We start from the raw sequence: 144,179 nt of genomic DNA, 5'->3' as shown, positions 1-144,179 counted from the left end.
ATAGTGAATAATTATTTTATTAAAAATTTAAAAAATATGAGATACTAGTTCTTTAAAATTCAATCAATAAATTATGAATCTAAGGTTTTTTTAATAAGTTTTGCCCAATCTTGGCGAGCATTTTTGATAGCTGCTCAACGGAAACCATGGGAAGGTGGTAGGCGTATTCCTTCAGGAAAACAATCAGAGACAAAAATGTCTTGATAATTTGAAAAAAATTCTAGCCGTAAACTAATTGATCGTTAGCGATTAGTGTTGGAAGGAAAGGAGATTGAGGAATGGGAAGGAATAGCGGAAAATATTGGAAAAATAAGAAAATTGCATGCAAATCTTTACAGAACTTACAGTAGTTTTCCCCGAAAACCAAGGTCACTCCACGAATACGTGAAAGTTCCGTAATTTTTCCGGTATTTTTCTTTCTGTGTATGAAGTACCGAATAAACAAGTAATTCTTCTATAATAGTATATTTCACGCCTAGGACGGAAAAAGGGAAATGCGACTTTATAGTCCGAGTCGGAGACGAGGATTATAACGCGCATGAGTCAGAATCACTTTTTCCGCCGTGGCTATGATGCTATTTTATGTCATTGTGGCCGAAAACGCGTTTTTATTCGAGCGAAGCGAGCTTAGAAACACGTTTTACCGGCCGCAATGACATAAACAATTAATAGATTCGGATACGCGTTTGTTTCGGAAATTTGTTATCAAATGCTATCTGAAGTTAGTTGCAAAAGCTCTTCGTCGCATTGCAAATTAATTATCTCGTGATAAATCTGAACTTAGTTTACCGGATGTGTGCACTATCGATCTTTTCCGTACAATTGGGGACTACCCCAAACCGTACGAGTCAAACCTGTCATGGGGCTTAATTACATTATTCTTATTTACTTCAGTTATTTGATATTTCAGGAATTGCCAGCGAATAATGATGGACCAAAACCTTCCATCCTCATTTTTTGTGAACAGATCATAAAAATAGAGACTTCATTTAGCAGAGGTAATTAATGGAGTATCCAATCATTAAGTGGCGGGTTGGTATCATTACGAAACGTAAGATTATTGTCGAAAAAAAATGTAATTGTCTTATTTTGGAGTACGATTTTTCATTAGGAATAATTATGGTAAAATTTCAATTTTATTAGGAAACATTCTAATTTATTCTAGAATAGATGAAACCAGAATGTTCTGTCTGTGAATCTTGATACTCGACAAACTTAGATGAAGCAATATTACAATTGCGTTACGGTCGCGATGAATATAGTGAGGAACTCTACTAATACAATCAATTGTTTCTCAGACTGGCCGCCGACTATGTTCAAACCATCTTCCTCACTCTAGGGATATAGTATTTGCAATTGAGGTGGAGAGATGAAGAAATTTTGAATCTACATTGTTTCTCTGTGTTACTCACAATGATGTGAGGACGCTCTGCGAGAATAGCTGTAGCAAGAGAAATGGCTGGCACTTCTTTTCTTAGGGAGTTGGATATTAGTTGGAACCTCAGTGGATACCACTGAGCCCCATCCTGAGTGTTCGTCCCTCTTTCATTTCTCGGTCTCTCCGCTGATATTGTGAGGAGTCTGCAGGCCGAGAAACCGATTCGATCATTGTTTCAGAGTAATTGCCAGACAAAGACAAACGTGTTTCATTGTGTTCCTTTCCGGTCAGAATTACCATCTACATTGGAAGCAATGTTTCAGTTATCGACAGAAATTCTCTATGCGATATTGCCAAAAGAGAATAACAGCAAGGTGCCAAGATTAGCAAAATCAACAAGATTCATTCCTCCTAATTCGTTGGGAGTTCCCTCGATATTTCGAATTATTTTGCATTTTTCAGAGAGATGTGGTCGGATTAGTTATTGATCTCTCGTTACAAAAAGGACGTGAAAGTATCATACGATTTTTCTTTGTCTTAAACAACTCTCCGTCCTTATGTCAGGCGGATATCATACGAAGCTCTTTGCTCCTAAAAGCATTTTCGTAACAACGTGTACTCATGCCATAGTATCGAACTTGTGGAGACCGAATTTTCTGTTAGATTAATAAGTCATTAATTGTATTGGGCGTTCGTTAGCCACTCGATACACTGAAACTTTTATATAAAATTGACATACTGGAATGTACAGGAATGTACATCGAGACCCATTTTCGTATTGAGTTGTAGTGGATGCCCAAATTCGACATGTGGCTAATCCAACTGCGGAAGGAAAATTTATTTCCTAAATAAATCACGAAAATGGGAATTTCTACTGGTCGATTCACCCTTATCTCATCACAATCGTAATCAGAAATGCATTAATTATTAGAACACTCCTAGGAAATCATGAAAAAGGAAAAGTTCTTCAAAGTCTGTTACGAAGACGATATTCCTAACAGATTAGATTTGTGAACAAGTGGTGAGTTGGAAATAAAAAAAAATACATTGATTACATTACTGTTGCTGGAATATTCGATGGAAAGAACATATTACAGGATAAAAATATCAAAAATTCGAGGATTGATGGAAATTTTTCAGAGCTGACGTGACAAGCGGTCATTACGCATCTGTGGAGTTTTCTTTCTCGTACCTCTGATTTGCATTATTCATATTCGGTTTGTTCTTACGTGGGTTCATTCGTACGCCTTCTCTACTGAATACATGACTTCTTAAAGTTAAATTAACAGAATTTATAGTGTAACATAAAAAAAAAAATTCTCAATTCCTCTTTCTTTCTCAAAACGCGCAAATTTTATACCCGAAAATTTCATTCGAATACAATCACAATAGAAAACCTTTTACATGACTGAAATACACCATCCCAGTGCTTGTGCCAGCTTTTTCACATGCCATGCACGTCTTTCCAATTGCTAAAAACAAAAAGCAGTCAAACGAAACCGTCCAAATACGTTCCCAAGGATACAACGGGGTAGACGACGTTTTCGATGTACCAAGAGACTTGGTTGTACCAGATTGCGTGGCAAATCAATTAAGCCCCATGGACGTAATCAGTGTATCGAGTTGCAGTGAAGAATCAGACGGAGAGACTATTGGATGGAATCAGCGAGGGGAAAGATTCACGTTCCAATCAATGGTTGAGTATTTACGGGCTGAGTCCTAATACTTGGTGTTCCCCAAGCACTTTATTGGGTTTTTTGGAAGCGGCGGAACTCTTTGGAGAGAAATTGCTCAGTGGAAATCGAATTTAATCCGGATATGTTGACAAAGATCCAGATCAGCCAGATGTTCATGCAAGACATGATTCAGTCAATGGAAAACGAACTATTTCGGTACATGAGAAAAATTTATTTGTCCATCCTCCTTACAGCGAATCCCTTTCTTCCTCTTCTACTCAGTATTTCGCACAGAAATGGTATTGCACGTAATAGTCAATGGTGTAAATATCGATTTTAAGAGATGGACCAGGAGACGAGAGTTGCAACAGCAATAAAGTCAATTGAAAAGTTAGCCGTTTTTTCGTGCCATTGCATAGCAGAATAATCAGTGAATGAAAACTAAAATTATAGCTTCCTTCGTTCATCAAATATAGACATAAAGCTAACCACTTACCAACCCCTGGTCGGGTTAACCCTCGACAATTTACACACCAACGGAAGATACCGGGAGGGTAAAAGTGATGAGGGAATAGGGTGGCAGAGGTCCCAGGCACATGGTGGAGCAGCAGTGGGACGGGGATAGAACGTGATCTTTCACAGCTGCTTGATTGGACCAGGAACAGTGGTGGAACTATTGTCATGACAACGTTAACAGCGTATCGGATGATTCGGTCAAAATATTTAAAGCTGATGAAGGACCAACCTTAAAGGAAGACACGCTGATGAAATCGAGATCGCACAAAAGTTTTGCCTTGGGACTTTTGTTGGATTTTTGGTGGAAGGAGATGTCTTTATCTCCTTCTGCTAGAATTCTGGCCAAGAATTCATATGATGATTCATGGTGATACGAAAATGTGATACAGGAGAAGAATGTAGACTTGCTGTCTGCTGATGTGAAATTTTGATCATGTCTCGTGCAATCAAGTGGTATTTCTCTGAGTCAGAGGGGGAGGGAGACGGTAATCAGATAAATGATTCTTAACTCCCTCAGGTTTTCTTTCACCTGGTTTGGCATCCATACAAAGAATATATTTCTTCACATACATTTTCACAGAGGTTGAATGATATCTGTTATTCGTACTCTGGGTATTATAAGGAATGAATTCGGTACCCATTTACGAAACCAGGAATTTAACAGATTTTTTTTTTTTATTTTAACAGAATTGTGGAATCTACTAATTATTGATATCACTTTACCAGTAAATTGTTAACACAAATGAAAAGATAAATCTTCAATGGGGGAAAGTGCATGAATAGACAATGATATCAAATGAGTTTATCGCGATGGATTGGCAGTGGAACTTGAGGTATTTATACACACTGAGAAAAAAAAATTCTAGCCTGCACTAAAATTTCTTACCTCTAAAATTTAGAGGTAAGAAATTTTAGTGCAGAGTCTAAATAATATAAGACTATCTGAATTTAATTCCTAAATTTGAATAAATCTAATTTGCTGGAAGATCTATATATAAAGGCGGATTGGACAATATTTCTGAAAGATTATTGGTTATAAGGCTCTAGTTTAAATTTTGGGGTGGAACGGTCTACTTTCTGCTGAGAAAATGATTTCTCGCCTTACAGTTCCAGGTGTTTAGTCTAAATAACAGAAGATGATGCGAAATTATTTTCTAAACAGAAGTAAATGAGATGAAGTTGAATATTTCCGAGATACGAGAGAATCTCCTTTGACTTTGGAGAGGCTTGCGCTCTCTAAGCTTACTCCATTTTCGCGGTGTTTTTAGTACCAAAAAGACAATAATATACAGAAAATAATATTCTCTGGCCGTCATTAAAAATTTATCATTCTTAATAATATGATACTATAACTATTCCTTCATCTCGAGTAAATTGATTCACGCCAAGAGTGTATGTAGTACGGTAGAAGATATGTTTTTTTTTCTGGAGCTGTCAGTGTCTAGGATTACTTTTGAGGTAATTAACATTCAGTAGTTTTGGTCATAAAAACAGAATGTAGTACATCGAGGACCATTGTATTGGACCTATACTGCTACTGTATACTGAATTAGAACGAAGAGTTTAAGAAATACGCAAGAATACAAATTCATTTCCCATAATCGATCGTTTTCTCAATATATCCCCAAGATTATAAGTATTTGGTGTAATTCATGATAAAACCACAAGATACGCTGCAATAGAAAATATTTCTCACCTTCAATTAAAAATTTCTTAGCCCGAATAATGGCAAATTGTTAAAAAGAAATTTTTGAACTGAAATAAATTGGTTAACCACAAGAATGCATATATTATTGAAAAACTCATATTTATTTTTTTTTGAGGTGCTCATTTCTAAATTCACCTGCTCGGTTGCCAATATTCACCAGTATAGAACTGACAGAAAAAAATACTTTTTTAGAATCATGTACTTTCTGACTACCATGTTTTCCTCCGTTAAATGTCAAAAGGGCTGAAAAGATTAAGACAAATCGCCCGATTCTTACCATAAGAATGGATAAACGAATTATAATAAACATTAAATTTATTGAATAGAAATATTGTCGCAATTTTGGTCATCGATTGTATCCAACGCAGGAGATTTATTTGGGAAACTACCAATTCTAGCAACAAGAAGCACGATTTAGGCCAATCTTTAGAGTCATATTCTCTGTAAAAATGGACTTGAACGTAGGCATATATTTTTTTCTCATCAAATTAAGACCTCCAGTGAGAATGACGCGTCTCTCAAAATACGAACCTACTAATTTACCAAAAAAACAGGGGGATATAGAGTAAAAAAAAAGACAAAATAGATTTTTACAAATTAAGCCATCTTATATACCTTCAATTTTTATAAATTGTGCGTGGAAATATCATAAAAGTTGGGGAAACGGAAAGGGAAAAAATGGTCTCCGCCATTAATTTTTTTTTCTACCGAAAAATGTGACATATTGCCGATTCGATTTTCTGGTATCAGCGAGTTATGATGACCGTAATCACGCGGTTCTAACTTTGCATCGTTCGGTGAAATCGCGCATTACGGGTCCAATGACATAAAATATTATACGAAACATGTCACTAAAAAAATCACACTAGTAATCTCATCGTGGATCCATAGAACATATGATAACAATTCGAAATATTATTTTAACAAATTGGGAAGGTTTTGCGTTAATTTTTTTCATTTATGAGCATGAATACTGCTCCTTTGAAAGCTCGCAAAATACACACTGCAATAATGCTGTTTTTTTCAAATCTATTTATCCCATTTGTGTTTTTCAATGGAAAATTGCAATCGTCCAAATCTGACCTAAAAAATTAACTTTTAATTTTGCTTGGAAACTTGGTAATGATACGAAAGTTTTGGAAAACGTCTGTACGTGGACCCCTCTGACCAGCGGTTATTTTTTAGTTGAGGAAAGATTGATGGGTAAACAAATTCTAAATAAAAATATAAATTTGATTAGATGGGATATAAGGGTTCAGATTAACTCTGGACCTAAATTCAGCTCCATCGGTTCAGTCGTTTTTGGGAAATCGTGATTTCTTTATAAATCGTTTTTTCGAAATATCTCCAGAAATAAGATGTCCTCTTCGCAGTTCTCTTTCAACACTACAATATTTAAAACTAACGATGTCCTGAATTGGATCGTTTTTACGTAATATGTCAAAATTGGAAGAATAAAATCAGTTTTTTTATATTAAAATGAGTGAAGGTCTCCTCGAGATCGTACCCTAAGCAGTAGATCGGCATCGGTATTCCGAAAATGTAACTATTTTTCAACCCCAAAATTACACATATTCACCTATCTTAGTAGGCTCGAAACTTCGTTTCATACTGCATTGACAACTCATACATTAATTTAATCTGAGAATCATTCAGTTTCTTCAAGCTGAAAGAGAACGTCGGGGATTGAACGATCAAGCTACAGCTGGTCCATCGATGACCAAAGTTGATAAGCTCGTTTTGTCGAGTTTTCTATTATCTCATATCACTGTGGAAAGGCTTCTATGATAAATTTTAATTTTTACTCTAATAATATACTGGAAGCCAATAGAAAGTCAGCAGTACCATTATGAGAAGAAGACAGATCGATGGTGATTGAATTCATTATTGGAGAGTGTCTTAAAATTTCGCGTACTGAGTGAGTAATATGCAATTGACATAAGAAATTTCCAATATTGTCCAGGCATTGAAAAAAAGTTTCAATTCTCAGGAAAATAATAAGAATCTATTATTGATGATAAATCCTCCTAAAGTAGCGACATCTTCCTGAAATTCGCTTGCTTTGCTCTATGTATGTTGCTTTTACAGTAATTATGATTTTTTTTTAGTTGGAGTTACCCTCATTACCAGAGAGTCGCTGCAGTGATCTGTGAGATTTTTGTGAACGAGTCAGATTCTCGATTTTTTGAACCGGTGATTCTGAAGGCACAATCGACAACACGCAATGCGACACCATGCAAGGGCATTATTGAGAATAAGTTTCAAAATACACTGACTAAATATCGAACACAAATGAATTTAACTGGAAAAAGAAAAACATCAGAAGCTGCAGTAAATGCTCAAAGACCCAAATTAGATGGATAATACTTCCTTTCATACTTAAGGTTGTTGTCGCGTAGAATTTTTTTCCGACAGTTTTCGTTAAAAATTTTATGGTGAATAGTTTGAAAAATTAGCAACAAAATGAGCCTTCTCCGTATGCAATTGACCGTTTTGAACTTGAGATATAAATTTTTGAAATTCGAGTGATTTAACACGTGTTTAAATGGAGTTTTGCCGATGTTTATCCTGTTCTGCACTATCTCGTCCGCAACAGGGGGAGAGGAAAGAAGAAAAGGAGTTTCGGTAATGTCGAAACAGATCCTGCGGAAACTACAGACAGCTTAATCGCAACAGTTGCAGTACGTAATTGTTCACTTTTTTACCGGAAGAGGCCTTCTCCCAATTAATTTCTCTATATTTTATCGTTTTTGACAAACTATGGTTACGAATATATTTATAGAATTAATGAAGAAGAGTCTGCTTACCTTTAGACTAAACGATATCTTGAACTAAGAGAAAAAAACTTTAGCCCAGAGATTTAGTACTTGTCCGAAATATGAGCAGTTTCAGGGAAAACACGGCCTTATTTGTATTACAAAATTGATGACTCGAAAATTGACAAGAAAATCATACCTTATTCTAAAAAAAGAGAAATTTCTGTCGAGAATATGCACTTAGTCTTTTAGGCTTTTAGTAGTTCAAGGCGTTCCCTTCAAGAGATCGAGAAGTGCAATGAGCCTCTTGGCCATTTTGCACTCTGCACTTATCAGCCCCCTAGTCCATAGGTGTTAGTAAGTTTGCCCTCCGAGCAAACTCGTAGAGCCCTTCTATACCGTCCGTATCGACATGCAATTCCTTGGCGCAAGTGGCCCTGAAGACATTCCAGCGGACCTGATCAAAACCACTGTATTTAGTGTCTAGGTGGTGCCGATTCTCCTCTGTGAGTCCGCATTTCGGGCAGTTAGGATCAATTCCTCTGTCTATCTTAGCCAAGTATGAGGCTAGGGGCCAATGACCAGTGATAAGTCCCACCAGAGACCGGAGCTTTATCCTGTTCTGTCCAACCAGCGTCCCAGCTAGCTTTTTCGTGGGTTCACGCAGAAGGGTCCTTGTATGCTTGGCGCCCTTCTCAGAGCGCCACTTCTCCAGAATCCCCCTCTCCGCTCGTTTCCGGATCATATCCTTGACCATGTCTACGTGCATACCCACCAGGTCTTCCCTGGTTGGCGCAGTCTTTAGACACCCTTTTTTGGCCAGCTCATCGGCTCTTACATTACCGAGGATGCCAGCATGGTCTGGGATCCGGTCCACGTCTAGCTGGCTATTAACACTAACCCTCTCCACCAGCTCAGTGCATTCGTTGACTAGTCGAGAGGAACTCTCATGTCTGAGTAGTGCCCTCAGTGCGCGCTTGCTATCTGAGCAGATGTATATTTTCTTGCCCCTGTCCTCTCCGTCCAGGACTTCCCTGGCACAGGCCCTCAGGGCAGCAAGTTCTGCCTGGAGCACGCTCATGTGAGATCCCAGTCTAAGGGCCCTTGCGATTGACGGTCCCTCAGACCAGATTCCTGCTCCACCTCGGTCGCCATTTCTGGAACCATCCGTGTACCAAACCAGCCCCTTTGGTGGCGCCCACCCTGTATTACCCCCTGACTGAGTTGCCCCATTTCCAAGGGTCATCTTGAAATTCCTCTGGAAGTGCTATTGCAGCCCGCAGGCATGTCGTCCCGGGACAGCAGCCTCTGAAGGCCCCCATCCGCAGCAAGGATAGCCGCATGACCACTACTAGCTCCTTTCCACTGGCCTTGTAACCGCGATTTCGCTGCGGAAATCAGTACCACCTCCTGAATATTGAGGTGCGGAGGTTGATGAAAGATTAGGGCCTTCATTGCTGAGGTGACGATTTTTCTAAGTGCCCCCGTAATTCCCAGCATAGCAAGTCTGCCTGTCCTGTCTACCATTCTCCCGTGACAGGCTTTGTTCATAGCCATCCACCAGACAACAACAGCGTACGTCAGCTGTGGGACAATTAGGGCTGTGTAAATCCATTTTACAACCCTTGGCCGCAGTCCCCACGTATTTACAAACAATCTCCTGCATGCCCAATAAATCGTGATGACCTTTTAGTCTGCATGGTGATGTGCTTTTTCCAGTTGAACTTTCTCTCTAGCCAAACACCCAGGTTGTTTCGTCCCGGACAAATCAATTTTATTTACTGCTGAGTTGTATTTAATTATAATTTATGATTCGTAAAGAAATGAAAATAGTTCAAATTTCCAGACATTTTGGAGAGCGAATGAAGATAAAGGACGCGAACAACAGAGTAATTTTAAGCCTTTTTTGTATCCATCTATTCCAACAATTCTAAAGGAAGTCACGATCCAGTAGTTTCGGACAAAGTGGGTGGTCAGCTGCGAAAAATCCTATTCCCCAGAACCCTCAGCTCTTCAGCAATTTAGTATTTTTTGTCAACCCGAAAATTCCTCACAAGGCCCAGGAACCGTCAAACCCTTCATTTAGTGTGGGCAACCCCCCAACTTTCCTGGCACCCACACACATAGCACATGTTCAGAAGGATCGGGCTGGGAGACTGGGTCTATTGAAGACGACACATTGCCCGGTAGAACATGTTTTTCCGGGTAATCTATTGCAAGTCGTCACTTCAAAAAAAGAGGTTTCAAACTTCGCGTAGCCAATTTATGACTTTGGAAATATAAAATTCTGCCTTCCTTAAAAGCACACCCTCTTTTCTCCCACCATCAATGGATCACACCAATAAGTTCGAAGGTTCTTCATATACCTATCAGAAAAATGACAAACTATTGTTGTATAGCCAGTTCCCCCTCCTTCTTCAGACGCTCTCAAGAAATCAAAAAGTAAAATAAGTTAGTTAGTTGTCGGAAGTTCAAGTGCCATCACAATTATATCTTTCTCTTGTGTACGCAAAGACCGTGGTCAATAAAAAAAGGAAAAATAACAGTTTAAAGTCTGTGCAACCAAGGTGTAGTGTCAGTGCAAATTGATTATTTCTATTTAGTTCCTCCCTATCAATTAACTTTTCTCTCGAATAGTGTTTGTCAGCTCAAGAGCAAAGAACATCTAAAGAAAAATCAGTGAAAGAATCATATCTCGAATGATATTAATTTGTTAGCTCGAGTCTATCAATTCTGAGTTGATACACAGGTTCTTTCCCTCCTCAGAAAAGCTCAGTATTTTACCATAAATAGAGGGGGGTCTTACGACACATCTCCTCCTCTTGGTGAAGAGCCACTCTGTCTTGCTTGGATTAACCCTGAGACAAGAGAGAGGACCAGACCAATCTGGTTCGGAGCATGGCAGCGACCTATCTAATGACGGGTGCCTGAATCCCAAGGGACACCGCCGCCTTCTCCATGCTCCACACGAAGTGTTGTTAAAGGCCCCCTCTATGTCAATAAAGACACTAAGGGTATCTCTATCCTTTTCTTCACTCTTTCCATTGTTCTAACCAGATTGTGCAGTGCACTCTCGGTCGATCTGCCCGCCTGGTATGCATGCTGCGAGGGGCTGATTGGATTACTATTCAGCACTTCCTCTTTAATGTGCCTATCAACAAGCCTTTCCACCGTCTTCAGTAGGAAAGAGCTTGGGTTGATAGGCCGATAAGCTTTGGCGTTGTCATAGCTGCACTTCCCTCCATCTTCTTGGGACATGTCCTTAGCGTTGGTAGCAGTCTATGCAAAAGCCGGACATACGCTGTCAGGACCCGGATTCTTAAAGGTTTCAAAGGAGCCCACCGCTCACTGCAGTCTATTCAACGTTACAATTTTCGAGGTCAGGTTCCAATCCGAATCGCCCCCTCCTGGTCGTATTTGATCCAATCAAGAGCACACTCCCTCTCTCTGTATGACCGAGTTGGGGAAGTGCACCTTGATCAAGCATTCCAGGATTTCATCCGGCTGGGTGATGGTTACATCTGTGGAGCCTGACCATCTGTGACAGTCGATCCAGTTTTCACAGAAGGTCCTCCATGCCGATTCCTTCGATTTCTTGATGAGGTTCTTGTACTCCCTTGTGTACTCCTGTACAGAGTCCAGTCCACATCGCTTTTAGTGCGGAATGCTCGGTTCCAGAGTCGTCTGGTCAGGTTTTGCAGCCTCCCGAGTTCTCGATTCCACGACTTGACTTTCCTTCCCTCTCTACGCCGTTTGATCGGGCATGCTCTATGGAAGGACTCGGTTAGGGCCCTATGGATTCTCACTACTTCGTCCTCTAACCTGTCTGCGTTGCTGGACCTCACACGACCTTCATCCAGCCTTTCCTCCAGCTCCCTTCTAAAAGAGCTTCAGCCGGTGGCCTTGGGATTCCTTCGCATGAGCCCCTGCTCCATCGCAGCAATGCCACTGATTTCCAACTTAATGCTTAATGTTATCCCGAGAAAAGAACAGCTCTTCCCTAACTAAATCAAATCCTTTTACAGTGCCGGCGTAACACCAGGGCTCCTGTATTAGGCATATATCTGTCTGCTATGACCAAGGCTATGACCCAGCAGAGCAGTCGCAGCCTCGCAGTGTTGCAAGTTGATCTGGGAGCATCGGGCGATCGGTGAGGTTGTACCGCCTTGTCGTCCATCGTCCTTCATTCTGGCGCTTCTGCGCTTGCATGCCATCGGAGCGTCCTTATGTATGGTTCCCCTCCGACTCGTCTGATGTGCGCATCACGTCTTCTTTATTCTGGCCCTGACCAGAGGAACCCGCTCGGGCGCAGGTGAGAGTCTTTTGTCCCACCCTGACCACAACGTGCCACCCCTTCTCAGACCACGTCCGCCCCTGCTCCCTCTTGCGCGTCCCCTAGCCCTCGCTAGGGTGACCGTCAAAGAAGGCCCGTTGTCAGCAGCACTCCCGCAACCGTCCCCCACTATTCCTTTGGGGACCGGCGTCCTAGCACGTCTGAGACAGTAGAAGGGAGCCATCTTTGCCGCCCTGAGCCTCTCTAGGGACTTGCAGTCCACCCCTGCAACCAGGTCGATGCCTTCCCTCTTTTCTTTGCAGTCCCAGACCCTCCATTTTCCACTGTGGAGGCTCCGTTTCTGCTTAGCAAGGGAGGCTCCATTTCAAGGACCTAGTGTAGCCACCGCGCTCCTGAGCCACTCCTTCGACTGGGCATCAGTGCACGTGACTCACAGCACCTCTTATTCGAATCGGTGTCCCTCGCATTTTGGGTACTGATCGTTTTGGTCATCGCCGAACATCTTCTCCACCAGTGCGTTTTGCATGAGGTTCGCCTGATTCTCCATCAAGGATGGCTCCGGATGGCCGGAGGACACTACAGCCACCCTGCCGCTGCCCTTCGGCGCTTCCCTGAAGGAGGTTGCCCTAAGGTTTTCCCTCAACTTCACCCTTTTTCTACGCGTGGCGACCTCCGGGGGTGTGGTTTCCAAGGTCTCTTGAGTCTGGTCCCCTCGTCCACCCCTGCCGGGGTCTGCATTGTCACGTGCGAGGACTGCTGTTCCCGCGAAGCTTTGGTCTCCAGTCTGGCTTTGCGGGCCCTGCGTTTTTCCACACCCGTGCACCCCTTGCGCTTCTTATTCGCAGCAGGTTGGTTCTTGGTGGTTCCTACCGAGGTAGTTCTCTCCGCCGTCCGTTCTGCCACAACTACCGCTGTCACATGGTCCGCTGTCGGAACTCCAGTGACTGCTGCCGCCATTGTTCTGCAAGCCTCCAGCGTTCCCTCTGACAGTGCGCCACCTTCGGTGTTAGAAGTTTTATTATTTGAATTAGGAGTTTCCATGCTAACCCCACGATTAACCTAGGAAGTCAAAGTCTGCCCCAGAAGAGCCCGGATCCTGCGATAAGGCATGAATACAGTGAGGTGCTGCCTGGTGCCTTAAGGCCCTTGAGTCAAGGGTATCGTTCGCGACACTATTCCCCAGTGCCATCCAGCTATCAGCATGATAACTCCCACCTTGACTTGGGGATTTGGTCTGCGACGGTGTCTTGGGGCGCCCTCGCAGGTAACCGCCGAAGTTTGTTCCTATAACAACCGTTGAACAGGTTTCGACCAGGACCAGCGGGATCCAAGCTCTAATACCTCGCGGTACGTGGCCCCTGTCCCCCGGCACCTCCCTTTCCATAGCTGTTCCTCTATCCGCCACCTGTGGACGCATCTAGTCGGCACTCAACGGTCCCCTTCGTCTCTTTAAGAGCAGTCCAGGGACAGGAATTACGTAATTGCTTTAAAAATGATGATATTTTATTCTTAATAAAAATGAGATTCCTCAAGTGACGTTTACCTCAATGAATTCACTCACAAGTTGTCTTCTCTAAAATCCAAAAAATTTTAATATTAAGACTACTTGATTTTGTTAGAGAAGTCGTCTTCTTGTTATAAATTTATGCCTCATCATTTTTCCGAAAAGTACAAAATATCTTGACTAAAATGTATTGTCTCAATGTATATCGTTCAATAATTCATTTCTATAAGATTTTACCATATGATTAGAACAATTACTCATTTCGTTCTCAATCATATGGAACAATTTAGACAACTTTGCAAAAATCTTAAAAACAATTAAATATATGTAAATATATAAAACTTTGAAAATTACTGATGGATGCTGAAAGATAAAAAAAATTGTGGGATGTATGTGACAAAACTAAAAAATTAACTGGACGATAGCGGCATATCCTCATACTTCGTGCTTCCGCATACTGACGTTCATAGGTTAGACAAAGCTATATAATTTTTATACATTTTGGACTCCTGGAGATATTTCAAATGTTCAGTTAAAGAGGATAGGTGACACAGGTAGTCTTATTGTTGAACCATACGTAATTGTAGTTGCTGCAAGTGTAGAGAATCCTTCGGCATTCTATGGGAGCATAAAAGATCAGACTTATCTAGCATCTTCAACGCTCGACGCACTAGACCTGGATGGGCATTATCCAGCTTCAACTTATGCCATCTGGCTTTTAATATAGCAAGGAGTCTACAAATTTCGGGTGCACGGTGAGCCACAGGTCCTACAACTCAGTCCACTTCTCGAAACGTTGAACCCGAAAAGATCCGCTCCTCATAAAGGATCAGAGCAAAATGCTGATCAATAGATTCAAATCACAATTTGCCGTGCTAGTTTAAGCGTTTTACTGTTTTTTCGTAATTTTTATGCCTGCTCACTAATTATAAGAATCCAAAATGTTTTACCAATGTCCGTTTTGTAAATCTTATGTAGAAAAGACAAATTTCAGGAGTCTCATCGAATGTAATTGTGCAAAAGATATGATAGATATGTTCACATGTTACTCGTGTAAAATCACTTGTAACGATATTCAGACCTATAGGAATCATCTACATTTCATGCAATCTTTATCGTTGCGGATAAGTTCATCTTCTGTACAAAGTTCGAATATTGATACTGTAAGCCACCTTTTCGAGGAGAATAATCCTGAACAAATTTTTACGTGTTCTGAAAGCGCTGGATTGTCCCAAAACATGTTGACCGAAGAACGGAAGAAATTAGATACTGGAACTGATCAATCCTCGAATCCACGTGATTTTCAAAACTTTGGTATGGAGATCAGTTCTTTGATTAGTACATTCGCGGTCGATTTATACGCCAATGAAAAAAAAATTTCACGGTCGTTCATCGCTAAAGTATTAAAAAATCTTCTCAATTACATAATTATATTTTTGATCAGATAAAAAAACCATTGCAATGAGCCCCCAATTGTCAGTCAAATTTTCAGTTCGTTTCAGAAATAATTGAAAGTATTTTTAAAAGTTTCAGTAGTTCACATCGAGTGATGACAATTTTCAAAAAATTGGATTGTTTTATTCGCCCCAAAACAGAAATGATTTCATATATATTAAAAAAGAAGAAAACTAAAGCTAAAATAAGACAATTAGGCACTGTAGAGAGCAAAATAGAGATAGTACCAATGAAAGCTGTGCTGAAAGAATTTCTGGAATTGACGAATGTATTTAAAATGATAATGCGACATGAAAGAATGCAAAAATTCTACACTTTTAATCTCGCTTTTGCAGAATCAGAAATTGAGAGAAATTGAGAAACAATGGCCGGACAAAATTGTACTACCTCTTTTGTTCTATCACGATGACATTGAAATCAACAACCCATTAAGCACTCATAAAAATATCGCTAAACTTGGAGCTATGTATTTTGTAATCCTTTGTAGTCCAGATGAATCAAGAGAAACGTTGGGAAATATATTTCTCGTACAATTACATAATGAAAATTTCAAGAGTCCCAAACGAGGTAATATTTACTAATTTAATTGATTAGGAAAAAAAATTAGAAAACAATGGCATCGCGATTGAGCATAACGGGAAAGAATCTCAAATTTTCTTCTCTCTTTTATCTATTGTTGTTGGAGATAATCTGAGCCGGCATCAGATGCTGGTATTTCAAGATACTTTTATCGCAGAATTCTGTTGTAGAGTGTTTCTTGCATCAAAACAAGGAGGCCACACTCAAGATCAAGAGGATATTACATTACTAAGACAAAATTCCGATTACGAAATGCACGTTAAAGACAAATCTCACGGCGTCACGGGGCGATGTGTATTGGGTATTCGATGAGTTGAAAAAATTCAAAGGGGTGAGGTACACCAATGGATTTAATGCACAACCTGTTAGAAGGAGTGTGGCGTTATTTTTTCGAATGTATTTTATTTAATTTTATATATGTACATAAATATTTCCATTTATCGGTCCTTAATGAGCGCATTAAAGCGTTCTTAAGAAAGGTATGAACGCTCCTCCTATAATTTCTCAATCTGATGTGAAAAAAAGTTGACTAATATTATGGGCCTCCGAGATGAAATTTGCTTTACCATTTTTTGGTTTTTACATTGGGGACAAAATTAAAAAAAATAACATGGAATGGAAATTATATTTACTCTTGAGAAACATTACAAAAATAATAATGAGCTCATCTTTTACTCTCGATGATATATCAAAATTAACCAACTTGATCCATAAGTTTTTAAAATCATATCAAACAATTTTTTCTGAACATTTGAAACCAAAATTTCATCACTTAGTGCATTACCCACGTATTATCCTATTATTAGGTCTACCTCGCTTCAACTCTTCGATGCGTTATGAAGCAAAAGACAGGGACTTGAAAGCTGTTGCTGGTGCAAATCAGTCGAGAGGAAATTCACCCTACTCGATTGCGATTAATCACCAATTGAGATTATTCGATAGATTATTCAATAATCGAGGATTTATGCCTTGGTTTTCATGTGGGCCAATAGTAGAAGAGTTTATGAATAACTTGCCAGATTTTGAAAATTTTCATGGCATCATTCCTTCTATTTTTCATGGGAGCAGGTACATTTTGCCCAGTTGGGTTTCTGTTTTCGGTACACATTATGAGGAAGAAATGTCTGTAGTGTTAAGAGTTTCTGATGAAAATATTTATTCGTTCGGAAAAATTAACTATATTTGCGTTACTCAGAATGAAGAAGTTTACTCTATTAAAAAAACTGCCTACAATTAAAATCTCCTCGCATATCCAAGGGTTTGAAGTTGTAAAGACGTGTGAATGGGGATTCGTCAATCAAGAAGAAATTGCTTGCGTTCAAGCTCGTTACATTCATACGTTGATTAATGGAAAAAATTATATTGCTCATTTTTAAGTATAAAAACTGTTTATATTGAAATACCTTTCCTTAATCTACGTGAGTTTCTATTCTGTAGAACTACAGTGCAGTTCATAGAATTGATAATAAAAATAATTTAAAGAACAATGAATTTCTAGGTTCTCAGTAATTAATTTTGTCTGCTTCCGAACAAATTCATAATCGGTTATTTTTTCAATCCTATAGTTTTGCTAGAAAATTACTCAATATGCCATGAAATGTCGAGATCCAACCTTTTGAGAGATTATTGGTGTGTATATGTGTTTTGAGAAAATTTGTATTAACTTCCGTAAAAACATGATATATCGCATTGAAAACCATATGGCCTTGTTTTTGAAGGCATTCCCCTACAAATGCATCTATTTTGTCCTTGAAATATGGATTTTTCAATACCGAAGAACAATTTTCCATAAAAATTAACATGAATTTAATTAGATAAAACTTTTTCAAACCAGAATGCAACCATAACTTATAGAAAATGTATCTTGATCTGAAGTTATTTCAGATACACAGTAAAAGAGATATATTAAATGTAGTAAATTTGTCACCAATAGTAATATTCTCTCTTCTGCTGACCACATCTTATACTTATACTTATAACAATTTCTTCTGTGCCAGCAATCGAGAAAATGATTGTGACACTTTCGAGTTAATGAATTAATTTCACTCGAAAGAATTAACGACTAAACTTTTATTTTTCTGAATTCCTTTTGTTTGAGTTTTTTTGGTATTTATTTGTTTATTTTTAATTTTGTCTTACTGACAGTTGTCACGGGTGTTTGAACAAAGAATAAAAATGCACTTATGGTTTGATTTCACTTTTCATTTAAATCACAAGTTAGAATTTTTCACATTTGCACTGTTATTATGGGTTTATAAAGAGAACTAGGTTTTTCTAATGGGACCAACTCTGATCATCGAAGCTAATCTCAAAAAGAAGTCTTGGGAAGAACTTGGACACTCGCGATGTGGTTCGATCGTTTGCCTACTTGGTACTGTCTTCTTTTTCCCTACACTCCTTCCTCAATTACTTCCCGAGAGGGGTAACTAGTTTCCTAAATTTTAAGAAGGGACGAAAATTGTAGTTCTGATTGGTGGGAGGTTTCTGTAGGAGGGTCTGCATGCAAGGAGAAGAATTTTTGCTCTTCGACCTTTGGGTTTTTAATAAGGGGAATTCCTAGGTCCCGTTGCGGTTCCGAGGCTTGTGAGGACATTGCTGACCGGTTGCAAAGGATCAAGCTGTAAAATAAGCGGAACGAGGGAAATTTTGGTAAAAACCCTTTTTTTTTGATAGGGAACGATTTATCTTGATTTATAGAAGTGCCTGAAGGATTTTTGAAAATGAATTTTACCCTGTTTATGACATAATTGGTGGGACTGGTCCTGAGATGATGTTAAAGGTTTTGAGTGTTCAGCAGATGTTTTTTTCTTGGGGAATTCCCTCGAGGTGGTGATTTAGAAATAACGTTTCAACAAACAATTTCCCATATTTTCATCGCGAAGTGTCCATTTTTCCCATTTGACGTTGACATCAATAAATATAATTATTTTGTTGTGGTAATATTATTAATGAACGATTGGTATGCAACATTTTCGATAAGAAAAATCATACAATTTAACACAGAAAAAAGAATATTGTGAAAAACATTTTTTATTATTTTGTTAAAGTATTGAAAAGCCTATGAATAGTGAATTATTATAGATGTAATCTAATAGATCGTAGTGACAAAAACAGTTTTTCACTGCGCAAATATTCGTCATCCACGTCCTGTCCATTATGAAGTAACTATGATCATTGTTTTATATACAGGGATCTATTAATTTCTGTTCCGAAATAAAAATTTGATTAAACAATTATCCACTGTACTTATTTGCATCTGGTACTATTTATCCTGAATGTTGAATTTTATTCGGGCAAAATTCTTATTTCTCCATGCAAAAATATTGATTTCTTTTCCATGAATGTAGGAAGTTTCTTTCCACTAATAAATATACTTAGCAGAAGCATTTTTCTTCTCAGTGCAGTCCACTGTGTGATCATATTATGTGGGATGGATACCGATTGCACATGAGAAACCCATCGGAAGTCAAACGTATCATATTTCGCCGAGGAATTCTTCATCCGAGATTCTGTCATTTAAATCATCTATTTCACTGCTCCAGTGGTTCTTTCATAGTATATATATGTCACATTGGATTGAGTATCAAGGCTATCTGTATGCACCAAATGAAGAGGATGGTTATTTCCTTCAGGAGTATGAGACTTCCACGTAACAGCAGATTTTTATGGTCGATCGATGGATTGATACTTATCGGGAAAGTATAATGTGAGTTTATCGTTAGATGGAGATCATGGACCCGATATTAATATTAAATTACCAGTCTGATGGAAGTGGTAATGGCGAGGATGGAGCTGGAAAACTGTTATTCGCCGAAAACCACAATTCGCCCAAGGCGGACTGACGTTTTTGATGCACCATGTGTACCACCACCCTTTATAATCTATATCTGGGTGTCCTGTTAACTGAGCCACATGACAGCTAATATCCGACCAGGATAACACCCCCCGATCTCCTCCGTGCCATGACCAGGGACTATCGCATTCCCAATATCAAAAATAGGAGAAGTCCATTACAGTGTGTGATGATCCTTATAATAGATGATTCTTACCGGTGGAGGCTATCAACTTCCGAACCTGTCGTCCAAATACTTCCACTGCTATCTGCTCTGCCTCTTGACCTCGCCTCATTCGTCACTCTTACGTTTACGCTCCAAGGAATTCAATTGATCAATTTAACAATGAGATGTCAATGCGGTTGGGTTAGAAATTTTTTGTACATTTTTGCCCACTGAATTCGCATTAAATATTATTGAGAGTTGTTAATTTAATGTTAGATTTTTCATTATCGTCAGGATTCCTCACCCGAGGAGAAATTATATTCTTTCAAGACTTAAGGTTTTGCCATTTTTATATTTATATTTGCACTTATAAGATTTTATACCTATATCATTTTTATTCATCCGAAAACTTTATTGAGGCTTAACAGTAGGTACAAGTAACCTTCTTCTACAATCCAGATAAGAGTCGAGATACACGGTAGCGTATCGGCCAAGTAAAAATTTCGTCTTTATTCAACAAATAAGGTCGAGAGCTACGGCGTATCTATACACGACACAACTACCCCTTCCACTACCTCCTAATCGTATTCGATCCATAAAATACAAATGCTACAAATTACATGAAATCTGTGCACAGTTACATTATATAAATCGTTCTCAAATTTATTATATCATATAAGTTTTCCCCCTTTTCCATTAAAATTGGCAAAAATACGCCCATGGCAACGGGCTCATTTCTATGCTTTCCCGATTTCTATTATCTTTCGGTTACGTTGAAGTCACTAAGTTGGCAGCAGTTCGAACCAACCTAACCTGGGCCAAATTTGGCAGAGATGTTGCCATCAGTGTATTCAAACCGTTGAATTGTAACAGAGAAACAGAGGAGAGTGTTTTATTTCCTCCCTCGGATTTTATGTTTTTTATGTAGTTCCATAATTATAATTGTCAATTTTATGGTAACGAATATGAGCTTTGCGTTTTGTTGGAAAATTATACGCAGTGCTTGACCTATTTATGTGTGTAAGTACACATGTGACTGAAGTCAATTTTGGAGTTTAATGGAAGTATGAATTTCGAGATTTCGAAATACATAATACATGCGCCAAGTAAGTTGGTCCTGCCTCTACGGATTTTTAAATTTTCGTTATTGAATCCTTTCAATCGAGTATCACTTTTCTTGGCGGTTTCATTTACATTTTCCGAGTTTTTTTAAATTTGTAGGAAGGCCATAGTTTGGTAAAACACGAGATTTTTACGGAATCAATTGAGCGAAACCTTTACTTGGCTCAGTTTTTGTAATTTTCAGTTAAATACGGGAGCTGATGTCTCGTTTTTTATAACTTTATCCCTCTAGTATCACCAGCGCCATTTGTAATGGTTATGTACAATTGTATATACCACTCCCTACAATTTATGTCTATCAACAATATTTTCCCTCTCGTGTCAAGTTGAAAGAAAAGTCGTTGAGGACGTGCTGCGGTAAATAAGTAGTATCGTCATGTACTGGCACATGCCAGGAATGTAATCCACTCGGATGGTGTAAAATCTGGTGACAGCAAGAAGTGAAGAAAATAATAAGTGAATCCAATATTTGTTGCATGTCACAAGGTTCCGGGTGATGAAAGTGAATCTCTGTAATCCAATAGAATGTCAAATAAATACAATTATACATTGTCTGTATCTGTACCTAAAATAGAGCATAATTTTTACTAATTCTTCCAGATATCTTTAAAAGATAGATTTCAACGTCGGATAAAATCCAAATTATGAATAAAATTGAAATTCCAACGAATTTTTATTTTTTTCAAGATCTGTATATGGAGAATTTGAAGAATTTTTGGCTTTCCTCAATTTAAAAATTTCGTTTTTTATGTTTCATATTACGATATGATTGAGAAAGTTGCGACCTATTCAGGATATGTGTTGAAAGTTTAATACCCCTCGGGAACAAAACTAGATCTTGAATATATTTCGTGGGATATTACAAAATGTTCATACCATATCATTCTATATCATTTATTCATTCCAATGGGAATTTCAACGTGATTGAATACATTAATCATTGAGGAACGAAACTTTCCGCAGTGCGTTGCATTAATGATGGACGCAAGATGGGAAAATTGATAAAACAGAATATCGCAATGCGCTGAAAGCAATACAGAAGGAGCAGGGTAATTTGGCATTGTAATTGATATTCAATTGGAGCAGTTGGTGTAACCGAACAATAAGGGCATTGCGATTTTGCTGCATTCGTCGTTTCATTAGTTCTCCTATGGTGCATTGCACCTTCACTGCAATCGTTTCCAAAATGATTGCTCGCGTATATTTCTAATAAACGTTTTTTAAATTATGCGTAATTTGAAAAACGCCGAATGAAAGACGAAGATGAATACAACATTAAGAATTGAATTATAAAAAATTTAAAGGCCATAAATGAAGAGTTCCTCGATTTTTAGAGAAATTGAACTTCTTGCACATTAATCAATCGATTAATTATCGGCTAATAATGAAGATTGGATAGGAACTCAATGGGTTCATAACCGTAATGACATGAACTAAACTGACATTAATTCTCAAATTTAATCAGTCGATATGAGAATTCAAGTTCTGATAACAGCAGTAATCTCCTTGGAACTCCGGAGGGAATTGAAGATTGATGGCGACGTTCTTCTTTTTCAGTATAGGCGTACACTTCCAAATGAGCTTATGGAAGTACACGTCTGGTTGGTTCTCTTCTGCTTCGCAGAATCTCCTCGAGCAGACGAGCCTGTCAGAAAACTCCGCGAGGAAAGCTTCAAACTTACATCAACGAAATGAAAGCCTCCACCAACTCTCCAATTCGTTCATATTTTTTTTTATTTCTCCAAGGTTGTTCTCCAACACACCTCCATTCCATCCTGCACACGTTTACACTTGCAGATACATTCATCTTCCTGGGTGTCGACTCAGAAATGACTACCAAGTAGGCGACTACGGCCTTGGGGGATGCACTGTGCTTGAAAGAACGGAAAAACTAAACAAAAATAAAATAAGAGGGATTCGAGATTCCAGGCACATCACGCGTTCCACCCGAAGAGAAATGGCACATGCAAAACAGTGATGTTAAAATAATCTCACCCTGTTACACTTTATAAGAATTATAAAACCCTGGCCATTCTTGAACGAAAATTTATTGTTAAATTAAACTTTTAGTTAAGTAAAAAAAAAATATATCCGCCTCTCCCTTTGAGAACAACTCCTCCATTTTCTACAATAACTTATCTCCAATTTATCCAAGATTCTGAATTAATAAGAACGTTCCGGCAATTTCATCATCAGAATTTGTAAAAAACATTAAAAAAAATTGCAAACAAAAAATCAAGAATAGAACGATATTTAAAGTGTGTCCGTATTACTCCATTTCATTAATTTTTCTTTGCGTGCCCTTGAAAAGAGTAGAAATGAGTGTCTGGAGTTGAGGGATTACTTCCTGTGACCTTTAGTTGTCTTCCAAACCTAATGTGACAGAGCGAGAAATTCAAAAATCTTAATTCGAATAGTCGCTCCGCCTACGTTGGAGGTGGTGGGCGGTGTCAGAGTTCTTGGGATTGGGTGTAAGCGGTGGTAGGTTGTAGGGTTTTGGTGGTGGAGCATCAAGGTTGGGTGCTGCGCAGCTCTGAGGAACAACAGATCCTGGAAAAAAACATTCTCGAATGATGCGAGCTCGCTCCTCAGTTGGCGCCGAGCCTTACCCGTTAGCGGTTGTGTCACTGCTCCGTTTATTGTCGATAGCTCGTGCACCGTACGTGTCTGATTTTCCCAATTGTAAATGAACTGTGACATTTCCTGATTACTCACTCGGAATCCGTGCTCATCATGGTTTATTTAGACGTCGTGATCACGATTGGAGTGAATACAATATTTGATTTTGTTCAACAATAATCCCAACGAGTGAATTTAGTACTGAATTGCTTCAGTGTTAGAGTTGAGTGTCGAGTGTTGAGGAGAATTTGGTTATTATTGAGAATGTTGTAATAGCGATAAGCAACAGGATAGTGCAATTTAGAATAATGAACAACAGTGCAATGTTTAAATTCCTGGGTGCTACGATTTGTGGAATCACAATGACGTCAAGGACGATTTTTCTAGCAGCATGTGTTTTACTCCAAATTGTTGACATCGGTGCTGCAGGGTTTACAACAGGTAACGAATGTAAATATCATTTTTATCTACGAATTGATGAATAAGAGAGTCTTTATTTGACTTAAGAACCCTCGAGATGTAAGATCATGATTAAATTGCAGTTAATCTCTTTAATCTGTATTCGGATCTATTCCATCGAATATCTCGTGGATATTTTTTTCTTATAATTCTTGGCTTATTATTTTCGGATAAATCCATCGCTTTTTCATTCAAAGAATTATGATAAATTTAATGAATGGTAACGGGGAGGCACTTTTGTAATGAAAAATGTCAATGGAATGAACATTGCAGCTTTGGGAAGATTCGAACAATCTTCATTCTTAATAAAAATTATGATAGAGTTAGAGCACCCGATAGTCATGATCGTTCAGAGATTTGATAGCCAATTTCCGGGATAATAATACTGGGATTTTGTAATGGTCTATCGGCATTTACGGATGGCGTAGCTTTATCGCGAATTTCGGGAATACTGCATAAACATGTGGTTCATCCTCTAACCTCGTGCGACCCTGTATACCAGATGTATAATAGTGAATATCGTTCTCATCCCCTTCGTTGTCCCGCGTTGAAATGCATTTCTAGGACAGCGCATTAGTTCCAGGGGTTGGAGCGAATCAGCTGGTAATCTCCGGGTTTAATTTTAGACATTAAATCAGGGAAAGAGGGGATCTTCCATTACCCTGGATATCTGCTGTCACGTAGGTATTGCGTAAAATTATTGGATAGAAATATCGAAGGAATTTTGAATGTAGGGATTTGGAGATTTTGAGGGAAAATGGGAAGATGTGATGGGAGGATTTTGTAAGCTTCAGCTGAAATGCTTCGAGATTACACGGTTCAGCTAATATCAAGGCCGTTGAAATTACGGTTTTGCCATAAAGCGTTGAGACCGCAAGTCGCTGTTAGTCGGTTCTCTTGTTACATGGTACATAATTCATGAAGCTTTTAGGGATGGTCTTGTCAAACGACATTGTAAAACAGAACGGGAAATTTCGATGGCTCTTTCGATTCCTGGTTCTATGCAGAATTATTTTATAAGGTGGACATGTACCAAGAGATATTTATTTTTTAAATCATCTTCCTTCCACCAACCAGGAGTACAAGTCGTCGAGTGCACTGACAGTTCAGGACTCTTTTTTTATGCGTAGTTATTATTTTTCTCTTGATAATTATATGGTGTTGAGTAAAAATTTCTGGATTGGCACTGCGTATTATGGTCGGTTAGGGTGAATTTTTGAATGAATTGAATTTCTCTCGTATCCAAAAGGTTAGTTTATGCGACCATAAAAATATACACTACGCGTTATTATTCATTTAGAATCATTATTCGAATCAAACCGGAGTTATAATTCGATTGCTATAATTGAAGTAGGAACTCAACTCTGATTGAATTTCCGGGTATGACTCCATATGTCTGCCCACATCATAACTTCGAAATGGCTCGGGTATGTATATAAATTTGTTAGTTCCTCGGTGAATGTTAACATTAAATGTCAAACATTTATCGTTAAATTACAGTACCCATAAAGTTTGTGGTAATTATTCCGGGTATATCATCGTTAGAAATTTTAGATATTAGTATTTGAACGTGAATCATCTCTGGTGGTGCTATTTCCAATTACATGAATTACCTTACAATCATTGTTGTAAAAAATCAATTTTTAAAGCTACCACTCATGGTTCCATATGATAACGGAAAACATCACTGAATAATTTATTCAATCATTTCAGAAAAAGCTCTATAATGGGAAAAATTAGGTTGGCAGCTATGAAAAATTCTCATATGTTTCGCGTAATTTTTTTTTGATTGTCTCTGGTTAATTTTAGGGAAATTTTTAGTACAATTGAAAAATTCAAATTCTCGTGATGATTATTATTTTATTTTTTTAACTGATGATTCAGAATATATCCGATGTTTATGTTACAAAATAATTTCAATTATTCTATAAACACTGGATATCTCTAGAATAACGTTCGGTCACGTAACCAAGAATTTCCGCTAACCGTTCATAAATTTTTACACCCCCGCTAGAGCGTAAAAGACCGAAATTTACTTGAGTTAAACTCTTTTATCTCAATTCCAGTTTTTCGCTGTTACCAAAACTCAGTATTTCCAATATAAATTATTAATGGGCTAGATAACATTCGACCCTCATCTTAAAATTGTTCCCCAGTTTACCGTGGTTATATTAGACGGGGAAAATTCATTGTTCGAAAACGTCTCCCCCATCGAGAGGGTAGCAAGTGTACATCCCCCAGCATCTGGAGGGATCTAGTGGTGGCATTATCTCACATAGCCTCGGGCGTGTCATCTGTTTTAATAGATCAGGCCCCCTAATCAGGTACGGCAAGGCAGTTGCTCCTAATCTAATAACTACACGTGTCCTCCGGGCTTCACCGTGTCTGAATACTCAGCCGCCACGGTTTCGTTTTATCAATTAAAATTAGACATTTATGGTGCTCTTTGTAGGCGGAAAAATCACCGAGGGCAAATAGACTGTTCAGTATATTTTTTTCATTGCAAGTACATCTTCACGAATTTTTTATACTTCTGTCGTCGGAATATTCACTTGGAGGATTTTTGTAGAATTATCAAAACTTGTTTAAACTTTGATTTTTCATTAAAATTTTTTTATTGATTAAAGAAATACCGTAAATTTATCATAAATTCATGGTGGAATTCAGACAAGAAATTAGTCCGCTCTTCGTGCTAAATCGGAAATGCTGTGCGTTTAAAGCGCACGTGTCACCACGTTCTGAAAGGAGGGTGGACCCCAATTTTCATTTCCCCACTTTCCGGTGTAAAAATGGCATTTATGTGGGGTTACAGTGCACGTAGGTTGAAATGAAAGTGTGAATGGCGTACACAATTCTCATGTGGTTTATTTTTTACCTCATCATGAGTGATTACCTTATGAAAGAGGTCAGTTTTTGAGAAAACATTTGATACATAAGACTCTGAGCCAGTCTGCCAGCCCTTCTTCAGGGAATTGTCGTTTCATGCATTTTATATTTCTTCAGAATCTGATTCTCAGGATTTCCACGTTTTCGTGTGAATTCATATGATCGGAGAGAGCCAAGAGAAACTCTCGGGAGAGCGATCCTTAATGTTTGATACAAAATAGTCTTCAGTCGTACAGCTCGTTGACACCTCACTGGATTTATCGGTGTCGTCAGATTTCTGCCGCGATCTCGATGATCCGAAAATGAACTTATTTACACTAGTAATAGCTCGCGGAGCAGTACCTGGTAAAGTCTTGATCTATGCGACTTGACGCTTGCTGTAGTAAGGTGTCCGCGCCAATATTAGGTCCACTCCTGATCAGGTTAGCCTGACTGAAATCCTAATATAGCGTCGGTAACAATATTAAGTCCTCTCCTGATCCGGTTAGCCTTATTTAAATCCTAATATGGCGCTCGGAATAATCCAGCCCGATTGCATCCAGTATAGAATAACTTGAGAAGACTTGAACGTACGCCACGAATGGACTGCTTGATGACCCAATGACTCAATTGATGAAAAACCATTAAATAAAAGAAGAAAAGCTATTGTTAGTTTTCATAAATGGGCATTAGAAGCAAAAACTCCTCAAAATCACCTCGATGTTCTGTTGAGAAATTGAAAAATACTGTTTTTCCAGAATTGCCTGCAACTGCGGAATCATTTCTGAAAACTTCAACAGCAAATTATGTTATCAAGTGCTCAGAAGAAGCCAATAAAATTGAATTTGTGTATTTTGGTATAGTTGAATATTTGAAGCGAACGGTTAATGCTATTGTTTACGCACATGGGACGCTGGAACTCATAATACACAGAGGGAGTATCGACGTATAAATCTAGCTTCCTGCAATTCTGGTCTATTTTTGGGAAAGTTTTTTGTCAGTCTGATACATATAAGCCATTTCCAATTGCCATATACTCTGGAGTGGGGAAACCACAAAACATATAACGGGTTTTCCAACGCTTCATATGTGAACTCAGTATTTTGATGTATACGGGGGTTGAAATAGATAATCATCATTTTAATATTGAGATTAAAGCCTTGATTTGTGATAGACCAGCAAGGTCGTTGGCGAAAAACAAAAACCATGGCGCTAAAGCTGCTTGCGAATGTTGCGCTGTGGAAGGGACCAGAATAGGAAGACGAACTGTCTACCTTTCTACGGAATTTAAAGGACGTACAGATAAACCATTCAGATATCAACACGATGATCTACATCATGATGGAATTTCAGCATTAGTCAGAATATGTCCTCCAGTTGATATGATTCGTCTCTGTTTATTAGACACAATGCATCTTTGCTGGTTGGGAGTCAGGAAAAAATTGTTGATCGATACGTGGATGCCGGGAGATCGTAAATTTAGACTTAATCAAAATTCTCAAAAGATTCTTTCTCATTACTTAGTATTATTAAAGAGCCAGGTACCTGAAGAATTTCAAAGGTCAACTGTATCTTTACTTGAAGTATCGAAGTAGAAAGCCACACAGTTTAGATTTTTAGCACTATATGTATGCCCAATTATTTTAAAAAAATGTTGTCAGGGGACTTCTACAAGCATTTCTTACTTTTCTATGTTGTCGTATTTAATGTAGGGAACATACAGCATTAACTAGGAACCACCAAGCAAAATTATATCTCGCCACATTTGTTAAATTCGCTCGTCATCGGTAGGGTAAGAAATTTCAAGTTTTAAATGTACAAGCCTCATTCATTTGGCAGATGATGCGTTGAATATAGTGTTCTGTGAGTGAACTATCTGCTTTTCCTTTTGAAAGTGCTTTGGGTACGATGAAACAGTTATTGAGGACTGGTTATCGTTCACTAGCACAAAAATGTCGTAGATTTCACGAAAAAAGTTTAATCGATATCAGCAAACCTGAATTGCGCTTAAAAAGTCAGATAATAAGGGAATTACGTCCACAGACTTCTGGAAAAATTCTATTGAAAAAAATCCTGTACAAGATATTTATTTAAACTCCCGGTTCACCAAATAACATTGCATTGCTGGAAAATGGAACTATTTTGCAGATTTATCATATTTATAGAAATGTTGATGCTCCTGACAATATTCATATGAGAATCACTACATATTGTAGGGCCGATATTTACTTATCCATGCGATTCAAGTAAGTCTACTAGGAAAAAGAAAGACTGTCAGTGTTCTGTGACTAAAGTGAACAAAAAATGATTATAAGCTTGAGAGAACAAATAGACTTACAGATATGTCGACAAAATTTTGCTTGAATTGAAAAGGTTCCAAAAACACGAAAACCACCGCAAAAAATTGAATTTCCTCCCTATAATCAGTTCTTTCTCCCAAATTTATTAGCCAGGAGAAGGGGGTTTCCACTCGTTATTCGGAAATCCCAAATTCCAGAGGATTTATTGCATTGTTATTAATTTTAAAGCATTCGATATAGCACAAGTTCCTTTCTACCTGAGTAATGCAACTATGAAAAAATGACGAGTTATTTTGGCATCTTCGTACTAACAGTAAAATACCTCGACCCTTATTTCTACAGAAAATATGACAAATTCAGTTAATCTTCAATGTTAAGCCCTTCGAAGATCATACTGCTCACTATAAAAGTCTATACTCTTCGATTGTCTTTTCATAACGGTACAGTGCTTCAGGATTATTAATTTTTCCATAAGGTCTTGGTGAAGTGAAACGTTAACGATATCGACAGCCTCATTAAGGTACGTAAAAACATTTCATAAGAGAACTTCTGATTTTAAAAGAATAACTCAGCAACAACACTTAGTATAAAATTCAGTCCACTTCATTTGGAAGCTCATTTTATTATACGTATTGAAGGTATTTTGAATAAATAGTGGTTTTGTTTACATTCTCCTAAACTGTTCTTGTACAGTGAAGGGAAACGCTACACATGTTATAACGGATTTGTGTCATATCTCCACATTTATTAAGGCATTTTCTTTGTACATGAATTTTCCCCATACCCTTCCCTTTTTGATATAGCTTAAGGTGGTTGTCGCGCGACAGTCTCTGTAAAAAGTTTATCCGCTGTAAAACGGGCCAGTTTAGAACACAATCTTTTAGCGGTATATAGTCTCACTTGATTGATTGCATTGTGCATGGATAGCTAAAGCATAACTATATATTTTCCATATTAACTATTTTCAATTATATAAATTTATGAATTTCCGATAATTATATTCCGTAAACCAAACGGTCAATCGCTTTGATTTTTTTTCTGTATTTCCTCCCACGATGTATATTCCACGTTTTTTTTATTTCTCAAACTGTCGAGCCGTTGATTTTTAAAAAATTCTGATCGGCAAAACTCCATTTAAACACGTGTTAAATCACTCGAATTTCAAAAATTTATATCTCAAGTTCAAAACGGTCAATTGCAAACGGAAAAGGTTCATTTTGTTGCTAATTTTTCAAACTATTCACCATAAAATTGTTAACGAAAACTGTCGAAAAAAAATTCTACGCGACAACAACCTTAACTGAACGCCTCAGAATACCAGTCAGTTTAGCTTCAATTCTTAAAAGCTTCTGATTCGAGAATGTTCATTTTTATTTTTTCCAATAATAGACAATTGTGTTGTTTTTTCTGCCAGTATTCTCTCAGCATTATCATTGTAAAACAGCGAGTAGTGAGCATCTCAGAATATCTAACATTAAAGATCGTTAATCATCAATTTCTCGCCATGTCACCTATGCCAAATAAGAAGGTATACGTATAAACTGTTCAAGAGCAAAAAAATTTAACGTTATCTTGTTAGTTTCAAATTTAACAATTTTAGAACAAACAAAAAAAAGCAACGAAATATGTGGCAATTTTTGGACTCGCGAGTTCTCATCACTCATTCATTTTCCCTCCTAACGATGGTTACAAAAATATGGTTAATGTTGTGAAATCATAATGAAACTAGGCGAAGACGATTCTGAGAAATGCTCAATTCAGAACGATATGTGAGAATCCTTAACGATTGTCAAAACTGGAAACTTCAGCAAAACAACAAAAACGTCAACAACAAAACAAAACTTCTCAGATCAATTTCAACTAGTTTCATCACAATTATTCAGAGATCTTTCTTTTGGTTTTTTACCTGAATAGTAAACGTTCAAAGATTTGTCCACATTTCAGTAGTTTTTTCCTAACCCGTTAAGAAGTGAAGTTCACGAATTTACTTCGAAGATTCTCCCGAATATGGATTGCAATTTATTCATTTTTTTTTCAGTATGATTTTCTGCTGGTACATTTCCCTTTCTGATGATGCTTCTGCCCGAGAAATGAAATTATTACAAACTATAGAGTGAAATTAGACATAAATCACATTTAAAAACTCGATAAAAACTTACCGGGTATAAGCTAGGTGATTGTGGAGCGACAGGTATTTCAATGAAAACATACTAATTTTCCGGGACCTTTTTACGATTTGCTTGGTGCAAAATACGCATTTATAGATGTAAAAATCATCTTCCTGTATAATATAATATTCCACCCCGATCGAGTATTGTTTACATTAGATAGATATATGATTGCATTTTAAGAACGAAAATATTTCCTCAGAATTTTCAATTTTTAAACAGAACTAGATAACAATTTTTGGTCAAATTTATTGCATGTTCTTCTCGTGTGCTTAAAATAAATTAACGAGCAGGAAAATTCGTTGGGAAAATCAGCGGGAAAAATTAGATGGTGCTGTTTCCCAGGAGAATTTTTCACAGAGTTCTTGGTATTTACTTTCTTTTTTCTCTACCCCTGATGCCGAATATTTATCGAGTATCTCAGTAAATTAATCCAGCTGCTTTGCTCTTATTAGACAGATATATTTAGAGATCATAGGGACGGATGATAGTCAATTTCTATCAAACCGGTTTGGTAAATAAAATCTTACGTGAGATTGAGTAACCATTCAATATTATCAGTCATTAAGATAATATTGGATATAATTAAGGATGAATTTGACAATTGCATATAAAATTCCCCCATATATAAAAAGCGCCGACTGTGGAAAAATTTTACCACAAAAAGCCCATAGAACCTGGTACAGTCAACAGAGATCAAGAACAAATCGATAGTTTATTCACTACAGCTTTTTATACACACTCAGCTTTGATTCATGAGGGACCATTAGGGAAGCAAGTTGAAATTCCATGTCATCTTCCAGTCTCCATCATATCTCGACAAATCTCACCAACGGAAGGAAAAGTCAGGTGTTTATAAAAGTATCTGGAGCCTTTCTTTACTATCCCCTGCGACCCAATAGACCGATGGCCAATTGTGTATATACATAAGATTTTTCATTAAATATTTGTTATTGTTGCTAGACATTACGACTGAAGTATTGAATGATGTTTCAGATATCACACGAAATAGGATGAATACCTTCGATTCCGATGATGATATAGGAATTAGTAGAAGATCAAGTGAATATTAAACCTACAGCTTATCTGGAAGTCTTTTTCTCTGGCACACAATAAAAATACGAATAGTTTATTTTGCAGCTAAGCAGATGCGAATTTCTTCAAGAGATGAACAAATAATCAGCGTCGTTACACAATGTAGTTAATCCAAGTCATCGTCAAGTATATAAGTTTTTCAATGGATTGTTCGATTCCCTTGAAACATTGTTGTGATTGAGACAAAGAATATTTCGTGGCTAATTTTCAATTGATTGAGGAAAACCATACCTGAATGAAACTCCACAGCAATTTGAGGATTTCGAGGAACATCTGAGCAATGAGCCTGCATTTCGAGAAATTATTGTAAGTATAAGTAAAATGTAAGTTACATAAATTGTAATAATTGGCATATTTTTAACTTCCTATTCCTTCGTTGTTATGTCCCCAGAATCAAGGTGTTGCAAACCTTATTCATGTTGCGAATATGAAGTCTTCGGAAATGATCAGCAACGTTCTGAGACAGTTGATGGCAAAAAATATCATGGACAATTTCACTGTTCAAAATCAGGTGAAGGATAAAAAAATCCTTGAAGATACGAAACTCTGGCAGCTTATCTGTGGTAAGGTATTATGCTATTATACAAACCATTTTTGTAGAGGAAAGTGGTGGAAAATGGCAGGAATTCAATTGGGAACAGCTCGCCATCGATACCATGAACGTTTTTCTGATTCCGACGCTCAACTATTTATTAATCTAATATAATTGATTATTATTTGCAGATGAAATTGGGACGGATTGCAGGCTTGCCATCGTCAATGCCCATCCTTAAGGCGAAAATGTTGGAAACAATTCTGGGAGCCGTTATCAACAATGCCAAAGATGGGGACCGAAAAAGAACGAGGGTGTAGCAAGATCTCCCAGAAAATGCGGAGACCAACGCAGCCTAGTATTAATTTAAATTTGGTCGCCTCCTCCAAATGTATAACACGTATCAATGCGAATGAATAAATTAATTTATTATTTGAGGTAGGGATACAGATTCCGCTAACATTCTTATCAGGCACACATTTTTTGTTCCTGATCCTGATTTATACCGGATCGTAGCCTGACGAATATATATTTTCCGTCCCGCACATGAAACAGCGTGAGACGAAATGTCCGAACCTGACGATCATTCCGGATCCGGACCTGATTACAGCTCAGGCTCGGTGGATCCGGCGCGCATCGTAACCCTATTTGAATTTCTACTCGGGATCCTTTTCATGCTCCTCCGGGTGTATTTTGGCAATTGTTGAACAGGCTGAAATTTTATTAAATTGTTCTAGTGAATCGCCTGTAATTCACTATACCTTTATTACTAACTCAAATTATTTTTGCTTTCATGTTTTATTCGCCTCAGCCAGATGATGAATACGTTTTTTTTTGGAAGACTTTTCCTCTCATCTTTTTTTTTACTTTGCTGGGGTAATCATGAAGTCTTGATGTCCCCGATGAGAATCCATGGGGAATTCGAAATTTTGATGGGGATGCGGGGAGATAATAAACGTAATCGATAAAATCCAATCCACACAGGGGTTATGTTTTTGAACATCGAAGAGGGCAATGAAATCGTTTTTTTCCGTGCGTATATTTTTTTTTTTCAATTCAACTTCGAGTGGATTTCCACTATAATTTGATAGTAAAATCTGAAAGTTTACAACTTTCGAATTGAATGTTGATTAAATAGGCGTAGCATTAATGAAATTACCAATTTGATGAGGAAATTAATTCAGATTGTAAATTCCAATTCGGTAATGATATGAAATCTTGTATTGCTGTCAATAACTAACTTATAGTAATTTGCAAAATTTGAGTAAGAAGTGGAACGGATAATTTTAAAAGTTTTTCTTCTGCGCTCAGCCGTTTTTACCCCGGCGAATTCTGGGGTTCAATACCGTGGTCTTTAAGAGAAAAGAAGGGTATTAATTGCGAGCGGTGTTACGGTGTTATTAAATTCTTATGGAAATGCAGCAGCCGGGATTCTGATCCCCATCCTGACCCGAACTCGTAAAGTTAGCTATTTAATTATGAAATGTAAATAATTTAGGCCCTTCGAAAAACAACCACAGAGTCGAAGTTTTAGATTTCGTAACAGTATTTCTGATGTTTTTAGATTTATATTGCAAATATTTCCATGGCATTATGATTTTTTCAAGAAAAAATTTCGTAAAAATGTTGTCTTTTTTAAATTCTCAAGATAAATACCCGCAATTTCTGTGAAAAATTTTTGATAGTGTAAAGTCACGAAATTCGTATCTTTGGGCCAAGAATGAGAATTCTTCTGGAAATTGCAAAAAAATATATGTTTCTTAAGTTTTCATCAACTTTATATGTTGGAGTATATAATAGAGAAGTTAGCGGTCCCTGTGCAATTCGTAAATGCATAGTTGAGTAATGAAGATTTTTCTGTAGAAGGATTAAATGTAATTTTTAACCGCCAATTTTCACAACTTCTTTAGCCTCTTTTCAACCGCGAAGTTGTACGTGGACGTATGTTTTTGCTTTCCGTTTCTCGCATGTCTTATCGACTGCCTCGTCTTGAAAGAGTTAACGAGCAAGTTTAGCAGTAGCCTCTGGATGCGATAGTCCTCTCAAACAGTCGACAATTTGGTTATAGAAAGTTTTGGCCCACCAAAGTTTGCTTTCTTGTTTTACCCACAGCATCCGCTGAACTCACTCACTGAGAAATCGTTGGAGTGAACCGTCCAATGTTGTTGAGATTCACCATCCCATTAGAAATTTCCAGTCCTACGGTATTCAACAGAAAGGTTGTGCCTCGTTTTTCTTTCGCTAAAGGCCAAAGTCAATAAAAATTACCTGAGACAGCTCAGAGAAAAAGAATTTATACTCGCAAGATATAAATCTCTTTATTTTACTTTATACTTTCTGACAATATCCTAGGGATCACGTAAATAATCTTGAACAATGTTTTCTTGAGTTTTCTCGTAATCAATTTCTCAAAAGTCATCATTTAAAAAATGTGTCGTGAGTCGAGCAAGCAATCGAAATGATACTTCCATGAAGATCGTCTCCATATAGGTAAAACTACCTCCAAGATAATTTAATTGGCATTAGTTATTGGAATGGAGTGATTACATTCATGGATTCAAGTAAATAAGCACTTGAAATCCCCTCGAAATATTCAGCCACCACCGTAAATCATCGCCTGAGGCGAATCTTGAATCTCAAATCAATTGGTATGGTAAATAAAGTGATCTCCAAGCGTTGAAGTTGAAATAAAATTTAACAACCCTATTAAGATCCGGCTGCACGAGTCAAAAAATCCATGAAAGCCCACGGTGTTTTTTAACCGTGCATAAATCCACTTTAAAAACTTTCAGCAATTTTTTCCACGTACAATAGTCGAAGGGAGTGACTCTCAGATTGCCCTGAAGATAAAGGGGGCGTAGAAATAAGGATATTTGTCATCCTCCAGTATCTTTACCCAACGTACTCGAGATGGAGCAGGTAGATTTGGAGATCAAGAGTACAAACACTGTGTTCATGAATATTTTACGAAAAAATTTATGACACTTTAACGAAAAAGTGATACGCACATTTGTGGTTTACATGCAGATTTGGCTATTTATTTACTTTGGGGATTTACTTTATGGGTGTTATCGCATGCCATCTTGTCTGGGAATGGGGATGGAGATTAAAGTTGAATAGCCTCTCCAAAAATAACGATAAATAGATAAACCGGCAAAATAAACTTAGAACAAAACATCCTCACCAAAAATGGCGGAAGAATAGTTTTCTTCACTTTGATATGACTGTAATCTTCACACATTCAATTGAAAGATTAATTGATTTCATTGGTATCGTTAAGGTTTCAAGCGAAATTTTTCGTTTTTCTGGATGTATTTTTATTGAAGTCTCGTGATCGCACGTTATGGCCTTGGCCGGGGAATAAATATATGCATAATTCCCATCGAAGGCACGATATTCGGGAATTTATTATAATTTAAGGATTAAGGGGAATTTTCTATAATTTAAGGGATGACTGAAACAAGGGGGGGGGGGGGGGGTTGAATGATTACTCGGGGGGAGTTATGAAGATTGAAGTTTACTTTATTCAACACGTCCTTACAACAATTTTAATACGAAAAATAATCCAGGCCTTTTACCAACGAATTACCTCGAGGGGGGGGGGCAAGCCCAACTGCTCCTTCCTTCCTTCTTTCTCCTTGATTTTTGTGGCTAACCTCTCCAAACTATTCTGCCACACAATGTTTCTCGCCGGTCTCTTCTCAATGGTTCTTCCAATAGTTCTTCCACATTAGTTCCTCTCCTCATTATGGTCCTCACAATAATTCACTTCACGAATGTCTCTTCATAGGGTCTCTTCATACTAATTCCTCTCCTCTGAATAATTACTCTCTGTTACCCGGTGACTCGTGGGGCACACAAAATTTCGCCTCGTCACAACGTAAATGTAATTTGCTTGACATCAATATCTTAAATAACAATTCGAACAATGGTTCGAAAATAATATTTAGAAAGACCTAAATCTTTTCCTTCAAGCTATCCTTGCGCGTCCTCTTCTATGTTTAATCTCAAATGTGAAAATAGGACTGGCTAACTTATAAATATGATAATAAGGCGGCGAAGGGTTGGATAAGGAAGAGGGCAAGAGTCACGAGGCAGTTGGAAACAGCCCCTCCGTCTGTGAGGATTTCTCTCGGCGATGTCCCCCCTCACTCTCATCATCGGGCCAAAAAAGAAGAAGTGAGGAAGACGGGCAGAAGTAAAAAAAAAGGAATGGGACATATTTCTTGTGCCTTCTTCGTGATATTAGATGCCCGTTGAGCAAATTAAAGTGATCGTCTCGGAGTTGAGGTACAGTAGTAGAGGACGAGCGTAAGAAAGGTCTGAGGGGCTTGTGGAAAACTCGGAATACTTTTAGGTTGACGTTATTTCCAGCTTTTAGCCTTTTACGACATCTGTTCGAGTTTTAAATACATTTTCCTTTGTCTGGGAAGATACTCTGAGATATTGCAGTTTACTTTTAAATTCCTTGTTGTAGAGGCCGATGTCGCATTGTTGGCCTGACAGAATTTCTTTATAGATTTTTCATGTGAATTCCGCTGAGAATTTGTTTTATTGTTATGAGGACTTGAACAATCGGATCGTTAGACTTTTATTCTCTCATTTAAGCATTTCTTCATTTTATTGAGCATTCAATGGATGTGGACAATTTCTTAATTGCCGATGCACTGTAAAAAAGTTGCTTGATGGTAGTAAAGATTTTTTGCTCAAGAATCGAAGTTTCTAGATCTAAGAAAATTTTATTCTCTCTTTTTTTCGATTCAATTCTTCTTGATTGAAGTGTCACATCCATGATAAATCGAAGGCTTCATGAATTCCACTAAAAACGATCGTTGAACTTATCCACCCCATGATATAGTTCCGCCAATATACAAGCTAAACGAGTACGATGGCGCCCTTTATATTCATTCGGTTTCATAATTCACAACAGGAAGTCACCGGCCGACCGGAAATGCTCCAACGGATGTAACTATTGTCCCCTTTCAGTTATCTTCGCCACTTTCATTTTTCCTCGCGAATGTTTTTTCAATGAAATAATTAACGGTTTTCCAACAACAGGGGAATTATTCGGATAAAATAGTCGAGCGCTGGCGTGAATTTCAGTGTAAAATTTTCCGAATTCTATTTGTTTTTTAATACGTTTCATACCGATTACAATGATATTGTATGTCCGAAACTGGAAAGGGGTGAGGGCTGTGGTCAACGTGAATCCAGAAAATGGTCGGTAATCCCTCGGGTTTGAGCTTCATTGTTTCCAGCAGCGATAACCCACAGGGTACCGTTCAGGCCACAAAGAGGAGGATAGAAACTGCTCTATTTTCATCTTTTCGACAAATGCTGGTGGTTGCACTTTCATGATAGAGACAGGTGTATTCAGTATTCAGTCAATGTACACATTGACATTCATTTTTTCGCAGAAAAAGAGTAAGGAAAAGGCAAAGGATTAGTTCACTCAATTCTCTCCACTAGTAAAAATGGATTAGTATATTGACTTGCTGCTGGAAAATATCGTTATTCAATTTTTTATTTCGGGAGTTTCCAAATACGATTTCCTGTGAAAGAATTGCCCTTTGATTTGTCAGGTATTCACTCTTGCTCTGCGTTTCCTTTTTTATCATGGAATAAACGATACATTAATTTCGGCGAACGGTATTGGTGGGCTGAATGGTAAACATCAGGTAAAAGTGTGTTTGAGTTTTTCGGAATGAACTCGTTGACATAAGTAACGAGCTCTTGCGTTAGACTTCATTAATGTTGCAATTTATCTAATGAATTTCCAACAATAGGAATGGAAAACTGAAAAATTCTATGGAATTCTCACAGAATTATTAAAAACTAAAGATTTAGACAGAGGTTATTTTCGGTGCAGAATTATTATCCCGATAGTTCAATAGATAAAATTGCTAATTACTTAGAATTGTAGATTATCCCGGAGTTATCTTAAAGTCGTTTTTTAGATCATTGACTTTAATGCTGGATAACCGCTCGTGAAGCTGGCTACAGCCATTATATGTTCTTATAAATAATAACCCTCAAATATTGGAAATGCTGAATGTTTACAGCTTGACAAAACGGTCGTACATTAATAACCACTAAATGCGCAAATGCACCTCCGATCATGAGAGAGAGAGAGTGATTGAACTGATACTTCATAATTAAACACGAGAAAATGAACATTGATGACGCATGAAGTGACATTTCTATTACCATAATTTTTCATATTATCCCGACAGCTGCATAATGAAGGTGGATTATCGTACGAAATATAAAAAAACTTCACGTGAACAGAGTTATAACATTAATGATTTTAGCACCATGTAATTTACACAGGTTTAAACCACCCGGGACATTTTCATAAAACATATCCATATTCAAACAAAGAACAACTTGGGAATCCTGACAATAATTCAACTATTTGTTTATATAAATAAAATTATATGGAGAACGACATTTTACTTTCGAATGCAGTTCCGATTTTCTGACCCATCACTTGTTCGAATTATCCTAACCCTTATGCTGATGGTTTCATTGGTTTATATGGAGTGTATTTAAAGAGTACAACAACGGCCTCTCATCATCCTATATCGTCTTTTGGAATCAACAGAGATTTCCTGCACGTCATCATCAATCAATGTAACGAATTTCAGTAATTTGGGCCTTCGCATCTATTGTGTATGAAGTTCTATAGGTGAGCATGTCATTGACGGTTGTGCTTTGACTCCTGCGGACCATGTGTCTCTCTCAGGGTATTCTCCCCATAATATGCATTGTGAGGATTCGTTTCAAATACCTAGTGCACTAGCACCTAAATGTTTGCTCACTTCTCAATGCTGGTCTTCTAAGAGTGAGCTGTTAATCCATCCAGAGGGTGTAAATAAACCACATGATCGGTCCTTCATAAATATTGTCTAATAGACAAACGGATGTAGCTGATTACTTTCTTCATTCTATTTATCTACGAATGACTCAGAATTTTCCACGGTTTAAATAGGGTAACATTTATCTAATTGGCAACCATCAAGTACATTCATCAATCCAGTAAAATATCATCAATTTGAAATACAGGTAGATCACTCACTCCGTCATCTGCATGGAAAATGATTAGAATTTTGCATTCGCAATTGTGTGCAAGACGACATGCCAGCTGTCCAGATTGCTCTCTGTCTCGGAATTTCTCCAGTCCTTTCTCTTATTTTCATTTCCCGAAATTAAACTTGCAGCAGACTGTTGAATTGCCTTGGCTGGTAAATTTGGCGTTGATATCTAGAGCACTGTGTGACTCCAAGTTTGAATCGTGCATACATACTGCTGACGTTTATTGTCTCAGTTTGTTAGGTACGTCATTGTGATATAAAAATAGTTGAACATTATTTTATTAATTAAGGGTCTGCCCGCTCTCTGGTTTTATCGGTGGGTGGGTTTCGATAGATAAGTTATGTGGTATCATAATTGCTGATTGATGAGAGCCCACACGTCAACTTAGGTGATCAACGACAGAAGACGATGATCGCATCAAATTGATGATTTTTACGTTGTCATTAGGGTGGTAGATTTTCAGTGCATATTTTCGTGATGATTTCATAATGGAGAAAAGTCATACACGCAAATTCCATCGACATTTCGGTGGATAGGCTCATAATTTAAGCTTTTTATCAGCCTCAAGTTGAAATTGAATTTATTTGGGTGTGCAACAAGCTTCTTAACTTCACATAACGGCAAATATGTGGATGTACACTAGTCCAATTGAGATTGTCAGTAATTCTCAGGGGTAGTAATAATTGAAACTGAAAAGGCAGCCGAACCGCGGTATTGATCTTGTCATATTTACCCCTGATAAAAGCTGTCACATTTTTGCTGTAGGTGCTGTATTAAAGCAGGAGCTCAGTGGGTTATTTGAGGGAATGGCTGGTGGAGTGAGAGGATGCACACAGCAGCACTCAGCTGTTAGTTGGTATATGGGAGTGGTGATAGTGGTATAGCCACGTGGAAATGTCACCGTCGATGTCGGAGTAATTACCGATTCTGACTAGTCGATTATTTGAAAGCACGGGGTCGAGCTTTCAGCACGTTGGGATATCTGTTCGACACTCATATATGGTAGACTCTGTTGCTTGTTAAGCTTTACGATGATGGATTTTCAATTATTGCGCACATAAAAAATTAAATAAATACGAAAGAAGTATGATGGACATCCATTTCGATTCAATCATCGAAGCCAAGTCTTTTCTCTTCAACTCTATTCTATCACCATCTGAATGAGAATGAAATTCTTCCTTGTCTTATCTCATTTGGTATTCTCCGTCGATGATTCAATTACTCATCTAAAATCGCTATCCCATTGCTTTCATAAAGGTCCTTGACGACAATTCTCTTCTGTTGTACTCTACCGTCATTAAAATATCAAGTTTTTCGACTCGAGATTATGGATTAAAATCGTTTCTCTCTTGTTGCAACTCATCTAATATTCCGCTTAGACTATTCAATATCAGACATGTGCTAACGGATTCATTATCGAAGCGTGCCACACGGTAACCTCAACTGTTGAAGTCGTAAAGCCGAAGGCCACACATGGCCATGTATCCCAATAATGTGACTCCAGGATGTTGGTAGTGAACGATATAGCTTCCAAGTTGATACCCTGTTATGTCCACGTGGAGAAACGTACGTGAAGATGCCGGAAAAGGGGCTCGTGGGTTTGTAGAACGTGGTTGGGCAATGTAAAGCGATTATAGAGCATTTTAGTGGAAGGAAGGGTCAGCTAAGATGAGGATAAAATAACGGAGGTGGGATGAACGATAGGCAGTCGTATGGGAAGGGCACGGTCATTATCCGGACAATGCTGCATTAATGGGATTGAATCGAATTTAACGGCCTACGGAACAACCAACCCCTCCTTGCATAGGATCGCCCCTTTCTCTTGGACCTTCCCTTTTCACATCGACAATACACTAGAGCTCCCTTGTTGCCTACAACACGCCCTTTTGCTTGATTCAGCACGTTTCGGCATCATCTGCAGTACAGGACAGGAGATTATGCATGATTAGATAATATGCTCTCAGTGAGATGCGAATTCTCGGAGGATTTTGCATTGATACAATTGATTACTCTTTATAGTAGAAATTTTCCTTTATGGTTGGTGATGGTGTGCTGCGAACATGAAATTCTCCCACGTCAGTCTCGGGAATCCGTAGGAAATTAGTCATTGTCAATCGTAAAATTCTCAACTAGAGAAAACGAAACTGGGAATCGAGAGGATCGAGCCAAGGAGAGGGCCCTCAACGAAAATTTGTCAACCGAGTTGCGTAACATCCGGGCCGCACTAAACAAATGCCTGGCGTGGAAAAATCACGTCACTCGCTCATATCGGGCCATTAGATTATAAGTTCTCTGTTATCCAAATATATATTGGACGGCGATTGGCAATTGTTACTCATTAAGTTGAATTATCTTTTTTGTCATTCAACTCTTGTGTTGTGTGCAATTTGTCAATTGAGTTTAGAAGAGTGGTTCCCGAGGCAGTAAAAGTAAGTAGCCCGTGGTTCTGCATATTCTCTCTCCTTGGTCTATAAATCTATATATCTATTCGCTTCTGGGTCAACAAAGTCGAACCGACCCTGATCGAGTCTAATTTTTTTATGAAATTAGTTAAAATATTGAGTAGTCAACCTCATCAAAGTTGGTTGGCGCCCAACAATAAATAATTAACAAAACAAGTATTTTCTTGAGCCCCGGCAGCTGCTAACCCAAGCCGCGCTAGGTGGGATCTTGAAAATTTATTCTAAAATCCTATTATAAAAACATCCTGTCTCAATGGCTTATTTCAGTAATCACACGGATTAATGTAACTTTAACTAACCTTTATGATAAACATGTAACGCTCTTCAATCATGTTAAACTCTCCTTGGGAATATACGCACGTGAGTGCTCGTACTATACAAGTGGGCAATGCCGCGCAAGGAGAGGGGGAGCACTTGTGGATAGAAAAAATAATATGCCGTTCCGTGGTATTTGACAAATACTATTTGTTGTGATTTTAATCATTTCCAAGAAGTTTCTTGAAATTCTCGTGGACGCAATTCAATGTGACTTCAGGGACTGAAATGAATGGGAATGAACTCGTGGAAAATTATGAAACTTTTGCCATATCAGTTTACCTGGTACAGACACCACTTAATCTTCGGTGATGATACTGCTACTCATGACAGTGACACTTATCAGCGGGGACGTAGAGCTTTCGCGATCCATGGGATGAATCGATCGGATTACCACCCCTTGAAAGATCGGACGTCCTCATTAAAATCAGTTCAGCAAACGTCTCTCATTAATAGATCTCGTTAGTCCTGTGCTGTACTGAATCTCATGCATGCGAACAATAGGGTGCGAGGAGACGTTGGCACGCATCGTTGTGCACTACCCCATTGCCATTTATAAATCATATCCCCTTTGTCGTAGCTATCAGTAGGTTCGCGTGAAAAAATGTTGCCCCCGTCGCCACTACTAATATGCGGGGATGTAAATGAAAGGGGAGGTCAAAGGAAATGAGAATCGCGTGGAGTTGAATGTCTCCGGCTCATTCGTGAGGGTCACTCCACCATATTTTATGCATATTTAGAAATTGCTTCGGCAGTTCTATTCGTTAAATTGATAATTTTCAAAATTTCGTATAATTTGGCATTGAATTTAATTCTTACGGAAAATTAAAAATCTTAAAAATGATCAAGCTAGTTCATTTCCGAGAAGTTAAAAATTGAATTACTCTCATATTCAGCATAAATCAATGCTCAACTATCAATCAAGTATCACGGGATAATTTACAGTGGGAGATACAAGATGCTAAATCAGGCAAAACTTTTGAATAGCCTAAATAGAAAAGAACAGCTTATCTGAATTGCACTATCCAAGTGATTTGGGAATTTTCACGATAGTGAATGAAACTTGAAGTGAAAAATTGCTTGTACAACTCAAAAGTAAATATTTCGAATTGCGGATAATGAAAGGCAATCCATTAAAGGTATTCATAAAGGTATCCACCACGAAAGGTATTAAAGGTATTCCACCACATAGTAAAACCAATCTCCATTGATGTCACATTGCATTACATATAGAGCCCATGTTTATCCGAGACAAGAGATTGAAAGTATGACATGAGCATACGTATTTTAGGTATGTAGATTCGATGATGGAACCCGATAATGATAGATGAAATTTAGCAGCAGATTCGTATTGGCGATGTCCAGTGTGTTGCGTTCTCTCGTGTATATCTCTGAATGTAGGTCATATCATGTACCGGAGGGTAGGGACGTTATTATCCGTTGGCAGAAGGTTGCAATGCATACTGATCAGCTTTTCTCATTATGCGGTTACCACCCCTGCCCCTACGTAGAATACTGGAATACCAAGTCATAACGAATCTATCATCCTAGTGAGGGGATCAACGGAATCTGGCGCTATTCACATCTATGAATTCAGTGATTCGGAATGGTTTCCGGAATTATCCAATCGACGAGTCCTAGGGTAATTGAAAAATTGTAGGTAATCGTTTAATCGATATCTTGCTCAAAATTTGTCATGGATAAATGTTAACATCGTAAAGTTCATATGCATATTGCGAGTGCACGAAATTTGATAATCGATTAAATATTCTTTTTTTTAACTTGATTGCTCTATGAGAATATGTTATTTTAAAAATCATAAGTTTTTAATTAAAGTGATCCACATACATGTACTCATATATTTTTTCGACGGGGGATGTTCAGTTCAGTTACGAATGTGAAATAATCTGAAATAGTGAGCAAACATTACAGAGTGTGAATTCCTTTCCTCATTCCGTTTCCAAGACACACGTTTAATAACAATCCTTTCCAACACTGTACTGTGCCCACCAACTTCAGGCCTGTCTGTAAAAACTTCTAAACTCTATTTTCTCTCAGTTTTTCACAGTTATTTTCTTGCGCCCGAGTTCTGTTTAACTTTGATAAAAAGAATTCCCCACTGTGTCTCATTCAACTTTTTCGAGGCAAGATTTTTCTTTTATTGCCATCCGCCTTTGCCTTCCGGGTTTTTCAAGTACTGCCGCGGGGATAATGATCATATATCGTTTTCTTCTTGACCCATTGATTAGTTGCATTTGGTTTCTATTTTTTAATCCCTTTTTTTTAGATTAAAACGATTAATTATTATGGTGTGAATTTTTTTTTTTTTTACTATATTCCGGTCCTTTCTGCCCTGTTCTGGCTAATTGGCCCTATTTCACCCTAAGCTCGCACCTAGTCACTGAGCTACCGACGTCGGTGTGTCGTGTGAATTGCTGATGAATTTTTTCATCTAGATAAGGCGATAAGAATACGAAAAATTATTTGATAATAGTATAATTCTTGTTTCGGAAATTCCATACAAATTAGGGGTGAATATTACCGTTCTAATGGGGGCGAAGGGAGCGAAATCTCGTTCTTCATCATCTTCTGGTCCTTCTCTATGTCAGTTCAATTTTTCTATCTCTCTATCATCTACATCAATGGCTCATGATGTAATCCGCCCTCCGTTCTTCTCACTATTCTTTTGATCTCAGCTGATCAATTGCGCCTTTGTTCGTGCTGATGAAAACTCGAATCGAAAACTTCCTGAAGTGTAAAATTACTAAAACAATTTTCGAAACTCCTCTACTTGCTCGTCGTTTCACTCAATTATTTTTGTGCTTCAACATTTGCATCGAGATATCGAAACTGAATTTTCAGTTACCGAAACCCAGTTCAACGGTCCATGAAACTTTTCCCTCATCTTGAATATTCAAACATACAATTCATGTAAATATTAATGTTGAGCCGTGATTGATAGTCCACCAAAATCATGAGTTCCAATCTAATTCCAAATTAATTATGGAAATCGAACAGTGAATTGAGCTTCGACAAATAGAATATAAGATTTTGAATGATTGTTTTTCATTGTCAATCTTTCATTCGTCTGGCTATCGGTCGATGGATCGATTGATCATTTCCATGACTACGAGCATGTTATTGTGCGCTCACTTAATTAGAGGTATAAATTGCGGAACAGCGCGCATGATTTCCTTGTAATATTATAGAAGGCTGCATCAATTACATTAACTGAATGATATTACTAGCTGTATGAAAAGTCGAGCTGGAAAGAGGTATCACAAAACGCGTGGAAAACCTGAAGTTAAAATTATTTCCGATTTCGGTGGTTTTAACTGGGGAAATTCATGCACGAGAAAATGACGTTGGTACTGCAGTATAATGGCGGTTATTAAATACCAGTTTTGAGAAAATGGCTGACTCACTTTAACTTCGATATTTCATTCATACTTTTTTTTTCCATTGATATTTCATTGAATTTTTTATTTTTAGATAGAATGGCTACGACGGAGAATTGTGAAAGGGGTAATTGCGAGCGTATTACGGTCGTAAACCCACGCTGAGAATAGACGCGTATGTGGTTGAATAGGACACCCATGGACTTGGGTTTAAAGTCGATTATTTAGGGATGAACTTTATTTCCTGCCAATATTTTCCAAATTCGGATGTTGACGTTGCGACACTTTGGAGTTTTCAGTGTGGAATTTAGTTATATCTGACACGTAGAACACATTCGCTATACCGATAGTTCCTCATCGTTGGATTTTCTGATAGTAATTCACGGGCAATTTTCAAGTTGTCAGGGTTTTTCGAATCATTCATCGGCGGTGGTACGGGGTAGTAATTTTCACTGTTTTTTTTTTATCAACGAGAAATAATAGGCGAGGCAATTAATATTCATTTCCTTGATAGCTTCCGTAGGGAAAAAATTATTCGAAAGAGGGAATATCAAATAAAACGTTGACCACGTGTATTCGCAGGTCAGCGTCGTTAATCATCAGGCTGATGTTTCGCGTTGGGGCTTGGAAAATGTATTATCATAGCTATTCTTTTCGTAACGACTGATATGGTTGTGTGCAGCGGTGTACGACCAGTGTAATATACGATGGACAGTTATGCCGACACGTGCTGCGTGAGGAGTGAAATTCGGTTTATTAGATGGCCAGATGACAAGCGTGTAAATTCATCCAATAATAACCCGAGTGGAATTTATGTCAAGCGAGGCTGAGGTTTAATCAGCATTTGATATGACGGTGGTCAGTATCAACTGATCAGGTAGAACTTGATAAGTAACTGATCAGTCTTTGATTTACCCAACCTGATCCGTATCACTCTGATCAGATTCTGATATGGTGAGCTTGATCTGAACCTGTGGTTCGCTCATCTGTGATCATTTTGATCAAGTTCGGGTTAGGTAGGCCTGAAGTTTATCCAAGATTCGTTCACTTGCAGTGCTTCGAATTAGATTCCGATCAGGTCCATCGGACCTCAAACTGAGCTGTTCGCCTGTAATTATTCTGATCAAGTTCGGATCAGGTGGGCGGGAACTTAAACTGACTTCGCCCGCCTACAACCATTCGGATCCGATTCTGATCAGGTTAACCTTATTTGAAGTTGAGCTGCCAGTCTCTATTACTGTGATCAAGTTCGGATCAGGTGGGCCTGAACTTAAACTGTGATCCAGCCCCTTGCAACTAGTTGAATCAAATTCCGATTAGATCAACCCAACCGGAAGTTGTCCCGTCCCAGCAATTATTCGCATGAAGTTCGGATCAGGTGAGCTGGAACTGAATCATTTAATTATTAACTATTTATTATTATTATTATCGAAAGTATAATAGGAGATATTTTAATTAATTAGATTTCCGCTTCTTAAAGTGAATCAATATCCCCAATATACATGGTATAAGCAAAACAGTTCATTAAATATTTATAAACGCGATAGTCTAGTGCAGAGATGGGCAACCTCTGCTCTGAGAGCAATTCGTGCTCTGAGAGCAAGTCGTGCTCCTGACCTCTATTAGTACATAACAAAGGGTAGACGAAAGCTTATTGTGTCGGGTGATGGCCCGTTATGACCCAAGTCGTAAAGGGCCTTCTCATCGGCTGAAATCAACCAAAGTGGGGGTAACACGTAAGAACAGGAGAAGAGGAGAAATATCGCTGAAGAAAAGGAAAAGCGGGGAAATGAGTCAAAAATAGAAAATGTGGCATTTTCTTCACGATGACATTTTTATTAATTTTGAAAGCAGACGTTACAAATGAAATGTCAAGACCGGCTGTGTAATTTCAAAGGCAAGGAACAAATTCCACAAGGTCCTGCTGATCCTTTGAAGAAAATTTTAAAAAAATATTCCTTTTTGATATTCAGAATCAACATCAGCCAGTCAAAACTGCAATGTTTGGGATTTTTTCCTTGACATATTTTTCGGTAAGGTCGATATTGGACCAAAAATTTAAAAAGCAAGCTGAAAGATTTCATTAATTCGGGAAGCTGAATTTGAAGAGTACCTCCATATTTATTTCAATGACCAATAGTTATCTTCATATTCAGAAAAGTTTTTGTCCATGTGTGGATAGTTAAATTTCCCGTTATATTAATCACGGCGGCCATTTTCCCCATTTTACCATTTGGCAGAGACGTCATGGGACGTTCCCCAATACGGTGACGGTGAGGCCCCCACTACTGTCTCCACTATGATCGTACTAGGACCCTTATAATTGGCATGGTTATAAACTTTATTGGATTCCTAACTCGAGTTTATGACTCTGTTCCGAGCTACCTGAAGGTGGCCCATCCCTGGTAGGGTACCATCGAGCGATGGCGCACGCGCGTGATTGAAATGTGAGGGGAAAATGGTTTGAATTTTTATGCACGTGTTTGGACATTTTCTGTTTGATAAATAAAATGCAATTAAAAGATGATCGTTTCGATTCAATATTCATAAGTGTAAATGTGGGATGCTCATGAACTTGAGAAAGAAATATTTCATCGTCAATTAAAGATTAAAGGGCGCCGATAATTTTTTTGATTGTGAGAAATTTGTTCATTAAAATTTGGTATCGAGAGCGGCAAATATAGAAATGAAAAATTTGAAAATGTATGTCAATTCAGGTCTATTAACAACATGGTAATATTTAATAATTATTTTCCAAACAATATTTCACTTATAATTTCAAAATTACCTCAAAGAATCTATGAAAGGTACGAAATCTTTTTTTATAAAGATGAATAAAAGCAGCTAATAACCAATCAGGAGGATAATAACAAAAAAAACAATAATTGAAAAAATATTTCCATTAGGGAGATAGAAAATTTTTATATTTCACTTTTCCTACCACCAAGTTTCTGCCGAATATCCCCACTACTCTCGGATACGTCCAGGGCATCATGGTCCCGAAGGTGGTGCAGCCATAAACTTTATGACTTGGGACAATTTTGCCTAATGGAGGTTGGGAGCTGGAGTAGCTCCGAGAGCTGTGGTGGCCCACCTCTGGTCTAGTGGTTACAGCATAGTATTAGTACTCGTAAGATCTCTGGTTCGATCCCCAGTGCCAGCAAAAATAATTAGGTTTTTTTAGAATTAATTATAGTATGTGAAAAAAAGATTTATTTTTTATTTTGAATTCATTATCATTAATAAATATCTTTAATTCCGGTTATCAAGTACTAATCAGTTTTATTTGATCGAATGCTGATTCGGCACGCCTGATCAAATCCGGATCGAAGCAAGGCGTTACATATGCTTGATCAAGTCCTGATCAAGTTGTAGGATCAGTACCTAACCCAACATCAAGTCTGACTTGATCCGAACGTGATCCAGATCTGATCTAATTTTCCACTCGGGAATATCTCGTGCGGTCGGATATTGCCGATATTTTCCCAATGTTCACTCAATTAAAAACTTATGGGTCATCAATGGTCGGTTGTTGAAACTGTCGTTTCGAAAAATAAATGATTTTCTTCTTTCCCCAAAAGTCCTGGAACTCACCGCTAGAACCAAGATTATTATTATTTTCCAAGATCAACTTACGCGACATTTTCGATTGATTAAACATTGAAAAATACATTCATGGGCTTGGTGAACACTTCCAATGAATTATAAATTTTTAAACATGAAGCTTCTCAACATTCCGGTGAAACTATAACATAATAAAATTTTGAAATATTTACCGGAAACTGTAGCCACAAATTTCCAAGTGTTTTCGCCATCTAGCCTACACGGAGAGAAAAATCTATGAATTTTTATATTGTGATTCCGACAAAAATTACTGTGCGGCCTTACAATCTAGGTGTAAACTGCAGGCCTGAGAAAAATTACTATGCCATGCAGTAACATTTCTTCATCGGCCGAGTAAAACTTCGTTATCGGCCAACTAGAAATTCATAGTCGTCGCAACAGTTATCATTGTTAAATTCAACTTCGGCAAAAATCGGAAACATTCGACGTTCATCGCTAACCAATCATATTAGGTTAAAAAATGTTGGGAGAAAATGCTGTGTAGCACAGTAAAAATTAAAAGAGAGCACAATAAAAAATACCGATCTGGATAGGAATTTTTGAAGGATTTCTATCAATTTTTCTTTCAAACTCAAACAAAAAATGATAGACCTTCAAATTTTATAGTGTTGTTTAGTAAATTTTATGGCGCCACACATGATTAATTACGGAATGTATGAGAAAATTTGACATATTGATAGTAATTTTTATTTGTGAATAAAAGAAGTTCTAGTATTCTAGCATTTTGCACCACGATTGTAGTGCTCGGCACAGTAATTTTTCTTGGACTTTTCTCTCCGTGTATCTCTTCTACTCTCCACATTCTTTGACTTCACAGTTATAGCTGCATATGATTTTCTTCTCTATCACGATAGATCTTCCATTGACGTATTTTCGGAACACCCAGTGGCTTTTTCTCCAGCGATTCTTCAGTGATTTACAATATTCGGATGAATCCATTCGCTCGCTCTCAGCATAGAAAATCCAATACAAATCCAGTTCGAGTCATTGGACTGTATTCTCCTACTCCACGATTTTCCACTGCCATAGTCATTCAAGGAGCACTCAACTTGGGCTATAATGATGTTAAAAAGTTCATTCCACGCTATCGCAAAAGTTCGGAATTCACAATAAAGCGCACAACTACAGTTTCATTAAAAATGTTAAACTGTCAGTTGGGGACATAATTACTCTGGAATGTATGAATTTTAGAAGTATTTAACCCGATACCGAAGAGGTGGGAGAATTTCAACGCGTTGCGGGAAGTCTGGAAAACGGGTAAACTGAACCGAGGGAAAATCGTGTCGTGTTGGCACTGTACGTGTTCAATTTGAATGGCCCGAGTGAAAATTTAGCTTAGGTCTGGATTAAGTTCCGATCAAATCAGACTTCATGTTGGAACAGGTACTAATCCCACAACTTGATCAGGACTTGATCAAGCAAGTAACGCCTTGACTCAGTCCGGATTTGATCAGGCGTGCAGAATCAGAGGTATTGATCAAACAAAACTGAGTAGTACTTGATAACCGAAGTTGACCATATTTATTAAGGATAAGGATTTCAAAATTAAAAATTAATAATTTTTTTACATTACATTACCGCTATCAATGAATACCTACGATAATTGATGTTGAAAAAACCTCATTATTTTTGCCGATACTGTGGATCGGAAACTGATTAGTTTCTTATCAAGTTCTGCCTGATCAGTTGGAACTGACCACAGCCATATCAAGTCCTGATCAAATCTCAGGCTCGCCTGACATAATTTCCACTCGGGAAGCTCAGGCTGTCTAAATACCAGTTGGTTGATTCATTCAGCAAATCGTCCAAATTCACGTGATGTAATGCTTTAACCAGTTGGCCCAGGCCTATAATTTTGTTGGTACTTCTTCCCGTAGTCCGGGCCATAGAGTTAATATCATCTCTCATTTTGACCAATTTGCTCTCTTCAGAGGCCACTAATTGCTCTAGACCGGTACAGTTACCAGTCGAATCACCATCCATCAAACCCCAAAGAAATCAGTCTTATTCTGGAATTTATCATCTCGAATTGCGAAACCCTCAGAAATTTGAATTCATGAAGTCTTAACTCATCCCGAACGCTGGCTATATCTCATATGGACTTTGACGTGCGTGTGCAACCCTTTTCAAGTTTTTCAAGTTTCAAATGAAGGCTTTCGACTCGGCTTTCGTCATCATGAAAGTATTTCAATGAGGGTTTTAACGGATTGATAACGAATCTAATTTCAAATGTCGATTTCCGATTCGTGGGAATCATTCAATTTACGGATAACACTGCATCCGACTGGTGCGACATTGAGAAGACAACAGGCCAGTCTATCCCGCTCCACCAATCATGACACGTAAGTGAAATGACCACTTGCAATCCGATATTACCACCCACGGGTTGAGAAATCGATCTTCGTAATGAATTGTAGTGAGACCATTCAAGCTCAATATTGCTTTTCCGGGTTTGCAACTCCGTCTAGATGCCGAATACCACTGGACTAAAACACGCTATTCGATATCCTGAGATTTCTGGGGTTAAAGGGGAACTATTGAATCGATGGGTCGGAGTTAAAACGAGATTGTGGTGAGGGAGAGCCATCGATGAGTCCAGTGGGACTTTCTATGGGGGATTTTCTCTTTTTTTTCACTTCTTTTTTTTTTAGTTACGAGGGGACAGATGTTCTACATAATTGTGGGGCTGATCAGTGTGAATATTCTGACGTGCACGGCGGTCTTACGACATTTATTATTGTCCAGTACAGGTCCTGTGTATAAGACGAGGAAAGCTGTTTTTAAGAATATATCAGGGGGAAATTGTATACACAGGCAATGGACACTTTAAATACGAGATTTAAAATGTAATTTACGGAATTTCTGATCCCGTAAATTACGATTCGGAACTTATATATGCCAAGGACCCATATCGTGAATGATATGTAAGATTCGACCTCCTAAATTACGAGTTTGAAGTCGTAAAATACGAGGCCAAGCACGTAATTCACGCGGTCGAATCTTGTAATTTATAAGATGGGCCCTCGTAATTTACGGGTTCGGAATCGTAATTTGCGGGATCGATCTCATAATTTACGATATGACAATCGTAATTTACGGTACGAAAGCATTAATTTCCAACTTTCTGGGCGTAATTTACGTGGTTTTAGCCTATAATTTCCGTTTCCAAAGTCATAATGTACGAGATCACAAATCTTGTAAATTACGTTTTAAATCCCGTATTGTAATTATAGTGTTTTCTGTGTGTAGAATATCGTCATGTCTTGATTGACGTTTCCAAAAGAACTGTTATTAGAAATATTTCGAAATATTGTTATTCGTGTTGAATTTTTGCATATAATGGCAACTTATCAGCCAATTTTCCATTAAGGTTTTGAATACATTTCTCATTATCTATCCAATTAATGGAACATGAACGTGAGTGCTTAATGGTAACGTAATTTACGGCAACAGTCCGGGCTTTTGTACTAGGCAACGAGCAATCCATTTCAGAATTCTGCTTGAAGTTGAATGATAAAAGAAATAAATTGGGTCATACGTTTTAGGGCGCACTCTGAAATGAGTAAAGGCTTCACGAACATTGCTTTATTGCAGTTATTTGGTTACGAATATGAAATTCCGCATATTTCCCACCGACGTAATATAATAATATTTTTCGATGCTGTACAAGAATTTACGTTGTAGGGTCAAACTTTTAAACCAGCTTTCATTGAATCAAAAATTAATAGGATCGACGAATCGTTCATCTGCATTTTCCCCCCATCAGATCATTAAGGCCCGCATCTTACCGACTATAATTCAGATATTCCTTGAACATAGTCCAGCGATGAACATCAGATGGATTTCGCCCACTTATCGTCCATTTGAATATAGGTTAACCATTGAAAATCTGTACTCCATATTCATCATCTTTTGTGTATGTTCAATGATTCTATTTGAGTCAGGAATCCGGTTTTCCATGTATATACTGTTATTTTCTGAGTCATAGACATTACCCAATAAGAACTGACACTATCCATGAACCCTCATAGCTGGGGAGCATTAGTCCACAGGGATAACAATTTATTTTATCTTGGGCGCAAAACACCGCCGACAAATAAAATCTGTAACATTATATTCAATATATTTATTTCTTCTTTTTCATTCTATTGCCGAAGTAAATAACTAATAAATTGAGTACAGTTGCCAGCGTAAGATTTTCCGAGTCTGCAGACTTGGCTAATGTATTGGCCAGCATCTGTTTACCAACACTTGGTTTTCTCAGGCTTGGCCAGTACACTGGCCAAAACCCCAATCTGTTGAATAAATATTCGTTGGGGGATCATTCGTCGTTCATGAGCCCTATCTACCTTTCTCAATATCCGTCACTTGAAATAGTCATTGAGGATAATTACATTATAATTACCATTAAATAATTGAAAAAATCGAAAAAGGAGGCGTTTGCTATAGAAATAATAATAGTTATTATGATTGCAATTATTTTCTAGTTAAATAAATTGCGGAAATCTTCCGTAATCTACTGATGAATAATTGTGTATCAATTGATCAAAGAAGGACGGAAATGCGCAAAAATAACTGGCTGAAATTTATGAAGTCGTTTTTATGCTCCTACTACAAGACTTAGGTATTAGATTACTGGTTAGGGCGTAGGACTACCCATGTAGAATGGCCGGATTGGCCTGAGGATCGGCCAACATATGGGCGGAATATCGGCGCACGAAGCTGGCCAATGTACTAGCCAAGCATCCGAAAACCGAGTGTTGGTCAGCAAATGCTGGCCAATACATTAGCCAAGTCTGCAGGCTCGGAAATTCCTACATGGGTAGTACAGGGCCCGGCAACCCGGGCTCACGCGGCTCCCGAGGTTCGTTAGTGAGAGCTAGGGAAGGGGCCTCATCCACTTAAAGAAACTACCTGCTCTAATTCGATTTTTCTCTCGCCTGGAGCCCTGGTTCGACCGATACCGGCAGAGGTCGACTGTACGATTGAGCAGCAATTTTCAACTTTTCATAAATTTGAATTATTAATTTCATTTATGAAATTTAAATTTATAGAATATCATGATGAAAAGTCGCCCTTGACAATTATTTTATATTAAAAATAAAAACTTGAAATTTTGCGCCAATTCTGGCGAGTCGGCCATATTTATTCGCACGCCACTCTACGAGGCTGACGGACATAGCGTCACCACTGGGACCATTCGCACACAATGGTTGGCTAATTGGGTACCTATTCGGATTAGAGAATTATCCTGACCTTTGTAATAGGCTGGCTCCCGACTACCTGAAGGTTGCCTGGCCCTGGACTAGTGTGCGAAAGATCATAGCTTCGGAAATCTTGGCGTCGAGTTTGGCCCAATCCTCAGACCAATCCGGCCATCGTACATATTTTTGTGTTAATATTATCATTTATGAATAAAAAAAATCATTTGCATAAGTTAAGCAAAAGGTTAAGGTAAACGGTAAGACTTCTTTTTACATCCATTTTACGAAAAAGGCGAGACAGTACCATTTACCAATTTAATTCACGATGGGATTGAGCTTCACTGTTATAAAATCAGAAACTCTGATATCCAGATTTTCGCGGGATTGTGCCTGTTGAATATGTTATGATTCACTATATAATTCCCGGATCTCCGGCTATACTTTGAATTACCTCACAATGACTTTTACGATCGGCTAATGGATTATCGCTTTGGTATTGACAAGCGGTGCGAATAAGAGTAATGAGAACGAGTGGAGAATTTCGTGGAATAGTCGACCGTTAAGAGTGCTGAAATGATTCTTGACACGTATCGGATGACGCTGATTATAGCTGTTGCCCCTGTCACTCTCGGCGACCTCCACAGACTCACACTACTGTGAATTCTCCGAGAATCTCCACAAAGTCAAGGAAAAAAATAGAAAAAAAAGAAAATCCACTCGACCTGTTCCCTTACTCTCTGTCCTTCTCACCGCGAATCCGGTCGCCTTCCACTCGTTTTTCCACCTCTTTATTCCATTTTTTCATATGCTGCGTGGCCAGAATTTATGCGAAAGACCGCAGCAATCCCTGCCTCACAAAGATCTCCAAGTTCTCCCCCACTTTCACCCCTGTTATTTTTTACTCTGCCCTTTTCTCTTCTATTTATTTTTTTATTTTCTCTACAATGCTGGTGGAAGGTCGCGCGCACCCGGACAGAAATGAATAGAGCATGTTCTCCCGACCGGGGCTCTAGGTACTTTACAAATATGTGACCAGAAAACAAACTCAGAATCCGTTATCTCACCGCGTGTCTCCGATTACCCTCCTATCCCACCACCTTCTTCGCCCCCATAGTTCCACCTCCTACAATCTCATTCCTCGCTACCATCGAGTCTTCTCTCTCACTATCCAATTCATCTAGTTCCGAAGTTTGCTTCGGGCTTCGACTTATCTTTCTCCGTGTTTTACATTTCTCTTTCCATTACAATGTCAAAAATTTCGTATGATTTTTTTTTCCCACTGCAAAAACTTTAATTCAATTTAATGGGAGAAAAAGTCAAAGGAATTTCAACGGGATTTTCTCTCGTTTACCAGAATTACGGTATTTGACAAGCACCGCATATGGTATAGTTTGGATAAATTTTAGCGAACAATGTTCAATTTGCCATGAATTTTTCCACTCTGCGGTGCCTGGGTTTTTCATATTGAGAGTCAAGCTCATCTTTACCCTCAGGTAAAATCGGACAAGTTTGAGAAGAATGGAAAAAAGTGCGAATGCAAACATTTCGGGTGTTAGTTGTACATGGAATACAATAGCAATTCTACGATTAACGACACAACGTCCTCCGCTCCATTCTACTCCCAGCTTCATCCCCCATTTACACTGCGCCAGTGTCTCTCTCTATCCATCCCCGACGACTAGACGACGATGCGCGACAACTTCCAATAAATGTACCCAGCAATGCTCATTTATACGAGCGATCGTAATTCTCAAATTACGCCATTAGTACGCTGGCACGCGTCAACATGCACTGAGAATTTCATGCGACTGTAACGCTATTTAATAGCGTTGCATTAATTTCATTCTTTCTCGTTTTATTTCTCCATACGTTTCCAACGTGTCGCTCTCTTTTCGCTTGCTTTCGTCGAGTGGCGGTATCTCGTTGGTATTTTTCACACTTGAATATATGATAGAATGTGGGAGGACCTTGTACTGGACATTTAATCGTTAAAGTGTTCATTTCGATTGAATATTTAATTTTCAATTAAAAACTGAAGATAAATACCGATGGCGGTGGTGGCCGCTTTAAATCAAGGGGCTATTCATTTGGAAATTTGGTGACACATCGATTGCCAATTTCAAGCGATTTCAAAGGGATATCAATGATTTCATGCAATCATCGATTTCAGCGATTGCATGGACTTTCTTCTGCTATTTCGTGATTTCAAACGATTTCAAGCAATTTTTATTTTGTGATTTCAGACGATTTCAATTATGCAATTTCACTTTTGCAATTTCACCTGTATGATGCAGGAGGAGGGAAATGGGGTAGGCAAGAATAGGGTTAGAAGCCGAAAAAGGGGGTATGCACCGTATCAATGGAAAAAGTCTGGACCATCAGAGTCATCACAAGGATCATGAAACTATGAGGGTGAAACCATGAGAGTTAATTTTTTACAGATCTTCGGAACAAGTATCTATTTATTCATCTATTTTCATTGAAATCTTACGATTTCAAGAGATTTAAAGCGATTTCAGTCTTTTGTGACGGCGATTTCACAAATGAATAGCCCCTCGGTAAGTTGAATCCCTGAAGAAATCGACCACAGAAAAAGTAGACCCATGTTTATTTTTCTATGGCTGTGTGGGCTTTTTTGTCCTGACCTATTTCTTCTGTCTACCTCATTACTTTGCGTTATTTCCGGAAAATTGAAAGAAAAAACTGTTTGTTGAATTTTCATTTTTGTTTTTCCATGCGTGACAATTATTTTATAACCTCAAGATACCTTTTATAAGTATGAAGTGACAGATTTATTGGGAAATTGTCACGATTTGTCTCGTGCGTGTGATAATGTCGAGGTTGTGGATAAAAATACCCCCGTGCAATGCGTAAAATCGAAGGGTGTTAACGCGTATGCAATCTTATGTGGGCTATAAAGGGCGCCTAGAGGAAATTGAAATCGATTAAATGCTCAGTTGTCTAGCGTCACGTCTAGGAATGATTGACGCACGCGTTTATCCGATTATCGAGGAAATGCATTTGGGGGATGGAGGATGTGCTAAATATTGATGATTACCCGTTAAATTATGGAAAGGGAATCGGGATTATTGCCTGTAGAATATAATGACGTCGGTTGTTTTACGGGGAAATAGAAAAGTGTCGTGTAGATAATTATAAGCTTTGCACAACAATTTCTGTTGAAGAGATTCTCTCTGGGGGGTTCGCAGGGTTACGAAAGGTGAAAAGATGCAAATTGCTGCAGAGCTCACAGATAGAGAGTTGGAGCTGCTATGAGGGAGATGTCGAATTGAATGTCATGGGGACAGGAATTGGAAGAGGTACCTATTGTTGGAGCTCTATTCCTCTAATGCCTTGGTATTTTTATGCAAGAGAAATGTTGATAATTGGAATTAATGTCAAGTCACCTGAATTCCAGTTAAACATAAGAAAACTCATAATAATTTAACCATCAATTTTTAGAAGCCATCAGCTTTCCTTGTACGTAAACCTCTTTTTCTTCTGTTGACAATGATTTTTTTTGGATATAAAATGTTGAGTGCAATTAACTTAATTAAATTTATGCCATCGGTGCCCGTAATCGTGCGATTCTAACCTTGCTTCGCTCGGTTAAATCGCGGATTCCGGGCGCGATGACATAAAATTTTGTATGAAACGCGTGCGTAATATATTATTAAGAAATACTGAAATTTTTTGGAATCGTATGTGCACTCTGTTCTGGAAAGGCATTTCTCATCTTGCACTACAATTTTTCATAGAAATTTTCTTTGGTAGAGATTTATTTGTTTGGTCTGCTCGGAACTTTTTACTAGAAAGGTTAAAAGACGTTTCACATGTTGACTTTTTCTTTCGAATTATCTCCTCGCCACGAGGTTTTGTTATTTCAATTCTGTCCCAGGTAACATGGGTGATATGTGTCAAGGTTATTTACACGAAACGCAAGTGAAATTCCTTTGAAGGTTTATGGTGATACGGATGGTATTTTGCCAAACTTCATCAGAGTGAAATGGGGTTAAATATTTCTTTTGATACTGTGGACTTTACATGGTATATCAGCTCTATTACAATGTGAATATCCGGATGGCATAACTCACAGATGATTAAATCGCATTTTTCACCGCGAATGGTTTATTATATTCAATTTTCTTTATTGAATAATTGGAGTTATTTGGCAGAGTTGAAATGTCGCTAATAATGGCAGCAATGGCGTCAATTAATCTATTCATCACGAAATCTAATTAATTCTCACAGAAAAAAATGAGTCTATGGCGAGACCAATTGTTCTACAATTGCTACTATAACACCAAAGATCTGGGAATAATTCGTTTGATTAAAACCATACAATATCGTTTTGTTACGATTGTTTCGTCAAACTGTTAATTTTACATTATCTATAAAAATCCAAGAAACATTTGACGTTTCTCTGACAACGGGCCTTAATGTATTATTTTTTTTTCTATTCACGACAAAAAATGAATTTTTTTAAAATACAAGTTAATATTGAAATCGAATAGACGAATTTCTGTCAAATATGAGACGATTTTATTGAACGATCGACCGAGCCCGCCAAAGGCGATCTGAAATTTTTATCTGGATCCTTTGAGGGGATTCAAAAATGGTTTCCAATCTAATTGAAGCCAGAGTCTGCAACCTATGCACTGTTCGCACTGCCAATAATAAAACTAATTTATGAGATAATTTTTGAAGACTTACACTGAGAGAAATATTCAATAAAAATTACGTGTATTTTCCGTAATTCTGGAGCGAAATGTGGTTGTCGGAAATTTTACGGAACTGTCACGTAATTTTTAGCTAAAGTCACGGAATTTTTCCGCGGTGTTCCGTAATTTTTATCTGAATTATCGGTGAAAAATAACTACCTAATAAAAATACCGTCACTTAAATTTTTCGAATCAACTCCGTAATCGGTAAGTGAATTGAAAGTTCCGTAATTTTTACTAAATATTTCTCTCCGTGTAGACACTCCAGAGGATGATAGTTCTTTTAGAACTGGATCCACATTCCAAGTGCTGTCATATTTTGGCGTACTAGGTCTTTGTTTTGAGCATCTCTTAACAAATCTGGAGATCATGGGGTCCTGTGAGATATTTTTCGAAAATCTTCGTAACAAAGCTGCTTTTGACGAATTTACCGTTCCATGATTGACTCCTTCAGAAAATCTTGAGGATAAAAAACTAAGAACTTTGACAACTTGTACATCAAAGGGGTTCTGATTGAATTTTCACCATCGTTTTTTGAAGGGGGTATCATATTGCTTCAATGTTGATCCTTCCAGCGAAGAAATCAGAACGTCAATCGCCTCTCAGGTGAATTTCTTTTTAAGAAGGCTTCCCTGATAGTTCGGCTGCAACCAGGGTAAGTCTGGAAGCTGGAGGATGTGGTTGTGACCTGCAAGATGATAACAGTAATCTTTAATTGAGCTTAAAAATTAATCACGTATTTTGTGTTAGTCTTGGGAAGAGAGCCATGTCTGGTTTGTCTAGTATGGAACTATGATAACACCCCTTGCTCTATCATTTACTACTTTCCTCAGGACCTTAGCAGTAATAGAGAACGGTGGAAATGCATAAAATCTCAATTTACTCCATTTTAGCGGAAATGCGTCAGAAACAAACGTATCTGTGTGTTGATTCTACAGCGTGAAGAGATCGATGTCAGGAATGTAAAAATTTTTAGTGATTTGTTGGAACGCATAGTCTGCAAATTCGGTTTCTTCATTCGGCATCTTCATTAATCTGCCTAGATAGAGCATCAGTCTCATGGTTGTCTTTCGAAGCAATATATGCTGCATTTACCCAAACTCTACAGTGCTCACACCAGTCCTAGAACTCTCTTGCTAAATCATGAATGGTCCCAATTTTTACACCTCCCATTCTATTAATATACGCCCTAGCTGTCGTATTATTGACCCTCAGTAGAATCTCACCGTCGGTAAGATTACTCGCTAATGATTTCAGTGCTAAAAGTGCAGCTTTTAATTCCAGGTTGTTGATATGCAGCTCTCTTTCACCCCAGTTCCAGTTGTCGTGTGTACCCTTTCCATTATAGAAAGCCCCCCATTCTGAAAGACAGGCACCTGAAGAGATTTCTCTAACGAAGTTTAGCTTTCTGACGAGCTTTTTTTTGACAATGAGAGTACATCCTTTCACCACTATAAATCAGGTCTTACGAAGTCGGGAATTTTCATTGTACAACAAAAATCCATCTTATTGAGTTGCAAGCGCTCGACTTTTGCTTGTTTAAAGAGCTTACATTTACATACTCTACACCTGGGCACCTTGATACCAATGCACCTATCAACTCAGCAAATTCTTGAATTTTACAATACTATTTCTTTTCAAATTCACGCAAAAAAGAGAAAGTTCAGGTTATTCTATCATCAGGTAGCTGAACAGACATGTCTACCTCAATTTTGACTTCTCTCAGTTGATTATAAACCCTAAGGATGGAAGAAAAGAGCATGTTATTTCCAAGTTCCTAGTACAATCATCTGCAGAGCTTCCTAAACATAAGAGGTCATCAATATAGATGACTGACATAAAGCCCCTAGATTTGAGCTAATGAGCTAGTAAATATAAATGGGCTCATTGAGAGTCCAAAAGGTAGACATGTGAACCTAAAAAATTTATAATCAAAGATGAAACGCAAATAATTTCTGCTCTCCCTGCTGACTGGAATAAAAAAATTAGCGTTCTTTAAATCCACAGTGCCCATGAGCGTACATCATCTATTAGCTTACATGCGGACCTGAGGTCTTCGACTTTAAAGTGACCAGTCTGCATGAAAAGATTCAACCTCTTGAGGTTAACAGTGAACCTAGATTTTCCGCCTAGTGTAGGTACTAAGAAATAGCTTAATATATACTGATCTCCTGTTGGTTGACAGGATTCGATGCCCCAATTGCCAGCAACGTAGAAATTTTACCCCGGAGTTTAGATTTCTCTTTAAGAGACCAGTTATGGACATCTTGTTGGGGCTGATGCTCAAAAGGAATTTCATAGCCCTTTATGCAGTTCAGAACAAATTTGTCAGGCGTGATTTCCTTCTATTCTTATAGAAAAGAGTAAGTCTGCTTGCTGATCTTGATACCTGTAGAGATGAGGTCTGGTGGCTTAGCGGCGATAGCCGGAGCGATGATTCCTCTGGCATTGATGGTTGGACCTCGGGTAATTCGACCGTCTGGATGAATTCTTTCCAGTTTGACAGGAGAGATTCACCTGCCGGTCTCCTTGTAGATTGGCTTTTTATATTTTTACTCAATTTATCTGCGAGTTTCAATTGATAAATTTTATCCACCACTTTCTCACCAAATAGAAAGGCATCAGGCTCTTTCTTCTCCAGTGCTTCTGCATAGGGTTTAGATAAGTTTGGGGGAATCCAGGCTCTACAAGCAACTGTCTGAGACTTGTGGATCTCAGCCAAGATTCTAGCTGAACTCCAGACATCATCCAATATTTTTTTGGATTCATCCGTGTTGGAAATCACCAGGGCAGTAATAGCTGGTGCGAGAGCAGACTAGCTCTCCCCACAAGGTTTTGAGTAGTGATAAAATACTTATCTCTCTTGATAGAGACACTATCCTTGAGATATTCAGTCAACTGTTCGTTGAGGGTGGGAGCCTCCAATGAGGAAGTACCAAATGTGGGATATTTTTTAATTAAATCATCTTTGATTTCTTTCTTCATTGGCTTGTTCAGCCAGGTTGACTATCGCTTTCCGATACTAGAGTGTAGAATTACATTCTCATTGCTGGTCGCAGGCTCATCCCCCATGATGAATAATAAGGATTCGTCGAAATTTAGTGGTTCTTCCTCAGATTTTTCGTCTGAGTTCTGTGTGGTTATCTAATTATCCTGTTTTGTATTGACCTCACTCTCCACCACCTCGATCACCTCAGAATTATCCGAGATCGAATTTTTCTCTCTGTTATCCTCAGAGACACCGCTTTTCTTGTCTGAGTTAAACGCAGCACTCTTATCTTTGGCGTTGTCTGCAAGGAACATAGTTCAGAATTTTTTCATATGGAAACCATAATTTTCCTCTTTGGCATTGCTTTATTTCTTGAATAAACTCGGTTATTTGGAAGACTCGAAATATGATTTATTGCTCGTAAAAGTTCATTCGAGGGGTTCGGGTCTTATAGCATTTTTTTTTTGCCAGTCTGAAAACATCTCGACCCTTACCTGCAGAGTTTTGGTTTTCAGACAAAATCCTTGGACATTGAATCGGGTTTGTATCAACAGCCCGGAGGGGTTGGGATGACACCAAATGCGTCACGATCAACTATTCAAGTTTCTCCATCCTCTTGCGTAGGTCCTCGTCCTCTTTATCGCGACTGCGAGAGCTTCCATGTTTTCCCATAGTGAATTGATTTTTATCTTGATGTTGAAGACTTGTAGGTATAAGTCCTGTTGAGGAAAAAAAAAACAACTCCGGAGCACATGCGGTTTGTCCGGCACTAGAAAAACGAAACCAAGGTGACCGAGTGAGAGTGCTACTGGATTCACTGGTATTTTAAAAATTTTGCCTCTATTATTAGCTCTAAAGGACTTGTGGCTTAGACAGCGTAACTGACGTTATAACCTTGGTAATCTCTAAGGGTGAGATACGAAGTATAATTCTTCTTTTCCCTGCAATATATTTGTAGATCATAAGTCAACTAACTCCTTACTAAGAAGTGAAATTTTCAACATGAGATTCGTCACGCTGTAATGTTGTCAGTGAATAATCATTAACGGAGGAAAAGGTTTTTTATTAGTCGCTATAAACGTCGAAAAGAGGGGGACTCGCTGCTACTATTGAATTTACTGAATCCTTTTGTATGTTCCGCTAGAGAAAGTGATGCATGGGTATCCTCTGTGATCCTTCAAAGAGGCCGTATGTTCCTTTTCACTCGGTTGAATATTGTGCACTCACCATAGATTCTTGTGTATGTTGAGTAAACTAAAGAGCCCTCACTCCGTTGAGACAAGAAAAGTCTCGTCTGAGCGCGTATTTTCTTATTTTTCGAGTGAGCCCATCCACTTGTTTCAAGGGTGTGTATATTTCCCATGTGTATGTAGAGCTGTATGCATAGAGAAAAGAGACGCTCCTCCATTGCAACGATAAAGTGGAGTTTCAGGTGACGTGGGAGTTAGCATTTGATTTTTCCTATAGGTTATTCATAATCTAAAAAATCTTGTTGTGCCGAATTGCTTGGAAAACAAATCAGTATTTTCAGGTGATGTCATACTGTAACGCAAATATTAAAATCTCCAACGTCATCCTCAGGAACTCGTAGGAAATTATTGATTGTTAGTCATTAAACTAGACAAGACAATGAGAGGGTCTTTAACGCCATTTTCACACTCAGCAAGTCTCGAACATACCGAATCACATTATTACTCTTGTGCCGGGCAGCACTAGAATAAGTTCTCTGATATCTAATTATATATTTGTACAGCCATTGCCAATTATTAGCCAATGTAAAATAGACCTTGTTTATCTTAACTCTTGTGTTATGAATCCATTGTCAATTCAGACTAAGAGAGTCGATTCCCGAGGCAGTAAAAAGTAGCCCGTGCTTCTGTGTACTCCCTCTCCTTGGTCTGTATATTTATAAAATTATTCTCTTTCGGGCCACCGAAGTCGGATTTGCCCTGATTGAGTCAATTGTTCTGATGAGAATTATGTTAACTTATTGAGTTAAGTCAACCTCATCAAATTGACTGGCACCCACCAATAATTAAATTATTTATTAAATATTCTCTTGAGCCCCGGCAGCTCTTGACCCAGGCCGCGTCCGGTGGAATCTTTTGGGGAAAATAAGAATTCCTTGTCAAATTGAAAGATTCTGTCGCAATACACTGTTCGAAGATTGCGCTTGAATTTTCAGTAGTAGTACCCCAAGACCTTCAAAATTATTGGCTATTTCCCGAGAGTTTCGTTACGTAGCAACGAGAGGGATAAGTTCTGCAGGTTAAAAATCCGGAGCGCGAAGCGCGATAGATTTTCTGCGAAACTCATCGCGATCGGTGCTACGCAGGGAAACTGGAGGGAAATATCCGATTAATTTTGAAGGTCGAGGGGTATTTGGCTGGATTAATTTTTTCATTCCAATTTCAAGCAATTAAATGTGTGGCATTTCACGTCATATGGTATAAGTAAAATGGTTTTATTAGACAATCTCGATTTTCAATTTTTACAACCAGACAGTTTTGGGGTTTGAAACGCGTACAAATTGTTTATCGGATATTTTCATTGCTTAGCAACAAACAGAGAAATGTTCGAAAAATACCCGAAATAAACCCGTTTTACTTGTACCACGTGACGGGAAATGCCACCATTTGACTGGTTGAAATTGGGATTAAAAAAAATAATCAGGTGAAAAAATTTGGAATTCTTAACAACGACAATATGAAACAAAAGTTAACTTTTCTAATACTTTCGCTATTCTCAATTTTTTGGAAAATCGATTATCATTCAACATGAAAAATCGGAGTTTTAAAAATTTTAGAGATACATGACAAATGGTATTCAAACTCATTTATAAGAAATATATCAAGAAATTGTTAACAGTGTAGTTCTCCTTAAGATCGAACAGGATCACCGGTTGGTTGGTTTGGTTTCCATATCAGTTGGATGGGCTGCATACCATTTGGGTTGACCTCAGTTGCGGCCTTTGGCAATATCTTGAAAGAATGTAGGCTCATGCTAGGAAGTGAGCGCGTGTTGTTACACTCATTTGAATACTTAAATTGGACGTCGTGGGTGTGAGAAAATCCAAAAGTACTGGGGGAGGGGGTTAATCGTGCTTTCCTACTGAATTTATGAGATTCAACTGGATAAGCTCGGGAAAATAAGAGCGAGTATTCTAGTGCCATGTAGAAGATGCAAGTGGAGGAATAGAAAAGAGTAGCCATTCTATTAGCCAAAAAGAGAGAGAGAGAGAGAGAGTGAAGCTATTGAATGGTTAACGTAGATTAACTCGACTACCGGGTCAGTACAGAGGGAAATTGATTCTCGAATTATTTATTATGTATTGAGAAAAATAGTAGTGACGTCTTCAGTGGTACATTGTTCACAAAAAATTAGAATTTCATGGACAGCCTTGCTCTAATATTTAGAATATGGGGGTTGAATTTCTCATGGAATGTCTTTTTTTTAGTTTTCATCCATTTTTATTCAATTATCTCGTTATTACTCCGTTTTTTTTCACTCTTAATGGACTTTCTCATTACATCGTTAGATTCATGTTCAAAAACTGATTATTTCATGAAAATTTGGTAAATTGACTATTGACGTTATCAGATCGTCGATTTAAAAATCTTCTCACTTTAAAAATGGCAAATGTTGTTCTAGTATCATTATAAATTATTTGGGAGTGATTGATGACGTATTAGGAGGGATTGGAAGAATTCAGCACAAAAAGGAAGTAATAGTGGAGAGAGTGGAGAGAGGGAAAAATATTTCTACTTAATTTTTCCAGCATGTTGGATTAATGGTTCGAATAGGCGGCTATATAGTCTCAGTAGCGATATCAGTATCCAAACAACTTCAGCCACCTATAGTAAAGCCCTCGTTAGTCGGCTCTCATTGTTTTTCTCTTATCACTCTACCCTCATAAACGCCGATGTAAACGTCCAGCAGATTTTTTGCGAAAAAAAAAACAAAATTACGCCGTGGAAGAGTATTTGGCGATGAGAATATTATGATCCATCGATTCACCTCAGTGATTCTTCATCTCTCAAAAGAGTCATTGACATTGAAATATCTCGAGGGAGAGTGGCACACATGTGGACCATTCGCACGACCCAGAGTGCATTCCCTAGCACGAGTGTCGGATGAAAATAAAAAGGTTACAATCGTTGGCAAAAAAAAGAACGTAAAAGAACATATCGGCGGGTGAGTTGAAGGGAGAAGGGGAAACGCATCGATGGAAAATACACTGGATCGGTAATCCAGATAAAGTCTATATATCTAATGCCTTATCTGGGGGATTTCGTTCGAATTCAAACAGACTCACACTTTTCCCCATTACTTCTGGTGACTTTCTAGCTACGTCGCTGGAGGCTCCATGCATTTCTGATGAAAATCGGGTTGCCCGTTACCACCAACCAAGGTACATTGCGGGTCTATGATTGTGATCGGAATTTAATGAAAATTCCGGTTGAAAACAATTCCTTGAGCTCTCTGTGGCTCCTTTATCATTCGATTTTACCTGGAATTCTTCCAGAATTCGATACGAACCAAACAAGAGTTTTTCGATCTTTGTGAAAAATGTAATGATGCTGGGCAAAGATCGAGAGGCTTCGATGTAATTTCGTTGATTTTTGAAAGAGTTGAAAAAGTTATTAAGAAAAATCCACTATCAATTCTCTGAGAAGTTAGGATTTTTTTTTAGAATAAAAACACTGAAGATTTTTCGAGTTAAGATGAAAATTTTGTAGAAATAGAAATCTCTTTTTGTAGTGTTGAATATTTATTTTCTAGCATCAAAAGAATTTGTTTTTCTTGTACAGCGCTGGTCCATTTCGCGATAGCGCGAGATATTCCATGAGCGAAGCATGAAACTTCTCTGGTTCAGCACATTTCCCTTTTATTTCTTTTCACGTTTTCTCTCATTTCCTCAAGTCAGATTTATCCTCTACCATAAACTATGAATTCCAGTGTGAAAGTATATACAGAGTGCGATAAAAAATAGAACAATGTGGTTCATAAAAATTGTAACGCACCAAAGAGGAAAATTCTCAAGAGCAAATGGACGATAGCACAGGTCGAGTGGAGAAACATTGCTGCGACATAAATAATAAATCTCAGAGGCGAGTGGTTAAGCTAAATAGTCAGCAATTTTCCATGCCGGCACCCCGACAAAAAAGCTCAACACCCTCGTCCTTCGTCTCGTTTATTCATTTTTTTTTGTTTTTTGGATTTGATCTCGGGAGTCCCTTTGGTCAAAGATCCCTCTTTCGTCACTCGTTCTCTACTCTTTGCTCGTTTACCTCTCTCCTTCTACCACCAGTTTGCTACGGCACCTCACGATTTCGTTAGATACAGCTCATCCTAGATACAGCCTTCTCTACTTCGCTATCCTCGCTGTCAAGGCACGTTTCATTGGGAAAATTCATTTAATGTTCCCGCACTAACTTGGAAAAGAAGCTTTCCTCTTTTCGCCTGTGGAAACGAGTGAAATCCTAATAGAACTCTCGACTAGTGGGGTTTAACAGCTTTTCACCAATGATATTATCTTGCGGAAAATCAATTATTGATTTCTAACACACTATTGGAATATTTCGGGCTTAGCTGGAATATAGAAAATGTGTATGCTCTGGCAGTATCTGAGTTCTGTTGACAAACCTTTAGAGAGGTTTCAATGGTGTAGTATAGTGTACGAGAATTTTTTTGTTTTTAAATGGGGATTTCATAGAAATATTTAGGGAAATGGGTGATCTAAAATTTACAGAATTCGTAAAAAATCGTGCGATATTTTGTGATTTGTATCTGCCAAAGTAAGTATAATTATTATGTTGTATCGGCGAAGCCGTGGCCACATGGAAAAACGTGGCATAATTGCGAGCGTTCTCAGATTTATGTGGCAAAACAGTACTGAATGCAATACCGGGAACACACGAACCGGAAATTATTGACCCATCAGTGGTCATTCATTATACACATATATTTGTCTTCTTCCTCAGTATATTATCGCACCTCTCCGGGCAATGCCCGTGCGCTTGAGGCACCACCTCCTGTCATGATACCTAACAGTTTTCCGTTTTTTCAAACAAAATTCCCACCGATAATTCGCCATGATAAAGAAGCATTAACATTTCCATGTACATGCACCAAGACTTTGAAAATCCATTCTGGGTTCTGAAAAATATATCGAGATACACGGTAGCGCATCGGCCAAGTAAAAGTTTCGTCTCTATCCAACAAATAAGGCCGAGAGCTTTCGGTATATCTATACACGACACAACTACCCCTTCCACTACCTCCTAATCGTATTCAATTCATAAAATACAAACGCCACAAGTTACATGAAATTTGTACACAGTTACATTATATAAATCGCCCTCAAACTTTTCATTGATATAAGTTTTCCCTCTTTTCTATTAATATTGGCAAAAATACGCCCATGGCAACGGGCTGATTTCAATATCTTTCCGATTTCTATTATCTTTCGGTTACATTGAAGTTACTAAGTTGGCAGCAATTCGATCTAACCTAACCTGGGCCAAATTTGGCGTTGAGATGTTGCCATCAGTGTATTCAAACCATCGAATTGAAACAGGGAAATAGAGCAGAGTGTTTTATTTCTTCGGATTTCATGTTTTTTATTTAGTTCCATAATTATAATTGTTTATTTTATGGTAACAAATATTAGCTTTGCATTTTGTTGGAAAATTATATGCAGTTCTTGAATTATTTATGTGTGTAATTACACATATGACTGAAGTCAATTGTGGAGGTTAATGGAAGTATGAATTTCGAGATTTCGACATAAAGAAAAATTGATTCGCTCTAATACGTACATAAATGTTGAAAGGAGTTTTCAAATTGTTGAAATACATTGTGTATTATGTAAAAAAATCATGCAAATAATATACTTCAAATGAGCTGAAAACGTGATGTGGGTGACAAAAATTTGGAACATGTAAAAATCATTTTGTACTTATATTGAAAAAATCCATGAAATCTCCCCAAATTACAAAAACTGGCGTTTTTATAAATAAACTGGACCAAGTAAAAGCTTCGCTCAATTAATTCCGTAAAAAACGCGGGTTTTGCCAAAATATGGTGTTCCTAGAAATAAAAAAAAAACTCGGAAAATGTAAATGAAGACGCCAAGAAAAGTGATACGACTCGATGAAAAGGATTCAATAATGAAAATAAAAAAATCAGTAGAGCCAGGACCAACTTACTTGGCGTGGTTCTATTTAGTTTTCATTTATATTTCCCGAGTTTTTTTTAATTTCTAGGAACGCCATATTTTGGCAAAACACGAGTTTCCTACGGAATCAATTGAGCGAAACTTTTACTTGGCTCAGTTTTTTTTTTACCAGTCTTGGTCATTTTTATGAAATATATTTTCAATATTTCGTGTAGTTAAGGGGAGTGTTAATATTTTTACTTTTACAACCATGCAAAAAGAATTGAAAAAATTATACGTTGGAATAAAATTTTGCCAAAACTCATTAAGAGATAATAATTTGAATTGAATTCAAGTAATTGGCTCTTTCACTTTCCCCAAAGGCAAGCCTCTACCGTATTAGCGTAATTCCACGACTTTCACACTTAAAGGGAATTTTCCAGTACTCCCCTTCCGTCGAGTAATTTCGATTTAGTGTAAGAGTTACCTTTCCATTCACACCGCCATTCAACTTCTGAAGAACCCAATTTTTCATAAAATTACTTTTCCTGACACGACAATGTCCTTACACCAGATGCATCTCATATTCCACTGGAATAACACCCGTCATCTCACTTTACCTTCCCATTACGTACAAACAATAAGTGTGCGAGTTGAGCAGGAAAAACAATCATTTTGAGATGTTTCCTTTCCAGTTTGCGTGACTCCAAGCCATTTTTGTATATTTAAGTAATTTCGAGATGCATTTTAAAAGAGCAAAATCAATAACACGAAAAGATTACATCTCGTATTCAATAACTGAACTGTCACGTTACCTGTCGTGTCCCCATAAGTTAGATTGCGTTATGCACCCGCTCCAGAAATGTCACCTCGATCGATGCATAACACCTGTGCAATATTTGTGATTAATATCCTACGCCTCGTTCAGCCGATTCTCATTTTTACACCCTCCCCTGATTTTTTTACTGTACCGTTCAATATTACCCAGCCAATCCGTTGCAAAAACCCGCGGAAATTCGTAAACAGGAAAAGAGTACAAATAGCCAGACTCTGGACATGAATTTTCAATCAGAAAATGCTTGTCACTAAGGCAGGCGTAATTGGGAATTGATGGATTTTGGCAATGACACTTAGTTGATCACGAGAGTCGGATTATTCGATGTTTTAAAAACGGAAATTTAACGGTTGACATGAAGTGCTTTCCATCAAATTTTTTTATGTATTCAATAAAATTTCAGTACTTAATAAAGTAGTACGCAGGTTCATTTGATGGAAATAGCAGAGAATACTATTGAACACATCGATTATCATCAACCATCATTAATGCCTTTCATGCCATCAATCCTATCAATTATTTCGAGTATTAATAATATTTTTTTTCCTTTCAAGCTATTTTGCAATCACAGTTCCACTTATTCAAACTTAGTATCAATTTTCATCAACTGCATTAGTGATAATTGAGAATCATGTTCTACTTCCGTTATCTTTAACCTTCTCAGCAATCGAGTTAATCATAAAAATTCGTGTTCCTAGCATATTTTTTTATGATATATTTTATTATCCTGTCAAACAAATTGAATATCAATGAGATAGTTGACTCTTCAATTCGATGACGAGACCGAGGTCTGATGAATAAATTTGATCACTTACGTCATTGATCATTGGATTAATTTCTGTTACAGTGACCACAGTACCAGAACCTGAATTCGTCGATGAAATTGGCAACAAGACCGTACCAGCAGGACGTAACATAAAGTTGGCGTGCAGTGTCAAGGACTTAGGAAGTTACAAGGTGAGTGAAACAGTTTCCGAGAAGTTGTTAGGTAACCTAACGACAGCGATAACCTCACAAGGTTTGGTTGGAAAACGGTCAATTGAGGAGTATAGCCCTCCTTCATGCATGTCAATGACTGAAGGTAAAGTGGTCTGTAGTAGTTGAAAATTTCGTGTCTGAAAGCGCTCGGAAAATCCTCGAGACTATGTGAGGATGTCCATCATTCACACATCGCTGCGATTTCCACTCGGGGGACTAAAGAATATATCCATTGCGTTTCCGCGGCATTCCACACTATTTCAATAGGCCAAAAACTACTTTTCGTTAATTTTTTGATATGTTGTAGAAGAGGTCCACAAATGTACGCAACCGCGAAGAACATTTTTTTTTTTTTCAAAAGTTATACAACATTCAAATTTGGGGGTGTGTCGGGACGGGCCATTGTTTATAGCATTATAATTTGATAAATATTGGTTGTATCCAAAAAATGATAAAGCACTTTTTTATTGCCAAAGAGTGATACATTTATGTTATAATTTCATTTTTATAACAAAGTGCAATTTATTATACTTTTTTAAATAAACAAATAAAGAAATTGTTGAGAAACCCTGTGTGCAGGTTTTTAAAATTTTGAAAAAAAATATGTTGTAGAGTATCTATCTAAGAATTGAGGGTCAAATTTTAAAAGGGTGTATCGATATAGGGCCTGAGATTTTATTAATAATGTGAGACCGCGTCCATCCGAACTCACCAACTGCGTTGAGTAGGCCGACAGGACAGCTCTCATGGAATCATACTTGGGGATTAGTCAGCATTTTATTATCCTCCATAACATTATCTTTTGGGAATTGAAGGGATGAAAGAACTTGCGGGAGAATTATTATTAATGTATTTCAAATTCCTGGAAGATGGGGTAATCCAAATTTTTATGGTCCGGGAAAGTCCCAAGGTAAATTTTCAGTTTATAAGATAATTATATCCAATTCGTGGTACTACTCATATAAAAGTATAAATGAACCGGTTTGGCATAGTTAAACATCATTTATGATATCCTTACTCATTCATCCGTACCTGGAATTAATCACTCTAAACATAACATTAATACTTTTAGCGTGCAAGGGGGTGGAGTACCTGAGGCCTCCTGCTGAGGTGGCGACGCGACCTTTAAGGGAGGAGCAGGGCTTCATACCTGATATACCATAGCAACAGGAACCATTGTCCATAACAAAATTAATAACAGTCTCATAATTGACTCAGCCAATGGCCGTCTTCCCAGTACGTGCATAAATACGCACTCTTCCAATTTTAAATATCATTTGTCAACGTGACACCGAGGCAAGTACTTCTAATAGATTTCTCTTCGAAAACATCCTCACAAAATGCCTATTATGAAGCATTGTTGCAATCCGCTCGGGAAAAAAAATCATGCGCGTGTTTGTAAGGCACTCGTTAAAGTTGGTGACGAATTTCGGGAATTATTCGTTGAAGAAATTGGCAGTGGCGAGTTCATTTGCAAATTGTGCCATACTGGTTTGAAGCAGAAGAAGATGCAAAGTGTCTCTGGAAAAAGTGACAATAATAATTATGGAGAAAATAGTTGTGTAGTGTGTGTAAGTGAAGAAGTGTCAAACACCAGAACATTCTGATGAGGAGTTTGAACTTGCTGATGGGGAAAGGCAAGAAGTCGTGATAGCGGCATTGAGTAAAGCTCTACCATCATTAAGTTAGGTAATCATCCCGAGTGATTGGAGCAAACGAAGTGCGTGTGAAAAGCGGAAACCGATCGAGGATATGAAGGAAGCAATTGATAAGAGTTTGAGTGATCCGGACGATTGCTCTGATATGAATTGCACTATCGAGGAAATCAAACAGAAGCTGAAACAGACTATCGGATAAAATCACATTGCTGACAATGTTCCCTAAATCCTGGTCCATTTCGAAAATTCAGAAAACTTTTGACGTTCCTTACTACACAGCACGTAGAGCTTACTGGATCCACCAACAGAAAGGTATAGGAGCTTCGGTCCCCAAACGAACTCGCAGATTATCGGTAAGCATGACAACTGAAGAATTAGTGAATGAGTTTTTCAGAACAGATGAAATTAGTCGCATCATGCCCGGTAAAATAGATTGTGTTTCGGTAAAAATAGGTGGTGTTCGGGAAAATGTTCAAAAACGGTTAATTTTATGCAATTTAAAAGAACTTACGCGCAATTTAAAGAGAAATTTACAGATATGAAAATCGGATTTTCAAAATTTGCTGAATTCCGTCCTCGAAAATGCATTTTTGCTGGTGAAAATGGGACATATTCGGTCTGCGTTTGCAAAATTCATAAAAATGTCAAGTTGAAATTACAAGGGATTAAAGCCTTCCAATTACCAGACTCATTTAGTGACTGTTCATTTCTTAAAAATTACGCAGATGTATTAAGTGCAATGGGGTGTGAGAATCCAACTTCGTCGTGCCACCTTGGTGAATGTACGGATTTTCCGGGTTACTTATGCATAAAAAATCATTTAGAAGAAATATGTGACGTAAATTCGATTGACTCAGTGACGTACATGACTTGGACTGCGACGGATCGCTCTGAATTAATTCGACGCGTTGAGGATACTGACTCTTTTATAACGAACTTGTGTGACGATTTACAAGTTCTCAAAATTCACAACTTTATTGCAAAACATGCTTTTTTAACTCAATGCAAAACAGACTTGAAACCCGGTGAGTTCATCATTCGTAGCGATTTTGCAGAAAATTACCGATTTCTTATCCAGCATGCTGTGCAGGTTTATCATTGGGCAAAGATTAAGATACTATTCATCCAGTCGTTGCATATTATTAGGACAACACTGAATTAAAACTTTATAGTTTTGTTATAATTTCCGAATCCTCAAATCACGATACCGTAGCTGTTCATTTATTTCTCCGAAAAATTATTAATATTTTGAAAGAAAAACATTCCGTTCAAAAAATTTTTTACTTCTCTGATGGTGCCAGCTCGCAATATGAGAATAAAAAAAATTTCATAAACATAGTTTATCATCAGGCGGACTTTGGTGTGGAGGCTGAATAGCATTTTTTTGCAACGTCTCACGGTAAATCACCATGTGAACAGCAGCACGAGTAAGTATACGAAGGCCGTATGACAATCAAATCACTACTCCGCTAGAGTTGTATGACTTTGCCAAAGAATCAATCCATTCCATCCAAACTATTTTTTGTACGAATGAAGAGCATGCACTGGAACAGCAAGCTTTGAAAATTCGATTTGAAAATAATGCACCCATTGTTGGTACTCGTAAATTTCATTGTTTTATACCAATTTGTAATACTCATAGTATAAAATGTAAAATTCATTCACTTGACGACGAATTCGAAATTGACAATCGAATATTTCGACATTTCGAAATTCGAAACATTGTAAAATAATCTGAAAATGCATGCTCTTTAACTATATTCATACTCGTTATATAAATACATTGAGAACTAAATTCCAATTGCATGTCACTTTGTTGAGTAATTTCTAAATTCTGTGTAATTTTCAAAATTAATATATTGCCTTTTTTGTATTGTTCAAAATTGAATTTACCAGGAGAATAAATTCACACATAAATAATTGTATCAACTTTCTACATACCGAAAACATTGGTTGAACGTCGCAGACTTGTCAGCACGACTCGCTTGGCGCAGTGATCTGACCACTACACTTCACCCATCGGCGCATCATTAAATAATTAATATCTCAGGCCCTATCTCGAAACACCCTTTTAAAATGTGACCATCAATTCTCAAATAGATACTCTACAATACATTTTTTTTTCAAAATTTTAAAAACCTGCAAATAGGTTTCCTCAACAATTTCTGTATTTGTTTATTTGTAAAAGTATAGTAAATTGGACTTTGTTATAAAATTGAAATTGTAACATGAATGTATCACTCTTTGGCAATAAAAAAGTACTCGACCATTTTTTTGACACAACCAATATTTATCGAGTTATAATGCTATGAACAATGGCACGTCCCGACGCACCCCCAAATTTGTATGTTGTATAACTTTTGGAAAAAAAAAATTTCCTCCCGGTTACATATATTTGTGGACCTCTTTTACAACATATTCAATTTATAGCAAAATCGAGAAAAAAAAAATTTTTTTTATTGAAATAGGGTGGAATGCCTCTTCCTCGAGTACTGCACCCTCCGGCTGTTACCGAATTTTTCTACAGGTGTCGTTGGTGAATCTCCTCCTTTTATCAAAGGGCCTCATTAAAACCTGGATAAAGCGATGAGGATGGGTTGTGAGTATAGGGAATTTCGATAGTGAGAACAAGTCATTAATAGTCAAGGATTGCTTGGTGAACTGAAATTTTTGAGAATAAAAATAAATAGAAAACGGCATACCTCTCATTATATCCACCCTACGACGTTAAAGGGGTGAGAACTGTCAGAAGTTCACCACTCCGCGGCGTGAATTCTCAAAGACTCAAAAGATGGGAGTCATGGGAAGAAGACGTAGAGAGAAAAAAGTTGTAAAACCAGCGTGTTGGACAGGGAGATTGAATTGGCCTAGACTTGGCGTTCAGCCAACCTCTGGCAAACTCTCCACTGTGAATTGACGTCTAGGGCAGATTGTCGTTGCCGAATCTTCAACTTTCAATGTGAAATCATGGAAACTCAACTTTTTCATCCGTCTCGCACCTCCAACATTTCTCGGACATTTCTGGAACATTCCTGGAAATTTCTCGATTCAATGTGTCCATCCGATCGAGAACCGATTGTGTGATTGACACCGACACTATGAAAAGTACAGTGCTCAGCCATGATAAAATTTGTGGTGTCTTTAGAATGCTCAATCTTATATTAGAAGTTGGTGATGTGGAGGGACACCGATTTCTCTCATCAGTAGTCTCTGCATTGATGGGATTATCCATTAATGTTAACGAGGTCCGATATATTTGTGGTAGATTATTGTTACTTCTTCCACATACAATATACCTTACAAGATTTCTCATATTTGAACATCTAATACCACAGTTGAAGATTTGGATAGCTTAATAGTATATTATGCAACACGTGCGTAATATATTTTTTGACTCGTGGGGGATTTGTAACACGAGCCGAAGGCGAGTTTTACAATCCCACGAGTCGAAAAATATATTACGCACGCGTTTCATACAAAATGTTATGTCATCGCGCCCGGAATCCGCGATTTAACCGAGCGAAGCGAGGTTAGAATCGCGCGATTACGGGCACCGATGGCATAAAAGGTTTAATAATTCTATCTTAATATTGGAAGAAAAAGATGGCCCGGTTCTAGACTTTTTTCGCGCATTGAAGATCCAGTCACTTTAAGAATGATTTATAAATCTAATCAATTCTTAAAATTTTACTAAATGCATGTCGATCAAATAATTCCACTTGCTTCATAGAAGATATGAAAATATTTTTCGACGAGGCAGACACTTTGATTACGAGTCAAGCAATGACGCTCGCACCGGCTTTTACCACGATTTTTCCTCTCCCTCTGCATCAAAACTCGAACAAGACTCCGCCAAGGCACTGCAGCCTGAAATGCAATCTTTGTTCACCGGTAACTGGATTAGTGGAGCTGGACATGCCAAAGGGAATTCCTCGATTTACTGGTATTATTCAGATACCACAGGACCGGGATCCGTGCTCCTGTAAAGTAGGAAGATTCCCTTCTTTTTTATCAGGTTTCCTTCCTTCTGCTTCCTGTCGGGGTCGATATGTCAAATGCAATAGGAGTGGTCGCTGGTCAAGACATAAGGTGGATAGAGAAATCCATGAGATGACCTCAATGTATACCATTATTCATGGTATTACCATTTATTCGTACGAACACTGGTTCACCGTTCACTGACCGAAATTCTTGAGAAAAATTGACGCTCAATTAATTAAAATTTCTGCAAAAGGGTCTAATCGGATAAGCATGGTCAATTTGCTCCCAGTCAATTCCAAGGCGCCAATTTTTTTTACATATTTATGACCCAAAAAGATAATTCCAGGAAAAATTTCAGATCTTGATTCTGATTCGCTGATTTTTATTGATTAAAAAACGTGTTTTTTCAATTTCATTTTTTTTCCCATTATAAAAATAGTTATGAAAATCTGGCGAAATGCTGAAAAATCAAAAACACTTGAAAGTTATAAGAAATCATTTTTTAATATTTTTTCCTTAGTAAATTCTATTTTGTATAGCCCATTCTTTTTTTTTTCAATTAATTTTGATGTGCACAGATTTTTCTACTACTCTGAGAAAATTGTAAATGATTGTACTCTGAATTCTTTTAAAATTGACGGAAAGAACGTTCCAATGTTTTGCCTGTAGAAAATTTAAAAAAAATAAAAACTGCCAATTTTCATGTGTCATGAATACCTGCCAAAAGCATTTCTAGAGGTTAATTAACTAATAATTATAACTATAGGTAGATATAAATAAAATGGATAGATATTGTTAATTAATCTGCAGTAATGATCTCCGCACGTCTTTTGAACAAAAAACCTGAAAGTTTGCAGGTTTCGTTTTTTTTTAAATGGGTTGCAGGCAAAACATCGTCACTTTTTGTTCCTCAATGTAAGAGGAATTGAGAGTGTAATTATCTCAAATTTCTTTAAAGTACTAGGAAAATGTTTACACGTCAAAAGTAATAAAAAATAGAAAGTTTAAGCAATAAAAAATACCATTTAGCCAAAATACCAAAGCACGAAACAGGAAGAATACGTTTTTTAATTATAAAAAATCAGGGAATCAAGATATAGATCTGAAATTTTCCACACAAGTATCTTTATGTCATCGGTGCCCGTAATCGCGAGATTCTAACCTCGCTTCGCTCGGTTAAATCGCGGATTCCGGGCGCAATGATATAAAATTTTGTATGAAACGCGTGCGTAATATATTTTTCGACTCGTGGGATTGTAAAACTCGCCTTTGGCTCATGTTACTAACCCCCCACGAGTCAAAAAATATATTACACACGTGTTGCATAGTATACTATTAATGATATCTAAATACATATATAAAAACAAATGAGTTTCACTGGGGATTATTCCGCTAGACTATTTATAGATTTTCATTCAATCTAGTGAAATTTATGACAAAACTTTAGGTTTTAAATATTTTATTATGGAGGTCGAAATAAATACACACTTGGAGAATTTTAAGACTGAGCATTATTATTAAAAATTACAAGACCCTAGAAAGTTAAGAGGTACTTTACTGAACGAAGACTTACAACGAACTCAACATTACTAGTGAGGCCCACGTTAAACTCCTCTCCAGAGGGCAATATAATCTCCTTCCACCTTCAACCGTAGGATTTTTTTCTTTCTTCAACCTCTCTGGTCGCCAGGTGTATTTTGGGAAAAACCCGCAATGAGAAAGTCCCTCCGGGACCTTGTCCTTTTTTTTCAAAACATAAAGGAGAGGTCCCACCGCAATAAAGAAATATACATATTTCCTAAATCCGAAAATCTAAAAACTCTAGAAGTGTGATTTTTGAACTCGGGGAAAATCCCGAAATCCAACATTAAAAATTGGTGTTTTTAGGTTTCCTATTAAAATAAATTTTCATGAGTCACACTTTTTTACATCTCATTTTAATTTTTTAAACATATGCAATTATCTAAAGAAAGCATGAAATCCAGATTGGTTCCTCTGAGGAGCAGGCAGACAAAATTATTCCCTCTGTTCAACGAACTTAACTTCATTTGTATAATCTGATCCCCAACGAAGCGAAAATTCCGTGAATTAATGAACTCTTCCTTCGGGAGGATCCGCAACCAATTAATCCATCCCAAATATTCATAAAACTTTGGCCACTGTCTTTCGCATAGATTCAAAATTATTCCCACGAATCTGCCAGGGAAGTCAGAACCTATTCACTAGTGGTTCGTTATCACGAATTCTGTTGGCCAGACGGGAATAGTTAATGAAATGAGGGATGGCTTTTCGGTGGAGGTGAGAGGATAGGTCAGGCTGTGTTATTAAGACGTTACTCACAGAATAGCCGAACCAAGTAGACAGCGGAGAAAATCATATAATTTATTCATGCGGTGAGAAACTCGGGACTGGATGGAATCATTTATTATACCAATTTCCTCGGTGATTTTAACGTGCTCGGATGTCAGTAATGGGAATATGCTTACGATGTATAATTAATATTCGATTGGGCTGCCACAATAGGCCAAGTGAAATGGCCAGAAGGGGACAAGTGGGGGGAAGTGATCTGCTGTTTTCGTACTCATCGAGGCCATTTTCATTACCTATAAAGACTCTGTCTAATTTGCTAGTTGGTTTGTAGTGCTTCATACAAGAAGAATTTTTCAGCATTTCAGTTTAATTAATTGATATTTAATTAATTTTTTTTCTGAAAATATCAGCTCAAATTTATTGAAAATAAACAGTTGGTCAGGAAGAGGTGACAATTTCGTAATAATATCCGTTGAGAAGGGACGTGAATGGAATTGATGAAATATCATGTGATGAAATCATTACCGGTTCGCACAACAAACATATACCCATAGTGAAATAGATTCATGCATAGAAGTGTTCTATACAGTTTACACGAGAGTTTTGACGGCAAAACCGCAAACACGCGGTTCAGAGCTGCCAAACCTCAAACCAGAGCGAACACTTTGGCCTCACACAGTGTGCCTAGGTAAAATGGAGAAAGATGGAGCGAGAATGGGAGAGAGTCAAGACCCCCGCTGAACTGGCAGGACGTTCCTTCGTACCTCAGTGAACGTAAAAGGAGCAAATCCTGATCACCCACGTGAAGCCACATCGAAGGAAATTATCATCTAATTAATAAACAGAGATCAATGCTGAACACTAGTGAATATTCATTATATTATATATAATGGCAATTGGCAATTGGAAATGTTCCGGCAATTTTTAACAGTTGGACTAGAGAATTCCCCACGGCAAGTCGCGATTCTTGCATGTGGATGGAAATTAATGCATATCTAAAATTGTTTTCTAACTGAGTATTGTAATGATAGTATTGAACTAAATGTACCGTCGTATTTCTGGAATATAATGGGCTGATGGGTCAATGTGAAGCGCCCAGCAGGTATTCCGTGGGGATGAATTGGGCGATGAATCAAATTCGATATAGAGAGTAAACGCACTGAGGTAGGTGATAAGCAGTGTACGCAAGGGAGAATTAAAAGAACAACGCTGATTGTGGTAGCTGAGGTCCTCTAAAGCAGAGCTGGACAACCTCTGCTCTGAGAGCAAGTTGTGCTCTCAACCTCTATTAGTGCGTAACAAAGAGTAGACGAGAGCCCATTATATCAGGTCCGAAAGGCCTTTACGAACCTGGTCGTAAAGACCCTTCTCCTACTCTAAAATCAACCGAAGTGGGGATAACCCTTAAGAAAAGGAAAAGAGGAGAAATTACGCTGAAGAGAGAGAAAAGCGGGGGAATAACTTGAAAATAGAAAGTTTTCCTTTTTCATTCCCATCGTGTTTTTATTTATTTTGAAAGCTGTCGTTCCTAATAAAATGTCTAGAAAAAGCCTGTTAAACTTCAGAGGCGACAAACAAATTTGACAACGTCATGTTCCAGTGTTTCCGCAATCATTTATTCAAGAAATAAAGTTGATTAACACTCTGATGGACTATCTACAGAATGCTATCTTTCGTTTAAATTTCATCTTTTTAGTCCAAAATGCACTAAAATTTGGAATATAATAATGAAAAAATAGAGGAAAAATTATTGGAGTGCGCTGAAGACCGATACCAATTAAAAGGATCTGCCAAATTTACGAAAAAAAACGTAGCATTGCTTATAACTTTCATTTAATCCAATGGAGGGTTTGGTAGGTATTTTTTAAGTGACTTTTTAATAAACTTTATTTTTTAAAAATAATATTTTTTAAAAATTTTCTTCAATTAACATTTTTACTTCAATCAATTTCATTTCTTAAATAAATAATTGCGGGACCACTGGAACATGCCATTGTGGAATTTGTTTCTTGCCTCTGAAATTAAACAGCCGGTTTTTACATTTTATTTGTAGCGTCTGTTTTCAACATTAATAAAAATGTCATGGTGAAGAAAATTTCACATTTTTCATTTTTGACTCATTTCCCCGCTTTTCCTTTTCTTCAGCGACATTTCTCCGTTTTTCCTTTTCTTAAGGGTTACCCCCACTTCGGTTGATTTTAGAGTAGGAGAAGGGTCTTTACGACCAGGTTCGTAAAGGTCTTTCGGACCTGATACAATGGGCTCTCGTCTACCCTTTGTTACGCACTAATAGAGGTTGGGAGCACAACTTGCTCTCAGAGCAGAGGTTGCCCAGTCCTGATGTATACAGTAAACCGTCGATCTGTCATATATCCAGTACATAGGGAAATCCATCCGCTTATTGCACGATACCTATCTATCTGAATGCATGAATGTACATGGTGGTGATAGGTACTTGAAATCTGATCCTTTTCACTTCCATCTCCTCTTCTTCTTCCTGATTTTTTGCTCGGAGCGATCCGCTTATGTGCTCGCATGAACCTGACTGCGTTACGCCATTAAAAGCTTTTATATTGCCTGGGTGGGAGAAGAAAGGAGATTAATACTGGTGATGAACAAATAATGATGAATTAATGGGAATGGATTCGTTAGGAGAGAGTGAGAGAAACTAGTGGAATCCGCTTCAGACAAAATCAAATTGCACTGATAATCCATTTCTTCACATTGAAAGCTATTGATTTCGTCATGTGTACTAGTTTTTATTTGATGTGTGAGAAATAAGCGGATCACTACAATGGCTTACGGCATTCTGATAATCTGTGAACAGGTCTGAATCATTTCTAAAACTGCCTTATGGTAATAATGCCTTTATCTTGGAATGCTCTTCGAGTTCTGGTTCGATGGATTATTTTTAAATATGGAACTTTAAAAAAAAATTATCTCTCATCTCTGCGATTTATTTTCCATTCTCTCAACTGTATGGAGATTCAGTCAGTTTGACAGATTTGACACCATCAGGAAATGCTTGTCTTTCATGCAATCACAAATTGTGACAATGGAATAGCTACAGCGTGGTGATATTTTTACTGCATTTGTGTCGTCGATGAAGTCCCCGTCGGCATTATGCATTCCAATGATTGCGCACGTCAATCAATCCGGAATTTGATGTTTGCACTCTCGCGTATCCTTTGGTTTCACCCAATTTTATGTTCTATTCCATTTTCATTATAACGTAGAGAGACAGTCCCCCAGTGATGAGGACTGAACCGTTAAATGAATCGATTTTGTTCGGGAGTATACAAAATTGTGGAATTTTCTGAAAGCATGTCAATGAAAATAGTCAAGGATGGTTCAACATTTTTTCCTGAATATTCTGTGTCCAATTTCGAAAATCATAATCGTTTTGTAATTCCATTGAAATTTGACGACAACTTTTCGTTCGAAAATCAGAATTCCGCCCAACGCTGAATATTAAAATTAGATTCAGAATTGAAATTACCTGAAGTGGAAGACTCATGCCTAGAAGTAAAAACAATATTCTGGGAGTTCAGTGTGCAATTATCAAGTCGTCCGTCTATCCAAATTAGTGTAAATAAGCAGGCAAACTGGAATGAATCCAATGGAGAAAAAAAGTCATAATTACAGGTCTCATAGAGCTGAAACTTGTCCAGAAAGCAGCGGTGTGTGAATTTAATGAAGTCGAGAAGGATTGTGAGTGTGTTTGAAGGTTGAACCTGAACACTAGGAACAGTGAGTGTCACATTGAGACTGAGAGACCAGTTGAAAAGTTGAGAACAGAGAACGAGTATAAGAGGATTCAATCCGATTATTTGACTTACCAATTTTTTTGTAATTATTTTCCCCATTCGACTTTTAGCCCTCATTAATCCCTAACAACCATTATTATGGAGGTCGGTCCATCGGTTTATGGTCGTTGGCAAATACCGATATGGAAACCGATTTCCATTTAATGCCGTGTTCAATTTCGTGGCTTTAACAATGTTAATTGCAGTACTTGTAGTATTTCGGGATATAAAATGGAACCATAATAACATAAAATGAAAGTTGGACAATTTTGGATAACATGAGAGCGAATTATATACTACAGGTTTTTTACTTATGACTGATGGAAATCTGCATAAGGTTAAGATATTCCTGGTGATTATTCAAAGAGACGAATTAATTATTGAAATTAGTTAGCATCTCTTGCTATGGATAAATTGATATAAATATTTCGATTGCGGTTATGCGTAGTTCCTGTCCTCAAAACTTTACACTAAATGTGTGCTAGAAATAAATGTCCACCCATACTCTGATGGGGAATTGAACATATGAAATTAAACATCTTAGATATATTTTTGATCAGAAGGATATATGCCAGATATGTTTTACACTGAAAAAATCCAAATGAATAAATCTTACTTTAGGATTTTGAAAATATAAAAATAAGGTTTGTGAATGGCTTCATTGGGATTTATCAAGAACCTCATTTAAGATTTGGAAGTCTTAAATTAAAGATCCTTAAAGTCTAAACTGGATATATTCGAGGGTCATAACTGAAGACATTCAAATGATTAAGCTTCATATACGCTTCTATACTATTTAAAATTTACGATAAATTGAAGAAATTGCCGTTATATTTTCAAGTTTTAAAACACGTCAGTATTATCAAATCCGATAAGAGTTGAATTCGGAAAAGCATGAGTTGAGACTCTCGAAAGTTTTAAATTAAGACAGTCAAGTTCTCGGTGAGACTACCAAAGGAAAACGAGTTCGTTGTAAATTTTAATCACGAACTGGCGTTCAGTCGACGCTTTTTCGCACAGCTAAAACGTAACTGCTGCGTGTATTTAATTTCATGAGAGTAATTCAGTATTCACCGGTTGCAAAATTTTTGGACACATGGGAATGTGATTATGGATGATGTTGCCAGCAACTCCTTCAAAAAAATGATGAGAGCAAAACCAGAATGCGAAATAACTTGATGGGTCGATCCTTATCGAGACAATGTAAAAAAAACCGCATGTCGCGTGGAATAATCGACGAGTGGCGTCATAATGTCATGTACTCTGGGTGTAAACCAATGGCCCACCCCGATGTAGGTTATTGGCAAAGTTATACGCAACATCCTGTGCCGAGGTGTTCCCATCCCCTGAAAGTCTCCATCCTACGAGTTTCCCTTCTACTAGGGCCACATTGAACTTCACTACACTGCGTTTCCCAAACTTTTTTGCATTGGTTTACACCTCACCTACTGGAGAGGGCAATCCAAGTACAGCTGAGAAAAAAGGAAAATAGAGATTGACAGAGCAGGACTGCCATCCGGTTAAAATTTTGATATGGAGAATTGATGTGTTTGGCAACGAAATGTAAATAAGAGATGCAATCGGTTTGGAGCTCCAAAATCTTTGAGAGGTTTTTTCGTCGACATGGGGCTTTATAAATAAAACCACTTAATATTTATGAAACAAATGTGGTTTTGAATAATTGAGAAGGGCCGAGTTTATCTTAATCTAAACTAAAACTTACTCTATAAAGAGAAAAATACTCTTAACGACGCGGTTCACTTGAAACTTGTCATTTTTTTCCTTGAAACAACAAATTCAAATTCTCTTTCCCGGATAAATAACTAAAATTACATTTTGCCAAAATTTGCAGTTTATTGGTTCATATGTTGAACCAGTGAATGTTGTCATGTGGGTGCGGAGTAAAGAGAGGACTGAAACAGAGGAACAGAAAGTTGTGACTAAAAAGGCATTCCTTGTAGACCACTGTCACGCGTTCAGCCAATATAAATACCTTAACACCCTCCACACTTAGTTCTGGCATTTGTTTTTTTTCGTGTTTGGTCCATGTATACAGAAGATAAGTGACACCCTTCTCTGGCCCTTTACTCTCTACTGGTTTTTTTTTGGTGATGTGTTCTTTTTAAAGTACCCTTCAAAATCAGAACTGGTGGATTAGAATACTCAGCTTGCAAGAGACTACCTTCAATGATACTCAACGTCATCCACTTAGTGAGGAGGTGGAAAGTCAAAACCCTCCTGTGGTTACTCACTTGGGTCATTTGTCACTTGTCAGAGAGTCTCATCCCCAAGAGCTGTTGGGAAATGTCCCTGACCCTAACGTTCAACCTCCACGACAGTTCCATTGGTTTTTCAATCATACACTTTGATTCTCTCGGATTTGCCCTTTGAATTACTCTATTTGACTTCAAAACTATTATTCATTGTGAAAATTTTCTAAAAATTATGGAGTTATATCAAATGACAGCATTGTGAATATTACGATTGAGAATGGAACTCAATATGATTTAACCTGACGCACCCGGAAATTACAATGGTTTCAGTAATGCAATGCAGTGAAATTCTGATTGGAATATTATTTGTGCTTCATTGGATGAGATTTCATATGAAATTCGGGAGTAAATTTTTCTACACGGTTGGATATTTATCGACATTACTTCACAAATATGATGTTTTTATTTCTCATTATAATACATCCGCATGCGATTCCACAATTGTATTCCTTCAATCATTAGGTCTAATCTGTCTCATATTATAGTAATTACCAAATTAAAAAATCACCGAAATTGAATAGTACTGGGACGACCAATATTGCTCAACTAAAGTTGTAACATCAAATTTCATATCCATTTTACAATTATCCATTCATTAGAAGTGACTTCATTACATTTGAATGATATAAAGCATCACACGAAGCAACCGTTGGGTAACCATTCATAACACGGAATTGTTGTTATTGAACAACAATAATTATCAAGTCTGTGCGATGTGAAACGAATAAGGATAACCTCTGATAATATTCAAGCACTCGTGATATTTGGTAGAGCAGAAAATTTTGAACCATCCCGCGTAATTAAGAATAACACTATGCCACGTGCTCTGAAATATCCGCCACTATCATAGCAATGATTAAGCGAATGATTCATGAGTGATCTCGTATGCGCTCTGAGTCGCACCGAGGAATGGTTTAATGAGTGTCAGAGCCAACGATGCCCTTCCTGCTTTGGTCCCGCCGGTCCGCTGAATTTCCCCGATCAAGTGTTGCCTCTCATAGCCACTGCATCCATTAATCTCTGTTCATCAAGTATCTTCACATCCTCCAGTGTTCCAACGGTGTTTCCTAAGCAACTCCGATGGGTTTTCTCCGTTTTCCGTTCTCCTCCTTGACAATTACGTGGCGCGTGCCTTGACTGCAGAAGTATCCACCACACAACCATCAAAACCTCTTCGTCCTTGTTCCTCATTTGGTGGAGAGAACCTAACCAACTTTTCATTCTATCGCCACAAGTTTCTCGCTAACAGCAACCCTTCCATCCACTCAACTCAACCTCTTGTGCCCTTAACTGCGTCATATACCGAGGTCCTAAACCCTCAGGAGAGGGCGGACATAACGCGGGCATACGGTCGGATCGCCTCTACTTACCAAAGACACTTCAACAACACGCCGTCCGGCAACCTCCGCCAATTGTTATATCTCAATAACAACTTTTTTATTATTGCTTTCAGGCCCCAGCATCTCTATTGCAGAAACCTTGCTATCCCAAATAAGATTAAAAATTGTTTTCTTTGTTCTCTCTGAGAATTAGAGTATTTTCTTGGATCGAGAAGATAGAGTTTGTTGATTTTAGGAACTAAAATTTATAGATGTTGTTGGGAAATTTTCAATTCGTACAACATCGCGGATTTTGCCAATTATCAAATCAAGATATGACAAAACAGATAATTTAGATAACACGATTTTTTTCTTTCATTCTATGGCAGATTTGGCAGAATTGCACTCGTTATTATTGGATAGTGATGGTTAATTTAGCGGAGAGTTTACATAGCATGGGAACATACATTATGATAAATGGCAGCTTTATGTATAGATGAATCAAAAATTAATGCATGGCAATTCGGGCTTTTAGTAAGCTCTGTTTTCTGCTCTATGGCGATGATGAACTTATTTTGACACGACCGTACACTAAGAAAAAATTTCATTAACAATTAGTGCGCTGCCCACTAGTCCTGGGACAAACCAGAGGACCACCAAGGAATTCGGATGGCCTATCCAAAAAATTCGAAATTGGCTTGAATATAGCATGACTGGTATGAATCTCACAAAAGGTCGACTTGGACCGGTTTACTTCCTTCACGTATATACCTAACTGAGTCCAACTTAATTTTATTCTTTGCTTTGTTTTTATTAGCTATTAAGCTGAATAACAATTAAAAACAATTTGGAAGTTAGAGAGTGTCCCTATATATACATGTTAGCGATCATATTTACCTTCAACGAGTCATAGAAGATTGCCAGATTTCCCAGACAAAATTGTTTTGGTTGCACAGTTGAATTAATTTGAGAGTTTTCGAAAAATTTTCATTGAAAAGGCAATGCAAATTGTGAAATTTCTGGGAAATTCCCAGCCACTAAAAAAGGTGGTATTAGATTCGTCGTGTTTTTTATAACGATGGTCAAAATGTTTTCCAAATCAATTTAGTTAAATACCTCTTCACATGAAATGATTTCCGTGCACACAAATCCCAATAATCCCACCACCATGCGCATATATTCCGAAATATTCTAATTCTCGGTAAATTTCTCATTCGTACTTCGTAAATGAATTTACCTAGTTGGGATAATCATGGAGTTAAAAATGGCGAGAGCACTGGGATATTTTCGGGAGAGTACAACAAGATTATCCTTAACATTATTCCACAAATTTGAAGTATAATTTGATTCTCTGAGTTGTTTGATAAATTTCAATGCTTTGAGAAAGGTTTCCACGTGGATAAATTAACTCCTTGTCAAAGGTCATGTATATGGGAATTGTGGGACAGTAATCCAACCCATTTGATCGCTGAGGCGAAACCCGTTCTGGAGTTAGAGAAATTATATGTATTCCGATGTAATTTCCCGTTGCGCTCTTAGTCTTAGGGCATTAGTCGTAACATGGTTGGCATCATCAGCAGTTTATACCTTGCATCACTCCAACACTATCTTATATGTCACTATGTATATCAATTCCTTGCACAAAATTTTTCCATTGTTCTCTTGGAATCTTCAATATTTAAAGTTTCATTGAGAATTTCACGAGATCACGAGACCATTTTGCTTTGAAATTGGATTAAAAAATAATTGAATAGAAAGTGTTTATCCCATCAACTCAATTTTTAAGAGCGTAGTTTATTTTCCAACAAATAAATCGTCAAGCTATGCCATTTGATCACATGAACAGCTAATTCAAAGTCTGAGTAAAGTTTCTTGGGGCTTTTGCCATTGGTACTTTGAAATCGGTTTCAATCGCTAGCGCGTGGTTTCTGCTATCGTTTATGTCAATTAAGAGAATGTTTAATACCAGAGGGTACTCGACAGCTTGTGGCTGAAGGGGCTGTAATACCTTTGACAGAGAATGGTGGATGAAATTAGAAGGAGGAAAGAGTGGATTGAGAGTAACACCTGGACGCTCTGAAGCGACTGAGCATGAAGCTTGACATTACGTTCCCTCTGAGCACTTTTTTATTTCGGATTCATCGAGAACTGAATATTGAAAATTGAGAATAAGGTGGTCAATTCAGTTATGAGTAACTATCGAAACATTAATGATCATTCTCATAAAACATTCGCAAATGCATTTGAAAACGGAAATTTCATTAATGTCGGCGGCGCTAGTAGAATGATAAAAGCGAAGTGGAAGCTATTTGGGAAAATGTTCAGAAGTGGTCCTTGCAGACTGGCCGGCGCTGAGTTCATTGCGCTCTTCAATGAGTAAACAAAGCCGTAACTCTCCTCACCGAGGAATCAATGCTCAAGGAGTTTGCAAGAGGTAAAACAAAACCACGAAAATCAACATTCATCTTACTTTCCGTATATTCTTGCTAGAGTAGAGTCATGATACACCCGGGAGGTAAGTGGAAAGAGAAAAACTAGACAGCGGCGTCGCCGAGTGATGGAGGAGGAATGAACGGCAGGGAAAACTTCTCCGCTATGAATTGAGTGATGTAGATCCTGTTGGGAGAACTGCATCCATTTCTATGTTTTATATTGACATATCTATTCGACAGGGCTTTTTATCATTTGAAAATTCGGGGGAGTTATCGGATTTAGTACTTTGTTGAAATTCCAAATATATCGTTTTGTGGTTATTGACTACACGTTTTATGTTGTAGCTTATGATTGCTGGGTCGACAAATTTTTCAAAACAGATATATTTTTGATGATTTATAAAATGTTTTTGGAGACAATGAAATCATTTTTTTTATTTCGACAATTCGTTTTGTGAATTAATAGTTACAAAGTATTTCTTCAAATTGCGCTGAAAATCCATGCAAATTTTCAATCTATGGGCACTATAAAGACGCGAATTCGCTATATATCGTCTAAATTTTCAATAAAAATATAAGTATTTAAAGAGTATATCGATTTTATAATGAAATTACCATTGAACGGAAATTTTTCATCAGGAACATAATGAATACACTGATTGAGTAGAAGAAGTGGAGTGAAAAATTGAATATTGTGTAATAGAAAGTTGAATGTCGGTCTGAGATGGGGACATGAAAGGAATAATTTTCATCCCGAGATTTATCAGAATAATTCTGGGACATGTGAAGCAACATTGGGATCGAATACAGTATAAGGATGTGATGAAACAGTCCATGCGTCTTTGAATCAGGAGTGTTGAAAGGAGGATAAAAGTGAAGGAAAAATGGGTGGCCAGGAGGTAACCCATCGCCCAGTTTCTTATTTCTCTGGGGAATCCATTGCTTCTCGCACTAGCGGTGCACATAGGTGGACCCGTTATATGTTCTCGAGATCGGAACTCACTTTTCCGTTCAACGGAAGAGCATGCATATTTCATGCTGGTGCTGTATGAAGAGAAAGAGAATAAAAAGTTAACCCCTACCCGCTACTTCTTTACCGCCAATGTGCACGTAATGCACGTAGAAAAAATAATAAAAAAATTGCGGGAAGTGAAGGTTATGCCGGACCTTGTGCCCTAAATCGAGGTGAATTCACTACAAGTTTTGCCGGACCAAATCCGTCTTCTTTCACTGATATTGATACTTATTGTTCGATACTCGACAGAGATTTATGGTATTTTCCAACATAAATGGCAAATACTGGGAAAAGTTTATATTGTTTCAGACATGGGCGAATGCAAGATAAAACGTGGATCCAGCGTCGAATGACAGCTGATGTATACTCGTGCTACAGTGTTGGATATTTTTTTGACTTTTTCATAAACGAAGTAAAATTTATGAGAATGAATCTAGTACTCTACTAGGAGACCAATTAGTTCCATTTTGATGTATTCATTAAAAAACGCCGACTCAATCGATTCGGCGCATTATTTTCAAATTGGTGAGGTCGTTTTAATTAAAACTTTGGTAGCGAATAATTGAACGTCGTCAACGTTGGGATGTGTAGAAGAGTAGACTGACTGTCGAAAACACCTTTTCCATCAATACAGTAAAATATCATTTGAATGGACTTTGCCTCATTATCTATGCGAAATAGAGCGAATGTAACATCTTTCCCGAGCAACTTAATGGTTTTTTTTTCAATTTAATGATATGATGGTGCCAAATATAATTAAATTACCCCCCATTTTTTTCATTGTGATAATGATATGATAAATATGATAAAATACTGTTATTATGAAAATACAGACATGTTCATTAAATATTTTAGTAGCCATTACAAAGGATAATAGTAAGGAATAAAATGCTTCGGGAACATGCTACGTGCATTAAATACTGATTTAAAACAACTAATTCCATTCACATATCATAATGTAAAATTTGACCGATAAAAAAAACGGAGAATGTGTTCAAGGCAAACATGAATCATGAGATATGCAAATAAGTGGATCACCCAAGAATTCTGTGTGTGCTTTCAGGTGGCCTGGATGCTCTTCGACAAGAGTGCTATTCTCACGGTCCATAATCACGTGATAACGAGAAACCCCAGGATATCGGTGACCCACGACAAACACAGAACCTGGTACTTGCATATTAACAATGTCCACGAGGACGATAAGGGCAAGTACATGTGTCAGATTAATACAGCAACGGCCAAGACGCAGTACGGCTATTTAAATGTCGTTGGTGAGTGTTTTTTTCAATTTTTCCAATTTTGCTTCCAAATGGAATCATAAGAATCGTTCTATTTTCACATTCTATCATTTTGATTGGAAATTATGTTAAATCTTCTGTAACGTAAAAATACGGAATTTGGCTTGTCGCATCATAGGATGGCTCTCGAAAGCAAGAAACAATTTTTGTTTCAATCTTTTTTTTCGAATCTTATTTTTTCTCCCAACACAATACAAGAGGACATTTACATTATTTTCAAGTGAGCATGCAAAACGAAATTACGTTGGATTATCCTCTCAACATTCGATTGTCATCTACAGTACATTGTGAGTCAAGCCGGGAAAACTGCTATTTTCCAGTCCCAGGCGTGGAAATAGTAACGCGAGCTAATCTAAAATTTTTTGGGGAAAATTATTCAAGGAGCGGAAATCATTTCTCTCATATGGATTATTCGACTTATTTTATTTGTTTATAGTCAAGAGCAATGCACTTATCTTCAACTTATGGTTGAATGTGTCATCACGAACCTAACATGCAAATAATTATAATAAATGTAGTACAAATTAGAATTATTCTTAGATGAATGACAAATATAACATTTTTCAACTCGTTTAGCTATCTTGAAGTGTATTAATAAACTTAAATCATATCAACATCGTATCTTTTTGGAATGATTAGATGAGTTTTAATTTTTTTCTTTCAAATTAAAATGTGTGAACACCATAGATGATCTTATAAATTGAATAACTATTAGTCGTTAGCTGAACAGGCTTAAAAAATATCTTTGAATTCTACAGACCACAACGGAATAATACAATTAAACCATATAATTTCGAGAATTCATCACAAACTCCACTTGTTAGAATTTTCCAAGACGTGTCAAGTGGTGAAACAAGAAAAAACATGTTACAAAGGTAATTCTGAAATAGGAAAAGTTTTGAAGTTCAGTATCCCCTTAATGATCGGACGAATGATCCAACTAGCTCCGCCATCCTGAAAGACGTATTAATATCCCGAGTTTTGACATTGTCCGTTCATTACAACTACGAAGAGCAAGCGAGAGATGAGTGCAATAGAGGTGGAGCAATCAGAGGGCTAGATTAATTGTTTCCATGGAACGTAAACTCAACTGCAATTCCACCTGAGCAGAGGTCTCCTTGACTCCACCACAGTCTCATCCTCACTTTCGCGATAATACCAACAGCCAACATAATACCAGCGTGACACAAGTCATAACTCAAGGAGGATTCTAGGCCCGTTATATTGCATGTCCCACTTCCCCCAGTTCCTCCGTTAAAATCTATTACATTTTCTTCCTATTCTACCCTTTCGTTTTTCCCCTTTTTTATTCTCCACGACTTGAGAAGAGGTGAACGTGGTCTTTCGTACAATTTTAACTGTCGTCGGCTATCGTACTCTCTCACCGCTTTCCCACCCTTTGGCTAACCGTAAATAAAGTGAAACCGCGGGGATCGGAGTTTTATTCGATTTAAAGCCACGAGTCAAGACTACCATCTCCTCTCTTCACTCTTGCACTATCGTAAATCGTTCCAAGTTCAACTTCACTGATATATCTCAACCATTTTCCCATATACGTGCTGAATGGGCTGATTCTTGGTGGATCGCTTGGTGAAGGGAAGGCTTTTCTTGGATACACACTTGTGAGTTATCGGGGATATGTATGAAATTGTCTGCTTTGAGAATTTATCAGCTCAATTCTGTGGCATTCCGCTTTCCCACTTTACACTTGTCAATATTGTTAATATAAAGAGATCGGCTGATGTAATTACCACATTCGCGTATTAATACACCAAAATGGTATGCTGGAATTTAGTCGATTTTATAGTTTGATATTATCGAACCTAGGATTTCGGTTATTTATTGCACTTTCCTCGGGAATCGTAGTGAAAGTACGTACATCCCGTACTAGGTTCGAGTATAACGTATAAAAGACTCAATTGTATTTCCTTACCTCATCGATAAAATGTTGTGCGTTGCATAGAATTGCTAATTCATTGAAAATAAAATGTCTGGATTTAAAAATCGCCAATTTGCAGGGTACATGTGATTAAAATAGTAAAAAAAAAAAAACAATTTTAGTCCATATTCATTCGTTGCAACGAGATGACACCAAAAATTTTCGTCATATTTTCCCGTATGTAATCATCCAAAAATCGTTTGTTTTTTAATTTTCTGAGTAGCATAGCTGGTAATTACCTCAGCGCAACAGCATTTCCATTATCTATATGAAAATAAAATTGCCGTATCGAACTTGGAGGAGAATAGGGAGACTATTCCAAGAAGTGGGATTACCTGTCATTTGCAATGTAGCCAAGGCGGATAATTTTAGGGAGTTATTCAACAGATGAGAACTGTCAGTTACAAGACCATCGAATTATCGTGAGCTTTACGCGATAATTTTGTACAGGCCATTAGGGCTCTTGACGTCTTTCGAGTTCCTGAAATAAACAGAAAAGTTCTTCGGATATAAAATCCGTAAAATAGTTTCTCCGACAAGAGTCGAGTGAGGAGATTTCAGTCTTGATCGATTTGACGAATTGAATCATTCTGTGTTCATGGTTAGAGAAGGCATAAGAGGGTTATGCCGTTCTCAGTCTCAGTGCCATCGTAAACATCTTCGGAAGAAGTCACTTCGATGGTTACTCCTATTTCCGTCTACCAATGCGTGCAGCGAAACGTTATTTGCTTTATTCCCTATTCTCCTTTCCTTCAAACGCCATTTCCCAGCCTCATTTCTCATCCCGGATGGGAATATACAAGCGCAAAAGAGATCCACAACGTTTCCACAAAATTCACTTCAGCCGAAACTTCTGTTCTTAATTTTTACTTTTCTTTCCAATTTAAAACTCTCACTATTTGAATATGAAAAGGATGCTCATTCTAATTTCTTTTTCACTTTACTATGTGTTTATAGAACAAATGATTTTTTCGAAAAAACAAGTCATAGCGACAGACAATGACATCAACTTGAATGAATCAATTTGCTTAAGTGAGATGCGACTTGAAGAGTAATATGAGAAGATATAACACAATTGAATCGCCCAGTAAAATCAAGCGGAGCGATAAAAACGTACTACACTGGCGCACCTGCATTTACATTTCTCAACCAAGAACAATTCAATATTCTCCAATACCCTCAAGATATATCACACCAAGGTTCGTTAGGCCTTCTCAAGTCGGCAATTATCGATCTGCCTATTCCATTATGAAGACATTAGTCGACATCGATAGTTTCTGGGCTATTCTGTCGTCGCTACTCCTGTATTTACAGAACGACTATTCCTTCGTTGTTTTAGTGATAAATTTTTCAAATTTGTATTCCCCCTTCATCAGTGCTTTTGACATCTTATCACACTCTCATAGCTTATTCTGAACCCTGTCACAAATTTCTCCCGCTTTTTCATGGTTATTGTTAACACTCAGTGGAAAACTCCTAGACGAGTTTTAAGGTGATAGTTTAATACAACCAGCCACAATAGTATACGTGAAAATGTTTGCAGCGGCTTATAGCCTATAAATTAGCTTCCTCTGTGGAGAATCATCGTGGGAATCGAAATTGGATCCACATGGAAATGAGTGAAAAATCGATATCAATCCGATATTGCTTTTATAATTTGATGATGCTTGATGCTGGCAGGGTGGTTAATGAATCAAATATCAATATCAAATATTAATGTAGATGTTTCTTTAATGAAGCCTCCAGAGAGCTAAAGCAAGAGATTGATTTCTGAAATTGTTATCTATTCATGAGGTTTGATGGTGCATTCGCAACTGATTATCCATTTAATGATATATGCCATCACAATTCTTAACTATATTTCACAAAACGAGAGCTCTATAAATATTTAAATGATTTTCAAATTACAAAAGACTGAATAGTGTTGAAAAATTAATGAAATGAGAATTATAAAACTCTCAGATCAGAATTAAAGAAATATCACTATGTGAATATATTTCAGTATTTAATATAAATAATTCAATATTGAAATGTAACTGATGAATTATTCTTTGATACTGCCATACTCTCTTTACTGAAATGTATAGGATACCCAAATGACAAAAACTGGAGTTTTTGTAAAAAAAACTGAGCCAAGTAAAAGTTTCGCTCAGTTGATTCCGTACAAAACTCGTGTTTTGCTAAAATATAGCGGTCTTAGAAATTTAAAAAAACTCGGAAAATGTAAATGAAAACGCCACGAAAAGTGACACGACTAGATTGAAAGGATTCAATAGTGAAAATAAAAAAATCAGTAGAGGCAGGACCAACTTATTTAGCCCGGTTTTTCCGAAGAACTAGAGTTCAAGTCAAAGATTATCTTCGGTCACTTTTAATTATTAATCAAATTTCATTTTAGGATAATCCTGTAAATAAAATCGCGCCATATAATTATGTCACTGTGCACAGATTTCATGTAACTTGTGGCGTTTGTATTTTATGGATTGAATACGATTGTATCGTGTATAGATACACCGTAGCTCTCGGCCTGATTTGGTGGATAGAGACGAAACTTTTACTTAGCTGATACGCTACCGCGTATCTCGATTATTGTGACGCTCAAATATCGCCATATTCGTTCGTAGAAAAACTAGAATTCAATAATTGTTGGAGTTTATAGATTAATTTTGTTAGCATTAACCTAATTATTTTACCAGAGCAATAAGTCACTAATCATTTTCTCTGGCTGCATCATGGATATAGCTCAATGTTAATACTAGAGTGTCAACGAGTGGATGTGATAATTCGGGGAATATCTGGGGCTCTGGTGCACTAGTTCCTCAAAGAAGATAATATGCAGGAAAACACGTGAAAAACGCTGAGGGATTTTTCACGGTTGTTTGCATTCATTTTTCTCCGTGTTTAATCGCGTATCATTCCACTTAATCCGTATATTTAGGGGTACTTGGGGGATTATCATGCATTTTGCTTTGCTAAAAGAGACTACCATATTTCGTGTCACTCGACTCTTTTTGGTGATTCCAAAGTCGCTTTGGTTGCTGCAGTCGCCATAATATTTTTGAACCGTTCAAAATGTTTGGCAATCGACAATTTTTTTTGTTTTGAGAGGGATGATAAATACTGCAGACTATTTGCTGTCGTCATATGTGCCTATGTTTGCACCTCATTTTTTATGGAGTGAGGGATTAATATTTATTTCAGACCATTATTCGTGATGAGTGTTAAAAATATTAAAAATAACCAATCATCAAAATATGAGTGTTTTCTTGGATGTGTTCAGAAGATCGATAGCATTTCTATAGTGTTTAATCACGAATAGACGTTAAATTTGCCTCTCTTTTCTCTCTTTGCATTACCTTTTGATAGATTCCAGTGCACGTACTCCACAAAAATCGATTTCCATGTAAAAAGAAATGACTTCCACTAGGATCATGGAAATGCATACCAAACCTATCAGCGCGGCACTGGAGGCTTTCACTCACTTCAGGATGAAATGATTCTAGTTTCCATACACGTTCCTGTAATCCTCCCTCTATATATGCACGGGATAACGACATATATTTCATCTCAGCTTCTATTTAATATATTTTTTTTTTATTTCAGTGCCACCAAATATCGATGACTCGCAGAGTTCATCAGACGCAATCGTGCGGGAAAATGCTAATGTCACTTTGTCATGCAAAGCAACGGGAAGTCCGACGCCAATTATACGCTGGAAACGTGACGATAATGAAAAAATTGCTATAAACAGATCATTAGAAAGTGAGTAAATTTATCAAATCGTTATGGTAGTATAAAATTTCTAGAAATTTCACTCAAGAAATCATCTGGATTCACGAGACAATACTAGCACATGATATAACCCAATATTAACGATAGATTACCTTTTAATATTTACCTGGTAATAAAATCAGCATATGAATATTTGGCGATAGAGCGCCTCGCCCGAATGGAAAACTAGCTCAGGTCTGGATCAAGTTCGGATCAAGTCAGACTTGCTGTTGGGTCATATACTGATCCTACAACTTGATGAGGACTTGATCAAGCATGTAACGCCTTGACTCGATCCGGATTTGATCAGGCGTGCCGAATCAGGGTTTTATCAACCAAAACGGATTAGTACTTGATAACAGAAATTAAAGGTATTTATGAATGATAATGAATTAGAAATAAAAAATTAATCATTTTTTTACATTATATTATCATTGGATACCTACTATAATTCATGCTGAAAAAACGCAATTATTTTTGCCGACACTGGGGATTGAACTGGGGACCTTACAAGTACTAATCCTATGCCCTATGCACAGGTTGACCTGATCAGAATCTGTTTCGAATCATTGCAGGTGGACGAATCTCAGTTTAACTTCAGGGCCACCTGATCCGAACTTGATCAGAATGATCACAGATGAGCGAACCTCAGGTTCAGATCAAGCTCAGCATATCAGAACCTGATCAGAGTAGTACGGACCATGTTGGGTAAATCGAAGACTGATCAGTTTCTTATAAAGTTCTGCCTGATCAGTTGACACTGACCACCGCCATATCAAGTTCTGATCAAACCTCAGGCTGGCCTGACATAATTTTCACTCAGGACCTTTAATCTTATGTGCCACTTCGTTTGGCTTCATTCACTACATGATTACATGAGTTGTCACGTTGTTTTCCATTGAGTTTTTTTTCGGCAATAGAATTGAATGGAAAGAGTGCATTTTATGATCATATTCATTCGATTTTCCAGTCTCAGAGTGGGAAGGTGAAACCCTGGAAATAACGCGCATCTCTAGACTTGGAATGGGAGCGTATTTATGCATTGCCAGCAATGGAGTACCACCTGCTGTTAGCAAGCAGATCAAAGTATCAGTTGACTGTGAGTATAAATTTCGATTTATATTCTGTTCTTGTATTTTCTTTAGGTGATGGGATAGGCTGTATTTGTCCTTGCTCTTAACACGGTTTAGCGGAGCGCAAAGCTTTCGAAAAAAAAAATATAAAAAGAGGAGGATATTCTCCCTGAGAATATAGAACACAAATTAATAAATATAAGTAGAATTGGGAAATGAAATCATTCTGGAAACAGCAACATCTGTTAGTTATCAAACGACAACCCAAAGGAATTTTTGTCGCTCGAAAATCGGATGAGTTTAAAACTGAATCATTCTCTCCATTCCCTTAGATAGAATCACCGTGCGTGAGACCGTGGGGCAAATTCAACTCAATCGCTTGATGACATTACCCTATGAGAAGAACATTTAATTAATTCAATTTATATGGACGCTTTCACGCTTCTGGCAATCATTTCGACATAATTTTGTCATCATAAAAATGATTTTTTGTATTGCGTATTTTTTCCGAGAAAATTTCTCAATAAAACGAATAAACGGCTAATCCGAAATAAGCCGGTTTTCCATTGATCCTCGCGACTTCGCTAATACCATCAGTAAGAGAAGGTAAACGAGAAGTTCAAATTAAACAATCCTTGTTTCGTAATTTATTCCGTGGAATCGATATCGACAGTGGGAGAGGGTAAGAGTGGGGGCGGTAGTCACGTATACGCTCTGATTCAACTTCCCCCCATGACCTGATCCCGGCTCCTCCGACAGCCGTAGTAGCAATCTGTTATTAAAATCAGCAAAGAGAAAAATCCGTGCCGTATCTTCATGTGCCCGCCCTCCTCTCTCTTTCTCTGTCTTTTTCACCCGCAGACTCTTTATGTATTTTTCTCGCAAGCTGTCCAACGACAGACGTGTTGTAGCAAAAATTAAGCCACCTGCAGACTCCAAACGAAATTACCAAACATCCCCAACGGGCGCAGAACCACTCTCACCACTGCCTGGGTGACGATTTTTTGCTAATCTCCGCTTGCTGTAACCACACCCCCCTGATACCGTGTGTCTCCCTCTGTACCACAATCTATGCTATTTTTTTTCACAACTCATCCCTCTTTTTCCAGCACTCTTGTCAGAGCGCGATAACTCGGATCCACAGAATCCTGGAACGTGCTTTCTGTGGGTAGTTTCCCTAGAGTTTTGTTTGCTAAGTTGAATTTTTAGGGAACTCCGTCGCTGAGTGTGATTCTAATGGACACAAAATATCTGAATGACACTCACCAATTTTTTCACATTTTTCTGGAGATATATGCTGCAACTTTTGTGGGGAAATGGTTGATGCCACTAATGACGTTATTATAAAATGCGTACACTTGCTTTTTTCCAATCCCTGCTATTTTTTGAACGTCGCTTCTAAGCAAAATCTAGAAAATTCATTAACATGTGGAGTCCTTTGTTTTTTCTCAAATGGAGTTTTCTTTTTTAACCACTCATTAAAACTTAGAAATACCAATAGAAAACATGCAAGGCTATTAGGAACTTTTAAACACAATCGCCACAAAAGTGCCTTTCGTCCGAGTGACGAACAATACTTTTTGTCAGGGGCTCAGGGACCAAAACACCTTTTGAGGTTTTCATTCTACCACCCAATCACAATTTCACTTATCACAACTACACATTCCATCACTTCATGTATGCACGCCATACCAGACTGCTCTTTATAGAGAAGATTGTCTTGATTCAATAGAATAGTTTCCTGCCAATTCATTTATTTATTCATTAAGACTACTACTACTACTACTACTACTATTCTTGATGACGAGAATTCACAATAATTATAAGTTACGAGTATAAGAAAATCTTATCTGTGAAAAGCTATTGTTTTTCTACATTTCTCTGAAGCATGCGCGAGTCACAACTCACTGATAACATTTATTTGCACTTGAACAATTTTTTTTACCTCGTGAAACACCCGACGATGCGTATGAATTTCCGGGAACGATGAATTTTCATGAGGCGGTATACTCTGAATTAGCCACTGTACGTAGACCCTGTAAAACCCCTGGGTACCACCCACAGGCACTTTCTTTTTCCTCACACGCTATTCGCTCCATATACGTCGCCACGTAACAGCTACAACCGGGTATTCGCATTCATAATGAATGCGTGGAATGGCTGTAACTATCTCAAGCCCATTAGTCTCACGTACAACTAGTCAAGGTGTTGAAAAGTTAATCGTTCCACCTGCAGCGAAACTACAAGTGGATAGGGAGAATGGCGAAGGTGGCACTAGTGAAATGTCCTGGCTTCGCGGAAAAATGGAAAAGCGTGTCTTATCTTAATTGATGACAAAGATTGAGGGAAATTACATCGATAGTGAAATTAGAAGTATAAATAAAATTCCAGAAATTTCCATGGGCCTAAATGTGATAAGGCTATCAAATACAAGTACCAAGAATTTCAGTCGATATTTTTTTGCAGTTTATAATTGCTATGAAGAGAGGTTGATTCGGGAACAACGTAATCTCCGGAACAATTCGAGATTAGGGTCTTGAGTGATTAGAAGTGAACTGCTGTCACCATTCAAGACGAGTCAATTTCACTCAATTTATTGGCAGTCATCACTGCCACGTTCGTTACTCTAGAATTTAGCACAGCCCAATTTATACAATACGTGTGGAGGAGACAGATTCCGCATTGCGGCTTGATGTATTGTATTTTCACTTGCGTTAATACTACAACCTATGACAAGGCGTAATAATAATGTCATCCAGCGGGATCCAATTCACCTCGTTTTGGTCTGGCATTAAAAAATTCTCATTTCTGGTTCCCAATGGGACATACCTATTGTCACTTCAAGGTAGAGTGTAGGATAATACACTAATTGAAGAATTCGCTTAATGCTAAATTGTCAATTGAGTTGAACAGTACACATGCAATTTTTAAACGGAACCTGGAATCATATCGTTTTATTCACAAAGTGGAAAACAGGAGATTGTTTTTGCTATAATCCCATGGATTACATAAAAAGTCATGGTCTGTTTTTCCCGGGCTTTTTGTAGATCACGAAAATAATCATCACATGTCGTCAATACAGCCCATGCTTTCCCATTTCCAGGATGAAGTTGCATGAAAATTCCATGAAGCAGAAACCATATCAACGGGAAAACGCAATAGCTATGTATGTCCGAGGCAAACACTAAATTCGGAGAGTGAAAAACATGGAAGCACATATAAACACAAATATTACAGAGTGCTCGCATCATTGCTCGTATGAGGCAGCAATTACAAATTGCAGGAACCACTTTGTTGGTGGAATATCATGATGCATCCACGTTTTTATGCCTGGTGAATGTAACTTCTCGTCGAGTCCATTGGGTCTCGATGTGGGGATTATTTTTTTTTAAAGGGAGTGTATATCGATAGGAGAGCTTTTAAAATACTCTGATATTCAGTTGGAAAAATTTAAAGTAAGGGAGACACGATGAGAGGACGATACCACAAAATGAATGAGTCAAAATACAAATGGATGCTATTCATGTTTTCCACGATTTTTATCACATGATCTGAAAGACTGTCAATAATTATTTCAATCAAGATAAGATTCTTCTAGGAATAATCAGAATGAGTAATAATTGAGGAAGAGCAAAATAGTGTCAGCAATAACCATCACGCTGACCGATTTTTAATATGTCCGGAATCTTCAAGGGATTCATTCATGTTATCCTCCTACTTGTTCACCCCATTCCACGGGAAGTAAATCTCGTCGTTGTCTCCACCGAATATACACAGCTCCACGAATATTTCCACGACACAGCTTTGCACCGGTCTTGCCTCTGTTATTCCTAATCCAAGCAAGATGTTGCCCCACGACCGAACGAACGTATATCTTGGGAGAGTTACGACGATGGCGGATGACATTCACCAGAGTTGAAATGATGGGACAGGAGAAAGAAGAGGTGAAACGTTTTGGTAGAAGTAATCGTTGAAATTCCAGAGATTGGAAACAGTTTCATGTTTGATACTCTCGTTGCGAGCACAATTTATTGTGAAGAAATAAAAGTACCAATTCAAAATTGAAGTTTTTTTAAACAATTAATTCAGTCTAGTACGCTGTATTTCGATTGTAAATTGTATATCTTCTGAAAATTGCCACACCATAGTTCGTGAAATTTAATTTTTTTTGTATTAATGTAGCGTATTGAATGGAGAATTTCGGAAATCTGCCAAAGCTGGTTTGAGTGGTATCAAACAACTGAATAACTGATTTTCCAAGAATACTCTGAAACAAAGGAAACATCACCTCTTCACTCACCTCTCATCTTTCAACATTCATGAATGTGATCCCCAGGGTTCGATAAAAAAAAGCTCATCATATGAGCGGTAAACCTGCCACCGAGGAATAGTCGTGGCACGTCTCGAATACGGAAATATCAAGGAAATTTATCTTGCCGAACCTTCCACGCGATACCCCAAACCCACGATCTCGATCTTCGTTTCACAAGCATATGTGTTCAACTGTAGTGGATAAACCTACTTTTTCGTGCAGAAACTATTTCCGAGAATCCCCAACTGTTTCTACTTCCCTTAACCCTTCAGGTGCGGCTGGGTCCAGACAATGATTTATTAGCTGACGATCACTTTTTAATTCACCGACCCGAAAGTTTTGGTGAAAAAAATCATTTCGTTCATAATTTCTCTGGGCCAAAATTCAATTTTGGGAGAAAATCCCGTTTCTCCCTGCAAAATTCGTAGACACGTACGATACTAAAAAAGTAGTACTTCTCTTAGCCAACCAGAAATGGGCGCAAATGATTTTTGTTGTCACTGCGTCCACTTCATACCGGCCATCGTCGCCAATTGATTCCGTCAAGTCAGACTTATCGATAACGTGATTTCTCTGAACTCTCAAAAACTGCGATATCGCGTAAAGCTCCAGTAAACGAATCCCTTAGGATCCCGAGACAGATATGGATTCCAAATCGTTTCCTATCAAAATTTCAGTGGCGAAATTCTAATGCTGACGTTGTTGCGCATACTTTTCATTTATCGCTGGGAACGTTGTGGCGTTGGTAGTCCGTAGTGGATCCAGCAAAATCGTTTTGGAATGCGAAACACGTGATGTGTACAGCCCACAGGAGTTTGAAGAAGGTGGGAAGAGTGATGGAGACGAGTGGTGGAAAGAATTCGGTATGCGCAGGTTGTTTCGGTGTAATGGCATGTGGACGAAAGCTGGTGACTGAACCTGTTCATATAGACGTGAATAGTAGACACGAATAAACACATTTCTTCACACTTTGTCTATGTCACCTTTTTTTTTTTGTGTGGAAGAGAATGTCGGCTTTATACATCGCTGAAACAGGAATTTACCATGATCGATGAAAGCTCATACCAGGGAATAATTAATTTATTGATTGCTCGAACACACGATATTCTATGACAGGAACTTTTCACTATTCGATGGCGATCACATTCCATCGAAAAAATTCCGGCACTGGTTATTTTAATTTGTAGAGAATTTTGCAGAGAATTAAAAGTGGTTTGCTCAACAATAAAAGATATTAATTCTATTCACATTTGTTGTTACTGCGACCGACGAGTGACTCTTTGAGAAATTATTGAAGAAAATGTCACGGGAATTTAATCTTAAAATGATTTAACTAAGTGTCTTCATCCAGCTGTTCTGTTTAGCGACAAGATCCTTCAGAGCCAAACGTTGAAGAAAACCATTGCAAGAGACTACTCGAATTCTCATGAAAGTAGCAGCCAGTAGAAACAAATGAAACTTGAGGAGCACGTATTCTTGGTTTTCAAGTGGCACCCTCCAACATTTTCAAGAAGTCGAAATCTTTCCAATGTTGAAGCTCCTCCAAACCTCTTCAAAAAAACTTTAACACGTGAAACGTACGAACAATAGATGACTTTATGATTGGTTTAAAGTTTATAATCGTTTGCCAAAAAGCGTGAGTAGAAGAGAAAATCAAGGGATTGAATAAAAGATGGATTTCCAACTCAATCTCGTACTACAGTCTCCTACTGCAGTCATCTTCGATGGTATAGGTCTATTATACAAAATACATTTTATCCTTCTACCAGAGAATTGTGGGTATTAGGTGGAGCAATGTAATCTCTCAACTCTGTCATCTGGATTCGCTTATAAAGGCAGATCCGAGACCTAGCAAAGGCAACAATTCCAATAACATCGCTGCATCAACACCGTGGACTGATCGATTCGATAATCTGCTTTGACAGGTGCAATGTACAAATTTAATTTTACCAAAGTAAACCACTCGACTTGACCGAATATTTCAAATTTTCCTCTCGATTTTTCGTACCTAATTCGGGAGATTCCTATTCCCTTTCCACTGGAATTCCAGGATAATCTGTCATTAACAATCAAAAATGCTGTGGAAACATCAAATGGAACTGCAGCTTTTTTATTCCTAAAAACCGATCGATAATGACAAATTTATTCAAGGGCTTTTCGTTTAACAACCAGTTCATGATTTTCACAATTAATAAAAACATATTTTATTGTGGATCTTCTTTGTCAACAACGATTTTGTTCTCTTGGTACATGAGTATCATTGTGCCTCGAGCTTCCTGGAATTTCCAATCTAAAATCGGGGATTCCACGTCGGAGCAGCCACACTATTCATTGCAGTGTGCACATGAGGTTGTTTGAGATCCGTAGTTTGATCGGTTTTCACGTTCCCTTCCAACAAATTACGATTGTTTCCCACCGTTTCATAGATCCAACAAAGGTTTTGAGACATACCCACTCGTTCCAGAAGTTATCTTGATCCAGTGATTTCCCTTCGTTGATTTTTCATTCCATTTCTACAATTTCTTCGGGCGGTATTATAGGACGGAGAGAATCCGAGAGAATCAACACGAGACAAAAATATTTCCCGCAAATATTAATAAAAAAAAACTCTAATATTGAATGACCCATGAAAATTGAATGACAGCATCCTGTCCGTGACTATTGTAGTACCCATGAAATCTGATATTTCTCATACTAATTTTTTATTGAAAATATATCTCTCCGCGTAAGCGTAATGTCAAAAAACTAATCATTCGTGCAACATGACACCGGCATTTCAATGGTGCCCCAGTACCAGTACCACTCAAAGAACCCTCAACCCTTCCTGAAGCGGAAGCACTTTGGGGCTTGAACCCCCACAGACATTTCAGTACTCCAATCGACACGATAGAATCCGCGATAATGGTAGCGAGTAACGTCCTTCCGATTCAAGGATATTCTCTCAGTGGCCGCACCCTTCAACCCCTTTACCATCCGCCTGGTGACAGAATTCCCCCTTTAACGTTACAATCCACTCTCCGGTAACCTTCCATAATCAAATCTCGCCACCCTTCTCCACCCCTTATCACACGAAAGGAATGTTAATGCGACAATGCTTCTGAGTCACCTTCTCTATTCCATGCACCATGGGAAGTGATGCACAGAGCATTACACAATGCCAGGGAGATCTCTCCACAGCCCTTTCTAACCCCTTCTAACCCCTCCACGACCTTTTCGTTAACTCTCTCGGACATTTTCACGTCACAACCTTAATCAATGCCACCACCACTTTTATTTCGTTCAGCATTGGTCTTTGCATATTTCTTGCGTCTACTTTCTGCTCTTTTTCCAGTTTCTCGGGGGATAGGGGCACGTTAGTAAATGCGTTTCCAATTCCGCCCCATCGATCACCAAAGAATTCTCAGAGTTGGAGTATTTAGGGGCTGCCCACGGCGTTCAAAGTTGAAGATTTTTTCGATATCGCGAAGTGTCATTGTGAGAAGTATTAAGTACAGGGTAAAGAGCCCCGCCGGACACAAAACTGGATATTATGCGCGGTGGGTATTCGGGAGCCGATGATTTCTGCTGAGACCAATCCTGTCTCTTTGCCCTCCGGCCAACTGCTACGTGATGTGGAAAACTTTTTTCCCCATTGGTTTCCCACTGGGCAAACTCTTTTGCCCGGGACTGATATATTGATGAAGAGTGTTTTTTAGTTGATGACAACTTAATTGCCGTCTCGTACTTTTAGGTTTTTCCTCTGATCAGATGCATACGCTTGCAGAGGATCTGGCATTGGAATTGAAATATCATTTCGATGTGTTTTATTCAATCTGGTTGGTGTGTTGGACTGAGATCTCAAGTGGAGTCAATCTCAACGAGCTCGGGCTTCCACAAAGCATTCGGTGCAGAAATTGATGCAACACCGAGGATTCTTCAGTCTCGTCCAAGAATTTCCCGTGATATTGCTGCTTGTCGGTGGAGAGCATGTTTTGAGAATTTTTGATACTTGTGGGGAGAGCCATATCTTTCCGCCAGACTGTGAATAATTAGAGTGTTGTGGAGTGCGCGGAGCAGTAGAGAGGAACTTCCTTCGGTTTTCCGATGATATTGATGAGAATCTGGCATAAAGAGTACGAATATTTTTCGAAATGATAGTTCTCTTGTCGACAGGCGGTTACAGGTTTTCCACTGAAATTGCTCCAGCACTTTTGGACATTTTTAATGGTGAAAATATTTTTTCTGTAAACATTAAGAATTTGAAGCAATTGAATAGAAGCACAAGCACAACGGTTGCCAAGCTGAACTAAAAAAAATCACCTGAAACAAAACGCGACTGCAAAGTCTCAACGAATTGAACCAGACAAGCTTTTGGAAACACCTGCTGTTCCCTGCACAAAGTCTCGGTGACATTGGATGGGGCAGCAGTATATAGGTGAGCAATCCGTCAAGCACCACGTACTCTCTGTTTTCCGTTCTCTCCCAGCTGGAAATATCCAACGCTCTAGGTGATACAATCGTGTTACTTCTCCATAAATTATTCCCTTTATTAATGAATGAAAAACGCCTGTGAAAAGAGACATGGGAGAAAAGACTCGTTGACATTTTTTCTCCTTTTCTCAAATATTTAACGTACCTAGACTTCCAGAAGCTACGTGAACCTATCACTATCCGAGATTTTCCAATGATGTGATTATGCAATTAAGCACTATTGATAATTCTTGTGGTACAGAAAGACAATGAGATTTTTTGACCTAAATTAAATTCCTAGTGTAACGAGAACCTGTATCGATTGATGCATCCTTTTGGAATTCTCTGCAGCATCTTACCCAACGAAATACAGTTCACTCAGACTGGAGTATTGGCGTAATTTTGTGTCTTCCAACGGATGCTGGTGTAGTCAAGATGTGGGCTCCTCTCAGTTCCTCGTTTTTCCTCGTGACATCCTTCTTCGTCTCATCGTATACAACACGTTCTGGCGCCAAGTTTTGCATTTCAAGAAGGTGTTGGGGAGTTGTACTTTGCACTCAACATCGTGGCATGTACCAGCCCTACATCAACGCTTCTTTCCGCACAATTCCACCTCGAAGCTCTGATCTACACTGGCACATAATTTCCCGTTCGTCAAAGTCTTTGTCATGTGTACGCACGGACTTTTCAAGTTTTCGCTCTGGTATTATTGGAGAAATCAACATCTGCGGAGTTATTGTAATGGATTAAAGTAAATTTCAAAGGTCTCGATTACCCGGAGATACACATGAATTATTATTTCAAGGGGAATTCATATTTTTTATGAGAGTATTTATCTAAAAATCAGAATTTTTCTCTGGCAGGCATTTATCGGAGGCTTCATCCAGAATAATTTACTCGCATGTCGACATGCCACCGGTGCATCAAAGGAGGATCTCTTCTCATTAGTTGACACAGGGAGGATGCGAAAGGGGACCCTTCAACTTGACGGCAGACTCGAAGAAGCAGATATAAAATATCCTTACTCGAGGTTTAAGTTAAATTGAACTGCCTCACTCTGAAGCGACTGTCGTTGGGGATTCGTGAGATAGCCCATCGAAATGAGAATAGTTTGATATCGGCATTAGAGAGTTTTATGAGTCGATTGAGTATAAAAATATAATACAATAGAGGCGTGATAAAGTTTAAATCACAATTTTACGTGAATTACAAATCGTGTTGTACCTTATTGTCCTTATTCACTTGTCACCCCTATTTCCATATGTTATGTTACTTTCAACAATGATGGCATCCAAAAATTTATCAATTAAAGTTTTCCCTTAGTGAAATCGTCATTGCCGAAAATATGAGTAATCATTGGAGTATTCAATATCACTTGATCACTTGAGTACTCAATGGAAAATGAATCAGGCTAGCCCGATTTTAAATATACTATTCTTGAAATTTCCTCGTGTAATGAATATTCATCGACTTGAAATAATGGCTAGGAATGAATAATTTTTATTTACTCCAAGTTTACGAGTTAAATGAAATTTTTTATTTGCTTTCAGTTTCTCCGATGCTGTGGATACCTCACCAGCTGGTGGGTGCACCCTTAGGTTTCGCGGTGACCCTCGAATGCTATTCCGAGGCCCACCCCACGTCGCTCAACTATTGGACACGTGATGGCGGACCCATGATCCACGAGAGCAAAAAATATAAAATGACGTCTGTCGCTGAAAAGCCGGCCTACAAAACTCACATGACACTGACAATTTACGACCTCGCGGTGAGCTCCTATCCTCTATTATCACTTAAATTTCCTTTCTATCGGAGTGCGCGGAAAGAAAAAAAAACGTCATTGCGTAATTAGAAGGATTATTTTTCAAGAATATGTTTTCGGTATGGTACTCCTTCGCGTAATAACACACATGAGTAGAATCTGTCCAAAAAAAAATACAGGGATTCACAGCCGGAGGTCGAGCACGAATTTGTTTTTATCTGATAAATCCACGGGATAGGCTCTTGATCGATGAATAGGAGAGAAGAGTGGGTCATCAATTGAGGGGTAGGGAATAAATTACAATGGCCACCGTGAAAAAGCTGTCAACTTCCCTTTGGTTCTCGTTCAGTCACTCTCCGCCAAATTGGAGAAAAAATCGAAACAAATGTCGGCCCCTCGACAAAAATTCACCATCGATATTTTGTTCCAATCGAGTCATGTATTTGATTGATTTCAATGGAATGAGTAAACATTTCAAACTATTCAATTATTCTGCTTTCAGCCATTGGATTATGGAAGCTACAAATGCGTCGCCAAAAATCCTCGCGGTGACACCGACGGTACAATTCGCCTATACAGTGAGTACACACCTTTATATTTGGGTACACTTGTGAACTGGGTTTGAGTGAGAATGGTTTGGTGGCTGTTTGTCATGCTAATGACAAATAGGGGAATTATGCTTGCGCAAACTTGATTCAACGCTCGAACAGATACATGTGGATGGCCTGAACTTCTCACTCGGAATTCAGTTTCAAATAGCTGGCATTGAGGTCCTGTATTTAGGCCCATTACATATTCATGTCAACGACTTCTCTCTTCTGGTTTTCAGATAGAGAACACATAAATTGAACTTTCGATTGAGATAAACTATCATATCCTATCATAATAACCTCATTCATTATTCTAGTTACAAACTATTCGATAATCATGATCACAAGAGCATCCAGTCCGCAATAATATGAATATTATTTTTATTCGAATCCACTTTGCTGTGACACTGAGAACTCACAAACCCGGGGGCAAAGAATAATCGTGGATTCCTGCTTTAATCTCGCTTCCATTTCCGCACCTCATGAATCTGAGACCCAAAATAATTTCCTAGTTCTGTACGATTACTCAGACTCGATGCCTACGAAATTCGCGCAATGACGGATTCACGACTGGAGTTTTTTTGATACTACAAGGAGTCAAAGAAAAACGGAGACTCTAGATGGATCGATTAATACTTGTGCCAGAAATGAAAAAAATCCAGTGTCATGCAATGCACGTGGCCCTGAGGGTTTTTCTGAGTGGTTAGGTGCATTAATGCGTAGGTGTGCGGGTCCTCCATTAGCCTGCATAGGTTTCTCGCAATACTGACATTCAAATGAGAGTGGAAACATTTAGCATAAAAGCGGCAGTGTCGATGAAAGACCAGAGGCGAAAGAAATTAAATCGGTAGTGAATTCTCCGTTCGTCGCCAGTTCTACACGGACAAAAAATTCAATGAATTTTTGCTGCAGAAGTTCGGAAAAGATACAGGAAAACTATATCACTGCGGAAGAAAAATTACTGTGCTCGTGTCATAAAATTTCTTTATTGGCTGAGTAAAAATTTAGCAGGTCCATATTAATTTTTCCATCGTCACAAGAAGAAAGTCCTTATCGACCGAATCAAAATCGTGCCTTTCAGCTCGAATTTTTGAATTGGCTGTAGAGAATAACTATTTGCCTATGAAACAAAATCATTGAGTAATTGATTGCACCAATGGAGAGGAAGGAAGGACAATAGACACCAAAAGACATATATTATTTTTTGAAAAAGTAAAATTTATTCAATTTTTTTTACAACCACTTTTTAATTATAAATTTTGCCACATTGCCGACATTTTAATGGGAGAAAACAACAGATGTAGATGAGTATTGAAAAACGTACAGAGAGAATGCAAATATACTATATATATAAAAGAAACTGAAAATCAAGGAAAAATGCAATGGATCATGCAATTGGATCTGTACCTTGTTATTTACCGATTAAAAACTAATTAAATTCAATAGTTACCCAATTTTAATTGATTCTTCTCATAAACGAACACTTTTCTATTTCACAAAATAGTAAAAAAAAAACTCGTATAAGAAGTAAAAGTCTAAGAGGTCTCGCGATATATTTTGAACACTTTATCCCAAATAAAATATCCTCTTCAATAAATTTATACTGGTAAAACATAAAATTGGTTAACATTTTAAATGCAAACAGAATAACATTGAACTCAAATAATCCCCTCTCTTTTCTACCTTCGGTAACCTCCGGTAGTAATCGGTGGGCGTCGGCAATTGTTTTATCCCAAATCAGACGATGTGATTATTCATAGCACAGTAAAAATCTCGCAGCAGCAAACAGGCATGTGGCAATTTGCACAGCACTGGCTCATATTATGTCAATCATTTTTTCCTTGAATTCGCAGTAATTCCTCTTTGCCTCAGAACTTTTACTGTGTTGCAAAGGAAAATTCACAGTTGAAAATGTCAAAAAATGTTCAATTTCCTGTAGATAAGAATGATGTACTTAGAAATTGTTCTTAGCCTCAGCGATAAATTTCCCGATGAAAACATTTTGCACTTCGATTCCCATGCCGAGCACAGTAATTTTTCTAGGATTTTGTTCTCAGTGTAGTATGAGTCGAAGTGATATTTCTAAATATCAATAGCACATTTTGATGATTTTCCCAATTCAAGAAAAATTCAGTGGTAAATTAAACAGGGTACATCCGTTTTACCGTTTCGAACGTAATTTTTATGCTATTTTCATGGTAATTCACGGGAAAATTCTCTCTGGGTATCTTCGTTGAACCACTACCCACCCTCTCTATAGGAGAGTTTCGCAATCCTCGCAGCATCTCAATGCTGACCGACCTCCAGATTAGCCCCGGGAAATTGCCAAACTTCTACGGCCTCACTCAACCCTCGTACGATCAGTATTAGAGAAAAGTTGAGATCAGAAAGTCGTTCCTCAAGACACCAGACCAAGTGAGCTGTTCACGTATTTTGTTATGGGAATGTGAGGGAGAGGAAGTCAATTGTCTCCTCTCATCGGTGCAATGAAGTATGAACGACAAAAACTAATTGAATTCACACTTGTTACTTACTCAAGTTTGAATTTACACTTGTTACTTACTCAAGAAATATTTTTCAGTCTGAAAGAGAAAATTTTCCCAAAACCTCTTTCACAGAATGAAATAACCGCCGCAAAAGAGTTATTCTCCGAAATCTGACTACGATAGATTTTTGTTCATTGTTTGGGGCTTGAATATGTTTGCTCATAGTCAACTAGTCCATTTATATTTAAAGACATCGTTATCGGTGAAGTTATTGATTAGACATTAGAATTTTCATCAATCGGTAATTTGAATCGATAAAATAGAGATGAACATTTTCACTCCAATTAATATCTGATTAAATTTATTCATGCCTGAGGAAACCATTATCCTATGAAAACATACCATTCATCCGTCCGATTCATTGATTTTATTATTAACACCTGAACGCCGTGTAACAACGAACGAGAGGAGCTCATGTATGTATGAGAAAAATGTAATTCGAATCCGACAATTTTTACCCTTCATTCTACGCGCTGCAGTAAACTATCATTCACCTGCACTGTCGTCTTTTCTCACGATATTTCAAAGGGAGAGTCATGGAGACGACGTGCTAACACGATCCTCTAGTGTCTGACTGGAGGATAAATAGAAGGTAAAAAGAGAATGACGCATGAAGAATCAAAATTGATGAAAGCTCCATAGATGAGAGTGCAACAGAAAGTCTTGAAAGACTTTGGAAAAAAAACCGCTGAAATTAATTGAAATGAATTAATACTCTATTAATGCTGTTATATCCAGTAAATTTCGAAATTTCCCATGGCCTCAATCAAACATGCGTGATTCCACAATTGCCCTCAGCTATGCTAAAATCACTCAAAAGTGGGACAAATGTCAGCAAAAATTCCATCAGTTGACAAAACATCATATATTGAATTTTCGCCACAATCTCCAAATCACTAACCCCTACTTTAATTAGCCAACGCGCAAATTCAAAACAGTGGATCCTTATAATCAATATTTAAAATTCAATCACGGAGAAATCGTAGAACCGTACAGTTCTTTTTCTCTGGAGACCAATTCAAAGTCACGCCATGATTAAAATCGAATAATAGCCAGAGATTCGATAGAAATAGCTTTTTGAATTATAGCGGGTAGCTAAATCATCTCCCTCATAACATTGATATTTTTCGGTAAATTAATCGTCGCCTGAGATCCACTAGATTTCTGACTTTTTGTCAATTTAGCTCCATCTTCACCTTAATGACACTAAAAATCAATCAGGGCTTCCACGGCTCCAAACGCTCCCTTAGTACGTTTTATCGTGTGATTTCTTCTCTTTCCAAATTCAAATCGCAGATTTTGGAAATTCCGTCGGTTATAAATTGTAAAACCGGTCGTGTGAATTTAACCACAGTATGGCCGAAAACCATCGAAGCCCACTGTTCTACAATCAAAATCTTGAGCTCCACAGGAAGAAAGAGATCACATCTAGAGAAAAATTGTAAACTAGACTGACTCAGAAACGAAAACTGTAAGTAATTCTAAGACATAAAATTGTATCATCACGTTCACAGAGTTGAATCATTTAAATTATACAGAATCGGATAAAACACCAAACTATTAAGAAAATTGCGTTTAAAAGGGGACAATTATTGTCAAGTGTATTAACCAACAATCATCAAAAAAAAAAAAAAAAACGTACGAAGTATTAAAAAAAATCTGGTTTCAGACTTCAAAATGACCCTTCCCCTCAGATATTTTAATAAACACTTCATAGAAAGGCACATAATAACTACTCAAACTTGCAAGAACAAACTTCGACAAACTTATCGGGAATGAGTCCATGAGCATCACTCCAACTCAAAAATTATTTTTATTTCAGTTAATTCGGAGGCGTAATCAATTAATATAACGTGGCGTCTCGACCACTAGTCCCGGACATAACAATGTATTAAGTTTATATGACAATTCAGTCTCAAGTAATAGATTGAATAAGTTGATCAGTAAAAATGTGTTCATGTCCGAACCCGTGGGTAATCCCAACATCAATATTAACGAAACAGATGTTCAACTCCAGCATTATGTAGTTTTAATAGCATCAACATTTCCGTACCAGTGTTGTACAGAAAGCATTGAATAGATGAATGCACATGAGCATTGCAATTCAACAACGGGTAGTCATATTCACATTTTGCTTGGGATTTACCAAATTTCAAACTACAACAAGTTGTTTCTTCGGCAACAATGTTAGCTGAAAACATTGGTTGATGACAATGGTTCGAATACTGTCAGCTCTGAATGACTACGGGAATACTTGTTAAATCTCGAATCGCCTGCACTAGAAAAGATTTGTAATCAAATCTCTACTACCATTTAGTAACCTCAAAATCTTTGGAAAATGTTATTATTCGAAATGACCTTTCATTGCTCGTAATCCCGTGAACAGAACAATCCTCGGTATCAGAAAAAAATTCTTAAAAACTGTTTCTCAGCATAATATCAGAGGATGAGAAACTTGAGACGAATATGCCGTGATAGAGATAAATAGCTGATATTAATCTAAATCTACTGAATGCTTAATTGTTTGTTGAATGTTTGTTCGATAAGCGTCATGTTTTTCTCTTGAAAACATTTGCATTCCTTCTTTTTCCTCTTGCCTCAGAATATCATCAAGTAATTGTGTACTTTCAGTAGACTATCAACTGTCGCTGAATTCTCAAGAGCAATTAGCGTGTACATGAGGATGACATTTTGAGGTTTTAGAAGAGAAAAAAGTTCTTACGAGTTAATGAATAAGTTTGTTGGTTACGAGCCAGCCACTGTCTGACGTAATGGAAGGATATTAAAAGAGAGGGAGTGAGAGGCTTTTAAAGATTTTAGGAGAATGAAGGGAGCATTGTTTTTTTTCTTAGGAGGAGTACACTGGTCATTATCCAACCATGACATTCTTGGGTAAACCAATTGCAAGCGGATGTTTTAACGAATTGCAACGCGAAACCTTTCTCGACGTCAGTCTCATTCTCCTTGACTTTTCAAGTTCCACTTTTCACTCTTATTTTTTCCCCCGTCATGTACATCGAGATTCCCATGAAATCTCCCGGCAGGAAATGAGCGAAAGAGACTGCGAAAAGTTAAACGGCTTCCCTCCGATTTTCACATCACTTGCACCCCTTGGGAATGTGCGCTCCAAAGTTTCTTATTTTTATTCTCCACCTCTCACTTCCTATAATCATCTCTTTCGGTGAGAATAGCCAGACTGGAAGAATCAGGACATGCACTTTGTCACACTCATTATGTCTGTCGAGTTATGAAAACTCGCTTGATCGATTCATATTTAAAGCATCGCTGGAAGACACATATTCAGGAGATCAACGGAAAATTGCCAAGAGAAATTATTTCGAAAAGATATATTTTTTATAATTTCGGTTTGTTCCCGAATGGCTCTGGAAATTTTTCAGTTTTAGAGTTAATTTCGGGAAATATTTGCAGGCAATGAAATACGGTAAATAACAAATTTATTTGACTGGAATGGCACGTTGGGATAATTTTTATAGGATTTTTTATGGAAATATTTTCAACGCTCTCACTGGTGACACCCGTTGTTGTTTTACTACTCTAAAAATAAACGACTGTTATAAATTCTCAGAATGATTTTTCAATGAAAAGAGGAGAGCTCGATTTCGGAAACTTGGGTACGGTGTAGCGCAGAGACTGTTCAAGTTAAAGCCATACAAATGGATTCATTGGAGAGCCCGAGTGAATATCTGGGGCTCTTTTTTTCAAAATTTAAGATCTTTGAAAATTGGATTTTTGGCAAGCCGAAATCGATTTTGAAAACTTGGGCAAGGTGTAGCGCACAGACTGTGGAAGGTAGACCCGCGCAAATGGATTCATTGGAGAGCCAGAGTGAATTTTGAGTGAGTTGAAATTTTTGAAAATTGGATTTTTGAGGGAGCAGCAGACGGGAGACAGATAGATTTGACGCTTTTTTTCCTCTCGCCTTTGCACTTGATCTACAAATCTCTTTTTATGCCTCTCAATAAAACTTGCCTGGCGTACCTCTGACTTCTACCACTTAATTCTGACGGCGACTTCCCGCTATTTCCCGTGGCAATCAACTAGTTAGTTCGCCTCTTCGGCAAAAAGGCGAGATTAAAATGAGGGATGTGTTTTTTCGTTCTATTCCCCTCTTAGATCACACATGTACTAGAATTGAATTGTGGAGCAAAATGAACGAATAATTGCGCGATTGTATGGAAGGAAATGCAAACTCTTGCAATATCAATGTAAATTTGTCAATACAGAAAAAGTTAGGAGGGAAATATGTAGATTACCAAAACTATTTTCTCGAATCAAGAGTTCGATTGTGAATTAAGAATGTTTTTTGTTGAATTCTAGCTCAAGAAATTTACGAGTATATTTTGCCACAAAATTCCCTTTGGGTATCTCACGTCAAATTTTCATGCTTTTATCTCATAGTTTTGACAAAAAACAATGTCTCACTTGACATTTTTTGAATTCATACATTTTTCTGTGCGGGTAAGCGTCTAGTGTTGAATGGTGAATAACATCGTTTTATGACGAGACATTAAATCTGGTGTGTGTAGCCAATACCGCCAGGAACTCGACACGACTTTTCACTTCGTGTTTCGTATAAAGTTTATACTATAAGCAATATGTCTTCACCGTTTGTCACCCTTTCTATAGCCTGCCATCGCCCCTCCGAGTCCTTGTTATTGATCATTCTAGAGATAGATCTACAGGTAAACAGGAGCACATTGTGTCTCAGTATTGAGATAAATATTTTTTGATTCAATCTGAAAGGGAGTTGAAATTAATGTAAAAAATTTTAAAAAGATGAATTTTGGCTTTCTATGGTTGTGAAACATTCTTAAATTATCACTTGCAAATTGATTTTCACTTCTATTTTAAAATCCAACAGATCATGTCATATTATATGCATATAGGATACATCGATGGGTCTCAATAATAAGGAATTCTCTAGTTTAAAAACTGGAATCATTAAAAAGAAGTATCAGATCGAAATGACCCGCTTACAGCAGTAGTAAGTTTCAAAAGAACACCGGTGAACATACACTGAGAAAAAAATCCCAGAAAAATGACTGTGCTCGACACGGGAATGCAAGTGCAAAATGTTTTTATCGGAAAATTTATCGATGCGGCTAGGAACAACTGTACACCTACATCAGCACACCAGGCTTATTTACAGGAAATTAAAGATTTTTTGACATTTTCATCGGTGAATTTTCCTATACGGCACAGTAAAAGTTCTGAGGCTAAGAAGCATTACTGCGAACTCAAAGAAAAAATGATTGACATAATATGAGCCAGTACTGTGCAAATTGCCACACGCCTGTTTGCTGTTGCGAGATTTTTACTGGGCTATGAATATCCACGACATCGTCTGATTTGGGATAAAACAATTGCCGATGTCCACCGATTACTACCGGACGTTACCCAACGTGCAAAAGCAAGGAAATAATCTGAGTTCAATATGTTATTCTATTTGCATTTAACTTACCCATACTTTATTAACCAATTCTATGTTTTACCAGTATAAATTTATTGAAGAGGATATTTTATTTGGGATGAAGTTTTTAAAACATACCGTGAAACCTCTGAGACTTTTACTCATCTACATCTGTTGTTTTCTCCCATTGAAATCTCGGCAATTTTTCAGTTTTTAATCGAAAATCATTCATTTGATGTTAAATGAGTCTATGTGGCAAAATTTATATTTAAGAAGTGGTTGTAAAAAAAAATTGAATAAATTTTAATTTTTCAAAAGATAATATATGTCTTTTGGTGTCTATTCCCCTTCTTTCCTCTCCATTGATACAATTAATTGCTGAATCGTTTTGTTTCATAGGCAAATAATTATTCTCTACAGCCAATTTAAAAATTCGAGCGGAAAGGCATGTTTTTTACTCAGCCGATAAGGACTTTCTTCTTGTGACGATGGAAAAATTGATATGGACTTGCTAAATTTTTGCTCGGCCAATAAGGAAATTTCCTAACACGAGCGCAGTAATTTTTCTTCGGCTGTGATACAGTTTTCCTGTATCTCGCTTGGTAAAAATCAGTGTTAAAGACATGACTTTTTTTATCTGGCTGGGTAAAAATAAAGGTTAAGGGTATGACTTTTTCTCGTGCGTGTCCTTTGCACCCCGATTCCCGATGAGCACAGTAATTTTTCCCGAACTTCTGCAACAAAAGTTCATTGAAATTTTTCTCTGTGTACTCTTGTGTGTGATGTCGGTGAATTTATCAGTCGGCTGCATTGCAAATAATACGGAATATATGAGCAGTGTATTAAGTTAATGGTTCCCGCATTCTACTTATTTACCCATTCAATGATGCCAATAAATCGATGACATATTTCTGACGATTCTTGCGATTCTTGCGATAATTAATTTGAAACCATTAGTTAATTCGTTATAAAAACAAGAATTTTCGAGTTGTCGTGTAATTATCCCTGAATTTTTTCCTCTGTGGACAGCAGAAGGGATGTGGCAAGAAACACGGAAAGAGGGGCACGTAAAAAGTGTAGAAGAGGTTCAGAGAGGACGGGTACTCCCATGAATTATCCAAGAGACTCGTCGCACCAAAAAAGTTGAATTCCTCTTTTGAAGCAACCGGTCGCATCACACGAATTCTCTACTTTTATGTAGCTTTTCGTTTCTAACGGTCAACCGCCAAGTCTTCATCCATTCTCCTTTCAAGCACTAACACAACATATTGACGTTAAAAAGAAATACAAAATACGCATTTTGAGAGACCACTAAAATCGATCAAACGAGAGTGATGAACCGGCGTTTAGATTGTTCCATTTTTTCCTTCCCCACCGCTCCAATCGATTATTAATTAGTTAAGAAATAATTAAAAGCTTGCAACGAAAAAATGCGGTCTCTAAATTGGGGAGAAAAAGTTCAACACACCCTGCAATCACTCTTCTCCAATCTTCTGTACAGTCCCTCTGATTTCCCTCCGAAAATCATTTTCACCCTGTACTTTCGGAAATTTTCCCCAGGTTGTAATCTAGAATTGCACAGTCTTGAATAATAAAAAAGTCCGAATCGTTATTCTCTTTTCCTTTGAGAGAAATTTAAATGTTTCTACTTGAGTGTAATGGTGTACCTTTCCGGCGAAAAGTGACGAATAACTCGTGATATATGTGAAAACAGTTTTGTTCGGCGGTACTTTTCCGCACATGTGTCGAAAAATGCTATTTTTCGCTCAGTGTAAATCTACACTTGTGTATTTTGACGGCATCCGCCGGACTGAATGCGTATGAAGAGCTATTGTAGTGACTTTACAGTGTAAACACGTACTGGACAGTCTATCGATAGTTTATTACGTCGAATAGATCCTGGGTATCGTGTTGATATACACCGAACTAAGCACCTCGTCATCGTGTTGATATATACACCACCGCATCGATAGATACTTAACGTATGGCGAACACCCCAAACTCGATAATTGTGGACAACATTGGTGGTAACCGGCGAGCCAGGGCCAATGTTGCTTATTAAGCAGCTCAACAAGACCCAGTGTAACTGATTGAAGCGGAATGAATTATGTTGCTTGCATCCCGTCCAGATATTCTCCCGAAAACTCATCCCGTTGAATGCGGCTAAATTTTCGATTTGATTCGATAAGCCGAGTGAACCCTGTGGCTGCACACATCCGGGCGATTTGATTGGAAAAATTGTGGGACAGATTCGGCCAGAGTGCGACATTCTTTTATGGTATTTTTTTCGTCATAATACTGCGTTGAATGGTTTGTGGTTTTTTTTCACCAGTGAAAGCTTAGTCTTTCAGAATAATACGGTGTTGGGCGATGCATTCCTCCGTATAATCGCATTATTTTCCGTTGCAAATGTGTTTCCATTCATTGGGTCTATGGCATTTGTCCATTTTTTTTAAATTCATTTTCCTCTTCGGATGACTGCACTTTTTGATGAATAATTCTAACAATTTTGTGATGAACTTTTGCAGAAAGAGTGGGTGCAATTGTTTCGAAATTCTTCTGTCCACCAGTTTTTATTGCATAGAAAAATGAGTAGATCAACAATATATCACTTTTTATTTTTTCAACTTGAAAATATAAGACCGAGCTGTGCTGTATTGCGGGATTTTTTTTTCTCGCACCATTTATCAAATTATCAATAATGCTTTTTTTTATTATCACAAATGCTTGTTTTACGGAAATATTCTTATCTCGAATAATTCATAAATAAATCCATTATTTAAAAAAATATTCCATTGAATTTATCCCTCGGGTGTTCACGCGCAATTTTTTTCTGATTGAAACAGTTCTCATCGTCATGATCGACTCAAATCCTACACCCATTGTATTATAACCTGCGGATAATGAAATTTCCACCAATCAATTGAGCATTACTAAACACAGGTGCACTAATAATTTAAGTGTATTTGCAGCAAGACTTCAAAGATTTGTCTAAAGCAGAGTCATAGCAAAATACTTTAAACAACCCGATTGGTGTAAAGGAATAATTATATAGGGTCACAGGTGTTCTATCCTCGTGCTAATTTTCGCGATGCAACTCAAACCGATGAATCTATTGCAGTTCATCTTGAGTCTCATCAATAGTTGATATATATATATACATACCGGTGTCCTCATTGGATTCCCTTGGGAATCAGAGAAAGAGAGCAGATGAAAAACACCAGAATCTTCCACTCCTTTTGAGAAAATAATAATGCAAAAAGTATTTGAATACCAGTCATGCTTCTCATATTGCGGCTGCTCCGGTAATCAATCGTTAATCGGAGGGAGTGGAAATAATATGCAAGGGGAGAGGTCCAGACGACGGAAGAAAATAGAGAAAATAGCGGCGACCTTTTCAGTGGGATAAAAATTGCCCCCTTACTTTTCGTAAGATTAATGGACGACGCAACATGGAAAATTAACCAACCACGATGGAGCGTGTTGCAGTGGAATATGCATGCAGGGCTGAAGGAAAGCAAGGAAAAATCGAGGCCGCAAAGGTACAATTACAGAATACTGATTCTTGACAAGGACTTTGATGATGAAATAATCATTCGACGAGGACTTTAATAGATGGATTTTTCAAATTGATCCTTGTCCGGAAAATCCTATCCCATATTTCTCCATGCGCACTGCCAATTTTAATTGATATTAAAAGTAGATTAACGGTTTATTGAATCCATAAAATTGTTGATAAAGAGATTACAGTTATTTATGCATGACTAATGTAATCCGAATGCCGTTGGTGTGAACGTTGAAATTGAACAGTTTGTAATAGGGTTGGAATATTCCGATGAAAATTGTCGTACAGTGATAATGTATTTTGATCAGTCCTCTTTTGTTCATATTTGAACACTGTGGAATATTGGGGAGGAAGAAACAGAGGAGAAATCCAGATATCGAAATAGACAGATCGAAAAGTCAAATGATTTATCGATTGACCGATCAAACCGTCGTCAATATGCAGATGAAACTCATATCATTTGAATTTCAAACATATAATTAACGTGCACAACTATCGGATGGAGGAATCACAAACTTGAAATACTTTGAGATTGCGCGGAGTTCATTTATTAAATTTTCAAAAATAAGTGAGTCTTGGATTTTTCGTAATTGACATTGAGGAATGAATTTATGTGAACCAACTGCTCCTCATTAAACACCAAATTAATTTTATTGTAAATTTTTCTTCATACGGTCTGAAAAGTTATCGTCAACTGACAATGGAATTTCACTGCTAATTGCTATTTTTAAGAGTGCAGCTGATGTGTAAGGCTAGTCGGGGCATACACGTTGTTATAAGTGTAGTCGGGTAGTTTGGGTTTGCTATTATGGATTGCACCACCTGTTACCAACTTTACCCACGAGAATGTATTAGCCTACGGCAAGTATGTACAGGCAAAGGGGGTGGGTACTGGTCAAACTACTAAATCATATTTCATTCCGTACGAAACCATAAACTGGGGTATAACCGAGTGAGTATAGTTGAAATGGGCTGACTAGCAATGCTGAATAGTTATTCCTAATTTCATCATTCGTCCTTTCATTCCTGCTCGCATTTCCTCTTGCACGACGAAATATTTGTCATATGCTTTCATCTGCGATTTCTCTCGCTCTGAGGAGGGGGGCTTTGAATTTCCAACGAGTCTCAGGAACGAATTAACGAGCTGTGGGGATGGTCGAAAGGGTAGAAAAATCCTGGGAAATTACTGGGATTGAAAAAAAAAATGCAGGGAATACTTTATATCGAATCACCACTAATCGCGCAATTTGCAAAGTTATACTGGCGGAGAGGGTTGTATACACAAGCTGGTTGGTTTCTGGCAATCGATTGAGAGGTAATCAGTGGAAAATAAATAATTATTTTCCCTACTGAAGGGGATTTTTATTGGGTGATTGCAGCGTTTCGTTTAACTCAGGGAATTAAAATTACACCGATGCCGCCGATAATGATATAAAGTGATATAAACACAGTATACCAACGTAAAGATTGATTTATCACTTTTACGAAATTCCAACGTCGGACAGATGAAGGATGAGGTGGAGTAATGGGAGCAGAGGGTGATGCCCAGGAGAGGGAAATGGAGAACATTGAAGATAGAGTGAAACGAAGAATGGGAAAAAGGGTGAAAAAAGGGTGAGGAATAAGAGACGAGACGAGTCGCCATTCCGTTCGTTTGGGAGTGAGTGGTGGGGCAGACACGGCGAGAGAGTTGGACAGTGACTTTCCACTTTTGATTTATCACTCCAACTCTTATTTTTCCGTGGTATATATTAAAACCCGTTGTTCCGCCCATTTAACTTTGCTTTCTCGTTGTTTCTGATTGATGATTGGCCTTCACACGTACGCACGTGTATGAAGCTGCCTCTTTTTCATTTTTTTCCCAACTTTTTGGAAATATTTCAGTCTTTTCTGAGTGATATTGATCATGCGGATGGATTAGTCGATTTTTAGTTTTGCTGAGTATACTCTTCAGATTTTCAAGAGACAAAATTAAATCTCATCACTGATCGTTCTTCATTAAATTTAAAAATTGTTTAAAACAATTCCTTAGTAAGAAAATCAGTGAACATTTCTGATTGGTACGAGTAAACGGATTTACCTTTATTGAATAAATAAGATATTTGGGTTTAAGAAGCATTTTCTATGCGTCGTTTTTATGATAGAAAAAAGGTGAAAAAAAAAACGATAAAATATACAAAATTCTTCAACAGTTGGAGTGGAAAGTATTAATCTCCAAGGATCAGGATAAATTTGAGGCCAAACGAATGAAAAATTTTAATGCATGACAACTCTATAAAAATATTCCTGGGATATTTATGAAATGGTGAACACAGAAAGACCTGTAGTTATTCTTCCGATAAATTCCGTGACAGAATCGTTGAGACCCACTTCGAGGTGTGAACCCGGTAATTTTTCAGCGATTTTTTTTCCGTGAGGTTAAGAACCTTTTTTTCTCTTGTTGCAGTGTCTACACCACCGAGCACAAGCCCCGGTCCGTTGACCACAGAGCCATTGCGAAAAGGTGAGCGAAGTGGAAGGAAAAGATATAGAGTACATAAACCACCTCAGAAAAATCTCCGGGGTGTTATTAACAGTAATATTTTATTATATATATATCCCTTTTTTTATCCTTTTACCATCAGGTTGGGACGTATTGACAGAGCTGAACAATTCGATAGACGGCTACCCGAGTTCGTTGACTTTTCATAATGGGAAAACATCGAAGACGGGTGAGGAATACTATTTACTCATGTACTTATCTTTTTTTATTCTTATCGACAGAGAGTTACGATAGATGCCACCTCTTCATTAAAAATTTATATTTCAACATCCATAGGATCGTTTTTGGGGCGAGATCTTAGCCAGGCCATGAATTAAAAAGAGTATAGAGTTACACTCATCATGACCTCAAGCAGTGCACTGCGATTCGTTGAAATTCAGTCGCGGAAAGATAATCAGCAGTCGCATTGGCTGATATTCTCTAGTTTTCTATCGTTATCACTCTAAATAGCACACAACAATCGTATTACACTGAGAAGTGAATCCCGAAAAAAACATCGCTGGAAAAAATATCCCCGGAAAAAACATCCTCGGAAAAAAAATCTCCGAACAAAATATCCCCAAGAAAAATCTTAATTAGAAAACGTGGGTTCAATTCCCCATGGAATTGCATCATCTCTTTTCCTTGCAAATTTTTATTTAATGGACTGTTACGACACATTTTCGCTTAAATATTTCATAATAATTATCAAATATATAACGCAAAACTATGTCCATTAGCTTCTCCGGTTTTAAGCCTACCTTCCGGAAATAGCTTGGGATCGGAGTAAATGCCTAAAGGAATTGAAATAAGACATCAAGAGAACTTTGATTATGAATTTAATTCCCCTTCTAATACATGGAAATCTAAACTACCAAATTCGGTCCCTTAAATAATTGGAAAATTTAACTTTTCAGAATTTCAATCACATTTATTTGAAAAAAAAATTCTTTGAGGGGTTGAAATTGAACCTTAAGGGAGCGAATTTCGTAGGAACAAGAGGTTTTTAAATGACAATATTGATCGAGTTTCCCTTTCTTATCTTTCTTTTTCTTTCGCTCTTTTTTTTATACTTTATACGTTAGTATGATTTTATTAGTTTGGGAATGAACCTTTTTAAGAAAAATTACGAATTCAAGAGCATTGATTCAGGTAGGTCTCTGGAATATTCGGCCCTTTTTTTCTTTCCTTCCTTCAGGGAAAAAGGTTGAATTAATTAATTGTTTATTTTAAATCGCGAAAATTATTAGAAGTTGTATTGATTAATACTTCGGAATTTTTGATAATTAAAAAATCGCCAATAATTGAGATTTTATTAATTAATCATTCGGAATTGTTAATGAAATAAAATGGCAAAATAATTAATTAATGATTCGGCGTTTCTAATAAATAGAAATCACAAAATGTTTTCAATTCTAATTTAATTAATAATTCGGAGATAAATCCAATGATCACAAAATTATTTAATTCATGTTAAGTAATCATTCGAAAATTCGAATAAATGAAAAATCTAAATCACAAATAATGAAATTTTAATTTAATCGATGAATTTAAAAATAATTTCAAATCGCAAAATAATAATTTAAATAACCTTCCGAACGTTTCCATTTATACGCGCACTGTTTACTTATTAATAATAATTAATTTTACGAACCTTTAATCTTCCTTGGTTAATTTATTTAATAATCTTCCGTTGTTAGATCTTCCCGTTGTCCTTTAATCTTCCCAGGTGAATGATATCCTTCTTCTTTCTGTGGTGTTCTGAGGTGAATCCTTGTAGCTGTGTGTGGGTCCTGCTATGATTGGGCCATGGGTCGTGGTGTAATTGATTCCCCTTTCATAATTAAAGTTGAGTATGTCAGGTCCCTATTCCGGATTAATCCTTATAAAATCCTGAATACACGTTCCATTTTGCACCACTCCTATACTTGTATAGATTTTGAAAGTTTTAATCTTTTGCATGTCCAAGCGGAACTGACTGGTCAGTATCTTTGACGACGCCTTTAGAACCAATTATTAATTGGTGTATGTTAATTCATACACCAATTAATAATTGTATGGGGGTGGGGAATCATGATGCCCATGCATTTTTTTGAAGGAAGGGGAGCAATTTTTGCTTGGGAAATTGGACGCACGGGTAATGTGGGTGCGAAGAGATTGGGAAGGGGGGGTAGGTTGTGTAATGCACTCATTGGCGCGGGAGGAGGTTGACGAGGATTTCGGGGTATGAGGTAAGGGTCTAGGGATTCGTTTGGAGACAGTCGTACGACTGTTTTTAAGGGTAACTTGATACCAAGGGTGATACGCCCCATTGGTAATGTATTTCTTCTATTGTCTAACCTGAGAACCTTAAGAACCTTTAAATGAACATTCTCATGTTGAAATGCCCACTTGTTTTATTTTTTGTAAAACAAGTATTGGAATTTTCAATTTGATCCCTTTTTTTTAGTAACTATTATTTATTTAAATTAATAATTATTTATTAATTATTATTGTTCTACTGGTTCTACTGGAAATTCATTTTTCAATAGTATTTAACAATAATTTTGTACGTCCTGACGTAACAGTATTTTATCGGAAGTTGGGCGGGTGGAGGGGCGTCAAACCCCGCCATTCGGCTTCTCCCCTGGATTCCCCCATTTTGCAGTCCTTAGGCACAAAAAGACAGAAGAGCAACGGGGATGAAACGCGTGACCGGGGGGATATTTATTCCGGAGATATTTTTTCTGGGGATATTTTTTCCGCTACTGCTGAGAAATAACATCCCATTAAAAATAACAAACGCAGAGAACAGGAAAATCGATATCTAAGTAAACACAATAAATAGAAGACTGGGCAAGCCACAATTCCACAAATCAAATGCAGGACAAAAGCAAAGGATCAAAATGTTGTCATAAGCCAACGAAAGGGCGAATAAGAATTGAATGATTGTGATGTTTTGAGTGTCTGCTATTTCTATTAATAACATTTTCCACTGCGATATTCAGAAGGTATAACATTATTACCAATAATATTTTCCATTATGATATTGTGATGTAATATTTTTATTCTGTGTTACGTAGAGTGGCCGTCATATTCTATTCACTTTCCGCGAAATTTCGAATGTTCTAATGCTGTTTCATAAATTAGAGACTTACAACGGGTGAAGATTTCGTATGGACAATGAAAAAAAAATCAAAATCAAGATCGTTAATCAGAAGATGGAAACCCATGCAATCCAATATATAATCACTAGAATGGCGTGGTGGACCTGAACTAGAGATTTACCAAATTTTCAACAGCTTGTATATAGTTTTTACACATTTTCCGAGGAAGATGTCGAACAATGCTTAACTGGTATATAAAAGTTTCCATATTCTGGGGAATTTGGTGTATAGTATAATGACAAGCACAGGGTTCGCCATGTGGCTTTGAGGCAATTGGGGCGCGCCCACCTTAAACGACACAAGAAAGTTCAGCTCTAAGTACAGAGCCCAAGTGGATAGGCGACAGAGAGGGGTGAGATTGGGAGGATCATGGGGTTGGGGGTTGAAGGAAGAGTACAACCGCTGTGAAAAGAGGGAGGAATTCAACCCCGGCTATACTGCTGCGAAGGGAGGAAATGTAACATCAATATTTCATGTATGCTAACACGCCAGAACTAATAATGCTCCAGCCCCGGGAAAGGCCCAAGAATAATATCAGCATCCAGGGTACACACACACACACACCCAAACACTTTGTCTACACACGGCGGGCAACAGTATACCCATGTCTCGCGGTGTATTTATTAACAGTCTGTGTATTTGTAACAAGTCTTTCCTCGCTGTATATGTGCCCCTGGATAATTCCGTGATTGATGAATGCCGATAGCGCGAGAATTTTTTCGTTGATTATTCTATTAGGCGCCCACCGTGCACCTGGGATGCAGCACTCAAAATCTTTATCTGAATTTTTAAGATAATTCATTTGTATTTGTTGATTTTTCATAACTTTTCGGCTATTTTAAATATCGGAAATTCAGTTTGAAGATTTAATTGCCATTAAGATTAAAAGATTATCCACCTGTTCTCTATCTTTTACGAACTGAAAAGTTAATGGAATAGAAGCATCGATTCTTTGCATCGATTATGAGTAGTTTCACACTGAGTATGAAATATTAACTGCGACTGAATGAATATTGAATGCTGAACTAGGTGGAGGTTTTACTTAATTAACAATGGGCAATGCACCGAATAAGACTCACCAATGTAAAGGTTAATAATTGATTTTTCATATACGTCCGTCTAAAACAACACGTATGTCAAGCATCGCTCTTTTTAGTGAAAAAAGTCTTGGTAATTACGTTCGAACTACCCTATTACCAAGCTAATTCCAGAATTAGCCATAAAAAAACTTGATAGATTCCCCTGATTTTCATTACTCTCAAAAAATATAAAAACTTATAATTTGACTTCGCCACCATCACTCCCACATCACTCCAAACTTTAATAACAACAAAAAAGTTTAAACGTCAAAGTGAAAACCTATTAATATTCCTAAATGCCCCCCCTCGAACTTTTTATCCACTTCCTCATCTCTTTGAAGTAATTTTTTATAACCCAAACACGTGGAGCAATATTACTGAGGCAAGGAAATATGAAAAGGTGAACATGGTAGAGTGTGAAGACAACAGGGAAGTACAAGCGGGTGGATTGCACTTACAAATTACTACTACGACGAAGAATCTCGGTGTAAGTCGGTATCCGCTGGAGAAACGGCTTTCACTGCACGGGACTCCCTTTGGCCGCTGGTGTAGAGTGCAAGAGAAGAAAGAGGCGAGAAAGGGATAGGAGGAGGCTTGTAATTGGCTCAACATCTGCGGTCTTCGGGGTGCCATTAATGTTTGCTCCCTCGTGTGATTCCCTCTCATAACCCCATCCACCCTTCTCATTCGCTCACCATGCACCCATTCTCCGATTCAACCCCAAATTTCATCCCCGCTGTCCGCAAAGAGACTAACTACACTTACTATTCCCACGTACGTATTTCACGCACGACACTCACAATATCACAATCAATATCACCGAAATTTACCGTTCAATCCATTATAGACTTCGAGAGTAATTTTCGGGCAGAGTGGCATGATAATTTTTTATTTCATTCAATATATAATTAATTTCATGTGCAAAGTGGGAAAGTAAACGAAGTGAAATTTTACAACACTATTTAAAACATTATGTGAACTACATCAATTCATATGTTCGGAAATGATCATACATGGACAAAATCAACAATTTATGTTAAGAGTGAATGAGGCAATTCAATTAAACCAATACAAATATCATAGTACTGAAAGAGCAGTTAATTGGAAAATTCATATTACTTAGTACTTAGGTTCAATCAACCCAAAATATAAACAGACATTGGGGGAAATAATATTAATGTGACATTATTATATCAGTGATTTCTGGCAATACCACACGTCTCGCGCAAACCACTTGTCGGTGCATTGTTACGTCTTCTGTTGACATTTATCTCTTCTAACAGCATCAGTGATTACAGTGATAACGTAATTATGATCCTTGAGCGGATTCATTATTGTTGAACGTCAATAGCGTGTTAGTGTACATTCATTAGAACCGGTAATCCTTGGCAATAGTGTTAAATAACATGGAATTATGTAGACTTCCCTTCCGTGCTATCGGACATAACAGCGTAATAATAACTGTTTAATCGAGTATTAGTGAGCGAAGCAATTTTAATTACTGCACAATAAGGCACACGTCCCCATGGGGACTTCACTTTCCACATTCACCGATGTCGCGCTTCAAGCTAATAGTATTAATAGTAATCCTTGGCGCGGCAGGAGTGCTAGTTTTTAGCTATTTCCTCACAGAATCGGTATAATTTATACTTCCAATTATAGTTTTCTCTTGACTCATCCAATTTACAGTGGAATTAGGATTAAAATTCTAAGCTCTACCTGAAAGTCTGCGACATCTAAAATTAGCGAGAGTAATGGAAATTCGGTTGATTGTCATGAATTTTTTAGCGATAGGCCATTTAGCAAATTTACTCATATATTTTCAAAGTAAATGATAACGATGCCGAGCTTGATAATTTATTATTGAAAATAAAAGAATAACCAGCAATATGATACAGACCGTTAACATGAAAATCACCTGACAAGATCTAACCGCTCACTTCTGGACGTTGGTAGATGGATTGAGGCGTTGTGTCCCTTGGACAAACCGAGTTAACCTCATACCAGTGGCACAACAATGGTTTAGACTGGATAATCGAGGTTAGCTAGTCACTGCCCCGATTACCCCCTGGGTGGATAGGGCACCCATTCTCACACGGGCACTTCCACATGACACATGTACCAAGGGGCATTGCGCGAGCGCATATAACACTGTCACTGGATTATGTTTGGCCAAAATTTGCATGGGTCTCTTAACCCATTGCGCGTTGTAGACAGTACACAGAATTCTGAGGTACTCCTGGCTCTCTAACAACACAGTACGCCTAGCTACATGCACTCATGTGCTTGCGCTTGATCGCCAATTATCGTGCCCGAAATGAGAAGCTATTGTTTGACACGATCCCGGCCGCTTGAATCGAGTGAATCGAATTCTCGTGGTGGATGGTTGAATGAAGGGCCTCAATTATGGGTATCAAAGTAATCGATTGTTGGGGCTGAGTAAAAGTGTTTGAGATGATGGGGGGTCGCTGACGCGGGAGATGAGGTTAGAGGGTATGTACTGACAATCAACAAACTCGATCGGGTAATGGAGGGTATGTACGAGAAATTGGGTTGACTAATGCTGAATTGACAGATATGGGGCGCTGATGATGATGGTGATGATAATGATGATGCGGGGGCTGTGGCTAGTTCGGGGGCAAGTGGTGGAGTACCTAATGAGACCAATTTAATGAGCGAAATGGTCAGTATATTTATTGTTCGGAGGGAGGAATCTTATTGCGGATGAAGATTTGTTTTATGATGAAGAGATTCCTAGCTCACTCGGAACAAATTTCGTAATTCTTGCTGGAATAAATAAATATATAAATAATTTTATTAGCTTAACTTAATATATTTGATATATACCTTCATGATCGAATGGATAATGAATTGAAATTCATCGGACGCGAAATATTGCACGGCTAACATCCTTACGCACCCTTTATATTCTTATACCTACAAATAAATATTAAATTTCAAGTAATTTCCGGTAAACATTATAATATCATCTCCAGAGAATAAATTCATTTCACTCAACTCCCTCCAACAATTACCGCTTCCTCCGAAACCCAATGGACTTCTCCAGGAGAACCGGAGATGAGTTTTTAAATTTTTCCGCGAGTTCCGAAAGAGTGCACGAGTAAAACTGAATATTGGATAACAGCGTAGATGGTCGGATTTCCGAAACGACGTCAAAACTGGTGAGGAACTTACTCGTCGACTAAAGTACCACATCCCACTTGCACTTGCTCCAAGCACCGGAAGTGGTTAAGAGAATTGTGTTTGCATTAAGTTTGCATCCGCGTTACCTTGAGGGGCGTCGTACTGCGTCGCTGGCTCTCGACGTTACGAGAGGCGTAAGCATCTTGGGTCAAGGGTTATTCTGGTGGTTGTACAACTAAGTGCCCTTTTGTCCTCTCCCTCATGCTCTGCCAAGTTAATTCATAATCAGTGTCTCAAGCTACCACACGAATGATTAGTTCCATAAACCCAGTGCAAAATCCACAATAAAATTATCTAAACACTGCGCAGTAAATAAATATGGCCTCTTTTGGGCGATAAAAAATCAGTACCCTGAGGACATTTCCAAAATTGAGGTTAAATCTGCTGCGAAAAAAAATTTATATTTTGAAAAATATATATTCAAAAAATACATGAATCCATATTTTAAAAATAATGGTCTTCATTCAGAGATAATTTAAGTATTAATAGTTAAAATTTATTTGTCTCCTGAAGCAAGTGGAAACTTTCCCTTTGCACCAAGTCTGACCATTCGCTGGTGTTTTCTACTTGCAGGAAAATCCCAGTTGAATCTCAACGAAGTCGACAAATCAGAACGAAAATCTAACAACGGGGATAGAAATGGCAATTACAAATGGACATCTGACAATGGTAAGAATATTTATCCCTCGACATTAAAAATTCCATTAAAAAAAAAATGCTATTCACCCCATAAATGATGTAATTCCAACAACACTTGCTCACCATTAATTGCCTGATAGCCCCACGTTTTCCATCCCGATCATGGACCAAAACTTTCACCACAATGCGCGAGTCGTGATGAGAAATTTAGGTGAGAAAGCACTGGTGAGAGTTTGCCTGAAGAAAAGTACGAATGCCCCATAAGAAAACGAATGCAGTGGCTTAATCGGGCTTCCTGACAACTTCAACTTCCAAGTTTCCATTTGTCTGTCTACCTCGCCTATCCAACTTGCCCCCTTTTCCCCCTTTTCCCTCTTCTCATTCACCCGACAAACTACGAGCGAGTGGTTAAGAAATTCAGGAGGATCCTTCAGCCTCTGCCAGCGTTTCATCCGCATCTGCAAACATCTTAAAACCCTCGGTAACCCACAAGTTATAAAATTCGAGGATCAATAACCACGAGGCACAATGTAATCTCTGACAATTGCATTCATATCTTCGACAACTTTTGAGGGCATAAAGCATTAAGACCCAATTCCTTGTCGAACGAGAATTCTGCAATTTCTCACTTTCCAACAAATTCACTTTCATATTACATGAGGATGTAAATTACTTAGAAGCGTTCATTCTCAAGACTTGAAAATCCCCAGGAGGCATCGAGGGATATTGGACATTTTGCTCCTTGGTCATAGTCGCTGCTTCCACGATATAGCAATTTCGCTGGAAATAAAATTTCCATAATGGTAGAATGCACGCAAGCCCTAGTTTCCCCGGGGTTATCGTGGTTGTCTGTCTTGAACTCAGGTGCTATTCTTCAGGGAAAAAATGGCTTGGAGAAACCTGGCTAACACGGCGACGGGACGTTTCACTGTCGTCGGACCTCCTACTGACTTTTTGCCTCACATCACTTCTTATTTTATCCGTCTTTCTACTCTGCTATCTCAATGAATATTGTTTATATATTTTAAGGTTCATCGCTGCAACAGCACATGATTTTCTCTCGTGTTCGTTTGAAATCTCCAGATAAAACTCCAATCATAAACAATGATTGATTCTCAATTCTTATTCGCTGACGCCATCCCATAAATTTGAATAGATTATTGTTATATTTTATGAGCCAATTATTAACTCGCCCCCAGTTTCTAGTGCTTTTCCAGTACCTGAATTTTCAGATAATTTCCTTTCTATGTCCGCAAATACTGAAATTCTCAAATATCGTGGATGTCTCTCCATTCTGATAAATAAGGCTAATTATGAGTGACACTCGCTCAATAGAATCATTATGAATCAAGCGAGATGCAAGGGTACGCTCATAAACGATCTAATTGTGGTGAAACTTTTGAAAGAGTTTGAAATCGCATTGTGTCTGAGTCTCCTCTCAACAGGAGCAGGAATAAAAAAATGGGAATAGGGAAAAGGGATGAAATAAAAATGAAAGGAAAAGAAAGTTAAAAAAGAATAACTGAGGTAGCTCACGAGGGGGTGAGGAAAGGCAGACAGAGAAAAGTTGCGGAGCATGAAAGTCCCGGGGGATGCCTGAGGGTTGGAGCCTCTCGCTCCTCTCGCTCCTCTCGCTCCTCATTCTTCTCCCTCTTTTTAGTCTCAACTCACTTGCAGAATACGAGGGCAAAGACGAGACGCCATTACCAAAGCTTGGCGCGCCTGATCGTTGTTTCTGATTCATAATTAGAGATGAGGTTGAGAAAGCTGACGTTGTTGTCAATAACACCATGAGTTTGGGAAGAATTACTCAGGATCACTCCGGATCACTCCAGAGGGCATGTCGATGACTTTCACGAGAAGAATATTTCACCAAACAATATACATTTCCTAAACACCCCCTAACAATTCTTTAATGATGGTAATAACGAAAAATTAAAAATTAATTTCTATTATGAAAATTATTGCAAAATAATCTTCTGTTTCAGGTGGAGCTGTTAGCTTATCGCGAGTAACATCAGGACTGCTTACAGTGACATTTATTTCAACGTGGATCATCCGATAAATAAGCATCAATGTTTCTTCCGTGGTGAATGCAATCGCTTGAGAACATTGGGTGTCGGTTGAACGATAATTTATAGAGAGAATTAGGAAACAAGATGACAAGACTGAGACTGTGTAGTTAGCGCTGTTTGAACGTGAATAAAAAGGTTGTGAATGAATGTTGAGGGATATAATGTAAGTCGTGCCAACAGCAATGTCAGGGTCAACACATCGTTTCTGGAGTGGAAGAGATATTGTCAGTGAGGTAATGTCAAGAAGTTACAATTATGTAGTAGAATTAATTAGAAGGCAGAGACACTTGGGAAGAATTGTTGGCAGCAAATGCAACGATCTTCGCTTTTGGTGTAATATGTTGCAAGTCTCGTTGTCGAGATACGTTGAAAACGGAAAGAGAGGAGAATATATAATGTATATGCATTTGTGGTTTAATGGAAAACGTTATGGGTCGAGCGTTGTTTTTTTTTTTCAAATTGTTTTGTGATACATTGGGCAAACTATAATGAGAAGAGTTGTTTCATGCAGTGTTCTGATTTTTTTTTCTTCTGAAAACAATATCTCAAATCATTATTATGTCATGCGAACGTGATATTATACTCCTACGATGAAGAATGAATTACATTATGGAGACACAGGTGAAATTTCTATTTCGAAATTACAGACCAAAAAACATCCGAGTTTGCTTCACTAGTCTACAGATTAAACACAACTTATCATAATGATAACAGAAACACAAATTCTTTCGTTTAATTGGAGAGTCCGCCCCTTTCTAGTTTCATCACTGTCCTTTTCTCAATACCAAGAACACTGAGCATTTCTCTACTTGGTGAAATAGGAGCGAAAAAACTGAAGGAGAAATTAATTTCTCTTTGCGCACTGCTACCAACATTTTCCAAAGTTTCTCTCACATTCGCAAATATCGAAATTTCATACAGCTTGCTCTTCTCATCTTCCAATATTCATCCTATCCCTCCGTTACGCTCGAGTTTTTGTAAAATGCACTCTGGACCCATCTGCATGCTTGAGATTAAAACGTCAGATTCGCTTCACCGATGCGCCCTTAACTCCTTCATCGACTTTTTCCCTGGGTCGAAGAGAACTCGGAACTGAGAGACTCGCTGAGGAACCAAAGAAAATGTACAAGAGGAGAAAGATTAATGTTTGATCAAAATATAGCACAAACTCTTGAAATTTTAAAAACGAAAATTATCACTGAGCAATTCTCTACATTCGGTTCAGTGGATTCGACTCGTTTTAAAATGGTGCTTTGTCAGCTGGAGCTGATTCTCTCCATGAATTCGCAGAGAAGGATTCATAATCTGATGTATATGGTGGAATTTACTTTACAAACCAGAATTATTGCTGGCGCAAGGAATATAAAAATATACAAATGCGCCAAAAATTATGAAAGTTTATCGACGCTAAATATACGAAAGAATTCACACAATGCAAGCTCAATAAATCCTGCTCATAGCGGAGGATAACAGAAAGTACGAGAGAATAAATAAGGGAAGATTGGATGGAGGTATTGAGCAGGGCCAGAATACTCTCGAGCTTACACTATCTCAGGAAAAAAGTACTAGGAACCATCAGCTCGACGCCTTCTCCTTCATAACTCCTCGACTATAAAATAAAAATACAATCGATCGATATCTCCTAGAACTCGAATGAACAAATGAAATTATCAACGCATCATTGAACTCGATCACCAGATTGTTCATCAAATCAACTTCGTATGAGTTATTTTCGTGAAGCGCCAGGGGACATCCATTATTCAGTAAAGTAGTTTTAGCTAAGTGCAACAGGTGCGTTCGTACGGTGAAACAACAAGGAGTCCATCTGCATCGGATTAGAGAAAAGGTTCCCAGAAGAGGAACGTCAACAGCTAGTGACTTGACATGAGGGACAATAATTCGCCCAGTGAGTGCACAAACCGACTAAAGCTACAGAAAGTTATTTAGCCCAGGAGCTGTCTTCCGGGAAAGTTAATAGCCATTTCATGTAATTCATCTGGAAAAGTTAATGAATTGTCCAATACCGAAGAAATTAATCTTAGCCCGAAAAAGTTATAAATGAGAAGCTCTCTCCGAAGTTCACTCTCCCCTGCTTCTTTCAGTTATAGAGGCGCGATAAATATTCTATTAAAAACAATATCTAATAGAATAATGAGATATTTCATGGGCATTTTTGTAATTTGTGTAATTATTTTCGCAATTTAGTTGCAATATTATTGCAATGCAACTGGTTGTGATTTATTTTTTGATTTATGTAGAATAAATAATCACCGCGATGAAGGACATCTTGTGGGTCCCGGAGCGTTAACAGGAACGAAAGTTCATTCATCTTCTTTTATTTTTTCCTTTGAGTAACTTAATCAGACTCTTTCAATAACCGTAAATGGCTTAGGGATTTGAATAGATTTCCGCAACTCAACTAATTGAAATGGAAAATTTTTATTCTCATCATTTAATTTTACACTAAATTCAAGGAAAATTGCAGCATAAGGAATTTGGATGATAAAAACATTCAAGAGTGTGTGTGATTTGTAGTTCGTGCACGAGAATCACAATTGTTCACTAGTTATCATATTAATGAGTCGAGACAAATTGATGAAAAGAAGTTGAGCATAGAGAACCCTGAAAATAGGAGAAGTGTGTAATGAACGTCGAGAGAATAAGATAGAGAGTGGGAGGGCTTTGGAAGGTCCACTGAAGGCTCAAGGGCTGCTGAAAGCTATCTCGACCAAATAGTTTGCTATCATAGTGCCACGCAGCCACTTCTCTTCCAAGATCAACGATAAACCGACAATCGTCGGATGAAAGAACGGAGTTTAAGGGTCGTAAATCCATAGTGCACGTCACCCGGCAAATCACGGGAGTGATCGGTACAAGAGGGAAATCTATTGAAAAATAAATGAAATTGTAAAAAATGTCATCTTGCTCGATTTGAAATTCAAGCCAGTTGACCAATAATTATCGAGAGAAAATGATATTGTATCCTGTAAATAACGAATTAATTAAGATGAATCGTACGTAGGTGACTACCAGTGTACGCAGCTTTGATGCCTCAGTCCCTCGCTTTGGACAAGAACAATGATAGAGAACTTTTTTAAAAAATGATAAGGATATTTTCAAAAAAAAATCTGACGCATGAAAAACGAATTATGGAGATTGAAAGAGTTTGTAATCAGGAAAATGTTCTTTGGCTCGCCATCAATCGATGGGGATCTCATAATGACGTAGTTGAATTGTCAAGATATTTCTAAGAGCCTTGTAATTTCAAAACCATTGGAAAAGTAATCTACTATTTTCGTCTCATTCTATTTAATTAATTCCTCCATCATTGAAGAGCATTTTTCTGTAATTACAATGTAATTCATATGTACACATACTAACTAAACACCTAGTAATAAAAAAATGAATAAATGTCACTATATTGTATGTTAAGTAAGGTATTAAACACTATATTGTGCTTTGCATCGTTAAGTTGAATGTTGTTACAAAAAAGTGAAAAAATTATGAAAAAAAGTGAATGGAAGATTGATATAAATTTAATCATGTAATAATAAACCCATGAAGCAGCACAAACAGGGTTGAAATTTCAGTCTCTACTCGACAACTCCAATCCACAATTTTCTTTTGCCACCGAACCCCTATCCCTTGATTAGTTGCTCCATCACGTAATTAATACAAAGTGGTCGTGGAAGGATTTAGGGAGGTGGACGTGGAAAACTTTGAGAAATGTTGAACCTGTGTGCTAAATAAGCCATCGAATGAGTGCTTCCATAAGATGATTATCCCATTGAAAACACCTACTATCCCTTCAAAATCTTCAACGAACGGCAGTTTGTGATGTTTTTTTTGTCAGAATAATAAACCAGAGTTGCATCTCTCCGATTTAAAAAATCAATGTTCTGATAAAAACTCGTGATTTTTAATACCCCTTCACACTAAATGTCCTTCGTCGACAAACCTGAATATTTACCATTTGAATGAAAAAAAAAAAATAAAGTAAATCCCAACAATATGGCAATAATACCTCGCAATACCACAAAATTTCCCCTTTCATTCTATTGTGAACCCATTCATTGAGCAAGATCACTCGGTTCAATGAAAATGGCATTTTTATTTTTCATCTCGGCTGACTCTGTTCAATGAAAGAGGATCATTACAGTATATGTTCAGAATCAAAAGATCCAGCCAATTACAACGTTCTCTCCCATAGTCCAGAACCATCGAACCTTTTTTTTGCAGCTGATTAAAAGCCACTGGACCATGCATTCATCTGTGATTAAAACTCCAATATTTCCCCATCCACATTTTTGATGAAATATTAACTTTTCTCCTGTCTTTGATACTGAGAGTCGGAAGTCGAGAGTTTCGATGGTAAAATTATTGACGTCCCCCCGGATTGAAAGTCAAATTGACTTGGATTTAATAACAGTTGGAATACGAATGTAGGTGTAGTTGGATATGCGACTGACGTTATCTTCGGAAAGGGGTGCATACTCGAGGCTGATGCTATCTCTGTGCCAGGAGTGCATGGGTGCAGGGGTGCAGAGGTCCATAGGTGAGTAGCCGCATGGCAAACTTGCGGTAGCTTTAAACTTTCAATAAGCTATTGGGCTTTCGCCTGTACAAATATCTGCGTCTCTCCACCACATGCCGAGTATTAGTATCTTATGTGAATTTTTATTGTGCAACAAACAATTATGGAATGACAAGTGAAAAGGCCAACATAGAAAAATGAATCTGTCGTTTAATCCGGGTCAATGATTTTTTTTGTTTTCCACCGTTGCTAAAAAAAGTGATTTCATTAAAGATTTCCTTTATTCTGCACTAGAATCTTCTATTTTAATCTTCCGCGCCTCATCAAAATATTTTTAGTGCATGGAGTCCGGGAAATGTCAAGATAACGTGAATTTATTGTGCAACTCTCTGCAGTACTTTGAGGGGGTCATCTATATATACACATAGGTATAGATTTTTTTGCAAATTATTGGTTAGTAGTTCGCTAACGAGTTTTCCTGCTTAACGTCGAAGTGCAGATGGAGAGTAAAAGATTGAGATGGGTTCTAGTCACTTATAACGAATACAGTGCAAGGATTAAACACGAACCATGAACGATAGTGGTGGAAAAGTCAGCGTGTAGTGTCGTGTTTACGAGCAAATTCAATTTCCACTCCGTCAAACAGCGTTAACACGCTTCGAGGTCGACTTTACGACTGTTGCAATATACCTTGGACTTTGAAATTTCGTTAAACCCTTTGCAATGTAGTGCAAATGGATTGTCGACTGACGCTATGTAGAACGTTATAGTGTGTGAAATTTCTCTTGCGTTACTTGATCTTCAAGTTTGTTCAATAAATTCATTCACCAGCATAATATTGATTTATGTTTCATAGCTGTAGATTACTCGGTATTCAGATTCGATTGTTGGAGGCAGGGAATCTTCGATTAACAAATTATTATTTTTATCATTTGTGCGCAATGCACGAGTTATAGTGAATATTGTCAGAGGAGTAACCTCGGCCGTAACCCCCACTCTCCGAAATCCCCACTTGTGGCCGTGTTCCCCACCAGTCGAGCCGAACAAAACCGAAGTTACTTCTTTGGTAATATTCAGTATAGCACCAAAATCCAGTAGTTCATCTCTCAAAATTTGATGTTGACTCGATCGACGGTTGATTTTATACATATTCGTGACGTAGATGATAATGAAATATTCAGATAAGAGGAATTCGCCAGGACATGCAAAAATCAAAAATACAAATTTTCATCACGAATTTTTGAAAGTGTTACAGAAGATTTCGCCAGTTCCAAAAAAGTTGGAATTGAAGCTTCGATGAACATCGAGGGATATAGTTCAATAATATCTAAAATTGAAAAAAAAATCCGTTAGTTCGTTAGCGAACGATTGATTAACAAAGCACGTGATCTCACTTTTAACTGCATTCAATCATGATTTAAAAATAGCATATCCGTCTTTTTTGTATTGTCACAAGTGTTTTCACTCAAAATCTCAATTTTGATCATTTTTGCTTCCGAATAGAAGCATTGTAATCGTTCTATTTTTCGATTTCTCAATTTTGCTTGGAAAGGATGTAGAATAGTCTGAAACCTAAAAATACGAAGTTTGACCATCCCGTGTGTATGTGCGGATGTCCATCTGGTGGTCACGTTTTTGAAAATTGTAGAATTAACCGGCTCAAAAAATTCAAAAAAATCGTCATTCCGTCGAATCATTGGTATTAATGACGACTAACTCGGTGCCAAACTTCAGCCCAATCGATCCAGCCGTTTTTCAGAAATTCTCATTAGTTTGTAGATCTAATTTCTGGAATATCTCAAAAACTATTCAACCGATATGATTCTTTTTTCAAAATATTCGTCTTGATGTCAGCTATAGATTTAGATTAGATTTAAGTACGCGGATGGTCGGACTATCCTCCCCACTGCCTCCGAACTCAGATTAGAGTTATTGTAGCTGGGCTTGTTTTATGCACGGACTATATATCCAGCCCGGCCTTTGTTGCCAGATTCGTTGCATCCTTGTTCGCGACTTGATTTGCGGTGGAGAAGGTCCCCACCAGCGCAGTCTCATCGCTGCTAGAGCCGGACCGTCAGATAGGATGTGTGGACTATTCTCTTTTGCTTCATTACAGAATCTGCACCACCCATCCGAGTCCATGCCGATGACTCTGCAATGTTCTTTAAATGTGCCATGTCCTATGAGCAGCCTGATCGTAGTGGCCAGACTTTTCCTGTCCATGGCCAGTAGGTGTTTCGATCTTTCCTTGATGGCGCCAGACATGATTGCCCTGACCTTCCTGCAGGTCTTTGTGTCTTTCCACCACCCCGATTGTTCATGTCGGAGCTTTTCCTTTATGTGGCTTACACCCACGGCATGGGGGACTCCTACTGGCGAAGCCTCGTCCGCATATATTACCACCTACTTCACCAACCCGTCTGTCATTTCGTTGCTGTGGATGTCGTTGTGACCTGGGACCCAGGCAAGGGTTACCTTATTGCTGGTCCCCAATTTTTCTAGGCTCCCCCATGGTTTCCCAGACCAACTTAAAGTCAGCACAGGATTTGAGGAGAGCTTTTATAGGGGCTTGACTATCTCTCCACACAAAAATATGTTTCTTGATTGTCATCCGGGACACCAGAAGCTCTGAGCACTTTTTGATTGCCAAAACTTCCGCTTGGAATGTCAGTTATAACAAGTAATCAAAATGTATATAACAGTTCAAATTTTTCGAGATATTTTAATTTTTCTGTTTTTTGCCAAAAATGCATGTTAGCACTCTCACCTGCGCCAAAATTGATATATCAACTTGGAATTTGATGTACAGTTTCCCCTTTGTACTGGAATATTTGGTATTGAAAATGAGCTCAATCGGATTATTCGTTTAGGAGATATTCAAGTTTGTATCTGAATCTAATTTCATGAATATCTCAAAAACTAACCAATTTCATTTCTTTTTCCCTCAAAATATTCGTCTTGATGTGGACTATCTTATGCAATCAAAATATATATACCGCTTGCAATCGTATGTCTTCTGCCGTTAGGAATGGCCAACTGCTTGTTTAATAATGCCATTAGAAAAGTAAAAATAATATGATTCTAACCACATGTTGACGATTCAATATATCGCCAAGAGTTATTAGACAATCCCTCGAATTGGGGCATCGTACCAAGCACGCGGCAATGCCACCATTGTCGAAAATCCACATATTCTCCAGAGGTTAATCGAGGAAATTAATTAAAATGGAATCCCATGGTATGAAGGGTAGATGGAGAATGGGAGACGCAGAGGGATGGCAATTGAAGTCCATGGTGTATGGATGTATACGCATGTATAGAAAGCCCGATTACAATTCCAGAGTGGCGAATGGTCCAAGTCCCAGTGTGCGGATGTATAAATGCGTGGAATCGCGCGTTCTCACAACTCTGCAACCCCCTTGCCACCCCTTGGATCCAAGGGTCAACTGCCAGTTGCTGCATATCTAACCTCCTACCTCTGGAATTCGAATTGTAATTTCTAACCGCGTGACTCTGTTCGTACGGGCTATTACCTCCCACCGTCATCCTTCCGTCCCTTTGTACACCCCATTTTTGTGCCTGCATGCGTACATTGCTAAGTTAATGTTCTCGATTTACGGACGTTGCAAAATATAAGGATGAAACAGCCTTATTTTTTATCTCGGCATTGCAATCCACCAGCGACCCACTTAACTCGACATTTAACAAACATTCATTAATTTTAGTTAATTTTTTCTGTGACACTCACTCCAAAGGGACTCAGTCGAATTTTTTTTGTTCATCTTCAACAGCACTTCAATAGCCCGACTAATTGATCATTCGCTTTTCAGTGAAAGTGGTGAAATTTTTTTTTTTAATTAGAGTTAGATGAGTAAAAACAGATAAACCGAATACATGAAGGAAAGTAACACTGTAGCAAGTCAGGAAAAATCAACGATGAGTTGCCAGGATTGAATGGTGAATTTCCAAACATTTCAATTAATTCGTGAGACATTGTAAGACCAAATCTTGCGGAGCGACTTGTTTGTTTCCAACAAATTGAAACTTTATCCCCATCCCAAGAAGTCTGCTGAAGAACCTGAATGTCATATTAGTATTTGAGAGGAGCACCAGGCATTTATGTGGCATATCGGAGAACGACAAAGTTTGCCATTCCCTTTTTCCACCCAGGGCCCACCTGAAGTTGGCACGAGGTGTAATCCAAGAAAGTGCATTCTCTTACAACGCAAATCCATGCTAAACTCTCTCGGTGGCACATGGCTGCGCATACGAGCATTATGAATTACCACAGCACTTCAATGAGACCTGCTGGCCACGCGCGTCATTAACCGCACCAGTTACTGCCTCCAACCCCTCGTCATTGCATCGCCATGCACCAGAGAAATTCTAGTGCACCCAGTGAATGGCTCAGCGTCACGTCAATTTTACCTCGATGAAATATAATGTTTCAATTTCCTGGCTTCACTCTAGCTCAACGAAAATTCGATTACTCGTTTCAGTCACAATTGAGATTTCATTGATTGATAATTCGATAACCGCTTGATTAAAATCACAGTATCATTATCAAACGCGCCTATCATCGTCTCGCATCCCAATCTCTCTATCCACTCATCCTTTGTTCTATTAATACGAAAACCACTGGGAATAACCGCGCAGCCCTCGTAGCAACCGGGTATATCACAACCTCAATTGATTATACTTTCAATTTCCTAGTCGAGATGATTGACGCGGACACAGAATATCTTCCTCCGTAGTTTCTCCCTAAATATTATTAGCAATTTCATTGCTAATTGATTGCTAAATCTGTGTAAAGCTGCACAGTTGAAAGACATTTTCTTTTTACTCGTAAATGAGATCGCCGGACAATCCTCGAAGAGCACCCAGCAAGCTAAACGACACAAACATTATTATTATTATTCTATGAGCAATTCAATTAGTGAGGGTTCATTGCGACACGCGCAACGGAAGAGCATGAATATCCTCGGAAAAAAAAGATAATCACTTGTAACCTCTCGACACGATAAATTTCTTCAAGATACCGACGACCCACGGGAGACTTGCTCGCATTATCCCAAAATCCGACATGAACCTCTGTGTATAATGTGTACAACCGCATAGGCCATGAAATTTCAGCGGAACATTTACCCTCATTCAGTGAAGTGTAATCGAGCTTTCTTGCCTCTTGCCAATAGGAACTCGCGCTAAAAGGCTTTAAGTAATGTATGTCCGTCCATCCACGGGACAGAAGGCGTGTCTTATCGTAGACACACGCTACTGATCCTCCAACTCACCGTGGTGTAGCATAATAATTACCTAATTACCCAGCGGAAAGCCTACATTTGCTTTTTCGTGATATACTTCAGAAGTAAAAAAGTGAAAAATATTTTTATCATTTGTACATATCAGTTTGGCCGCCGGGTGAACTCCTGACATTAACCCCATTCGATGTTTGCTATACTAATTTAATTTTACGGATATCTAACGAACTAGTCAGCGGTTACTGTAGATAAATTCCCACGAGTTCTTAGAATACCGCTCAATGATTCCACTGGATGAAGGCATATAACAATAACAGTTGAAAAAAACCTCTGAGGAGGCATGAAAGTTTTGATAAGATCTTAACATCATATTGGAGAATCAACGACAG

General features: G+C 37.9%; 2 protein-coding genes across 3 annotated transcripts; one reads left to right on the top strand and one right to left on the bottom strand.

The window, feature by feature from the left end:
* Positions 1–8,374: 8,374 nt before the first annotated feature.
* On the bottom strand, positions 8,375–9,280 carry LOC105265145 (uncharacterized). The gene has a single exon (XM_011302491.1). The coding sequence runs from the start codon at positions 9,278–9,280 to the stop codon at positions 8,375–8,377; it is 906 nt and encodes a 301-aa protein (XP_011300793.1).
* Positions 9,281–23,617: 14,337 nt separating this feature from the next.
* Positions 23,618–137,537, top strand: LOC105265099 (lachesin). 2 transcript variants are annotated; one of them, XM_011302403.1, is made up of 11 exons: positions 23,618–24,046; positions 71,674–71,783; positions 91,662–91,869; positions 97,439–97,597; positions 98,577–98,705; positions 108,991–109,208; positions 109,705–109,780; positions 123,781–123,837; positions 123,959–124,045; positions 131,858–131,953; positions 133,912–137,537. In XM_011302403.1, the coding sequence occupies exons 1-11, from the start codon at positions 23,914–23,916 to the stop codon at positions 133,986–133,988; spliced, it is 1,350 nt and encodes a 449-aa protein (XP_011300705.1). In that variant the 5' UTR covers positions 23,618–23,913; the 3' UTR covers positions 133,989–137,537. The 2 variants fall into 2 exon arrangements, with proteins under 2 accessions (XP_011300705.1, XP_011300704.1); XM_011302402.1 differs by having other exon boundaries at positions 23,618–24,055.
* Positions 137,538–144,179: the final 6,642 nt, after the last annotated feature.

This window comes from Fopius arisanus, unplaced genomic scaffold, assembly GCF_000806365.1.
Source record: "Fopius arisanus strain USDA-PBARC FA_bdor unplaced genomic scaffold, ASM80636v1 scaffold00027, whole genome shotgun sequence".
In the NCBI taxonomy this organism is placed as follows: domain Eukaryota; kingdom Metazoa; phylum Arthropoda; class Insecta; order Hymenoptera; family Braconidae; genus Fopius; species Fopius arisanus.
The sequence above is the reverse complement of the archived record's forward strand: the minus strand, read 5'-3'. Positions and strand labels throughout refer to the sequence as shown.

Bases quoted from the DNA above. Each gene is read 5' to 3' on its own strand.
- LOC105265145 (XM_011302491.1), bottom strand. From the start codon at position 9,280: ATGACCCTTGGAAATGGGGCAACTCAGTCAGGGGGTAATACAGGGTGG.
- LOC105265099 (XM_011302402.1), top strand. From the start codon at position 23,914: ATGAACAACAGTGCAATGTTTAAATTCCTGGGTGCTACGATTTGTGGA. The intron at 98,706-108,990 runs GTGAGTATAAAT...ATTTGCTTTCAG, and splicing joins GATCAAAGTATCAGTTGACT to TTTCTCCGATGCTGTGGATA. The intron at 123,838-123,958 runs GTGAGCGAAGTG...TTTTACCATCAG, and splicing joins CACAGAGCCATTGCGAAAAG to GTTGGGACGTATTGACAGAG.